This window comes from Poeciliopsis prolifica, unplaced genomic scaffold (assembly GCF_027474105.1).
Source record: "Poeciliopsis prolifica strain line A6 unplaced genomic scaffold, Auburn_PproV2 SCAFFOLD011, whole genome shotgun sequence".
Lineage (NCBI taxonomy): Eukaryota > Metazoa > Chordata > Actinopteri > Cyprinodontiformes > Poeciliidae > Poeciliopsis > Poeciliopsis prolifica.
This window is the reverse complement of record NW_026562386.1, coordinates 10,342,800-10,486,978: the sequence shown is the minus strand read 5'-3', so window position 1 is coordinate 10,486,978 and position 144,179 is coordinate 10,342,800. Positions and strand designations below refer to the sequence as shown.

Here is a 144,179-nt window from a genome sequence, read left to right as displayed (position 1 = left end):
CAGCTTTGCAAAACACTTATGAATTGCAAATTCAGTGTGTGTTTTAGTTATGTTTAATTAGCAAAAGCAGCCCAGGGACACTTTCATTTTTATCATTTGTGATGGCAGGCACATACTCAGAGGGGAGGATTATTTAAGTCTTACACATTGTTATACTCAGTAACTTCAATCATCTCACCTTACAGGTTCACTCTGGAGCAAGCATTCAAGCACTCTTTTGTGTTCAGTTCAAAAAGTTATTTGCCAAAAATCATCGGGATTCTTTTAAAATTGAATGTGAGCAGTAATGTCCAATAATTAATTGGCTTAGACTTTTTTTCAAAGCCTTTTTGTGGTGTGGGCATTATCACAAATATCAAAAGGCCTTTATTAGATAAACATGTTGACAATTGGGCTTTTGTCAACTTTGCTGCTGGTGACATTTATCTGTAACAAAGAAGTTACTTGAGCCGCACTCTCTGGACTTGCTTTCCATTCAGACTAGTGCTCAGTTGTCTACAGACAAGTTGCCCCTGGGCTGCCAGCCCACCCATGACGGGGGGTTCCATGAAGGAACCTATTTGTAATTGCAACTGAGGAAAGGCTTCCTAAAAGCATTTTTTCACTTTAATGAAGTTACTGGCACCAGTAGGTTGGTGGGAAGCCAAAAGGTTTTAGTATTCTTTAGTATAGAGCTAATATGATTTGTCTTGGCAACCAACAAAAAAAAATGTGTAATTGGCACAGAGAATAGCCATGAGGTGGAATCCCAATGCCAAATTTGTCATCTCTGTTTTTTACTTTAAGCTGGGGTTGTAAGAAAAAAATTAATTAAGGCCATTGTTGCCATTCTCTGTAGGAGAGCATATACTTAAGCTAAGCCTTGTAATTATGAATGATATCCTCTTTGGCCTTCTTTACTTTTTGTCCCAGTAGCAAAAATTGGATTTGTTCCACACACCCCTGCAAGACGTGAGATAATCTTTGACCTGAATTGTCATCACCTGCATTTGCTCTGCAGAACTGTGCTTATCCTTTCATTTAGCCTATTCACTTAAAAGCGTGCTGTTCCATAAAAGGACTGTGCTAACATGATGATCATAACAATTTGCCACCCTGCCTACTGAGAAGCTGAGTGATTCCATCAGCATCAGGTTACCTGGGTGCCCCCGCTGCTCACTGTACCTGTTGAGAAAGACATTAGTTCATTGACACAGTAGGGCAAAAGAGGGTGGGATCAGTAGTGAAGCTTTAGTCAAGGGTGCGAGGCTCTTACAGGGCAGACAGCACTCTCTCTGTGGGTGTCTTACCTGACCTGGCAAGTTGGACTAAACAGACGAGGCTTTCATTCCTAGTGACCCATTGGCTTCAGCGACTAATAAAGCTGCCATTTGATCCTCTTGATTTTCTAAATTGCTTTCTATTTGATTCCTTTTAAACTCTGCTTGTTTTTCCACTTGCTTCTGTATGGGAGCAAGTTTCCACTCTTAGGCATTCAGTATTTTGTGATTTAAATTGTCAACAATAGCCTAAGTTCACTTATTTCCCCAGGTTTGTCCTTGGGAAGAAGAGATTGCTAAGTTAATATTCTTATTTGCCTTGTTTTGAATGTTGCTATCAATAGCCTTCATTTGTTTCACAGCGTGGAATGTGAGAGAGAATAGATTATTGTTCAAGACAGAATTTACTAATAATACTTATAATAAAGATCTTGATTTGTAATTTTCATGACTTTTACAAACACTATCAAATATGTAATCCTTCATAGTATCTGCTCAATATTGCAGTGATTATTTTCTCAGTGCAAACTGTGTAACAGTTTAGAAAATAGCTTACACAAAAGTAATGGCACACAACAATGTGCTTGCTTTAATATTGCATTGAGCTTAAAAATTAAAGTGATTAGTGGTCAAGAAAATTATTTGCTGAATTTCAAAACATGCTTTTGTGCAGTCATCTGAAGTGCATGTATGAAATGAGTTTCATATTAATGGTTGAAAAAGGAGATTAAAAAGAATAATTCATGACTAAACAAGGGGCATTTGGTTTTAAGTAGATTACTTTTTTGTTTGATTTTGCATTGAAAATTGACAGATAAAAACAAAGTGTTTTAAGACTTTAACCTACAGTTCAGTTTGGAATGCAAGGCACTGCTTAAAATATTTCCTTTCCCTTTTTGTTCTATGACCAATTTAGTCAGATTGTGAAGATGAAGATAGCTTGCCCTAGCTTGTGCTAGGCTAATGTTATTCTAAAAAGCCCAATTCATACCAACTAGTTGGCTTGACTCTGTAGCAAAACCTGTATGACATAAGTGTGATCATGGTTTTCCTTCTTGGCTACGAGGGTCTCCTGTCTCTGCAGATGCCAGCATGCATCCCAGAGTTTGTGACTTTGTTGGCTCTGACTCTGATGTGTTCCCACTGTGGATAATTTATCTGTCAGGAACAAGAACAACAAAAATAAAAATTACATTCGAGTAAAAAAAATAAATAAATAAATAAATAAATAAATGTATAGATGGAAATTAGACGATTGCACTCCGGAAGTGAAGGGGCGCTATTTCCACAGTCTCCCATTTTTATTTTCTTTTGAAATCTATTATATATTTTCATCTTTAGGGAAGAGTTTCACTCTCAGCATGTATTTGAATTTCTCTCTTTTATTTACTTCAGTGCCGCTCACAGTTTTTCACTAATTCTGTAGCTTAATCTGCTCCTTAGTTGCATCTTTTTGGGCTTGCTACTGCCTGTAGTGGCATGGTGGTGGTAACACAACTAATATAATTACATTACTAAATCAGAATACCACAAAGTCTTTATTATTTACTCTTAATTTCAGCATTACAGGCACTGTAAAAGATAAATTATTTTATGGTTCTGTTTTGTTTTAAAAATAATTTTGTCTGTGTTTTAAAAGTGAAAGCTGGTAATCATATGCTTAACTCATGAGTGTTACATTTCCAGGCTGTGGGAGGATATCTCTTATGCTGGTGCCTTTGTCCACATCAAATGCCATTCACCAGTGTAGTGTTATCTTTTTTTAAGCATACTTTGTCAAGCACTGTAACAATTTAGATTTTGTTTTTCATAGTCCTGGAATGTGCTTTGTAAATCATTCCTATTGTTTTTTAATGTCATTTCAAGCAGGGTTATGGTACCAGAATTATGGTAGGGCAGACGATTTTATTTTTATTTTATAAGAAATTCTGACAACACTTTAAATACATATGGCCCATGGAATAATTAAGTGTAAAACACTTTTTTTTTCTTAACAAAAGTGGTTCTCTTGTTTTGGAGTTCCCGTATGAGCTGTCTTTTCCTTTTTTTTTAATTGTCTGCTGCTTCACTACGCTGTCCAAATGTCAGGGAAGCATTAACTCTCGCTGTGCTCACTCAGATCACAGAGAAAGTATTTCCTGACATGTGTTGATGCCCTGGCCTGAACCGGTGCCTGGCTCTGTGAGTGTGCCCATGGCACTCAGCAGAACAGGAGGGGAATGAAAGAGCTCTTATGCTGGTGCCAGTCACATATGCCCTGCACCGCCTCCCACCCATTTCACCGCCTGCTCTGTCTGCATTCCCCTCTGACACTGTCCGGGCTGGACCCAGCGCAGACCTGCAGGTGGCCCCATTAGCAGGGAAAGTATGTCAGTGGAGCTGTGCAGGAAGTGTGAATGGAGCCGGCTGTTGCTAAATTATGGCTCTTCTATATCACAATTTAAAGGACATAAAGCTGTCCGAATGTTATAACATTTATAACAGACGAACCAGACATTTGGTTCATGGTGTAAAAAAACAAAGTTTTGTTGTATTCACAAAGTGTTTCTTTTAGTTAAAATGTGGCTTTTGTATTTTGAGGGAAAAAAAAAAGTCCAGTAAGTTATTAAGATTTCCAAAACTATCCTGAGGGGGAAAAATCCTAATATAAAAAAATGAGAGTTTGTGGGAAATTCCAAGGTCATAGTGATGAGTAAAGGTGAAGGGGGCCCACAGGAAAGAAACTCCCACTTGTACACTGTACACTACAGAATCCAGGTTCCAACCTGGCCCAGTCCTGCTCCAGCCTCACAGCTATCTGTTCCACAAGCGGAGATCAAAGCTGCAGCGCTGGCAAATACGCCCGGGCTCCGGTACTGCTTTTGCTGCAGCAGCTGCTCAGCAGGAACAGCCCCAGAATGCCATGCTGAAGTTGGTGTAAAGAGCTGAAAGATTCATGGACTGGATGTGTCATTAACTCACTGCATGATTGATGTACCGCTTGACTAATAATGCCATGACTCAAGAGCAGACAAGAAAAATGCAAAAATGTTCAAACATATTTCTTGTTTGTTTAGGTTTTTTTCCTGTGCCAGAGGAAAGAACTCAGCCTGTCTCTCTTTTGAGCTTAATCCAAAGGACTTGTTTGGTTCTTGTGAAGTCAAATAGAAAGAGAGGAAAACATTGATGTGATTTTTTTTTTTTTATCTGGGTGGCTATTTGGATGGCTTTGCATCACCCCATAGCCTTACATCTTTTACTTATCCATTCAATCATTTCCTAGCATACAAAACAGCTCAAAGAGAATCCTCCTGTTAGTCAGCTGTGCTTTTGCATTTTCTTCTGTTTCCAGTTCAGAATGCAATTGAAATGTTGATTTCAGTCATTCAATTAAAAAAAAGCTTCTACCCTTAGGTTCACTTAGGTTCATATATTTAAAACAGCTATATCTGTTTATTTTGATAATTGTTTCTCACACCTCAAAAGAACCTAAAACTGAAAATTACTATGGTAGGAATAGAAGAACAGTGTTATTTTATGTTGCGTTATGTTGAAAGCCACAATCCATAGTTTTTAAAATTAAGAAAAAAAATGTTGCTTTCTCTCTTTGACCAAATATTTAACTTTTCAGCAAAATCACCAAAAATAATAATGTTTTTAACAACATTCTACATCACTAGTGCTTATTTATGATGTGGGACTTCGGCAAATTAATCATTATTATTAAAATATGCACGTATGAAAAGAAAAAAGTCGAGTTTTGTTTTGGATAGTGTCTTAATTTCTCCCAACAATACCTCAGCATGCATGAAAAATTTACAGCTCAGATTTGCTCAGACATTTTTGGGGTTCGTTTCCCATCTGAGAGCATCCATTCACATTCAGTCAAAATCGCTGCATGACATGTCTTGTTGTTGGCTTGTACAGTCTGTCCAGTTGATCTAATTTATTTCCCTTTTCAATAAAGGGCCTCCCGAGGCAAGGCGGTGTACAGAGACAGACATGCGAGCCCTTGACCGTCTGTGAGTGTCTACTCATTAATTAGGCCAGGGAATTCCACCGGCCCTCATTCTGAGGGGGAGCAAAAGGTACCAGATGGACTCTGGGAGGGGTGTTGAGATAAAAAAAAATAAATAAAAAAAAATGGACAGAAAAACAGAAAGAACTAGGAAAACACCAGGAATAGACATTGACAACAATTTGCAAAAAAAGAAAAATAGAAAGAGAAAAAAGTTTCTCCAAAAATAAACCATTAAGATCTTAAATTCCAATTTTTGAAACCAAATTAGCAAGCAAATACCAGAACCTATTCCCAGCCCGAAACAGAATTTGTGTTCTATAGAAACAGGTCCATAATCTGCTATTAAGCCAACTAGGCTGCACTTGACCCATTAATACCCTGTTTGCATTTTTCCACAGTAAATCCTCCACCCTCTTTGAGTAAATGCCAAGTCAAAGAAGCTTAAGAAAAGATAGAGCAATAAATATGTCATTCATGAATACAGCAAATGCTGTTTTTATCATGTTTGACTTAATTTTATTTCCTGTTATTGTTATTTTACTTCCTAATCTATTTGGAGTGGGAATCTGCAGGGGAATGCATATTTCAGTCAGGTTCTTGTGGTTCATATGAAGATGGTTTCTGTTTTGATAAACAACACAAAAACGATCACCAGAAAATGTGAAATTGAAAACAGAACAGGCTCCATTCTGCCACAAAATGAGAATCAAAACAATGAATTCACAACATACGGATTATTTTTGACATAATAAATCTTAAGTCTAAAAACCATGAATATTTTTTTTTTCTATTTTTGATTTACCTTGGGTTTTACATTTACAACAAAAGAGCAGTACAAAAAACATGAGATCTGCTTTGATGATGTTGATTAAAACATATATTTTTATTTTGGCAAAAAAATAAATAAAGTAAAAAAACTGATAAAGGAGGATAGCCCTAACATTTGACCAACATTGATGGGATGAACTCCCAGATTCAGATGAAATCAAAAGAGAGGCTGAGGAAGAAAAGTACGAGTGAAAAGATTTATGAACAGAAACTGAGCATAGATAACATGGAGGAGAAATGTAAAAGATGAATGGGGGAGAGAAACTGAGGAAGAAGGAGACTCTTGATTGTTGGATTCAGGCAGTTTGACTGCCCGGTGACAGCATGCTCCTGCTCCAGCCATACGGCCTGTCTCCGTAGCTAACAGCCCAGCTGCATGGGGAATGTCCCCAGACCTGACATTTTGACACGGGCGCCACGTTGACAAATAGCTGGAGTTTTCACCTCCTGCTACACTGTCTGCTTTACTTGCTGTATGAAGTGTGGGGGCGAGGCTAACAGATTTGCTGTCAGAAAATGGGTGGTGGTTGGGGGGGGTTGCTGATCGAGGTCTCTTTGGGTGGCAAGCTCCTACAGAGAGGGAGGACTGGTCATTGACAGAATGCTTATCCCAGTTTTTGAAGCCCAATGCACACTGGGCTCCATTTCCCTCCCAGTTTTTACCTCTAACTAAGGGGGTGGTCATATTTTTCTTATCATGTCAGTGGTGCACACAGTAGCCATAAATAATATGGATAACATGTACTGTTATGTTGCCCCATGACAAAGAAAGGAATGATTATTTCTATTGCATCTTTCATACAGAACATAATTCAGTGTTTTATAAGAAAAAATTATTACAAATATGTAAAAAAAAACAAACAAAACAAAAAACTAAATAAGATGTATAAAAGCTACATCCTAAGATGGAGGAAATTTTATCCCATCCACTTATGGATTCTCTAAAACAAAATCTGACTCAGTAAGGGATTGTTCTCATGTAGTAACAGAAATTTAAAATTGTATACCATCTGTATACTTATGGTAAGAGATGCTGTGGTACTCCAAAACTACAAAAGAGGCCTGAAAACAAAACCTTGAGTGACCCCACATTCAATTTTTGTTCCCTTAAAATAGCCAGATGACATAAGTAGAGTTACCTGTCTGCCTTTTTTGACACTTGGATTATCATAATAGCATTTTTGCAGAACATTTTATTATTACATTACCCCTTCAAAGAATTGCCAACCCATGTATGGGTGCCCAACACAGCAAAGATAGATTTAGACTCCTGACACAGGTCAAGAGTATAACTCAAGAAAATAACTCCTTTCTTACTTAAAAGTTACCTTCAACAAAAATCCACTATATTTGAGTTCTAAAGGTAACATTATAAGTCTATAGAAATGACTTTCAAGCAGCACATGTTCCTATCAACCCAACCGTTACTTTTCCTTTTTGCTTTCAGCACGAGCTCCTGGTGACAAAAGTTTTACGACGACTATGTTGAATTTATGTTGAATTTGAGTCCCTCAGGCTTCTAAATTTTTATGTACCTGCATTGAGCTCTGACTACAGAATAACTTTCACTGTGTTGAATATAAAAGTACAAGTGTGCAAGCTTCTGCCTGCATGTGTTTTTGAGTTGGTATCGGAGCCAGTTGGCCCAGTGACTGTTGCCATACCTTGGTACCGGTGGGGCTTTAAGTGCTTGTGGTTGGCTGTTATTATGGGTCTGTATTGATTAATCTCTTCGCCTGTATAACCTCCAGCTCACTTTGAGGCGTCCCCAGTGTGGTTGTGTTCTCAGCTGAGCACACGCTGTGATTAATGCCCATCTCTCGAGTCTAGCCACTACTGAGCACCGTGTCAGGCCAGATTTGTCAGCTCACAACTATAGATTAGTCTACGCCTCTTCTTCAACTTTGGAGCCACCAGTGCCCTGTTTAAATCTGTCCCCTCTTTCTCCTCTCACTTTGGTCTAATACCAAGGGTTGGGAGATGGTAGATGCATTAAACAATTCACTAAATAGATAAGCTACAATCTGCCTGAATTTCTTTGCTCACACCTCCCCTCCATTCCCGTGCGTCTTTCCTCCCTCTCATCTCTCGTATCTCCCGCTGCTGAAATAGAATTGGATCAAAGCAGGAAAGAAGGGGGTTGGAGAAGAGGGAGGGGTGCTCATTGGGTTTTGTTGAAATATTTATAGGTCAGGGTTGACTGGTTAAATTGAATATCTATGCTGATCTCACTTTCCTGTTTAACTTGTGCCTAGGCAAATATGTTTCCTTGGTGATAACCTTTTATGTACTAGTCTGACTTCATTGAAATGCATAAAGATAAAAATGTGTCACACTTCACAGTCAAGCCAGGCAGCCTCAGATGCTCGATTATTCAAATGATAATTGACCCCCACCTGTAGCTTGCTTATATTCAGTAGTCAATCACTCCATCCCCTGTTAAGATATGGGGAAAATAGGTTCTGTCATTTACATTACAAACCAGAACTGAATGTCAAGTACCCCAGGCGAGCCACTTGTGTGGAGAAGAATGGGGAAAAATATATGGCCAATTATGATTTCCAATCTTTTTAATAATTTAACCACTGTTGATATGTGAATTACTGGCAGCATAGCTCTCTGTTCTGCAACCCTGTTTATTTCCAGCAGTATTATATTTTCTCGAACAAATGATTAGATGTTAATCTTCATATATAATTTTCGTTTGTCTGATATAATAGCTTCTAGTGCCTTGCTGTCACAGGCTGATAAATTGACAAGAAGTGTCATAGCACACAAGTCAACAAAGCTGAAATGTTGTTGTTTTGTTTTTTTTATTTTTAGTCAAGGCAGAGACTTTTTTTTTTATCTCAGGGCACTCATAGTAATGAATTAATGCATATTTATGTATGGACAAACACACACACATGCATGGGAGCATATTTCACCATCTGATACTGCTGCTGTGCGGTCTTTGATCCTCATTGTGCAGAACATCACACCTGCGTTGGGTAATTCCTTCAAACTAAAAATCCAGTGTTAGCTTCCCCTCAGCATCACCCTCTCTGTCTTTCTGATCTTTGTGAGCACGAGCAATGGGTCCTAATGTTGTCAGTTTCATCTTAGAAAACACACAGTATGGGCGCTATTTGCATAAATTTTCAGAGTGAAAGCGTGCAAGACTGTTCGGCACATGTGCCTGTTTGTTTAAAGTCAGCCAAAGCTCTATAATTAGCAGTGTTTAATTATGGAAATGGCTTCTGAGAAGAATTTCAAACGCGCCCCTTCCCTGGATCATTAGTCACAGGGGCAAAAAAATGAAATGCTTTCAGCAATGAAGGGTTCATATTTCAAGCTTATAGCTGCTAAAAGGGTGTACTCAGAAAATCAATTTTATGAAAGTCCGTTCAGCACTAAAGGGAGTTTCATGCAACTAAGCAATTTTGAAATAATGTCGGTGGGGACCTGATTCATGGATGCTAACAGGACTTTGCTCTCCTTGCCTGGGACATTATCCTCTAAGCTAGGGTCAGAGTTCAACCTCTGGTTTAAATCACCCTCTGTTTAGCATAACTCGATTCTTAAAGGGCTGCTGGCAACTCCACGCTGAATAGATAAGTAGTTGTCCATGGGCAAAGAGCATGCAGTGTGGCAGATCAAAGCGACTGAGTATTGCCTGAGGACGATCAGGGCCAAAGTTCAGGTAAACTGTAGCGTGAAACCTAACCTTGACCCCAAGAAGTGCTAGTTACTTTAAACCACAACAATGATGTCTTAATTTGAGCCACAACCTCACACACTGACAGTAAACATACAATTTGCACATACCTCCCAGCGCACAGGCGCCCTCCAAGCTATAAATCCAGTCCCTGTTGCTTCTTTGATTGCCACACCCCCACTGCTCTCCCCCACATCAAGCTGGGTGTCATTCCCTGGTTGGAAGGATATGGACGACACATGTGCAGGGGATGTTCGGTGATAAATGAAAATGTCAGGTCTCCCAGTCTTTGGTTCGGGAAACCACATTGCCATCATGTAGCACCCACATGCTCTGTGGGAGGCCCCACAGAGCTAATAGCTTTTTGTGGGGATTAGTGTCTTTTGGTGTGTGTCCTGGGTTCTGTAGTGGAGGCAGCAACGGTGGCGCTGGGGACACTTTGGTGTGCCGTTTAAGCTGGGAGGTCACATATAAAAGCTGCTACAGCTGCATTGGGATGGCTGGCCCACGCTCCTCACAGGGGATTCCCATTAGGCAGATTGATTGTTTCCTCTCCTCTCCTCCTTTGATTCATGCCTTCCATCTGAGTTTTAATGAGCCGCCGGCCGTATGGCACCACTCAGGGCATCTGTGCATCGCCCCGCACTGTACTGTACACGGCTAATGGGAAGCACAGCCTGCACTGTAAATGAACACTGGCAGTATTGGTCACAGTGACACCTGGATCGTGTGTACAAGCTAATTTTTCCTTTTGTTTGAGAGCAATTGTCCTCTTTTGTTAGACCTAAAACAGATTATAATATCGAAGCAAAATGTTACTTCACTACTGTGCCCATTAAACAATTATTTATACCACTAGAATATTGTTATGTTACAACTTCAATTTTAAGTAGACCAATACAAAGTGGTGCTTCATAAAAAAATGTAAGAAAAAGGCAGCATAGCTTTCAAAATAAAAATCTGACAAGTGTGGAGTGCATGTATTTAGCCTCTTTAAACCTGGAACCCCTAAATAAAAATGCTACTATTAACTTCAAATGAGAAGGCAACTTTTAGTTTTGCACTTAACAAATCAGGCTTTTACGGAACAATAAAATATTTATCTATATCGAGTTGACAGAAAGCTATAAGAAGTCCCATTTAAAATCACATAACAAACCCTGCAAGCAAGAGGAAGTTGATGTTCCGGATGAATAAGATGAAAACATAGTAGTTTAGAGAGAAAACTATAACACCACATCAAGCCCATGTTTACATGTGGTGTTGGCAGCAACATGCTGTGGGGGACCATTGTTCAGCAGGAACAGAAAAGTTGGTATGAGTTGATGGGAATATATAGATGGACAACCCATATTTACAAAGCAGTAGGGAATGGGGAAGAGATTGACATTCCATCAGGAAATGCAGCTGGAGAGTTACTAGTTTTTTGAATGTTCCTGCAACAGACTGAAAACAAATTGGTAATCTTCTGAAAGACTACACAACTGTTGCTTTCAGAAAACTTCTGTACAGTCTGACTGGGTCTAAACTGGTTTGAAAAAAAGAACAGGTAACTATTATACTTAGAGATGTTCTTCCAGAAAAATTTGTTTATTCACAATATTAGATAGTTCTATTCAAATGTGGCATGAAGTAAAGTGAATCACATCACAAAGTGCTATCTGCTTTCATCAAACAAAAAGAAAAGCTGTGTTGTTGATATACAAAGAGTGCTAATATTTTTAAAAAGTAAATTTATTCAACCTTTAATGCACTTTTGAGTATGAATGTTCTCTATTCTATACTAGAGTCTCTCTGTTCCATAGCAGGATGTGAAATCAAGTAATCTCTCAAATGAAACTTAGCAGGCATCTGATATTGATTCAAGCCTACATTTGAGAACATTCCATTCTGGATAATTTTCTACCTTGGGAATTTAAGAGTGTAAAGGCTCCACAGCAAATCATTAAGCATGTTCGGAGATGCAGTAAAATCATTTTTATTAAGCTGCAGCCCCCCATTTTCATAGTGCAGCTGAAGGTTACAGACTCCCTTTCTTAGTGTGTGGCAGCTTTGCACATCAAAATGTGTTGAAAATTTGCAGATCTCTGTCTGCCTCCTTCTAAAGAAAACACCATTTGCAAAGAGGAAGCATAAAATACTATTTGGCATCTATCCCCGCTGCCGGAGTCATGTCAAGAGATTTTACCTCACCGATTTAGACAGGCATATTTGTTCTGAAAATATGATATTAAATAACATTCCCACCATCAATTTGTGAGGGAAGGATAAATGATAAACTAGTCAGCGACTGAAGCAGGCTACAGGGTAGAGCTCCTTCAATGAACTGTAGATGAACTGAGTGAGTTAAGGCAGAGTCATAAACACATGCTTCTCTGTGTTATTGATTGGGGAGAATAAATGACTGTTTGCTAAACATATTAGATCAGAGAAGATGAGGCTCTCACACTGATCAGGGTGATCTGCAGGGTGGCCCTGGGTCTTGTCTTTTGAGTTTGTTTATGCATGTGCATATGAGCGCCGGTATACACTGCAAATCGTGTGCGTGCGTGTTTGTGTATGCCTGCATTATCTGGTGAGTGCAGTGTTTGGTGTCTCCTTATGCACGTGTTGCTTTTATTGCAACAGTAAGCCAGACTTTTCAAACTGCCGTCTTCTTCAGCCTTTGCAGCCCTACACACATTTGACACACACAAACATGAACACGCACTTTGGCTAATTTGTGCTCACACACCTTGGGTTGCTCCTGCACTGTATGTGGAGAAAACTGTCTCTAGAGGTCACTGCAGTTCCATGGGGAACAGACACAGCTGGGCTCACCACTACATCCTGTTTGACAGAGTCACTCTGAGCACAGCCATAAAGAAGAAGAAAAATAGAAAAAAAAACAACAACAAAAAACTGGGGAATATCACAAACTTTCAGAGTTCTAAACAGCCACATGCAGACCACTGCGGTAAGACAAACCCTGCTTCCAACTGGCAGTAAACATTAAAAAAAAATTTAATCCAAAAGAAGCCGTTTTAAAATTGAATAGTGAGTATTTCATACACACTGCTGTTCAACAAACATACATATCCTACCACAGCTGTTTTATAATTGGTGTAAACTACTCAAGTATGCACACAGTGAATTAAGTTAATGCATTTTGAGATCCAGATCTTAAGTTGTCTCCTGGGCAGTGATGTTAAATTAATGAAATAAGATGCCAAACTTTTCCCTGCCACAGACAGCTTATAAGAATAAATGGGGAAAAATAATAAAACAGGATCCTAAATTTTCCTTTTTCTCCGGATTTGCTTCTAAAAACATCATTTCGATGTGTAGAAGTCAGAATGGGAGGAAAACATGTTGGCAGGAACCTCCCCCTTCACTAATTCTATTACATTGGGTTATTTTTAAAGGTTCCTTTCCTAAACATTTACTGTCAGTAGTACACTAAAAACTGCTGTTCCATATGCTTTGTTTGCACTGTGGTTGTGGTCGAAGTCAGGCTGAACTCGGCTGCTTCTAGTTTCGTAGTCCACCATGCCAAGTTCAAAATTAGTAACAAATTTAATATGTGCTCTGCCGGCGCCGCTGTTTTTATGCTGAGTGCAAAATGCTCTTATAGTTTGTTGCAGGGTCTCTTTCTCTGTGGAAGACCACAGCCAGGCCCAATATGGAAACTCCAGTTGGAGGAGACACAAAAAATAGTAAAAGCAAAATCCAGAGCAGATGCTGACAACTTCTTCAGCTTTTAGGCAAAGAAAAGCTGAAGCACTAAAGCAAGACCACCAAGACAAACTCAGCTTTCACAGTGACTCCCTTCTGCTGACAAATGCGATAGAGCATGGCCGCAACCTCAAACTATTAGCATGACCTAAACGACAAAACCATGCTCCTGTTAATGGTATAATCACAGAGGGAAATGATTTATGGCTTTCATTTTTAGGTAACACTTTCCCCATAACTTTCAATATGGGGGAAACTATCTGTTTTCACCATGTGCAGCCCCTCACACCACCTTACAGACTGTTAAAGCACAGCAAGGAACAGATTGCTGTTGTAAATTTTGGTTTCAAACTAGAAACCATGAAATCTGCTGCAGCATTTCAGAAGGTGACAACAGTTGTAAAGTTAACTCATAAAAAAGTGATTGGAATTTTGACTGGCTTGGATTTGGCGATAGAAACTTTGAAGGAATTTCCAATGATGTACTTTTATCAGTGTATCTCTACTTGGCTTCCTTTGCCATCCATCACGTCCTTGAGATACAGGAGGCTTGCAGTGCATTTAGAAAATGGATGAGACATGTCTGCTGCCAGCTGTTTCATGTTCTGTAGACGTTAAGGACATTTGGGTTCACATTAGGCCTTCATGTAATCATTTCAAGAATTTTAGTTTGTTTCACTGAAGAAAATAACTAATATTTTAAGGGGCTGATTATTAACTAAATTATTCTCGGTGTACTCAATTTTTCTCCTATGGTCATAAAAGTGGAGGAGCTGGTAATTCTCTTTAATGTAGTTTGCCCTCTGACCAGTAGAGGGAAGTCACTGATTTATTTCTGCTGGATTTTGACAGGAATCTGCAATTGCCTCCTTGGGCTACTTGATTAAGAGTGATTCTACAGAAATGTGTCAGTTAATATTTTTAGTCAACCACATCATACAGGCACAGCAGACTCTTTGAAGGCTTATTTATTACAGAGGAGATAAGCATGTTGCAACAGCCAGACTTCTCTGGAGCAGGTCAGGAGTCCCCTATTAAAAGTGACTCTACGTCAGGTCATAAATATTTTGTCAGGCCTACCTTTGAGAGGCAGGCGAGCCAGGGCTTCTCTTCACTGTTCGGTTTTGCCACATGAAAGTGCAAATGGAAACACTTTAGGGCTGGAAGCTGCATCAGTCATAGCTGGAATAAGATGGCCAATAAAAGGGACGTAATTATTACGCTCCATCATTTGACTCAGCTCGAGGGTTTTGGGCTGTTTGCCTGCTTGCTGCAAGAGTGAGAAAGAGAAATCCCACCCATGAATAATGGGACCTGCACTTTTTACAACGCCACAGTGTTTAAGAGAGGGAACTTTGAAGATGTGTGGTCTCTGTGTCACCTCCTTCTCTCTCTCACTTCCTCCCTGTCCCCTCATTCACTGCCTCAGCTGTCTACCTTGCTGCACTGTTGATGTGTAATAACTAAAGACTGTTTTGAGCCTTTTCTTCCAATCCCACCACAATTTATTGCTTCTGCATTCATGTAGATTGATAAGAGCTACTTTGGCTTGTTGGTGACAAACAAAGCCAATTTCTGCATTTCATTTGGTTCAAGCAGCAAACTCAAAACTTTAATTTGGGTTCATAAACTATAGGCTTGCTTTTATTGTCGTAAATCTTTTGCTTTTTGATTTTCATGATTTTAAAGTGCCTTGCTGTAAATTATCTGAACTCGGTATGCATAGGTTTTGAGGTGAACACCATCATAGTAATGATACATTCTGTAATCATGAGGATGCTATTCCGTGAAATGCCTCTGCATTCCTTGGTGTGTCTGTTTGATATACGAGACCCATGAGTAACAGTAAACTGAGCTGATGTAGACATCATGCAGGTGTGTAGACTGTGTTAGCAAGAAACCATTTGACTTGCACAACCACTGTATTATCTGTCAACGAAGCTCCATACAGAGAAGTAGGATCCAACTATAATCCAGTGGAGACATTTTTTGGTTGATGCCATATGGTTACACAGCCATGCTGTTAGTCTGCTTGATGGTAATGTGGAAGGGGAAATACTTTGGTATTCAGGTGAAAAAGGCTGTTCGTTATACTGTAGGAGCTACTAGTCAGTGTGCTGCCTGTCTGTAAGGGAAAATAACTAAGACTGGGGCCGAAAATACAAGAAAGAGGAGCTGCAGGTTTGACGTGTTGGTCTACTTGGGTTAGAGCCTCAGTGTTACTGGCACAGGCTGAATTTGGGATGCTTGACATATAAATTGAAGAAAATTGATAGCTCTGCCACCAACAGAGTTTCTGCGTGCTGTCCAAATGACTGGCTTTGCAGCTTGTCACCTGCACAGCTCCATATAAAATGAATGGTTCATGACAAGGTGTAGAATGTAATTTGTGTCCATGTCATGACATGACCAAAGAATGAGTTTGTGAGTTTCAGGCAAGTTTATAGATTTTTTAACACCTAAACAACTAAACCAAGTTATTGAAATGTTGATTTTCTAAATAATAACCTGAATGTCAACACAAACAAATTTTTCTCTGTGTCAGTGATGAGATTATGTTTTATATGTTGTGAAAATTAACTTGCACCAACTGAAAGACATGACAAATTTGGTTTTAGATTGATGGTGGGAAGAGTTAGCAGAATGTCTTCTTTGAGCTTATTGCATTTTGGGGTGTTCGGGTTTACAGAGTGAAGCTGTTCTTTGTGTACAGCAAACACTTTGAAGATGTGACTCATTTCACCTGTTGTTCATCGTTGCTTAGGCTACAAATCTGTGGAAACATTGATCCTTGTGACTTTTGTAGTTTGACACTGCCATGTCAGCTATTTGTCCAATTGTGGGCTGTTCCTTTCCGATCATTTTTTAAAATAGTTTTATTTTGAATTCAATAACCATAGTAAAACGCTAAATAATCCAAAGAGATGGATACAAATATACCAAATAACACAGAGATAATTACAAATATTACATATTACTGAAGACTTAAGGGAAAACCATTATTTTACATTTGCTGTAACAAGATGCAGTCAGTGTAAAAAGATCATTTTCTGCCTACTGTCAGATCAAATTATCTGGGCTTTTCCACTCTAAAATTATTTTAATTGTTCTTGCAGGGTACAAACTACACACCACCAATTCCACCATGTCATTATTTATTAAACAATGAGTAGAAGAATCAATGAGAAATAAATGACAGAGTCAAACTCAAGATACATAAAGAGAATATGTTAAACTTTACACTCAGTGTGTGGTCAACATATAGCACAACTTACCCTATTTAAGAACCAAGCAGAACATCAGGAGCAAGCACCAAAAGCCAACAGATGCCCAATGTGAAGGCAAAGAAAAACAGAAGGAAAGCCTGAGATTAAAAAATGAGATTCTGGGGATTAGCAAAGGGCATTAAAATGGCACAGAAGATTATTCTGATGTTGGTGACGCTAACTTAAGGTCAGTATGCAAAAAACATCATCGTAACAAACAGAATGCAACACTGAAGCTAAATACTCTCACTGTTTTTGTTTTCTGATTGTATATTCTTTGCATGTTTGCTTCCAAATAAATGAATGGGTATGATTGTATATCATGTTTTGGTTGAATCATTGAATAATAACAGATGTCACCTGGTTAAGGCATGTACATGTGTAGCAGTGTTGTGACAATGGAGAGAACAACAAAAGACCATTTAAGAGCTTTGACACCATATTAACACCCCTTCAACTTTTCATAATGATGGATCAACACAAAATAGTGTATAACTGTCAGTTTGATGGACAATTACACATTTCTTACAAATTACTGTACAAGAAATAGTGTTATATAGATTTGCATTCAGTATTCTCCTACTCTAAGTGATACCACTTAACAAAATCAATACTATTTAATCTATCTTGTGAAAATGAAATAGTATGGCAAAACTGAAAGACTGTAAGCCACCCAAGATATTACCACAGCATCAATCAACAAAGCTAACAAGGAAAACCGTGATAACTCTGAAGGAACTGAAGTGTTTCACAGCTCAATGGGAAAACCTGTCAGCTATTAGACTTGCAATTCACAAATCAGACCTTAGGAAACAGTGGCATTAGGAAACACATTGTTAAAAGAAAGCCCAAATAAGTCTCATTGGCAGTTTTTCAAAAGTCACATCAAACACATGGAAGAAGATGCTCTGGCAAAATGAGACCAGATTTAAATCTTTTGGGCTTTCATCTTATATGTGGCAGAGAGGTAACTGCACACATTCCTATGAATTCACTATTTTTTGGTAAAGGATGATGATGGCAAGATCCTGCTGTGGAGATGGTTCTCTCGAGACATGAAAAATGGTCAGAGTTAATTTGAAGACTGTTGGAGGAAAAGACAAGAGAGATCCCGAAAAGGACGTGGAGCTGAGAAATACTTCAAACTGGGCAAAAGATTCACCTTTTCAGGAGGACGATGCTAAAAATACACCCAAAGGTACAATAAAATGGTCTATATCAAAGCATGTTGATGTTTTAGAAAAGCCTAGTCAAATCCAGTTCTAGCGCTGTTCAAAAATGCTTTCCATCCAATCTGACAAAAAAGGAAGGGTAAAAATTTGAGTTTCTAGATGTGTTAATCTGATTGAGACCTGCAGATGAAACTGTGTGGAGTATTGACTGAATTCTAGGCCACATATTTTTCTTAGTAAAAATAATGAGAACCATCGATCTGTTTTCTTCCACTTTCTCCCTACAATTGAAATGAAATAAGCCAATATGTGAAAAAAGTTTTGAATAGCAACTTTAAGCGTCTTACTGTGATAACACTTGAACAAGTCAAAGTGATCAAATGAAGTTCGATATAAGCTGAAATAGAAACCTTCAGATCTCACTTTGATTTTAGTCAAAAGTCTTTATTCCCACTCTTGACAGATGGGAGCAGAACCAGGCATAAGCTAAAGGGAATAAGGTCCACTGGAGAAGATGTGCCCTGAGCAAACGGCAGCTCTAATGTTACTCTTTGCCAAATATCTGGTGCACTGGAATCATGCTCAGGGCACGTATGCACTGATGAAGGGAACAGGGGTGGCTCTTGCTTGTCAAGCATGTCACTGATGACAGAACTGAGACCTGGATTTTTGGACACAGAGCAGAGGTCAAACCCAGGTTAGAGATAGAAGCAGGGGTCGCAGTGCAACATCTACCCAGAGCACACAAAGCCAGCTTTTCATCCCCTCTCTGTCCATTTCACCAAGTCTGTAATTGTCTTTGACAAAACTCATTAGCAGAGACCTTGTAGCAACATCGACAATCAGAAATTCCATGGAGAGAGACATGCACAGAAACAATGTCCCACACAAATTTCACTGCGCCTTTTGACAAAATGTAATGAACTGTGTATATTGTCCCCCTCATGTGAACTCTGAGCAATTGGTACAAAGACTTTGTTTTATGAGCCTTAGCTGCCCAGCGTGGGACACATCAAATGGCACCTCCATGCTGGCTCTTTTGTCAGACTAGAGGGCAAATTATTGTTTGTAATGCTGTTGTTGTTATTATGGCTCCTATTTATACAAAGAGGCCATTGATATAGTGTCATAATAATTCATATTATTTTACATTGCAGGGACATACTCATTAAGTGGGGGCACAAATGAAAAGTGAAGATGAGGATGGATGTTCCTGGTGCCGCTTTGTCAGACGTTAACCTCTCTTTGACCTTTAGCTTATTATTCTACAACTGACTCAATGTGATATGGGTGTAAGGTCATTCCCGGGCATGCTTCATAGAGGAAAAACGCAAATATGTTTCTGTGCTCTATTCTTTATTGTTGAACCTTTATATTATTGTAAAAACATTTTTTTGTATAGTTAGGATTTGTTTTAAAAGTAAGATTTATTCACTTTCCATCTGTTTGCATTTTGATAAAAAAGCATAAAACTGGAAAGGCCTCCCTTCTGAAGCTGCTACCCCTGCAACCTGAACCCCGGACAAGCGGAAGAAAATGGATGGATGGATGAAAACTGAAATGTGTATTCACTTATGCAGCTCAAAGAAATGCCAAGTGTAAATGTTCAAATATATGTATTGAATTATTTTAGGCCCCATGCTTAATTCATACTTAATTACAAATATCCTTTCATATGTTTTGTAAAGATGTTTTGTTTGTCATGTTAAAACCACATTCTATTGGGGAGGGAAATTTTGTGTTATTCACAGTAATGCTGGTTGTACTGGTGATATATCATCTATTTTGCCTTACTTTCTGGTTTCCAGCTTTACATGTGTCGCATTCTCTGTTTGAAAACGCAGGTGAAGTTTGCCGGGGTGGGAGTGGATGTAAATCTCAGTCTCAGTCATAGATGACAATAATCATCTATGACTAAGATGACTTAATCAAGTCATCTTCTCTCTCTATTCATGGCATGTGTTCAAAACACTGACTTAGCAGACCACCTGTCATTTGTAGCAGTTAGCTGGTCTCTAGACCTAAAAAAGAGCAAGGGGTGCAAAGCTGCAACTTGGCCCAAAAAAGACTAATGATGTGTGACAATATAAGAAGGGCAGTGGGGTGCCTGGGGAGGCCAACAGACGATGTCTGTGTGTGTCGGGGGGAAGCTTATGTGTACAGGTGTGATGGGGATATACTTAACTTAGTATAATTTATGGGATATTTTGATATAAAAATTGTATGTTGGTTTAGAAACGCCCTCTGATTTCATACAAGGGATGGTCACAGATTAAAGTTGTCAAACCAATTTAAGGATTCATGTTTACCACAGCTTGTTTTCCTTCATTCCTTTTTGCATATTTCTGCCTCATTCACAGATTATCTAAAATCTGTTTTGGATTATGCAAACACGCTTTCACAAGCACCCCTTTAAGCCCCCCTCTCCAGAATAAAAAAAATGTAATTTACCAAGAGGAAGGAGTGTATTAGGGAGATTTTCCTCTGCATATACTCTTCCTTAACAACTTATTCTCCTGTAATGCTGTAGTTTGTCACAGATTTCATGTCTCGTGTCAGATTAAAAGATGTCAGAAAAACATAAAATCTTCTGCTTAGCCCCTCCCCCATAATAGCAAAAATGGCAAAATGCCTATTCACTCATTGTCATTAGATGTGATTTTGTTTATGGGTCAGATCTCTCTCTGTTTTTATTGTCTTTACTTTTTCAACATTTTCCTATGTTATGATCTTATTATGCACATTTATCCCATTGTGACAACAATGAGCTATTGATGGTGAAAAAAGTTTTGGATTTTTGAAAATTTGTTGAAAATAGAAAAACCACAAGAAGTAGCATTTATGTAAGTAAGTGCAGCTTTTGATAAATACATTTTAGCTCCACCTTTGGTTGCAATTTCTTTTTTTTTTTTTTTTTAGTATAATGCCTCTATTTGAACACACCTATCTTTTAGCATTCTAAAAGATATTCTTAGCAGTTCTTCTCAAGTTCCATCAGTTTGGATGGGAGATGTCAGTCTCAGTGTCAATTTTATTTATAAAGCACTTTAAAACCAGTTATATGCAGTATTCATAAAAGACAGATAAAACACATAAGAATAAAAGACTAATTAAAACAGACAGGGATAGGAAAAGTGAAACTCTATGTATGGCATGCATCTATATAATGCATGGTATGCATGTGACTAGGCTCCAGTCAGAGCCAACTGATATGCCAAATGGTTCAGTGTTTTCACATCTGGTCTATACTGTCTGTAAAAGGATGCATATTGGACATGCTAATTGCTTCAGGGACATCAGAGCCATCAACTAACCCCTGCTGTACCCAAGGTACATCACCATGGTGGTGATCCCATTGTACATGCACTATTACCTTCAGCATAAGGCAGCTTTTCTTTACTGCCTGGTGTTTAATCAAAATTGGTGTTAAATATTTGATACACCCATCGCAACATATTAATGGATGCATCACAGATGATTATTATAGAGAGGGACAAAGAACACTCTGGCTCTCCATTAGCAGCTTGTCATTATCATTCTGGCAGTAAAAGTTATGATCCATCCAGATGCAGGACATTTCATATCATTTCTGCCTCCAGATACATTTGTTCCCCTTTGCTCAACTTCAGATCTCTTTGCTCGATCTGTTTGATGTCTTGAACATACTTCAATGTTACGGTGTGATGCGGCAAGTTCCCAGCTGTTTGAGTCCTTTTATCTCTCACAGGTGGCTTTATGTACACAGGTATGTGTCAATAAATCAGAATATGATTAATCCCATATGAACATTGAAAGTCATATTATGTGGGTTCCTTTAACAGGCCATCAGCCTGTGGCTCTCCTGAAGTGGCTCTCCTTATTATGCACATTGTTTTATTAACATTTAGCTTGTCTTGTTAGGTCTGCTGTCCCTCTCTTGACAATATATTGGGGTTTAGGTCAATCACGTTTTCTCGCCAGTCCAACACTTTGGCACCACAGTCATTAAACCAGGTATCGGTGATTTTGTGCCAAGTCCTGCTGTATTTTTAAAAGCACATCTCCATTAAGCTTGTCAGCTGAGGCAAATATGAAATGCTCCCACATTTTCTGATCGAAGGGTGCACTGATTCTGAACTTGATTAAGAACAGTGGACCAACACCAGCATGAAGCATCCCTCCATATCCATCACATGTAATGGAAACTTCCCACTGGACCTCAAGCAACTTTGATTCAAATCATCTCAATTCTTCTTCCAGACTCTGAGATTTTTATTTTCTAATTATATGTGAAATGTACTTGCTTGTAAAGGGGACAAAAAGACTAGATCAGCAGCCGTTCAGTCTCTTTTTTCCTCAGCCCAATTGAAATGATTCTTATGTCATCTCTGTGTCGGGAGCAGCTTAACCATGCAGTAGTTGTGCATGCGTGTATGCGTGTGTGTGGGGGTGTGTGTGTGTGTGTGTGAGGGGGTGGGGGGAGGGGGGGTGTGTGTGTGGGGGGGGTGATTCCAGCAGTTCTCCACACCTTGTAAATCGTACCAAAAACTCCTGAATGGACTTTGCTTCACAATCCTTTCCAGGTTGTGGTTAACCCTGTTTCTGAGTTTCTTACGACACTCTTTCCTTCTGCTTGATCGCCCTACAATATTTTTGGATTCAGCACTGTATAAAAAGTGCATTTGTTTTATAATGACTTTTTATGGCTTACCCTTTTCATGGAGGGGATCAATAAGTTTCTGCTGGACAAGAAGGAACACTTAACTATCTTCTCTCTGACTGTTTTGGTCATTATATTTTTAGTTTTTTTCTATTGCCTTATTTAATAATCAATTTTGTTGAAAAACAGAATTTTGAATTTTAATGACCAAATGCCACAATTATCACAAGTAACAGGAAAACACATACAAGCATGTACTGAATCATTTCAAACTAAATAAATAAATTCCTTTTATGTTATTTTAATTTCAGATCTTTTTTTTAGCTGTTGTAACAAGCGGTAAATGCATTTGTCCCCTGACATTTGAATATCTTGTTTGTTTGTTTTTTCAAAGATGTGGAATTAACATTTTTTATTATTTGCCTTTTATCTCTCGAGGGTTTTTCACCGGACAGAAAAAAGTAATCTGAGTAGGCCTAAGTTATTATTCCTGTCCGTCCTCCTCCTCACTGTGTAGCTTTTCACGGATTAATCTGCGAGCCAAGGACGCGCAGAATGACCACATCTCCCCGGAATTGAGTCCGAATCGCCCTAATACGGGGGAAAAAAACTTTTTATTACAAGCATAATCCCTCTCAGACGATCTGAAATGAGGTTTGTGGAGGCTCTCGAATATTTGCAGGTATTGTTTCTGATAGCGGTCCAGATTCAGATTTAATCTTTCCCGGTGTCGTAGTAATTCAGAGGCGGACAGGAATTCAAAATAAAAGAGGGTCAAGACGATTGGAAAAAAAAAGAAAACGGTGGTGAGTGATTTATAACGGCATTGTGACAGTAATCAAGTTTCTTTCTTTCTTTTTTTTTTCAAACTGTAGAAATTATTGAGTGGTGTTATTAACTTCGATTTGTTGATTTATGATCTTTTTTAATTATTATTTTTAATATTTTGAACAGAACTAAACTCTCCAGGTGCCTAACTATCAGCTATTTTATTCAACATCTTTTCGGAACTATTTGATATTAAAAGTTTGGATTTTATTGACGTCTTTGTTTTTCTTTCTCTCCCCCCCTTTTTCTGTCGACCGTCAACATGGATCACACACTACAGTGATCAGCTTATTAGGCTACGTCTGTCTGCAGGAGAGAAAAGAGTTGGTCCATAACGAGATGCTCCACGAGCAAACCAGCACAATCAAAGGGGTTTTATGATCGACCATGTGAACCTCTCTGTCGGGTTTGATCCTACAAATGACCTTTTAAATTAACACAATATTAAGTTAGTGCAGCGGCTCGCTACACAGGGGACAAAGCAGCATTCATCTTCCGCCCCTGCCTCGTTGCTCGGTCTGAACAGCAAAAAAGTGTTTGATGCCACTCCTGATTAGATGCTGACAATACAGAGAGGATGTCCCCTTTCTTCTGCGACTTGTGGATTTTACTCACGTCTCTCCTCTGAATTATGACCTTCCATTAGTGCTGAGGCTTCAGGCGTTGTGTCAAGATTAAAAATAAAATGAAATAAACTTTGATCAAATGCGCAAATGCAAATGTTATGTAATTGGCTGAATGAGTGCTGTAAATAATAACAAAAGACATGGTCTGTTTTTTTTGTGGGGGGGGGAAATGTATTAGAAATGTCCCGAAAGGCAAATAGAGGGAGGGCGCACAGTTCAACACAGTGACCAAAAAAATAAATAAATAAAAAACAAAAAAAACAACAAAATTAAGTGCATAACAGCAGATCCAATCCTAATCACTAATTCCAGGAAGATTTCCTCTGTTACATCAGGCAAAAATCACACATTACACACAATAAACACAATATAAAAAATAAGACACATCTGACCCATAAACATAATAAATAATAATCCAAAAATGTTGACATAACAAAAATGTTAAATACACAGAGAAATAAATAAGTTATGCTACACTACACGATTGCCATACACAAATTCAGCCCGTTTCATTTTGGGCCATTGCTCTTACACTTTGCATCTAGAAATATTTTTTGCATAAAATGTTTTTATCGCCTTAAAAAAACAATGTTGTGCAAAATGATAGTCGAGTCCACAGTTTGATAGTTCTCACTGCAACAGAACCAGGCAGCTCACACTCAGGCCGCCACATGGTCAGTGTGTCTTTTAGTGCATAATAAATGTCCCATTTAACTGATGTTAGACAAGCCCCAGCAATCTGAGAGAGGAAAAGAAACAGAAGAAAAATAAATGAAAAGCTGTAAATATCTCTTCTTATAATCAAGAATAAAAGTATGAATAAACTATACTACAATTAATATTAAAATTTTTATAAGATTTTCATCCTACAGTTTTTATTATGAAAGGTGATTTTTTTTTTTTTTTTTTGCTGTCTCCTAAATGCGAGGAAAGAAACACTTGAAAAATAGCATATTGGTGAGTCGTTCATGCCTCATCCACCTGTGTGTGCATGTTTACTTCACTGGTTTCTTCCAGATCAGTGCAGCTGGCACTCACCTGCTTCACCTCTTCATGACTGGTCTGAATGCAGTGACCTTGTCGTTCTGCACAGTCCCACAGGCTTCGCTGAGGTCAGATGACTGATTCTCTACCTTGCCACTGGAGAATCCTGCGTGTCCAAGTAAAAGCACACCTCAAGAAAGTTGCTTCAGGTTGGGAAAGTGTTGTTTTCTATCGTAAAATCAAATGCATTTTCACATTTGAAAAAAAAATAGGATAGCAAATGCAGTGTTATTTGAATGTGGAAATTAACTTTTGCAGACATACCTTCAATTGCTGTGTACTGACAGGTATCTGGAAGGGCAGCATAAGATGAGCTGTGAAGTTGGAGGCCTTTGTGGTTGTAGCTGCCTGTGCCGTAAACTTTTGAGTGCAAGGATGAGCCCTCTGGGAAAGAGTTTTCTGAATTTGTGACACTGTTAGACTCAAGCAGGCCTCTTGTGGCTCCACATTGTCCAGTCGGAGCCCTGGGAAGTCTGCTGCTCTGTAGTTGACAGTCCCCAGTTAGGCTTCCTGTCCTTAGCTCCGAACCATGTTGCTGAGGATTTAATATAACCCCTGAAGCTGCGGTATGGGCCAACGACCAAATGCGTGGCTTTTCTGATGATTCAAAATGAGACAGTGACACCTCTCCTGCTGATGGGACGCTCGCAGGAGCCGCCTTGGACACAATTGGATCTATGAAATCCGACGGGAGATGCGGAAGTGCGGTGACGCCTTTGATACTGCAGGGGAAAGTGTGGAAGCTGTTTGTTAAGCTCAAGTGAAGGTCGGAGCTGCAGTCTCTTTTCAGGGGAGCTCCAGATGCAACCATGGATCTCTGGAGGTCCTGCTCATCTGCTGCCACTTTTTCACAGTCGCTGTCCAGCTTGTCACAGTCGTCCTCATCCATGTCCTCCAGGTCACTCAGGTGCAACTCTTTCTCTTCTTTGCAATCACTGGAATCTACATGAGAGAAATAAAAGTGTGCTGTATATAACTTCATGAAATATTGGGAAACTGTCCGTAGACTGTCGTAGTATTTACCTTTGGTGACACAGTCCTGGTCACTCTTATTAAAGTCCTCCTTTCTGTCATCGTTAGCCTTATTCTTTGGTGACCAGGTCATCTTGTTCTCCTTCTTTAGCCGTCTCCTGGCATTGGCGAACCACGTGGACACCTGGGTGAGGGTCATCTTGGTGATGATGGCCAGCATGATCTTCTCTCCCTTAGTCGGGTAGGGGTTCTTGCGGTGCTCATACAGCCATGTTTTTAGTGTGCTGGTGGTTTCACGCGTGGCATTCTTTCTGCGAGCTGTGCCATTAAAGTCCACTGTCCCATATCTGCAAAGTGAAACGGGGACAAACACACCTTGTCAATCCTTTTACTGCATCCTTTAATAATTAGATTTTCATCTCCAGGAGCATCAGCATGTGGTGTAACGCTGATTTCTGTAGCAAAGAACAAGGTGGAGGTGGAAAATATAGCTTTTGATGTTTAGGTCTTGCTGTATGAACATGAATGAACATAAATGTACAACTCACCTGTCATATTGATACTGTCCCAGTGAGTGATCATAAGGATAGTAAGCAGCAGTTTGAGTAATGCCAGAGTGTAAAGTGCCTGTGCTGTCCTTGATGTCATACTGTGGATTCTGTTAAAAAAGGAAGAGTTTGTAGTAAGTTTGACTGCTTTTGAGAAATTGTTTTAATGCTTTTAAAAAAGATCATTTGAAAGATTCTTTGTTTTGGTTTTACAAAACCAACTTGTTTTTAGCTCATATAAAAACAAGCCTGTACACCATTTAACTAAAGGGAATTAGAGCTACATGTCATGGGTTTCATAAATAGTTTACTGGTGTGACTGTGATTTTTACAGTAAAGCACTCTTGCAGACATTAATAGTAGTTTGACCAAAACTGAGAATGAAACAAGACATTCTGAGTTAAAGCAAGACTTTTGCTTCCTTTTCTTTTTTCAAGTAAATTTTTCTGTCTAATTATGAACAGTAACTTTTTTTTTTCTATCTTTGAAGCAAAGCAGAAAAAGTGCGTTTGGAGTCTAGAGTGATTTGAATTTCCTAACTTCTTCACCTCATTTTATTGATGCTATTTTCACACTGATAATTCTAAGGAGACGCCAATATTGCAGCTGGATTAAACTGCCTTTCAAAACCTAATTGTTTGCAGTGTGAGATAAATTGATAAACCTCCTGATCGATCAGCCTGAGCTCACTCATTCCCTCCCCCCCTCTCATCCCGGTTTTGCGCGCCTGTGAAGCCCACCAGCGTGGAGTAGATAGCGGATGGGTCGGTGCTGTAGGGGAAGTAGTTGGCGTAGTTCTGGCTGGCTGCTGCCGCAGCGGCGTAAGGAGAGCCGTACATCCCCAGCGCTGCGTTCAGCTCCGTCCGGCTGCTCGCCAGGAGCCGGTTCTCGTAGGAGGGGCAGCAGAAGGAGGCGGCGGCTGCGGCTGCGGCGGTCTGAGAGGTGCCTGTCCCGTCAGACACCGACCTGGAAATCGAATCGCAGCAAGTCGTACTGGGGTTTGCCGACACGAAAAACTGCATGAAGAGAGTCGTGGATAAATAATGGTCATTAATGGATTCGGCTCTGAGGTGGACATCTGTAACAACTCTGAACTGATTGTGGACTTTGCGCTGCAAAAAATATATACTTATATGCAGAGATGACGAAGCGGGAAAAAAAAAGAGAAAGCAAAATGCTTGCTTAAACAAAAAAAAAAAAGGTTTAATTGTCATGTGCAACCTGTATTAGTTCAAGGTAAGTCAACACAAGAAGGTTTCGGAAAACAGAAACTAATATTTTAACTAAAAAATAATGCACTCTTATTTATGAAATAGATCATTTTAAATAACATATTGTGTACTAAGTCAATGTCAATGTCAATTGTTTTTAAATGATGTTGAAACAATAAAATGTTCTGCGCGTAAAAAGTGACCTGTTTTAATTTTTTCCAACAACTTTCAAACCACCAATGTGATCCAGATAAGTATAAAATACAGAATTCAGTTAAGCAGTAATAATCGTGCAATTTAATTCCACGAGTTTATCATTCTTTCTCATAAAAGCTAAAAATACAACAAAATCCACCTAAAAGTTGCTCCATAACTTTTTCTGGAGAGCAGCGACTGTCCCCCGATCAACTAGTTTGTCATTCAGAACAGAATCAGCTTGTGAAAATTTTAAAAATGACTTTTATTAGTGGTAAAAATATATATATATATATATTTATTTCCTAAACAAGCTTAACATCTACACCGCGCATCAATGTGTTCAATCCGCGACATTCATCTGTATTGTCATTTGAAAAGCACGTGAGTTCATTCATAATTCAGTGTAATTGGACATGGGTGTGTGTATATTGATATTTGGTTTAACAACAAAACCACATGGCGAAAATAGCTGTCAGTACTGTCTCAGCAGAGGCAGAATGATAAATGATTCGCATTAAAATTAGATCTCAGTAACGTGTAATCAGAGAAAATATGCAAAACTCCTGAATTCCTATTGATTTAAACTTAAAAGAAATGAAACGAGAGATGACTTACTTGTGAAGTTGCATTGTAAGGATATCCAAACTGCGAGAAAGACATTGCTGCTTCCTTTGTTACCATCAGGAATATTCTTCACCCTTGATCGATTGCAACCAATTCTACTTCAAATCCATCGTCTTGCACACACTTTCCACGCACGGCCTTTCGCTCAATAATAGATGACTTCAGTCAAAAGGAGGGAGAGTTTGGAGTGGCAGCAGCTGCAGATTGTTTTATATGAATGAATAATCCCCTACAGGATCCGATAAGAAATGAAATTAAGCGTCATTAAGTGGAAAAAAAATGTTGTTGTGTTGGCTGAAGGAGGCTTAAAGGATAAGTAAGTCTTCCAAGTTATGGACTCTGCTTGTGCTATTATTTGTGGCTCTATAGTTCTTTAGCATTCACCCATGCAAGGGTATCAGCGTGACGTCACTGTAATCCCGGAACGGCAGGGGTACCAAGGATAGAATAATGTCTATGCCAATCACATCCAGCCCAGGGTTTTCTTAAGGTGCACTGTACACTTTCTTGTCCTGATTTCTTTTCTTTTGCCCATTTTTTCCCCACCCTGGCATACATTTGGAATAAGTCCACCACCTTTATTGAATCACTGAACGCCAAACCTTATCCAAAGTGAAATAAAGAAACATTTAATAAAATTTGTTTGGCACCAAAACATATTTTCACACTCCAAATGTTTAGAACCGTTGTTTTATTTGTAGTCAATTACTTGTAAATTAAGCTAATATATAATGTTAAGCTTTGTTATTGTTATTTTTTAATTCCTCCAGAAGCGAGCCAAAGTGCTCGCTTCTGGCACTTTGGCCAGAGGTCCATCACGGAGTTAATGACAATGATGTTTCTATCTTTCTCTATTAGAGAGAGCGGGCAGTCCCAGCTTGAGCCGTTAGAAGCGTTTTTGGCAGGTCAATAGACCGGTGATTGATGCGCGCCTGGAGACCTACGTGACCATTACGCGTAATGCGTAATTGTATCAATTAACAAATGGATACATGCCCTTGTTTAACCAACGAGTAACAGAGTGAAAATATGCCTTAGAGGTGAAATTCGAAGAGCTGCGCAGGAAAGAAAAAAAAGAAAGAAAACATTGGAAGCCGAGCTCCCCAATGTAATTAAATATCCGTGCATGGGGGTGACGAGAATTGCATTTTAATTGAATGACGCTCACTTGAAATATGGGTAAGGAATGATGCTGCCTCACGGTAAATGAAACTAGAGATAATTTTAAGCCTTATTAGATAAGCAGCTCAACCATCCTGTGCTCTCACTCTCTCCTGTAAACACCAACAAGCTGCATCCTCTCTTGAGCTGAGCAGCAGAAACGAGGAGGATTGATCACTTCCCCTGTAGGATATTTATTTGTACTCAAAATGACAGTTGGTCCGTTTCACTGAGTCACATGACCTGTCTGCTTCAGACCGTCATCAATGGATAAGTTCTCTGTTTTCACTACTGATGCACTGCGCCTGAATTTCCCAGTGTCCCGATTTCTCCTCCTGATAAATTGTTCTCAGCCCCCAGGAGACCTATCTGCGATTGCGCCTTTTCTCTCCAAGGGGCGCTAAAGAGCCGCGTGTGCCAGATGAAGATCTCCCTTCAGAGATTCTGTACGGAGATAAAGTGGACAGTGTGGCCATTTTAAAAAGACACAACTTTAAGCACAGCACACAGTTGTTGCAGTCGAGCTTTTCAGTCAGGCAAGTGAAAGTAAGCAGAAGACTTGTTGAACAGAATTTATTTCATGAGTATTTCTAATGTTTTCAAACAGCAATAAACATCTTATGAACTTATAAAATAAAAATATAAAAGTGTTAACAGCTTTCCTATAATATATTCTGCAAGTCATAAGCTTGAAATCTTCCTCAGTCTTTTTCTAAAATGATGTTTCTCCTTTGACATAGCTACACATATTGACTAACTTAGAACCTCATTTGGATGTGTATAGAATTTTTTTTCTTAAATTTTGTGTTATGGGGAATTATAAAATAATAAAACAAGCTTTATATTGCAAACTCATATGTGCAATCAATACTTTACATACTCCCTCAGCCATTTTCTATTCTGTTGAAATACATCACAATTGCACAAGTGGGCAAATTCACTGGGGCAAAGCAGATATACACTAGCTATGATTCGTGGCATGAAAGATCTTACAAAACCAAGCCCCAGGATAGGACTTAATAAATGAAAGAAAAAATTTTTTTTAAACAGTTTTCACCAAAGTAAGAAATCAAAAAACAGCAAAATTCTTTTTGAAAACCATATTAACTGGTGATGCTTAATTCTTATTGGATGCTCATAAAAATCTGAAATCGAAGATATGTATAACACTCTTTAAAACTCCCCAAAAGCCATTAGAAAAAACTACAGCACTTAACAGGAGAATCCACATATTGAGCTGAAACAATTATTGCAGGCAAATGTGCACATAAAGGAGGTTGAAACAAGTTAAATGTAATTGCACGCTAGCGTTCAGTGCATTTCTACAAGGGCACGCATGATGGCCCAAGTGCATGTGGACACACTCATGCATAATGCATGTGCAGTAGTCAGTGCAGATCTCACTGAATAAGGCAGAAATGAACACTAATTGTAATAGTACACTGACCACATTGTCCTTCCCTCTAACATGTTTGACAAGCCAACATTGAGCCATTTCTTTGCAGAGCTGTTTCAGTTATTACAGTGTTACAGTGTCAAACTTTTTGCATCTGGGTATCTGATACAATGGATAAATGTTATTCTATGTGTTGGTACTTCAGTTGAAGTATTCATTTTCAAGAAACTTGTAAGGAGATCTTGCAGACTGCAATGGTATATTTTGGCCAGAAAAATAACAGAGCGCTTAAACCCAGTGCCTTGCGAGAGTAATCATAAACTAAACATTTTCATATTTTGTCATGTTGCAGACCACAAACATCAATGTATTTAATCTTAATAAAAATAAAAAATAAAAAAATAAAAATAAGTAAATAACTATGAAGAGGAAGGACAGTAACATACATTTTGTCTTACAAATAAAAATATGCATGTGATGCATGCATATTTTTCTCAAGTCATTTGGGGGAACTTTTTGACAGGACAACTGTTAGTTGTGCACTCTACAAATCTGAGCTTTGAAACCCAGTGTTAAACTTGAAAAGTCCTTTTTGCTGTTTGGTATAGATCACCTATTGGAAAAAAAGCATACGAGTAAGAAAATGTCCTGGTCAGATGAGACAATAATCAAACCAAATATGTAAAACATTATGTGTGGTGGAAATCTAACCCTATACATCATCCTCTGCATGCCATCCCCTTAATGACAGATGGTGGCATCATCATGCTGTTGGGATGCTGATCTTCAGCAGGGAAAAGAAAATTGGTTTACAATTAAAGGAGAAAAAGGGCAGAGCTAAATGCAGGGGAAATTTAATCTGTTGGAGGCTGTAGAAGACATGAGACTGTGGTGCAGGCTGACCTTTGGGTACGTCAGTAACCCTAACAACACAGTCAGAGCCACAATAGAATGGTTCACAGCCAAGGATATTTATGGACCAGCAAGGCCCAGTTAACGTCCAGGCCTATATCTATAAACTCAAAATTTGCTGCCAAATTTGAAAACTGAAGTTCATAGATGTTGTATGTGACTTATTCTGAACTAATTTGCAAAGAGAAGTTAGAGAAATTTCAGTTTGTAGCTTGAAAATATATGTCCCAAATAATGTGTAACTACAATTAATGGTAGTAATGCAAGGGAACATTTTTATTTATTATAAAAAATGTTCCAAAGTATGTATTATTACTACTATTAGTAGTATTAGTAATGGTAATAATATTACCACCTATTACAATATTTTACAATATTATTGTTATCACATAACTATGTTACAAAACTGTAACATGAATGCTTCTGTAAGGTGCTACTTAAAATTAAGGTACATGGGAGAATGTTTTAGTACATTCTCCCATGTACTTAAAAAATAGAGAATTTCTAATATGTCTTGTCCTGAATGATCCACCTGATTGGTAATGAGACTCAGTAACACAAGCATTCTCTATTAGATGCCTCGCTGCGTGAAAAAAGAGAATTGAAAGGTTATGTCAACACTCAATAGCTCCCGGCCCTATTCTACTATTTAATACATTTCCTATGCTGACTTAATGAACCTCACAAAGCCTTTCTGGTTTTTCATCAGATGGGGGTAGCTGCAGTGTTGGCTGAGGTAGAGGGGGTGTATGAAATGGTAATAAGGGCAGGCAGATGAAGAGATGGAGGGAGAACCCAGAGTTGAGCAGGGGATGAAGCGGCACCTACCTGAAGGTGTGTGTGATCTCATTAAAGCCAAATTGGTATGTGCCAATAACTCCAATGTGCTTGTGATCTGAAGTTATTGCAAACACATGTGCACGCAAACACACACACAAATCTTGCATCCAAAATAATAATAATAATAAAAAAAACCCAGCTCACAATGAATATTATTAGTCCCGCTAAATTATAAGTAATGACTCAAAAAGTAATAAATAGAAAGAGAATCAATTCAGCCTAAGGTCACAGTAGTAGGCAGTTAGCATGCATACTTTATCCAGAGCTGAGTGATTGCAGCTCAAAAAGGGTCTATGAAGTTTGTTAAACAGACAAGAAAAAGAAGGTTTGGAATAACTTCATGACTACCGTCTCCATGAGTCAGTCTGCTTTGGAGGTTAACTGGATAATGACATGTGGTGGCTATGTAGTTATATGTAGGTAGTCCCACAGTAGTAGGACGGATTTGATTGGGATGTGGGGTTTTGAAGACAGAGTATTTCTGATATAACATAATCACTTTGGTTTCTGTTTTACACAGTTTAAACATAGAAATGTACATGAATGGACAGACACAATTGCTATTTCATTTGTCCCTTTGTCATTTTGACTACTTGTCGTCAGATGTCTAACTCAAACAAACCCTAGGCTATTTTTATTGGGAGCCGCCTCTCCCAAAGGCCCCTGGGGCTCCTGGGAGAAGGTGAAAGTGATTTAGACGAAGAGAAGAAGAAGACAGAAAGCCGTGCATGTGTTGTTTGCGTGTGCTGGCTGGCAGACTCCCCTTGAGGCTCTACTGTAAAGCTATCATCAGTGGTGGTGTCAGGGATTTGTAGCTTGTCACTGACAGAGAGGGAGTGCTGGCAGTAACTCTGGGAAATAACGGCTCTCAGGGAGGAAGCCTGGCTGTGTAAATGAAGGTGTGTGTTAGAGAGAGATGGAGAATGAGGGGGAGGAATTTGTGTTTATTTTTTCCCCGAGGTGTCTTGCAATCTATCAGGGTGTACAGGTAGTCCATGGCTTTGTCGTATTGTGTGAATCCATGTGGTTTCTTTAATGTGAAGGCCTTAGGCTTTTTGTCTGTGTGTTTTCTTGTCAGCAAGTGGTGCACGTACATGTCTGTTCTGGGTGTTTTAGAAAGGCATTGCATAAAACCATGTTTGTGTACAGAAGCTCTCACATTTGGGTGAGTGTTCTCTCTTCCCTTATTTAGGAATCATTACCATCATCTTTATGTTTGTGTGGTCTTCATTGCTGACTTTAATACCTTCTTAAGAGCTAAGGGCCTGAATCAGAAATATATTGCTGTTGAGTTAGTACTTGTTTTTGCAAAGAAATATATATGCTATATAATGACATATATCTAATATATAATAAGATATCAAATTGACAGCAATTTGTTTCTGAAATTGCATACTGGCATTTGACCAGGTCTCAAGAGACCAAGTGGTCATAAAATGCAATCAACTCAATAATGATCATGTTAATGTTCAAAAGAAGGAGAAAAATAGAAAAACTGGGAAAATTGGACTTATATGGTTTCCCTGTAACTGCATCTGCTAAATCTACAACAGCATTGTGGTGCATCTCTAGGGCCCACAGAGGCAGAAAGGCAGTTCCTATTACTGTCAGCCCAATTACCGGCCACAGCGCAGCCACTGCTGTCAGCACCAGGCAAAACATGTAATGCATCGGCATCTTTTCTTGTGAGTATGGCCAAAACTTTTGGAAGTGGATCTTATGTTTTGTGCAGCACAGCTGCAAACTATAAGGAAGTGATTATAAAGATTTATTGCAGTATTGTGTTGTGAATTTTCCATTATGCGAGTTAACAACAGAGTGTATTTGGACTTGAACAAGCAATGGCGATGTATTTGATGCCCACAGCAAAATATACACTCACCAGCTTCTTTATTAAGTACAATTTGTTAGTACCGGTTTCGATACTGACTTGCCTTGAGGACTGCTTTATGTTTTTTGGCATACATTCAAGAAGGTGATGGAAACATTGTTCAGAGGATTAAGCTTCTATCGACGCATTTGCTGCTTGTAGTCTGCATATCCATAAAATCACTTGTTCCACCACAAATGTCCACCTCAAATTTGCTCTCTTAGATTAAGACATGGTGGTTGTTGAAAGTAAGCTTATTGTCATATTCAAGAAACCATTTTAAAATTATTTGAGATTTTAAAGTTTGTATATCATCCTGCTAAATAATACTGAGCTGTCATTTTATTCTGAAATCGCATCCTGCATGCATTAGGTCAAGCAATATACTGTTGATATCTGTTGATATCTGTCGCAGATCGGAGATCCACAAACTTGCTAGATTCTTGAATGTAGTCAGATGATTGAACATTTTTATAATGTAGCACCATAAGCAATATTTTTACTTTAAACTTGTATCTGTTCCTTTCATAATTATATTTATAATCTTACAAGCCAATTAGAAAGGAGAATCTAAAATGGGAAGCCTTGCTAACCATGTGTTGTGTGGAACATTTCTGCCTCTATAGTTAAAACACATGAAGACGGAAAAGACCTTATCCCATCTGGTTTGGTTTCAGTCTGGTTTACTGCACATTGGTGCCAATATAAATATCTTGTCTTGATGTTTGTTTGCATAAATCGTTTTGAAAGGCTTCACCAAGAGTTTTTGGGTGGATTATCTTGAAGAAGTTAGGAACTCAATAATCCTCTCAGAGGTGATTGTTAGATCTGCTTTGTTTTCCAAAATGTTAGAAAAAGATTGTCTTCAATTTTTTTTTCCTTTAATGTTTTTGGCAGGGAGTTTTGATGGTGAACTTTTCAGAGACTTAGTAGGCGTGTTTGTGAAACCCATGCAGACAATACAGAGCTGCTCTTGTTTTTTTTCTTTCTGGCACAGCACTGTTTGTTGTGATAACATCAGTGCCACATTTAACACATGGCAAAAACTCAACTAAAAATTCAGAGACTTAGTGCAATATCTCAATTTCTGAGTTCATAAATTTGAACTCTGTTTTAGGTCCTGCTGTTGAAAAGAAGAGAAATACAAAAAAAATCTGTTTTCCTCTTGAAATAAAAGTACAGAAGGTATGTGGTGTGCTTTGATTAAATTTCAAGTTCCTTGTCAGAACTGGAATGACTGAAGTTTAATTTGTCCCCTCATACAGAAAAGAGAAAAATAATCTCAAATTTTCACACCCTTTTCAGTATAGCAATCATGTTTTGATTTCAGTCAAAAATAACTCATCTGAAGAAATTAAGCCAACTAGAAATCTCAGAAATAAACTTCCCACACTTTCACAGTACATTTCAAAAGAAAATTTAAAAAATAATTTATAATTCATTGGCCATTATTCCTAAAAACATGAACATTTTTAAAGGTCTCTTGGATAGATGATAGAAAGGTGTAACTTTTCTGTCATCACTGTAGACTGAAATCTGTGGGTGCAATGTGACAAGTTTGGAGAACTTATAGAGATATGAACACCTTTGCTTATCACAGCAGCTCTTGGTTTGCTACAGATACATAAATTTTGTCCTGTTTGATGTTATGTGTAGAAAATTCAGATATGAGATTTATCTAATTCTATCCCATTTTTACTGTAATTTTATTTCAGTTTGACTGCAATTTTGATTAGTATCTTACTTCTTTAAAATAGCACAGTGATTATAAAACATGGTTACTGTGAATATCACAATAAAAATCTAGTAGTCCTGTAGTAGAATTAGAAAAAAAAAAAAAAAAAAAAATTACAGTAGTTTATGGAACTGCTTACTTTGCTAGCTTTTAAAAGTTTAAATGTGAACTTGCAACTTAATATACAGGTATATTTTACATATCTTCCATTGTTTCTGTGGTTTTTGTTTTAGCTTAAACATGACAGACAGTCTTGTTGCAGTAAATGCTTGACCTTAAAGGAATGGAGAGGGAAGGTGATACCGGTATGTTGTTCTATAATCTTCCCACTTAACCCCAGCTTTAGAGCTCACTTCACTCAGCTTTATCTAAAGCTCCCATATCACTGTCTACTGGCAGCATTATTTCAGAGTTTAGCCATGGGTGTATTCACAAATTCATTAGAAGTCATTGTTATCCTTAATATAATATAGACATTGATGCCACTTCTAGTTACAACTCCAGCTGGGTTTTCAAAATAAATTTATATAAAATAAAATGTTCAATGTTTCATTTATTTTCTGGTTTTAAGATCCTTCTTATATTATTTTGTCTGAAATCAGTGCACATGCAATAAAAAGGTATTCTATTAAGATTCATCTTGTTTTCCTTCACAGTTAATTTTCTGTACTTAATCTGCTTTTATCAACTGAGTATTCAAATAAAACAAGATATTTAATTTGTAAAAGTTGTATGTTTCATAGAGCTGAGACAAGCATCTTTATTTGACTCACAAATAACAAAGTTATGCTTCTAATTTTAATACCCTCTCTTTGCCAGGAGCATAGTTGGGTATTGTTAAACTACACAGTCATTCACACGTTTACAAATACAGTGCATATCCATGGATATCACCATAGCTCCAAGGGACCTCTCACAGGATGAAGGGGTCCTAAACATGTTGTGTCACATGTCTGTGCTACTATCTGTGCTACTCATCCCTCTCTTGTCTGTTTTCCTCCCGTCCTTCCTTTGCTCTCACCTTTTGCCCCCAGTACCTCATACGGCCATCAGCATGATGGTGGTAAGCATTTCCTTGAGGATGGAGGTTTCCATGCTCTGAACACAACCCGATATAGGGAGTATGATAACCCCTGCAACAAGTACCACACTGCCAGGTGACAAGAAGCAGATGTCCCTTTCAGCACTTTCTTTTCATTTGCAAGAAGCACCAATCTTTAAATCCTTAAAAAACTACATAAAATACAAGACTGTGTTCTCTTATCGTTGTATTAATTTTACAATGAAAGACAGAATCTTAAAATTTAATGTTCAATGTCAGATCTGTTTTGTGAGATAAAAAGGAAAAATAATTTATGCTAAAATAACATCTACTCGTGATTACTGATAAGTAGACTAATATCTGTTATCCAGAGTCCTGGTTAGATAAATCTATCATTCCTGGCATATCACTATTTAGGAAATTGTGTAATACATGTTTCCAAGTTTAGGTTGTCTTCCACATGGGTACGCAAACAGGTTGGTCAAGCTTTACGGGGGCAAGTTGAAAATGAGCCTAGGCACAGACCTTACAGTTCTGTGACCTAATTTTCATTCAGAACCACTGGTGAGAAGGAAAGGAGTGCCAAATTCCCAGTACTGCATGTCCTATGTGCTTGTAAATGATGCACACATACAGTGTGTGTGTCAGATGAGGAGCAGCTTCCCCAAAACTAAACCCCTCCTCCCCCCTTCGCTGCTACATATGCACACATACTCATTTCCTCTTGGGAGATAGACGGTGTCTGCTTTCTGTCAGGGTGTCCTCAGCTGAACACCCTTGGGGCCTATCATTTGGTGGGAATCCCGTTCTCCACTTACTCCACAACCTCACATCCAGCGAAAAGAAAAACAAGACCCGAGGAAGTTACAGCAGCCCCTCCTCTAAAATTTGCCTTATTTCTTTTACTGTCTCAATCTTCTGTCTTCATCTCACCTGTCTTTTCTTTTTTCTATCTGGATGGTCAATGGTGTTAATTGGCTCACTGAGTCACCACCACCATGATTGTAGTCTCTAATAAGAGTTATTGATTTGGACTTTGTTAAACACTAAACCGTGTATGTAAAGCTGACCTGACACACTGTTCTTACAATGACCTTTTGTTGTTTGCCAATCTCCTAATGTTGTACATATTGTCAGTCCAGTGCAGTCATTATTCTAATTTCATGTTTTTTGCCCTATCGCTTTATAAACATTTTCGTTAAGTCATTCCTGAAGATTCCAGAAAACAGCAGTTGATTCTTATCTATTTATCAAGTGCAAAATCAGTTCAAATCTTATTTACAGTGCAGTGACAACGTATTTTTCTTTCACATTTTTATTCATATATAAATTTCTCTCTGAGAGATAATCAAAGAAATAAATAAAAAGCAGACAAAAAGTAAATGTAAAAAGCTTCTAAAAAATTTTCAGTTTATGGAGAGAACAATATTCAGTAAGCCTGGATCAAAATTGAGAACAAAATTGTAACATTAACCAGCTATAAAAACCAAGGAGTTGAGAAAACTGAAAATAAACATTTCAGTGGCATAACACACCTGCTGCTGAAAGATCATGTAATTGTCGTAAATGTGCATTTGTCCTAGACTAAATCTATGACATCGACATGAATATGAATGTATGTATGCTGATGAGTGATGGTAGCTTACAGAGTCAATACTCTGAAAGCATTATTTTAACAAAATTTGGAGATTTTCCTAATTTGCACAAACTGTTCTTTGTTGGCAATATTATATATTACGGGAAAATGTGTTCAGTGCAAATTGACAGAAGTTGGCTTCCTCAACAGTTTCAAAATGAGCTCTGCATGTAGTTTTATTACAGGTGACTGCAAGCCATTCTTCACAAAGCTGTCATAGAGCTTGAATGAGTCAAAGGCTGGTCTCTTGAGTAAGACCATGAAAACTGGAAATGGTGTGTAAGTACCTCTATGTGAGATTTAATTATCGCAATTAAATATTCAATGATCACTAGAATTTATTTTAGCCAATCAATAGGTGGCCAGGCCAGAGAAGGACAATGTGCATAAGATACTTCTTTGCATTTCAAAGCAGCTTGTGTCACGTGGCCTCCATTGGAAATCTATACCATTTTGTTAGGCTGTATTTCATTTTTAACTGCCCTATCTCCTTATCACTGACTATTGATTCACATTTCTTTATTTACTGCCTGCAAACTGCTTTAGGTTTAAAGTGTCAAAATGTTTTTGAGGGGAACTGATATACTAGCATCTGTCTTCCTATCTGGGTCTTCATTTCTCTCAAAGTCTCTCTCACTCATTTTAATTCCCTTGTCTCTGTTCCTCCTTTTTTTCCCCCTTCACTCAATGCTCTTAACTCGAGTTAGAAATTAAACCCTGTCATCTTCCCACCCCCTGTACACATCTCTGCTCACTCGGGTGTGAATCTGCACATTATTCAAATAAATATCTCTGTGTTGTCTGGGGAATACGCTGAACCACTTCAAAGATGCCCACCCCCCCTCAATGCCTCAATATTACTTGTTCCCACTGGAGTCCTATTTTGTTTACCTGAACCGGCTCTAATGGCTTTCTTTTCCACAGCACCTATCAGATGTTCAGCAGCACAATTTAGCCAAGTTCAAATTCACACATGAATAGGTCTCACTTAAGCTTTGATTGTTTGCAACACTGTGTGCGGTGTCATTCACTATGGTCTAAAATCATTCTTTCTCAGTTCCTGTTCAGTCTCTCTTCCATCTCATGTTTCATTTCTTGTTTGGCTTTTGGGCATCCTTTCTTACTTCCTGTCTTCCCACAAGTTTTCCTTTATTAATTCCCTTAGCCAGTTTTCCAAACTGGGATATTGGGTGAATCTACTTATCAGGTATGTGAGTGTACAGATGTAAGCCATAATTTGGCATATTTATTCCTGAATGAGACAAAAAAAAGTCATTCTGGATTGCGAATCCACTTGAATTGTGGACATGTCTTTGTTGCAGTCATGCCACATATGAATAGATCACCAAAGCCTGTTTTTTTTTTTTTACTTATCATTCAAGGTTTGGTTTTACAATAATCCAAACCTGTGAAACTTTCCCATGATTGGTGAAATATATTTCAAAATATATGTCTTAGAAGTTATTGATTTGGGCACTGTACACTGCTATGTAACTGATAATATGAAGTCAATCAAAACACACATAACCATTGGTTCACTCCATGTAATCTGTTTTTACCGCTGCTATTATTGGTTTATTTTGTTTGTGTTATCCAAAGCAGTTTTGTTAAGATCTTCAAGGTGTATTTTATTGTTGTAGTGAGTAGCACAGTCCAAACAGGTACTGAGCAAATTAGCCAGTGGACAAAGACAAGAAAAAGAAGTATGTTGCAATATCCATACTATTCCAGATTTAAAAAGAATGATATGTGAGTGATTTTTTTTATAAAGAGCTAGGTCTATCAGAATTATTTATAGTACTTTTACCTAACCTATACTATACTGTTGTACTGTTATTATTTACCTATAAAATTTATTAAGCATGGAGATATAAAAAAAAATATATTGGGCGTGATAGTTAATCCAATATATCATCTGCAATCTATAATTCTACAGTAAATGTTACCCTGGAATTGCTGGCACTTAACTTGAGTTATTAGCTGTATATAATGTGGACTCTTAAGCATCAACACAGAGAAAGATTGCCTTATTCTTTGGCTAAGCTTGCAGGATGTATACATTTTGTGATCCTCTTATTTTTAATTTATACCTGGACAAAATATAGTGTGGCCTCAGCTAGCAGCCTCTCTTTTTACTGGAGAGCTGCACTGCACTCCCATCTATCACAAGCCTTTGCACTGACTCCACCGAGGTGAGGAAGTTAACCTTCACAGACCAGAGGTCTACATGAAGCACCATCAATGCCATCAGGATACATAGCCTTAGCACTGCTTCACAGCTGGAGGAAGGAAAGTCTGGTTGATCTGAATGACTGTGCATGTGTGAAGGGATCGGGTTACACATCTGTATAGGCTTGTGCAAATCTGTCTTCATGCTGTAAATATAAGGGTCATGTGATACTTTCATACCATGACTGATGGTTCAGAGGTTGTTTGCAATAACCTAAATACAGAAAAAGACTGTAATAGAGTGAAAGCAAGCAATTTGCATAGCTTTTACCCTTTTTTTGGACCAATGTGCTACAAAGAAGCTAAATTTTATTTCTTTAATCAACAAAAACGTTTTCAACATTTGGTCATCGGTTTGACCTTGCACACTGTGTACAAATTATTCTGGGTGCACAGGGCCGCCTGAGCTATAAGCACACTTTGTAAATTATTTGGACTGAAAAGAGTTGCTGCTCTTCATAGCAAAGAACCAATACAGGTGTTTTGGTGAATTTATCAGAATGCCTCCTTGTTCCGAAAATTAGGAGATTCTTTGACACATCCCAGGGAGATTGCTGGGTTTCCTCCTTGAACAGGTTACCTCCACAACCCAGTATGGTTCAAATGGAAGATGATGACTGGATAGAGTGTTTGAGAGGAGTTGTCTTTCAGTTAGTTGGAAAATTAACTTAAGTTTTAGAAAATATAATTTTTGTAAATTATGTTTAACCATTAATGGCTCTGCAATGAAAATGATATTTACATTATTTCCGTAATTGAGAAAAAGCTTTGACTGAGTTATGCTCTATCCAGTGGAGAGTCGGTTGACCAGGCTCGAAAACTACTAATTAAAAAATAGTAACAAAGTCAGTAACTTGTAACACATTTACACATGTTAAACCAGATAATTCTTCAGGCACTTAAACAATGCAGTTTATTAAAACATATACCTTTGACAGCTACATTCTGTACCTTGTACCTTGATACCCTTTATTATAACCAAAGTATTATCTCAATAAGATGAAGACATGTAAAGGAAGAGTTTTTGCTGTGCTAGTGGCTTGTATTTTTCACAATAGACAGACAGGGAAGAGGGTGAGGAGAAGGGGGAAAACATGCGGCAAAGGTTGCCAGGACTGGGAGTCGAACCCGCGACGTCCATGTCGAGGACTGAGGCCTCCAAGCGTGGGGTGTGCTACCCCTGCGCCACCACAGGACGCCCCGTTCTGTACCTTCTTGATTCTCTTCTAAAAATGGGGATTGCTGTGCGTACCTTCTGTTACTCACCTCTCTTTTCCTTCTGTCCTTCTTATATGTTTCTCTCTTCAGATTTTTACATTTTCTTTGACAGCCCATAGGCTCTAGAGTCACATTTCATTCTTCAATAGTACTTAAAGGCCTATGATCTGCCAGACGCACAGCTGCAATGTAATGAACTGAATGGAAGAAAATTATTGGTTTTAAGGACTCCTGGTGCTCTGGGACCTAGGGTTAGTGGCTTGTGCCTTTAGCTCTGAGACATGCCCATGCACAGGGAGTGTGCAGGCAATCATTATTTATTTAGCCAGTTAAGTGTTTAAAGTGGAAAGAGCCTTTTGGGATAGACTGTGGTTGACAAAAATTACTCCACATGTACTTTTGGTAAACCCTTATAAGACATACAAAGCACAGCAAAATGAAGCATTTTAAATGCAAAATTTGATTTTATTTCAACCACCCAAGGACTTCTTTGTTTACATGATACCGTAGACATCTCCACATCAGAAAACTCAGTATAATATCCTATATGTAAAAGTTGGGTTTTTCTGGTGGACACCTTGCATCTATTCTTTATTTTAATTTTTTTTTCTTTTGTTAACAACTAGCAAGATTGCATATCGCCTGTGAAATTAACGTTATTAGTCTTGTAAACTGAAACTTTTCCAATGTCAATGACAGATTTATGAGATAAAGTGTGTCTATGATTGTGTAGCACTATGTTCCTATGTCCATCTTTGGTTTTAGAAACCAGTTTAGGTTTTTTGTGATATACACGGTATTAGAAAACAAAGGAAACCATGCAAGTTATCCTGGACTTCAGTAAAAAGTTGTTTCCAAAAATATCATCAGAGTTTAGTTTTGGATTTTTTTTCTGTTTTGCACCACTTGTTATCATAATGGCACAAGGTTGGATTGTCACATGTGTATTTCAGAACCTTGTGAGCCTTGCAGACATGAATGTTTTTTATTGTCAAAGTAGTAATATTGTGCTGATCATGTAAAAAAATCAACCACATTTAAATAAGCCACTTTGTGGTGATGAACAGTCTCATTCTCCCTATTATAAATATATAATGTATCATAATAAAAACATAAGAAATGAAATGTTGTTTATCCAATTTTGTACACTAAAAAGAAAGGAAAGAAAAAGTAGTGCAAAGGATGAAGCTGAGCAGCTGAACAGATTGAATGGCTAATGAAATGGGTTCCTTCAGGCCTGAATAAATTCTTTGGTCTGGTGATCCTCCAGGATGCTGGCCTCCCAGGGAGATTAATGACCACTGGGCTGTAGGATAATAAAGTAGTTTGCCTTGGCAATGTGCTTATGAATTCATCACAGTGTCCACAAGTGGGCTGCCTGAGTACAACATCTTTATAAATCCTCTTCACTCTTCTCTCCCGCTGCTGCTGATTTATGATTCTGCTACCCCCCAAAAGGTTTGGCCTCTCTCACCAGATTTCACATTGGCTGACCAGCACCATTTCAACAAAATCCAGGTCACCGCACTGATGGGAAAGAAATAGGAGGCTAATTAGATAATGGGAAGGGGAAATGCACAAGTGATTTCCTTTGACTAGCTTAGAGTTAAAGACTTTCCATACACTGAGAGACCTGACACAGTTTTCTTACATTGTTTATTGCCATAAGAATTATAATACTTGAAATGCACTTAACTAAAGAATTCCCACAAGGAAATATAAAACTGTCCAAGTTTAAGTAGAATCAACTGAAAATATTGGTTGCTCATATCCTGTCAGCAGCTTTCCTTTCCACTGTCACCACATGCTTGCCTTGGATAATGGCTTTCAGCAAAGTCAATGACTTGATCCAAAGAGCTGGGCTTCCTCAAAATATTTGTTGTCAGTGTGGGCAAAAAACATTGACTAGATTGTGTTATAATAACTGATCACACTGGGAAATGTGTAGTGTGAATCTGTTGATGTGACTGGTCTCAGTAATAATTTGATTCTATATTTCTGTATGCGAATTGGATTTGCTTGTCTTTGAGATAACATTTTTTTGTGAATCAATTCTTAAATTAATTAACTAAATTGATCTGAACTGAGTTGACATTAAAATTTGTTCCAAACAAAGAATAGCAAGAACCCCCAGAATGTCTCTGGTTTTAATTAACCTATAATAGATCCACTACAAAACAGTAGTCCAGTAAAACATCCAACAAAACATCATACATTAATAAGTCATTGCAGCTAATTATTGTTACACATGCGTATTACATATTTTAAGTTTCTTCAGTTGCTATCAGGCTTGTTCATGTCGCATTTGTTATGCTTTTGAGAACTGTCTCTGTCAAACTGATAAACCTGAGTATTTGATTACAGAAATTCCTTATGGAATATTTGCAAGGAAATTGACAGAGAGCCATACGGTAAATTAAGAAGTATTTAGAGTGAAATGTATTTAAACACTTTTAATCTTTGCATAGCACTTTTATGAGGTGTTCTTATATAGTCAATTGTTGTGAGGCTGGCCTTTATTGAAGCTAAATGATGCTTGCTGTCACACAGTTTGAAGCACAACCTACAGAAGGTTATTAATGAGTGCAATAATCCAAAGTGGATAACAAGAACTTATGAAAAAGAGAATGTTAGAGTTAAGTCCTCAGAGTATTTAGTCTTGTTACTTGCAATATTCATACTGCTTCATCTGCACTTGGTGACACTCTACATGTAGAACTTTTACTTGCTTTTATTGCTTATGGTGATCTCAACTGTTTTTTTTTATTATTATTTATTGTAAATGCTAATGTTTGAAACTTTGAAAAAAATAGACAGTGTAATATGAGACAGATAATCTGTGAAAAGACTGATCTCTGAAGCTTAACATGCAATTTCTCTCTTTTTCTTTTGGAGACTATGACCTTCCTGAGAAAAAAGATAAGTGTTGACTTTCTTAATATGTATTCATATGTACGTTTATAGTTGAAAACAAAAAAGGCGGCATTTTCCTTGAAACTGTTTAACAATGAAAATGAAAAAATAAACGGGCAAGACATGTCATTGCAAGTGTTTGTGTGCCGAAACTTTGAAATGTCATTTATTTTGGGAGGGGTTACGACCCGACACACTCATTCTCCATCCAGCCCATCTGCCCAGCATCAGACAGCTCTGTGAAGCCCCTTGGGGACTCTGATGTAGCAGAGTGGCCTTTTTGTCTGTGTGTGTTTGACTTAGTGTTTTGCTTGTGTGTTTATATGAGTGTGTTAACGTGAGCATGTGTGCATTTACGGTAGTATTGATCCCCCCCACCTCTATTCTTATAATGAAGTGGAACTACAGCTCCATTACGAACTGCCTTGCTATTGGTTGGAGGTAATATGAAATTAGCTAGCGTGCCGTGAGCCTGTCAGTATTGATTTCACCACCCGGATTACTTGTTACAAAAGAATAGAGCTGTCTGTGGCGTAATTGAACATGTTAACTCCTTGTCTCATAAAATGTAGGTCTGTATTGATTGTTACAGAGGTGGACTTTGTGATATGCAATAAGAAAGTGAGTTGTATGGGTGTTAACTGTGAAGAGATGCTGATGCTTTTGTTTTTGTTCTGGTTGTGTCAGCAAATGAGCTGCGTTCCATCAGGTCAACACATTTTTCCTCATATTTCCCCCCTCTGTCATTTTTCAATTTCTTTGCCCTACATTCACTTTCAATTCATTGAAAAGTGAAAAAGTGGTAGGCTTTGATACAGTCACAGAAGAATTACTGTGGTGCACAATAAATAATATGTTTGCAACCAAAGCAACTGTTTAAATTGAATTCAATTAAATTTAGTTTATTTATATGCAGTCAACCCACAGCACATTGTTTCAAGGAATTTGAAACAATGTGTTGCTGAATAATACAAACACATTCCAAGTAAGTATACACATTACAAATTGTTAAAAAATTGTTCTCTCTGAGGAAACCCAGCAGATTGCATCAACTCACTGACTAGAAGTGGTATGGTTTGAAGATGTCCTTTAAGTATTTTGCTCATGCAATGAACAGCAACATGCAAGTCTCAAAAATGGTATTTGGAAGATTGGTGTCAGAGAGAGTAAGGTGCCCACGCCTCTATTCATTCAGTTTTTTCTTTTAAAAAATATATTATTTTCAATTATTTAGATGATCTGATGACAGCTAGAACATTCTGTTGACAAAAAGAAATTAATAGAAAAAAGAATGTGTGTTCATTAGCAAAGTACATGGGTTGTAGAAAGCACAGACATGTCTAAAGATCCATGAATATCCTGATACTCCTCACTCCTCTCAGGATGCAGGTTTTGTTCTGTTAACCCTAGGTGCTAATTCAGACTGTGCGCTTTATGAAGCTGCTACTGAGGGCAAGGACTAACACTTATCTTGGGTAATTAGAAAATAAGGCCTAGTCAACAGTAAAAAATGATAGTTTATGGAGACATATTTCCTGTAATTGTTTATTCAAGAGCTGATCTCAGTGTGAAGTCTTTTATCTGGCATTGACCAAAGCAGGGTGTGATAAATTGTTTGATGAGCAAATTATGCTGTTGTTCCTAAAACAGACATGTTAGGTATAGTGTTACCCACTCCATCAGGGCGAGAGGTTAATGAAATGCTCTTCCACATGCTGATTTCTTGCACTCCACTCCTGAGTGATAAGTAGCTAACCAGCGAAGCCTGTAATTACAATCCTAAAGAAACCAGTCTGATCTGTATATAAATCTCACCATCCAATTACAAGATGTAATAATTCTGCACTCAGGCTGGTAATGAGGTCTAATACCAGTGCATGTGATAATCCCCTCTGGATGTAGGCTTGATCAGATGTTGGCTTTGTAATTAGACTGGCAGAAAATCATTATTTCGTGTTCAGAAAAAAAAATGAGGTTGCTGGGAAGTTAATTTTCTCCCGATTCTCTGAAGCATAGACAAGAATTTAATTATTTAATCACAATTGTCAGCTATTTTGCAATCAATTTGTAATGATTGTGTCACAACAGAGACTTTCAGGAAGAAAAGTCTGTAAAGGCTGAAGGTGTGATTGATATGGAATTATAATGTATAGATCAATTGATCTATACATTATAATTCTCATTCTCTTGAAGAGATTGTCCTGAAGTCCAAACAGTTTATTTATGAATTTGAATATTATTTCTTTTTCATCTTTTGTATGTATTATATTTTATAGATTAAACTCAGCAATAAATGGACAGCTAAACATGATTGTTCAACAAGCCTGACGTTTATATTGAGATGCAATTCTTTTGTCTTTAGACAGAAAAAACATTTTCTTTCAAAAATAATCTAAAAATCAATATGTATAAAGAGCTGTACCAAACAGAGGGTTTGATGCATTAGCTGAATCAACAAGCTCTCCTTTCAAAAATTAATCAGACTTATTCTTGAAATAGTGCATCTGTTAGGAAATGACAGCAATCTTGCACTGGAGAAAATCCAGTTACTAAATTTACGCAATTTTCTAAATAAAAAATACAAAATATTTCCCTCCATCCTTCCATTAGAACATGGACTTGTCCTTCCATGACTGTGGGGAGTGTGGGTGCCTATTTACAGCAGCAATCTGGCAAGAGGTAAGGTACAACCAGGACAGGTTTCCAGTCCATCACAGGGCAACATAGAGAAAGACAAGACAAACTGCAATGCATGCACACACCAAAGGCAAAGTTTAGTGAGTCCTCTAAATCTAACAGTCACACAGATTGATTTAGATTGTGGGACAAAACCGGAGTACCTAACCTCCACATGGATAGCATGGACACTCCATGTAGGAAGACCTCAGGATGTGATTTGGACCTTCTTCCTTCAAGGTAACAGTGATATCAGCTGAGCTACTGTTCAGCCTAAAAAAAAAATAAAACACTCGAAATAGATAAAGCATGGGACACAATGTGAAATTTGCATATTTTTACCTAGTCCAGTTTCTTCTCCTAAACATGCAAGTTGGGTTAATTTGTAGTTCTGCATATTTGTCTGCTATTTGTGTCATTATGTAGACCCTGTGCTAGACTCATAACCAGGCCACTTGCCCATTACTTGGGCACTAACTTCCATGCAACTTGAATAGATGGATTGGAATTGAATAAATTAATGCTGAAATAGATCATTGTGGGACAACTGTGGGTCATTGTGATGTGCATATGGATCTTAAGGTCAGAGAAATTCTTAGATCAAGTCATAACACAAATATATCAAAAGGCAAATGGAATTTGTGACAGCTATAGATTGCATATTATGTCATAACTTTTTTATATTTAATGTAGAATAAAGGTGGTTAAGAAACTTTTAAAAAATTTAATATACAGTAAAGGTGGTTACTTATTAATTAATTTGGTTTTTGTATTAATTGTTAAAACAGCGTTATTATCTCATTTAAATATCAACGTTGGTGTGACGTAGCCTACACTTATTGTATTAGTCATTCAATCCATATTAACATAAATTCGGTTTTGCCACCCTTACATTCCAGATATCGCAAATAGTTTTATGACTGGACGTTTTAGTGATTTAAGATAGCTCTAATTATATTTTGACTAGACAAAGTACCTATTTGAGATAGGCCTATCTCTATTTACATTCTGACTAGTCAAAGTGACTACATTATTATACTTACTAGTCAGAATGTAAATGTACATATCATAAATTACCATTCCAGATAGTCAAAATGTAGCTTTGTCAAGTCAAAATTAATTTTTAGATAATATTATTATTTATAGTCAGACAAAACCAAATTTATGTTACAATGGCTTGCCATAGACATACGATTGGTTACCAATTCGACCTGATAGGGCGCTGGTGGGGATTGATTGTGAGATGCGTGACGTAATTAGCGAAACAACAAAACGTGCGTCACCATTGGATACAGGGAGAAGGAAGAAGTTTTTGCGTAGATTGCTCGCGAAAAAAGGCGACTGGGGAGTATGACGCTCGGAAAACGTTGGAGCAGCTTGGGGGCGGCCGGGACAGAAGAGAGAGGAGATCTATGATACATGAAGCTGAGCTAAGCTAAACTAGCTGGCAACTTCAACGCACTCAATGTTTTCCGAGCGCTCTCGGTGTTTTCCGTTGGTGACTTTCAGCGCACTCATTGTGTATGGGAAATTTCAACGCTCTCAATGTTTTCTCCAAAAAGGCCTGCAGCAGTGTTTTTCCCCTTTGGAGGTGTTGTGAGTACAAAATCGTGTTTATTATAAGTGGTATGGGATAGAGGGCTATTATAATTATAATTAGGGCCTACCACAGTAGAGCATAGGAGAGCATTGACATGCCTCACAAAGCAAGGCATTTCAATGACTTCTTGCAATGCATGCAAGGTACCTATTAATCTTAAGCCTAAAAATGTACTGCCGCTTCCTTTCACTGTCCATACTCCCACTATCAAAAAGTGGCTGGAACTATTACTTCTGTTAGCATTTCGAGTAACCATGGTGACGTAATTAGCGAAAAAAACAAAATGACAAAACAAGCCAAATTCAAATTAAAACAGATTCTGACACTGAGATAGAATTTAGTCTCCCCCTCTGTGTCTCACTCCCACATGACAGTTTTCAGAGAGGATTAATTACCATAGCAACAGAGCTGAGGAAGGCAGTTAGAACTACAGAAATGGCGGAACACTCAGTTCCAACAGAGGAAGGCAGTTAGAACTACAGAAATGGCGGAAATCTCAGTTCCAACAGAGATGCCACCTTGGCGAAACACTTACTACAGAAAAGTATATTTGTTGAATGTCTGTTTTATAATATATTTACCACCAATGACAAAAGAAAAATATATATACATATTTTCACTTTTCTGCTAAATTTACCAATTGCAAAATTCCTGCTAAGTAGAATAAGTTGCATTTCAAAACAGCAGAAAATATCATGGGGGTTTTCTCAGCAACAACATTTGTTGTTAATCTGTTGCTAAGTGATGAGCGCATTTTTCTGGCAAACGATGTTCCATGAAGTAAAGATCTGATTTTTACTTTTGATAAATTTACCAACCGTATGTTTCATATGTTTAAGCAGATAAGTAGTCTGTCAAAAGAGCTTATGTTTTATAAACAATAATATTACTTATTCACTTGGTGTAAAGAGAACAACAAATAAAAACAAATAAGCGTTGTTTCTTTTTTAGTAACGAACTGCAGCGAAGTATAAATCAGATTTTTACATTTGTGGTGAATCTGGGGTTTATAATCAACACCAATGACATAAAAAAAAAAATAAAAAAAAACATCAAACAAAAAAAACCTTTTCTGCTAAATTCACCAACTGCACAATTCTTCTTTAGTAGTTTAAGACAAGAACTATTTTAAAAAAAGCAGAAGAAATTTTATGTTTTTTTAAAAAATAACAATATTTGTTGTTAATCTGTTTCTAAGAGATGATAGCATTTTCTGGTAACCAAGTGCCACGAAGTAAATATCTGATTTTTACTTTTGCAAAATTTACTCACTGTAAATTTCTTGTGTCAGATAAACAGTATTTCAAAAGAGCTTATATTTTACAACCAGTAATTAATTTGGTGCTAAGAGATTATGGTTTTTTTTGCTGGTAACAAACTGCCACAATGTATAAATCAGATTTTTACTTTTGTGTTGAATGTCAATTTTATAATATATTCACCTCCAATGACAAAAATAAATAAATTATGCAAAATTCACCAACTGCACAATTCTTGTTAAGTAGTAAGTAGTGTAAGATAAGTAGCATTTCAAAAGAGCAGAAGAAATCTTATTTTTTTCTTTTTTTTTTAACAATAATAGAGTAGAATATAATTCAACTTTATTGTCATTGCACTGTCACATGTACAAAGCAACGAAATAAGCCATATTTTCTACTTTGATTACTTTTTTGTTATTGGAGGCTTTGGCATCTATAGCTCCTCTATAGCTATAGATGTGAAACATCTATAGCTCCTCAGTAACTGTGCTGAGCAAGAAGCAAATGCTGCCATGAGTCCCCGTCACTTCCTATGCATTTTTGTCAGTCTCTCAGTCATTCTACAGTCAAAGCAGAGGAGACACATGACAGTCGGTGTTCATGATGCAATGAATCACCCATGTGCAAAGCTGAAATCTAGTGATCCATGTATGCAATTCCAACTTCTGATGCACCATAGGGACTTGACTGAATGAAATGGTTTTATACAACTTATCTGCAAAAAAAGAGAAGTTTATTTTGGGTTTAGAAGCTCTTAAAGTCTAAATGTTCTACAGTTTGCTACTGCATTTTGGAGTTTAAACTTTAGAAAAGTCAAGCGGTTTATCTGTTGTAAACAGTTCCCAGTCATATTAAAATGCAATATTAGTCCTGTGTCATACAGTTTGTCAAGAAGGTTAGCAAGAGAATTAACAGCCTCTGGTTGAGCATTATAAAGTTTGAGCTTTTAAAAAAATCTTAGACTTGTTCAATATTAAAATATTTTCATTTGTTGAAGGACTGAAGACAAAAGGAGTTTACATTCAGGTAAAACATTACCTAATTATTCTTGGTTTATTTCATTATTTTCCTCAATTATTATTGAATTAGTGACCAACTGATCAAGTTAGGTCTCTTTTTTTCTGAATTTTCTCTGTTGCAATATTATTTTGGCCAAGCTTTGTTGTACTCTGGCTACCTGGGGTAAATAAAACCTGCACAAATGTCTGTTGTCTAAACAAATGAGCTTCAGCAACATAAACTAAAAAATTAGATTTTTGTTTGCTTATTGTCTTGTGGTTAGTTTGGAAGACAATTTTTAACAAACTTGTCATCCGTATGAATGAAGCAGGCTACTTTGTGAGGAATATTTCACACACCATTTATAAGTGACAAAGTGAACATGTTGAAGCAGTACAAATACATATGGGTTTACCTAGACCTGCACAGCACACTGAAGCCGAATGAGCTGACTTTAATTTCCCTAGTTGGCATGATGCCAAAAAAAAAAAAAATCAGTTAAATTTATATTATATGGGGGAACAGGACACAGGATACAATACCAGTTGGTATCCTGATTCAAATTACTAACACTATTCTTTGTCTCTCCATGTGTCTCTAATATTACCTACTTTTGTGTTTTACTGCATATTTTGATTCAGTAAAATATTGTGTATTTCCAGGGCTGTAGACGGTTGAAGATAAAACACCTAAAGGTTCTCATACTGTGACATTTCTGTTCACTGTTTTCAATGAAGGCTTGAAAAACACCTCTAAATGTTTTCCACTGAGAATGTGCCGCCTTCTGCAGTTTCATGCTGTGTTTGATTGGAATACCATCCCTTCGATCATTTGAAGTTATTTAATTTATTGGAGCATTCACTATGTATTAGATTTAGGAATTCTTCTGGGGATCTCCTTGGCTCATCTCTCCCTTATTCTCCAAGCTATTGGGGCTGAATACTTTATTGATAGGGAATAGACTGCATTCAGCTGAGCCAATTTCTTACAATTGATACTGTTTGAAGTTTCCCCAAAAGGCCAAGCTTTCAAAGACTACCTACTGTTTCCATCAATTATGTTAAAAAAATCTTGGTTGCAGCAGAAGTTTGCTGCAGCAACCTACTTGGATTAAATTGTTTCAAACTGTTCTTTGTGCTAGAAAAAGCATCATACAAGACTAAAGTTAAAGTATCAGAATCTATGTCTGGTCTTTCTTTTTTAAAATAAAAAAAGTGAAGCATTTAGGTGTTGGACATTATTATAAATAATGATTTATTACAATATGACGTTTAAGTTGTGCATGAAAACTCAATTAAAAAAGAAAAATTTCCAATGGATTTACAGAAAAATATATTGGTAGATACTTTACAGTTTTGGTAAAAAACAAAAAAAGGTCATGGTTATATCTCTTCAAAGATGTTACTGTTCAACATTTTCCAAGTAGGGGTAGAGCTTAGCCTGGTTTTAAGGCTTGCTTTTATTGTAGTTACCTAGCCATATGCCTTCAGTTTTCCCTTCTTCCCTGCTGAAGGCTCCTCAGAGATACTTGGCTGCAGCTTTGGGCCACTGGGCCTTTGGACCTCTGGGTCTTCCACTTCTGTTCACTGGATAGAGAAAGTGGGAGCTGCTTTACCCAGGCCTGCCCATTCTCAGCCTTAGCCCTTCTCTACACATACCCCCACCTGCTCAATACCACAGAAAGTCTTTCAAGTGGTCTTTGAAAGGGAAAAAGCAGAAAGAGGAGAAATCAGAGACTGTGTTCTTCCAGATGCTCAGTTGCATGGCAGAAGCCTCTCGTTGTTCCCATGACACAGATCTCCTGGACTCTACACTGTTCTTAAGTTATTTTTACTCAATTTCACTTTCTTCCTCCAGTTTCTTCTCATGGCTTCCTCTTTCTCTTTTTGGATGTGTGATTAGGACTGTTGCCTCATTTACCTGTTTCACCCCCCCCCCTTCTTTTAGAAAATCTTGAATTTCTAAAAGAAATTCCCCATTTAAAAAAATGAGGAATAAGGGTACATTCACGCAGGTCTTCATACTCATTTTCAAGTTTTCATTGAAATTAAATTTTTAAATGTGTGTTAATGGCTTATGACCTCACAGCAACACATGTGTGCAGAATAATGGAAGTAATATTTCATATCTCCATTTATGGATTGATTTTAAAGTTGTCAAGCATAAACACCATTGGAATTACTTTGCAGTCATACAATTTGGGGACGGTCAAATTTTGTGTCCCAGAGATTAAGCTGACTGACTTTCTCAGAGATGCACAAATTACATATTCATTTCTGGGGCTAACTGTTGCTTGGCACCAATCAACCAGGGGTTGGAAGAAAAGATCTCTTCCTGGGGGGAGTATTTTGGTAGCAGCTGGTCAATACAGACTTGTGGTAACTGTGAGAACTACTTCACAGTCAGGCACATGCTATCTTTACAGAAGAAAGTTATCTTTTTATTGGGAAGATCCACAAATATAAAAAAAAAAAACATTAAGAAATTGCATGAGCCTCAGTAGTTTCTGATGCTAATTGCTCATTCGGTTTATCACATTAAAATAGTTCTGTAGGTTACATTTGCTTCAGTCCATATGTAGTTGAAAAAGGGTTTATAACTTTTCATCAGTTTAAACATTGCATGCTTTTTTTCAGTCATTATTTTCAATAACTTTTTTGCAGTGCTCAGTATCATGTTACATTACATTTGACATACTTGAATACAGATGACAATGTATAAGACCATGTGAGAATGTTCACTGTCAGATCTTATTTCTGTCCTTTCATAGCAGAGACCCACACAGTGTATTTGGGAACTCTATGATTTGAAAACATAAGCCCAAGGCTTTTTCATTCCATGCAGCCTCTGAACTCCCCTCATACTCTGTGATACAGACACACAATAAAGTTTCTCCCTGTAGCTTTCCTCTTATCTGACTGCTTTAAAACTGTCTTAGAGAAAGAAACCAGGGATGGGGTTTGAAGTAATCTCATTCTATTCATTCCGCCATGAAATGTATGCCTTCGTTGTGACAAGAGTGATACTAATTAAAGACTTGTACATGGAAGATAATACAGTTATAGTGATTGCTTTGTACCTGGCACTTGGGGTTGTTTTTCTATAGTGTAAATGTACACTAAGGATTGTTTTACCCATTTGCAGTACTCCTTTACAGCCCTGCAACATCCTGTAATTATAGCTTATGAAAGGGACACTACGGCATAAGCTACTGTGGAAAAAAGTACAGAAATACTGAGTTTAAAGTTTAAAGAGCAAGGATGAATCGAGACTTCAGCGCCTAATTATGTACATTTTAGCTTAAGTCTGCATTACTGCTGTTTAGATGAATTCCGCAAAGGATTTTGAGCAAGTATGTCTTTAGGATCGCCATTTACCTAAAAATATTCTGAAGTATATATATTTTTTACTTTGTATTGATGTTTTAATATCAGTACAAATGTTTAAAACATTTTTAATGACTTTAAAACAGTACTTGCATGCTTTTGCTACCTTTCAGTATTACTGAGTGCAAAGCTAAAATAACAGGTGTGTAAAACATAGTTCACTAAGTTACAAATAAAGATATATAATCAAGTTTACCAGTATACTTTTAATTAGGTGTTGCATAAAATAGATATGTATTTCACTTTAAAACTAAATAGTTTTTAGTAAGTTTCCTTCAATTTTTAGAAGCTAATCCTACACAATTTTGTTTATTCTTAGAGTTCTACAGTTCTTTTTTTATTCAAACATCAGTTTATTGTATCGTTTTATCACACATGTTAATGGTGTTCAATTAAAAAGCATAGAAGTTAATATTTTGGCACCCAATTGTCCTTTAGCTTTTAAAAAATATATATTTATTCAGTAAAAATCATCACTGCAGCCCGATGAGCTCCAAGGTCTCAAAGTAAAGCTGTTTCTCTGAATCCTAAGGATTGACAAGAGACATGAAATCTTCCTGTTTGTTTTCTTTTCAGATTATTTTGAGTTTACATACCTATGAAGGCTATAGACAAACATCTGTGAAACAATGTGGCGGAAAATGCAGAAGTGATTCAACTGAAGGTGATCCTGTATGCACAGTCATAAAGACATGCTTACAGTACATACAGTCATTTTCTCCATTAGTGGTCCCCACTTTACCATGGGGGATATGCCAGAGATTGGGTGGCATATGCTGCAGCCGCTGGCATCTTCATGACAGAGCACTTACCATAGAGACAGCCGGCCAAGGCTGGGTTAGAGGCCAGCCAGAGGCTGTGTCCTGAGGCAATGCTGGTGGGTTAAGATGGACAGCAGGATGGTGATTGCCTCTCCAACTTACCTAATGTTCCTTTATCGACCTAAAAGCATTTTAGACAGCACAGGGAATACATCATAAAGGACGTATGTCTTTCTGTGTTCATCCTGGAGAACCTTAAGTTGATACTTATTTCTGTATTTTAACTTTATAAAAATGCATATGCTGTAAAGGTGCATTGGAAATAAAAGAGAAACATGAATTTACAAACTTGTTTAAACCTTAGTTTTATTTTTGACTCCAGTGGCAGACTGAACATGTATTAATGACATATATATTTTTGGTTTTTCCAAACCTGTATCAAGCTTCTAATTATATCCATGTGCACAATGTTTAACTAAAAAACATTAAATTAGTGCAGGATGGGGCATGGTGGTTCTGTGGTTACTGTTCCATAGTTGCAAAGCTGTGCAGCAGTATCCTGCTATGTACTGTGTTCACTCCAAAGAGATTGAACTAAATCTGGTGTTAGCTACCTTGGACTTGGAGATGGATCTTACTTTGTTCTTGTTAGTGACACTGAGTGGGCAACATTCCACAGCTTGGGAGGTATATAAGTGTGTCTGATTTTTAGTTGGGCAGTTTCAAGACAAGTTGGTGTGGGGCTGTCTTCATTAGGACCTAGTTAGACCTTGTTTTACCTTTCTGACTGACAGGGACTGACTGTGAGGGGCTCTATTAGACTGCAGCAGAGTCTCTGTGGATGGCCTATTTACTGAAGGGCCCTCTTTCTGTTTCTGCATCTCTGTCTCTCTTTCTCTCACTTATCATGTCTGACCAGGTAAGCCCCAGGAGCCCCCTTAACCCTCAGTGCTTGAGAACCCAGCAAATGACGAGATGATGCTAAACTTCTCTCCAATGAATACCCTTCTTTAACCATCATATTTGTCTGGTTGCTTGTTGTGATTCAATATTAAGCAAGGCATTCTGTGAAGATTTTTTAAAATTATTTTCTCCAGATTATTATAGCCACTGATTGACTGTAGCATATTCAGTTATTTGAATGAATAATATTTTTTATTTACTTTTTAAAACCTAATGATTAGAAAAATCATTAGGTTTTACATCACTTATTTCCCCCTATTTAAGAGGAAAAGAAGTTTGGTATTGATTTTAAAAGCAAATCTTTTGTAAATATAAAGAAAATCAGATATACATTTAGGAAGGTTTTTTTTTTTTTACCACAACATGATTGTGTATAAATTGGAATATTGTAAATGTAATTTTGGACTAAGTGAAACATTGACGTTTATTATGCATATTTACTCAACTTCTGCTCATAGCAACTAAAATCCAATTAGATTTATTATTATAAAGATTAAACTTTGTGCTAAAGATATGTTATTGTTTTTTATATGTACTTTATAAAAATCAGCCTATCGTTAGTGTGCCATAAATCTTAATGACTTATGAGCTAATGTTTTAACTTGGCACAATCTAAAGGAAAACAAGAGTAGATTCAATCATTTCTAATATATTGCTTTATAACTTCGGTTCAGTTGAACATTGTTTCAATTCTGGTTCATGGTAAATGCAATAAGAAAATGATTTTCCTAAATAAATAGTACTACCCTCACTAAGCTCTGTTTTCAATATTTCCTATAACTAAAAATAAGATGTTGAAGACAGTAAAATAATCAGTCTTTGATATTTACTGTCACAATTTAATAAATGCAAAGTGACACATTTGCTTCACATTTAATAACTCCCATCTATTTTTGGTAAAGTCTCAGTGATGTTAATTTTTTCAAAGACATCTTGGCAACGCATGTCGAACACTCCTAATTAGCTGTAGCTAATATTTTATAATTCACTGCAACTGATTGATGGATTTGCTGTTCAGATTGACGAGACATTACACACATTTTATGGGAAACTAAAATTAATACTCTTTTTACTATTATTAAAACTGGAGTTTATTGTTGCCAACTACAGTTAGGTTTACAATGACTTAAAATACCGAATTGTCTCTTTAGTCTCTAATATGTATATATGTATATATGTATGTGCGCGTGAGATATTTCAGTACTTAAAATTGGAAAGAAGGAAAAAAATCATCTCTGACCTCTGCTCTGTGTTAACATTTTACAGTTTCATCTCTGAAATTCCTGATTGGAAAAAAAAAAAAAGCAAACATTGACAGTTATTCTTAACATTTAGTTTCATGGATGAGGTTCAGGTTAAATTTGAAAACCTACAATATTCAATTTTCAGCACCAACATGTGTCCAAGATCAGTGACTCAAATTGTTTGATGACAAGATCACTTATGTTGTGTAGAAATATACTTTTTATTCTTTCAGAGTCTCCATTGCCTCACAGAAACTTTTTATGGTGTAATTCATGTTGTTTATGGTCCAGATGCAGGATCACACAGCAGCACAGAGCAGAGGTGACCTCTAAGGCAGACACCATCTTGTGGTGAAAGACTCAATTACATTTACATTTCTCTTCTGTATTACTCCTATTTTTCTCAATCTGCAGCACTGCCCTTATTTTTATGAAGTGATTGTACATACGGCTACTGGGTTCAGTGTCCACCCAAAAATTGTGATAAAGGGCTCCCCTGAATTTCAGTATAGCAGACAATACAAAACATCAAATCTGCTACATATATAAAGAGAATAACAAAGAGTTTCAAAACATTTGTCAAATTTAGTGATAACATTTTTTAGAAACGTTTTAGTAAGATGTCAAAATTAGCAGAAACTCTTGCTTTAAAGGATTATCAAACTACTAAAATGCATAATTCCATTCCCAGCTATGATGGAGCATTGTTGAGTCTAACTGCACTTCTAGCTTTTGACTTAGTATAACTGAATAAACTATTCACGGTAATACTTGGAATGTTGTCCTGAATTGAGGCTGGAAAACCAGACCAGTAACTTTTCCCAAGTTTCACTGTCTTCACACAGTATATGATGGCTTGTCTTCCTCTCTTCATATAAACTGTACCCTTTGTTCTTGATGCCATTATTCTGCTTCAGATCTGTCCTGGAATTCATCATTGTTCACTCAATGCAGCCAACACATTTCTTCATGTATATTCTCTATTTACTGCTTTAGATAATTTGCTAATTAGCCACCTCTTTCTAACGTCATCCCAGTCATCATTCCTAATCTTGGCACCTTTGCAACTTTCCCAATTTCTCTCAATTATACATGACTTTGAACTAGATTAGACTAATTTTCAATTTTCCTTCTCACCTCTCCTTTCTTTTACCTTTCCAGGCTCACTTCCTCCTGCTCCTCCACTCCCTGTGGATCACAATGTCATCTGTGAGCATCACAGTCTACAGGGGCTCCTGCCTGACCACATATGTCAACCTGTCCATCACAAGTGTAAACAATACAGGGCTCAGAGCCAATTCCTGATATAACCCCACCCCCACCACAAATCCATCTGTAACTGCAACCACATAACCCCTGTCTCAATGTCCTCATATATATCTAACAATGTTCCCATTTTTCTTGAGATTATTTCTTCCTAATAACTTTTTTCCCCATTAAAATCAAAACATTTTAATGGAATGGTGGATCTACTTTATGTAACTTAATAAAAATCTATCATGCATTGCACATTCTCTGGTTAATGTGCACTAGTCATTTCACAAACTTCAACAATTATGGTATGTTGGCCACTTGTCTTTGCATTCCTTTTGTACAGTGCAGTGCTGCTGACAGAGGTGGAGCGCTTAGCATTGTTGGCTTGCATCCTAAAGGTTTGAATCCAGGCACATCTGTGTCAACCTCTCTCCCTTTAGTAATTGGAACTTATATGATTTATACATAAAAAAAATCCCCAAAAAAGGTTTTTGATTCTCTGTTATTGATTTATTGATGAAGACAAATTGTTTGTGACCCCAAAAACTGATCACATGGCATTCTTAATTTTTTTATCCTTTGCTGTTTGTACTTTTTTCAGTTTTGAGATCATCAATAAGAGGAAATAAATAATTTTTTTGTCTGCTGTTAATTGGTGCAGTTGTGCTGCACAATGTTGCTGGGAGTTCATAGTAGCAAATGAAGACAATATTTGAGTTAATCCATTCTGAGAGCTTTAATTTTTTTTTTAAAATTTATTTATTTTTTTTGCTTATTTGTAGGCTACATATTTTTGTATGGCCTAATTCGACAAATAAAATTGTCAAAGTTTTTGCAGAAAACTGTATTCCTAAACTAAACACTTAAAACAGGAGAAGTAGTGGAGTTTCAAGAGTGTAGATCACGTGTCAAACTTGAGGCCCGTGGGTCAAATCCGGACCGCCTTAGCTTTTTAAGTGGCCCTCTAGATTCAAGACTAAACAGCAAGAGTGCTTAAATATTATGTTAATCAAACCAATTCAGTTTCTATATGTTTACTGGCAAATGATATCAATCAGTCCCTCCAGTTTGAGAATTATTGTGGAAATTCACACAAAATCAACAAATCTCCCCCCTTTTTTTGTGCTATTACATAATTGGGAGTTTATTGCAGCTCTTTCTCAAATTGTAAAACAAATTCTTTCTTGTACTAAACAGCTGCCTCAGCCTTAATTGATTTCAGATTATAGTCCATGATCTGTTCAGCTAGTAATAAAAAGTCACATTTACCATCATAAGTCAGTGCAAAACTTTCCAAATTAGTACCACAAACACCTTGATCTTTATTGAAAAAAATTACTAAAAGAATCACAAAATCCTGGAGGGACAGAAAAGATTAAAGATTCTTAAGAAAGAATTAATGGAACAGTATGAAGTTTGAGTAATTAAATGGTTAAATTTAAACATGGTAAATTTTGATGTAGCATCTTAAAGATATTAGAATGTTAGGCTGCGTTCACACTGCATCCTTAAGTGACCCAGTCTCGATTTTTATTTTGACGTAATGCGACCTGTATCCAATCTTTTCATGACAGATTCTATTCAAATGCGACCCATATCCGTTACTTCCGCAAAAATTGAGCACTTCTTTTTATGTAGTTAGCAGAACACTGAGAACGTTGACGCTATTGTGCCCTCTACTGTACCTGTGGGACAGTTTAAGGTTGCTTGCCTGTTCACACTGCAAAACACATACAAGTCACATATGTTTTGAAGTTTGATCAGCCCCGGCAAAAAAAAAAAAAAAAAAAAAAAAGCGATTTGACAACAAATTGGAATTGGCTCACTTCAGGCTGCAGTGTGAACGTGGCCTTAGACTGATTTTATACATGGTTTGCATTTTTTTATTTTTTTTTTAGAATTCCCTGATGGATTTAAATAATGTGTCAGAGGTTAAATGATGCAATCAGCTCTTTGCAGCAGGAGATCCAAGGAAGCATCATGGTGGCCTTGTAGTATCTCATCTTCATCTCTTTCTGCATTAGTATGTAGGTCCACTATTTCTACCCCGTCTCGTTCCCTTCACCCATGGATTTATTTTCATACTATGAAGGTATGATAGTCACTTAATTATTCATATTTTGAGAGTATACTCATGCACTGAAAAATTCTGATTCATCCTCGAGTAGCCCGCCCTCTTGCATTTTTTAAACCTCCAAGTTGCATGCGTATTAACTCAGCACTTGTGGTGTTTTTTGGGATACAACTATCAGAAATCTTTACAGTGTTATAGAAGTTTTGGAATTGTATGAGTGTAAATTTGTATGTTCCATTTTTCCTTACTAAATTAGGCTCAATGACGTGACGGCCAATTTTTTATTTTTTTTTGTTCAGCTCTACTTTTTACAGTTACAAAAAGGTTTAAGCTCATAAAAAGAAACCAGAAATATGCAATATATCTTCCACATATACACCTTCTTAAATCTTTCAAAGCTGTTTTTCTTGGCCAGTTTTTTATTTATTTTTTATCTTTAAAGGGTCAAAATGTCATGCAGTGGGATTGTCCAAACTCAATTACTGCTTTAAATTACATAAAATTTGTTCAAATGTGGTTTTCCTGTTTGCCACGATTTTCAAAGTCTTTTCTTCATTCTGTGCAGACTTTCAAATATTTTTAGTTATAATTGCATTATAACATTTAAACAAACTTTGTCCGAAACATCCATTTAACAAAATATCATGTGGTGTGTCCATCAAGAAATTCCCATTTTTGACTTATATTTTGAAATCCAGTCGAAAACAAGATGTTGCATCATCCAATAGTCTGTTAGGAGTCCCTGAACACATAAGAGGTTTGTTAATTTTTCTCAAATGTCATAAAAAGTGCCATTTTAACAGTAGGTATGTAGTTTCCATATTTGGATCTCGTGGTATTATATATAAAAAAAATCCCTAATATTTAAAGAATCCTCCAATTTTCTGTTTTGATTATAAATTTCATTTTTGCCTTCAGTGGGATGTTGGCTTGTTTTTTTTTTGTTTGTTTTTTGAAGGAGGGAAATTATTTACCTGTTACTTATTACTGAACATGAAAATATCATTTGGTGCGGCCAGTGTAATGATACTTTTATGTTCTTGAAGGGTAGTTTCTGTGCTTTTATTTTTGAATTCAAGACTCGAATGCAAAAGCAGTACTTCGTATTATTCCCAGAATAGATTTTTGTACCATTTTAGTATTTTTTTGAACAATATCATGACAAATACAGTTGAACATGTAGCATAAGGGGAGTAGTTACAGAACCAAAAGTGCCATTCTGGAGGGATGAGTATCTCCTGTTCTTACAAGGGACATCTGGATGAGGACTAGGCAACTTGTGAGTGCATTTTGACAGTTGGGACACAATGCTGCCCCTTATGCACATTGAAGAGTCAAAACTAACAGCATTTCAACAATGTTTTAGTCAGACTGACATTGCCAGGTGTGTTGTCCAGAAATCAAATATCACAATTCTTTCAGTTTTAAAACAACAAAACAAAAAAATAGGCATTTCACCTAAATTCTTCACTGAATCCCCAGTCAAGCGTGTACTGCTTTCTACTGTGTACGGACAGCTACTTGACATGCTGGCATCCGACACGCTTTTCTGTAACTTTTTGGATCAGAAAACTGGCTAGGTAGAACGTTGACAGATGTCCACACATAGAAACACAGAAAAAAACAGCAGTTGATTTTGAGAAATCTTGGAGTATAAGTACTAAGGTACCTTATAAGTACTAAGGTTTGGCTAATACAATTTCACTTTTCAATAGTGGTTTTAACTCCTCGACACCACAGAGTACTTATTTGTCATAATGATTCCTTTCAACATTTTGATTTTAGATCTCTGAACTGCAGGAAAAGCACAATTGAAAATCTTGGATATTCTCTACTGTTTGAGTAGCTGTCTTCTTACAGCAATGATTCCACGTGCATGCTGCAGGCTCTTGCCAAGACTAAACTTCCCAGGCTTTTCCTTAACATTAATTTATTTTTAAGGTTTACTTGTCAGAATGGAGTGGATAAATATAGCTCTAGACAAACCAAAATAACTGGGTGGGTTTAGAAATGCAGTGAACTACAAGCCACAGCAGACGATATGGCTTACTGTGGTTACATTCCCACAACTTGTTTTTGCCTTGAAAAAAACAAAGCTTATATGGGGAAAGGAAATTGAAAAACCATTGCAAACAGTGGTGCTGTTTAGTCTATAAATTCTTTCATGTACAAAGCTAAGTATGACTATGTAGTCTAAACTGACAGTGTCATTTTATTTTGGTAGGCTATCAGGTGCTAGTTTCATACGTTAATGTGCTAGGGATGATGGATAACATTAAAGGAAGAACTAATTAATTACACAAGCTACACTTTTTTTCTAAGTTTTATTTTGGATGTAAAGAAAAAGAGTGGAAAAATCACTCAAGTTCATTAACTTGTGTGCGAGTTTCAACTTGGAAGCACAAATTGACAGGATATCTTTTTTTCCCCTCTCAACTCATTGCTCAATGTCATATCAATCATCATTTTACCAATCCAACCATAGCACAGACTGTTGTAGTGGCACTGAGGTATGCTGAAAGACTTTAGTCTTTCGAGTTACAATGGCTTTCTCACTATCACTGTTCCATAAAGGTTGGATTTGTAGAAGGCATACATATTAGTTGTCCTGTCGACAAATTCCCCTGCTTCATCAGTGAATCACTGCAACTAATTCATTTTCTGATTACTACTCTCCTTGCCCACTTTGGGAAATGTTTTTTTTTCAACCTAGGGAGCTTAAATGGACTAAACAAAATAGCTTCATAAAAGTGTTGCAGTTAACTGAAAATGCAATAGTTAAAATCTGATTTACAGAAAGAATTTGTCGTTTTCTGTATATTTGTAATTTAAATTTCAGTGTCTAATATATCTACAAACTTGCAGGCTAACCAGCAAAATACATGGAGTTGATTTCAGTATCCTCATCAAAGCCTCTTTCTACTTTGTACTATATATTTATTTGGAAAGTGTTACTTGCTAAAGTGTGTTCAGGTAACATAATATATAAACTAAATTTTACTTCAAATTTTTCTGTTTTTTATACATACCCTGTTAACAGTATTATGACAGGTTTTAAAATAACTAATATATGCAAGCATATGTGTATAGCATATGCATACATCCGGTGTTTGTAACAAGGCTTCATCTCTGCAAGCGTCTTCCACAATTGTGACTTCTCCTTATAACAGCAGACAGCCTGTAGAAACAGGGGGAGTATGAAGAGGAGAGGTTGAGAGGTATCCCAGGAGAGTACTGCCCGGAGGAAGCGCGATTAGGAGGTGAAGCAGTCAAACGCTCGCACCAAATGTGCTGGCACGTCTTGATAACCCCAGGCTGTTTCAGAGTAAGGGGACTGACAGGCAGAGACTCCTTATGGCTGACTTCAGCTGGATTATTTATCATCTCCTATAGCCAAGCTTGTGATAGACCCTCTTCCAGCTCATTTGAAGCTTGCTCGCCTGCACAAGCTTGTGTTCTAAAACAAATCATGCCATAAAACTGTCATTTGTAACCATAGAAATGTAAAACAATAAATCGCGTAAAGTGAAGTAAATGAACTTAATAGCTTTACCAAGTTTGCTTTTAGTTCCTAGATTAAACTGTCATACAAAGATATTTTTCGAGTATGTTTTTCTTGTATTCATTTTATCCAGATGGAATATGTTATGAAAAGAAATAAATTGATATCAAGATTTTCTCGAAGAACAGAGCTGACTTCTCTCAGGCTTGTATTGTCCATTTTATTTGAAAGTGTAAATGGAGGTGTACAAACAACTATTTCACCTTACTATATTCTTAATACTGATTTGAACAGTAAAATACTATTCTTTAGACAGCACCAGACACATTAACAGTTCTAGATAACTCAATGTCTGTGTAGAAAGAGCTAGATGAATATGTTTAATGTATACGACTACATTGAATTATTTTGTGCTTTAAGTGACAGAATTCTACATATAAGCCCAAGCATGCACATATCAACAAATTGTCTTCCCCAGAAATTCAGTTGAAAGTTTTTAAAAGGCCAAGCTGGAAATTAAACCACCAGATAAACTCTAGAAGCACCTGAACTGCTTTAATTTTTTATTTTTTATTTTTTTTTCGGGCAAAATGGAAAGACTTCAGTCAAACCAGACCAATTTTTGAGATTGAATCAAAAGGTAGTTCAAAGTATTTGTGCATGGCTGTACACATTAATGCATTTCTTATCATTTCACCTTTATGAAACATTTTCACCAAAATGTCAGGAGTTTTTTAGGTTGATTATAAAAAGCTATAAATCATAATAAAGGTGAGAATGTTAAAAAAAAAAATCTTCACATAATTGGCAGGTAAAAGAATGAATAAATTAATAATAATCATGGGCAATAGGCTTTTTTTTGTAGTCATTGATGGTGAGTATTTGATGGGTCCTAATTGAAAACACATTTATCTGGAGTCAAATACACTACTTCATATTCAGCTTCATTGTGAGGGCACTGGTAAGGCCTCACTTAAAACCATCAACAAAATGATTTAGCTTGCCTTTGTGAAAAGTGTTAAAATGTTCCTTTTCTTCCGTAACATCCTATTTTCAAAGCACAATAGCTCAGAAGCTATCTCAGAAAATTGTCTCTTGCTATGACAAATAGATGACAGCAGTTTGATTTGACAGTTGTCATGGAAAAGCAAAACAAATTTTTTAGGTACTGAGAGAAAAAATCCAGGTTGTGTGAAACTGCCAGGAGGGAAAGCAAGCCATCCTTTGAGGTCTCTGTTGAGGAACCAGTGACTTAACACAGAGTTATCTTCACTCCTGTCTTCAGGGCAAACTGAGCAGTCAAAGGGGCATGCTGAAGTACCAGAGGCAGTGGTGAACTTATAGCTTGTTTAAGGCTTATAGGAGGGTTGTGACCGAAGAGGCCTGTGTAGCAGCTGATAGGTTTGAGTGTGTCTAACCCTGTGATCTGTGTGCTAACATTGGCCTACTGGGGTAAGATCAGTTCTTCCACTCTTTGCCTTTGTCCCTTGTATAGGGAGGCTTATCCGAGGACCCCCTGTTTACTCTTGCCTACACAATAGCTAACTCTAAACTCCCTTTGTAGGGTGGATTTAGGCAAGATTTACTTCAATTTGATCTAGGAACACCCCTTTTCACCAGCCTGGAGGTCTAATGCCCTTAACTGGCTTAACCTGCATGGCTTCTCCAAGAGCCAAGCACCCTCATGCCCACAATCTCTCATCTCTTTGACATTTCTACTTATTCAGTCCCCCATCTTACCCATCTGCTTCACTTTCAATACCCCTGAGCATATTTAGTTTTACTAGGTTTTTGCTGTTATTACAGACACAGGCATTATTTGGGAATCCTGAAACCATGTTTAATGTATCATAAGCATGCCACCAATCAACCTGAAACATAAAATATAACTTACAATGTCTTGCAAAGCATTCATACAATTTTGTCCCTTTTTTCAGCTTACAAATGCAGACTTAAATTTACTTTATTGAAGTTTTATGGAGTAATCCAACACAAAGCAGGGCATAATCACAAAAGGGAAATTTTTAATTTGTTTAAACATAGTATTTTGAAGAAAATCTTAAGTTTTTGGTCCATTTCTGTTTAACCCTCTTGAGTTAATGCTTGCAAAACACCAATTGTCAACTGGATCCAAGTTTGTATGTCGACAGTGAAGCTCTGCCCCAGTTTTAGGTCTTTTCTAGCCTTTAGCCATCCATTTTCACATTAACTCTGCTGAAGAATAGCATCACTCTCCATGCTGCAACCACTGCCATGTTTCAAAGTGGACATAATTGAGTAAGTTTTCCACCCCTCATTGCATTTGCCAAAACATTCAGGCTTGGTTTGATGTAATCCAAGCAAAGTTTGTCCACATGTTTGCTGTGCTCGCTAGATTGAGGCAACCTGTAAAGATTTGTATTATGGCTCTGCCTCTCTTTCTCAGATTTTCAGTTGGTAGATGTTTTGGTACATTGTTTTGATTTTTCAAATGGTGAAAAATTTTATGCAGTTATTGCTCTAGCACAATCTATGAATTTAATTTTGTGCCATTGTTTAATTGAACATGGGCTTTCTCGTTAACACAGTATGTGTACTGAATCTGTCAAAAACTACAGGATCATTTTATTGGCACATCTCAGACATGCTGATGGTCTCGTGTTCTTATCTTTTGTCTCAACCAGAACCAGACGAAACACAAAATGGTCTCCTGTTGTTGCTATGTGCAGTTTAAACCCTGCCTCCCAAATTTTGTATTCATGAGAGGCGAAAATATTCTTTTCAAAAAGTTGTTTTGAATTGCAAATGATCTCAAATCAGCACCTAGCAGAGCACAGTAGTGGAGAGCAAATGCAGGAACTCTGTGGTGCTTATCCCTACCCCAGTAAGCTTCGCAGCACTGATATGTTGGCTGCCAGGCTGTACTCTGACATATGTGCCCAAATTGTCATGGATAAATTATGTAACTCAGACCATCCAGATTATTCAAATACAGTCTGAACATGTCATCTTTAGTGCCAGTGAAGCTCTTGAGACCTGTCACCTACTGAATTTGAAATGGTTAAATTTTAGGATGGGTCTCCCGCTTGTTCCACATGCTCTTCTCTGTATTTCCCCCCCGAGCTTGGCCTAATCCAGCAGCACACCGTCACTGCAGCATCAGTGTTACCTTTGATGGACCCGGATTAAAGCAAATCTCCATTCCTTTGGTGGATTTCAAACGCTGTCTTAACAATGATACCAGCCAGGGGTGAGATAATGAGGGCTGAAGTGGACTGGCAACGAGTGACTTTAAAATCAGCCTGATTAGAGACTGTGATTTTTATCACCTCCCTCCTCCATGTGGTTTTTTCACACTCCAATTTTTGTTACAACTTTCCTTTCAGTTTCCAAGTATCTTAAATTTTTTAACCCTTTTCCCCAAACTGTTCGGCTTTCTCTACCCTCCTTTTCCGTCTTCTCTCCAGACCAACACCCCAGTGAGTGAGGCCTGACTTAATTAGTGGGCTGGAGTTTGAATGTGCCTTTCACAGGGTGTTAATGAAAAGCTTTGCGCTTTCCCTTTCTGTGCATTAGTGGTTGTCTTTGCCCCCTGCCCTTTTTGCATGCCTCCTACCCTCTTTCTTTCCTCCCCGCACATCTCCTCAGCCCTTCTGACCGGAGGGAGGTGTTATTACAGGGGCTGTTGACTCTGCGGCTTTAGGTTTTGGTCTCTGTTGTACTGAGCTGATAGCTTAATTAAACATGCAAATCGGATCTATCGAACATGACTTAACACCCATTCTCTGTATAGCAGCAATGTCGTCACATGGTTTTTCGTTTTGTTTGACTTTCTTTTTTTTTTTAATCTCATTATTTATAAAGGGCATTTGTGACCATAGTAGTAGTTTTCAAGGTGAATTAATTTCTCTACATTCTTGAGTGACTTTTTTAAAGCTGAGTTGACAATAGTGTCGGTTAAAAATAAGATCACACAAATTTAAATGATTTATTAATATTTTAAATGTCTTATTATTCTCCACAGCAGTACTCTGCACTGCTATTGACTAATACACCTTAATACTTAATCCTTAATGTTTTCAATTGAACAAGATGTTGGACACATTCTTGATAAATTTTGGTTCACATTGAAAGGATTGCAAAATGTAGTTGATGCAGTTTTGGGGCTGTATACATTCATAATGGGAATCTCCCATTCCACTACATCCGGTGCTCTATTTTTGTCTGCACTATCAGCTGTCAGTCAGTCATTGATGTTTGATGAAGCTGTCTCTTCCACTGACTAATGGCAGCTCCTGACCAGGGAGCAACTTAATCCTGTGTTGCAAGGATGTTTAATGATATCCCAAAGCGCTATAGGATGTTCCTCTCAGTATGGTGCCAACTTCCTGTACCTCTGGCACTGCTCTTTATGGGGTCTGGCTCAAGCCCAGCAACCAAATGCCAGTCACAGCCTGAAGGCGAAGGGCAGGTTTTTGTAAGGCTTTGTCTTGTCACTTCTCACCAAGGAAAACACAAAGCAATGACACAAACCACAATTTCTTGGCCATTCCTTGTCATTGAGCTAATTGACAGCTGAGGGTGTGTTTGAAGTCTGAGGGTGGCAAACGCATACATGTGGCAGAGGGCATATTCTTGATTGGCAGTGGGCATGAGGGAGAAAGTGCACTTCTGTGTGGTTGAGTGAGAGAGTATTTCCATGTGTGTGTCTGGGTCTGTGTGCGGGATAATCCTGGAGAATCTCTCTCTTTGAAGGGGAACAGATGTAGATTTACATATGTGGAGGGTCCCAAGCCTGTGATGAGATTAGCTGGTTTGGATCCTTCTTTACAACAACTGAAAGGTGCATATTTAATAAATGCCTGAAGCTAGGCTGGAGTGTTCAGGGCTTGGCCCTCTGAGAGCCACAGGACAAAGGCAAACGAGGCCCATGGCAGGCTGGCCCATATGGGAGCAGGGTTGCTTACAGATTGCAATGGCCTTTCATTGGGTGTGGGACAAGGCTTTAAGGGTTTATGTACAGAGAAGGGAGTACTTGGTGGCCCACTCCAACCTCCTCTCCACAAGAGCTAATAAAAGGATTTTGCGCTTGTAAGGTTTTGTGTCTTTCCATCTTTACTGGCTTGCTACTTGTGTGTGTGAGAAAGATGTCTTTTTTTTTGTGCTAGCATGTGTCTACAGAACGTAATTAAAAGCTTTCATGTAAGTCTGTTTGTATAAGATATAATGCAGTCATGTAGATGCACAGCCTAAATATTTGCAAAACTAGAATTTGAAATGTAAATTTTGTAAAGTAGAGATATAATGCACAATATAAAAACACTTGCCCTGGATATAGAGTGTATACAGCTGCAATCCACTCCAGTGCACACTATGTGCCACGATGGACATTTTGAACCCCAGAGGTTCTCTGAGAGGCGTGTGCAGGAAATGCAACATTTTGTGATAAAACCAGTTATAAAAAGTTTTGGTGGTGTCATATAAAATACTGTTCTTAATTTCCTAAATTAATCTCTGTCCAGTGTCAACCTTAGCCAATTTTCCTACTGTGACTTGAGCGAGATAATGTGACTTCCTAGGTTTCAGAATAAAATACACATTTTGTTTGTTTTTGTGTGTATGCATAGCCATACATAATATATAGTGGCTGCATATATGTATAGGTTTGTCCATATAGTCATTAACATAGCAAGGATTTCAAGAAAATAGTCTCTATGGTGAATTATTTGAAAATGTAGATGTTTTGTTTTTTTCAATTTGCTGTTTTTGCAGTGCTGTCGTTATTGAATCCAAACTTTCTCCACCATCTGGCAAACTAGTATTGGTTCAAACTATGCAGTGCAGAGGTGTGGCGCTCCGCACTACCTCTTACACTGCCTCCACCTTGCAGGAGCAGTGTAAGTGCTTGTTTGCACTATAATGGATATGTACTTACTGCAGACTTTGTACCATAGCGGAGCAGATGAGAGACGCACGAAGTGTAAATAGGGGGAGACACTAATATTACTACAACATCATCATGTTGTCAAAAGTTATGTCAGTTATTTTTGATTTGTGGTTGTGTAATTGCTCTGTTAAAAGAGCAATTGCACAATTGCTCTTTGTGTAATTGCTCCAACTGCAATAAGGGGGAACGCATCTGGAGATAGGCACTAGCAACTCCCGATCCTGTTAGAGAGAATGGTGATCAGAAAATGGATGGATGGACATTTATAGGACACATTTTTGTGAACAAATGTGAACAAAAATGTGTTCTATAAATGTCTTTCCAAGAAAACCGTCTTTATGTACAGCAGTAGCCCATCAAATACATTCAAAGATTTTTTTATTTTATTTTTTCAGTCAAAAAGGACTTTAGAACAGTTTAAACTGCCATAAAAAGAAATTGTTAGGGTCAGTTATGTTATATGTTGCATCCTTCAGGTTGGTGTGTCTTAAATATTAAAATTTACAATTCAGCTATCACTAGATTGAGTGATGTTCACATTTGACTACAACTGTAGAAGCTAATTGAAGAACATAAAGAGCACCCAGCCACAAATGCTTTCATAGATTATGCATATTAACGTTTAAGTGGAGAAGCTGTCCTTCAGTGATTTCAGTGTAACAATTTTGTTGACTATGTAAGTTATAATTGTTCCAAAGTTTTCACAGAGAAATGCAAGTTAACAAGTTTTAATCCTGAGGTGTAGAACTCTTGTTCTACAAAAGTGTAGAACTCTTACTAACAAATAATAAGACATCTGTGAAACTTTACCTAGCCTCATTGTTATCTGTGTCTTTTTATCCTCATGTAGCTCTATTGATTTTTTTTTCTTTCAATAAGAGCATAACAAAGATAAAACATATCCCAGAAATCCTATACCATGTTTTCAGACTATCCCAGTGAGCTATTCCTTTTTCATTGGGGAAGTGGTGCTTCATTGTTTGAGATTGTGGAAGAAAGGTGTTTTTTTTTATTTTTGAGAAGTCTATTATTTCTGCCTTTCTCTGCTACTCTCTCTAGGTTTATGCCTTCCAGTTTGTGAAGGGACTGTGTCCAGTCAGTGCAGTTTGATTGTTTCTCTCTGAGGAATAAGGGGAAGCAAGCCTTAGTAAAGAGATGAGAGAATATAAAAGACATAAAGAAACTGGACTCTCCCTGTGGCACAGGCTTTCTTAAGCACCCCAGCATAATTCAGATATTTCTATAAATACAATGTGTTCTTACCCCTAAAAGCAGCCACCAAGGATAGATAATATGTAACATCACATCCCAGATCTTGCATCTCTGGCTTGTTTATCCTAAAATCTAATATATCAAGAAATTAGAAGACTTGTTGTTTTGTAAGCAGTTGCCCCTGTTCTTATTTTGTGGAGAAGACAGCCAACATGCATATAAAGAAGGGTTGGGTTAGGGGTAGACAGATGGAGCCTTTGAATGTGGAGTAAACAAATGCAAGAATAAAGAACAATTCTTAACGTAGGTAAAACTGAGATTTTGAGAGAATTTGGGTGAATCACAGAGAGAATAAAAAGATGGATGATAATGATGGAAAGTATGAAGAAAGAGGAGGAGAAATACAGAGTACATGGGAGGCCTTGATTTGAAAGGGGCATGGTTGGGGGGTGGCCTACCCACCAATCTCAGTGGATATGGCAGGCCTCTGTGGACCTTCTTACACAGACACCTCAGCTAATGAATCAGACCTGGTTTCTATCAGTCAGAAGAACTCCATCTCAACGTCTCCGTGCTCTCCAGAACAAAGCACACCACCATTAATATTTTAAAGTTCTTTTTTATCTCAGTGCTAACACCGCTGAACACAATATTTGTTAGGGAGAGGGTGAAAGCGAAATATTAGGAAAGATGGTAAGGAAGAACGTGAACAGACAGGCTAAAAAAGCGAATAAAAAGGGAAAATCCTTTTTCAGATTACTGCTTGTCCGGTGCAATTGCCCCCATTGGTAGAAGAACAACCGTTTTCTGTGCCAGAGTTTAAAAAAGTACAATAAAAATATTTGTTTCAAACTTTTTTGCTGCTACTTAAACTAAAATTCTAACTTTTTCAGGATTTTTCTTGTTGTAATTCTCAACTGTGGGCATGACAAACACTTTTGCTTTTTTGTTGTTGTTGTAGGGCATGCTGATGGCAGAAAAACATTGAACATGCCCTTAATTTTTTTTTAGAATTTTTAAGCTGCTTGTGCAGGATATCATCATCATTACCTTCATCTGTCCATTAAAAGAAAGCATTTTAATGGACATTTTGAACTGCAGAATTGTATGTAGCACAGGCTAAGAGAAGTGCTGAAACATCTGTTAAAAACACAATGGTTGACACTCTTTTTATTACTATTTTTTGGCATTGAATTAAACTCTTACCCAGTCACAATAGTCTCAGAGCTTTTAAATAATTTGTAAGGTGTCTGTCATTCTGTCACCATTTTCTGTTTCTTTTACTTATTTAAGTGATGAGTGGTCCTTCACTGCTTATGTAACCAAGTGTTTTTAGTCAGTCTTATGAGTAGTGTTAATTAGCAGTCTATCAACCAAAGAGGGCAGCTTAAGAATTACTTCCTGTTCAACTTCAAAATAAGAGTCCCAAACATTAAGGCACTGACCATCTGTTCCAAACTTAGAATATTAGCTTACTTTTATCTATTGTGATGTTTTCTAAATCTCTAGTTCTCATCTAATTCCATGCCTACAAATAATACTGTAAATAATAACTTTGGTAGCTCTTTCTGAGCTAGTGTGTAGAGGCAGGAATGTGTCAAGATATCCACCTGATGTCTTTTTTTTTCTTTTTTTTTACTGTTATCACAAAAACATGGATTCCTCCCAAGTGACTATCACATTGTTACCATTTCTAGTTTCATTTAGTCCTGAAATATTGAAAAGGTAGATATGCAAATTATTGGAATGCGGAAGCTACTTCTCCGACGATTTTTTTTCTACCACATGAGTATCGCAAACACGTGCACAAAGACAGACAAAGTCAGCTATTACAATTCCCAACATGAATTCCACACATGATTGTAATTACTGGGCAACAATGGAGACTGCCTTTCTGAGTTAGCTTGACAGGGAACGATCCACAAATACAATGAGAAGGCCTTCCTGAACACCCTGTCTCAGACACATAGATTAATTGCTTCTTTGTACACAGAAATGGAAGTAGTGCCTTCACCTGCCGATTCTGCCAGGGGCGCACGACCCAGGGGAAGTGTGCAAGAGAGGCAGAGCCCTGGTGTTTGTATGTTGTTTTTGTCCCCCCTTTTTTGTAGAAGGGGGTGAACATCAATAGGATTTGGTGGCCTGGTTCTATGTATTGCATGGAGCCTGAGGTAGAATAGGTATACTAGGGATGATAGGAAGGGAGGGGTAAAAGGTGCCGCCAGAAGATCCCAGAGCAAGCAGCTGTGGGCATTCGGCTGTGAAAAGTCATTCAGAGAGAAAACGTCAGGCATCCTTTATTTATTTGTGTCTGAAATATTTATCTGTCACGTGGGCCATTTTATAATGGGCCTGTCAGTCTCCCCTGCCCACTCAAGGGTGCGGACATGTTGCCCAGAGCATCCACTGTGGATCTCCCGTGAATAATTGCTGGAATTTCACTTTTGGGAATGTTGCACTCTGACCCAGGAGCTTGTTGTTTTTCTGCATCAAGAGGAAGGTAGAATGGTTTTAAGTATTTACTTTGGCTTGGCTTTTTCAACCATCACAGGAGCACATATGCAAAAACACACACATGCACGCACCTTTTTGCGTCCTCTCTCACACACACTTAGTCAAGTTGGAAAATAAATAATTCATCCTTTTACTCCAAGATGAAAACCTAATCAAGCTGAAAATCCCCGTCTTGCAGCACCTCTGAGCCTCCTCTGCTCCCAGTTAATGCCATGCTTACTGTTCTAATGTGCCTCTGCCTCAATACTCAAAGCGGAGGCCTCTACTAAAGCAATGTGTGCTCGATTACATTTATGTGATCTTTAATCTGGTGTAATCACCTAAACAAAACTTTGCTTGCGTGTTTCACACCGATCCATATTGCTAAGTGAACACTAAGCACCACAGTCTTTCAAATTGTTTCATCACTGCTGTCTCTTCAGGGAGAGAGTTTGCAAATTTTAAACTGTCAAGTGGATAAAGAGACAAAACAAACAACAATAATACAATCTCTTTTGTGGAGAGCTTGCAGCAGAGGCGGACTCTGAAGAACTGGTTAGGTACGGCTGCCTTAGCAAAACGCATCTGTTCACACAAAATCAGATTAGTTAGTGCAGACTATCTGCTGGTTCTTTAGACATGCATTGATCTGGTGGGTTGGGATGACTTGTTGGAACTTTTCTGTCTTTTGGGGTTCATCTGAATTTTTGGACTAGAAAATTTATGTTGGTGTCTTCAGCATGAACAGGTGGTACACAGTGAAATTATGTCTGTCTTTATACAGACCTATTTTTCAGCATCTCAAAGCTAGACAGAACTTCCTCTGTTCATGAACACATATGTTTTACATACATACAATTTGGAAAATACGCACAAAGCATTTTTACAGATACATATGCACACAGGAACACACTGAATTGCATTGCCTGTAGTCTCAGCATGCATAATTAAGGTGTACCTTGTTTGGAGAAAGTGCATGTCGCCTCTCAGTGTGCACACCACATCCCAAGAAAGATGCTTTGAATAATGAAAAGTGTCACCTATGCAAAATGCAGGAGATGAGCATGCCTGCCCGTGAATGTGCTTTGTGTATGATTTCAGGTTCCATAGTTGTGTGTATGGGTGTGTATGTGCATTTGTATTATTGTATGATGCATATCTGAAAGTGCACGCTAGTTTGTGTGTGCACACTTCTACCAACTGAAACTTTGAGAAGATGTGTATTTCTTTGCAGTAAATGACAGAGCCGTCCTTCTCTGTAAACGACAGAGAAGGACGGCTCTGTCATTTACCGCAGCACTGCTGGACACTGAACCATATGTGAATATACAGAGCTGACAGCCGAGGCCCAGAGTTCCCTAACCTAACCTCCCATAAACTTTTCCCTAATCCCCTCATCATCCATTCTATACACCCCACCTCTTCTTCTGACTGATAGATCTTATTGGCCTGTGAAGCAAAGATGGGGATCAGGATGTTCTTCGGGGGCATGTTTTCATCAGTGCTTCTGCTGATGACAAGCTCTGGGTGGCATAGGGTCGAGTTGGCAGAAAGCAATTCCTCAGGTGATGACTTTGCCTTTATGTTCAAATTTACTTAAAGTTGAGTTGCAGTCAAAGTTCAGCAATGTGGCAAGCTTCATTTGAAAGTCAGAAAGCATCTTAATTCTGGATATTTGTAGTAGTGAATGCTATCAATTGAATAGAGAATGGCATTTTTTTTTCTTCCTGTAAAGTGCATTAACTGTGCTCTAAAAGCATGTTAATGGGACTGCCTGAGTTAATTCTGTGCAACACATCCCATGTTCAACCATATAATGTAGTTATTCTAATGTTCTCTTGTTAAAACTAGATTCATTATTTAATAGTATTGGGGTATTTTTTTTTCTCCTGATTTATGTCAAAGTTGGATATAAAATATTGACTTGACTGGAACAAACTGGAAATTATAATAAATTGAATTTCTACCACAACTCAAAGTTTCTAAGTCAACACATTAGTTTGAATCTCACAGACAATGTGATTGAAATTTTGGGTTTTAACATCTTATGAGATTTTAATGTATGAACACAACTGCTTACTTTTATATTAATTTTGGTACGCTGTTAATTTTCCAAACAATGATTTTAGATACTAGACAGGTTGATGTTAAGAGTCTTTTCTTTTAATTTGGTTGCCATGAAAGCCATTCCTTAATAAAATACACATAGTAGTCCATCGGGAGTTGCACATTGAACTACCATGTAGTTATCGCCAGGCCAATGCCATTCCAACAGTGAAGCATGGTGATGGTAACGTCATGCTATGGGGATGTTTTGCAAAGTTATCAAGAAAGAGAGAAAGTTGACCGCAGCAATACACAGACATGTCCGTGATAAAAACCTCCTACAGAGGATTCTTGGCCTCAAACTGGGGCGATTGTTCATTTTTCAGTAGAACAGCGACCCAAAGCAATGGTCACGTTCTTGAAGGAGTGACTTCAGATCCTTTCATCCTGGAATGGCCACACCAAAGTCCAGACTTCCATTCAACCTGATGGAGTTTGAGAAGGACTGCAAAGAATAATGGGTGAAACTGTCTGAAGACAGGTGTGTTCAGCTTGTGTCATGGTATTGTCAAAGACTCAAGGTTGTCATTGCTGCTCAGATAGTATACCTAGTCATACTTAGTAAATGTTTTTTTTTTTTTGTTTCCTATTAAGTCTGCAAAAATCTCAAAATGTGCTGTATTTATAAATTGAAATTATCAAAATGAAAATTGTTTTAATTTTAGTAATAAGTGTACAATAATTATAATAAATGTACAGTTTCATCCTTTAAATAATTACATGGCAGTCCAATTATGTTTTCTTATGGTCAAATTAGACAGATAAACAAGATGTTGACAGGAAAGATTTTGTACATTTTTTCACTGTAATGTCTTCCGAGAACAATAGCAGTTTCCACATTATGTTGTGCTCCTCCTTTCTCAAAAACTACCGTAAAACCCCACCTCAGAGCCATGGACAAGACATAATGTCTAATTAAGTTTCCAAGGTGCATTTTCATTAGTTAATCACTTAAGTGCTTCGAGGATAACCTGATATCCAAAGGTCTGGTCCCAGTAGCCCAAAATGTCAAAATGCAATTATATGCATGATTAGCCTGACCTGTTTCTATAGCACCCTCTCTTCTTGCCTCTCGCTGCTGGAGAAGCTGACAACTGCTGGCATGTTTATTTTGATGAGATTAGGTGTGGAGGAGGCTCCGACTGTGTGCAGCAGGCATGGCACCCCCATCTGGTCACTGGCAGAACTAACAACAATCAGCGGTAGCAAGAGAAGGAGGGGTGAAGTGCTTTGAGGGAGAAAGAGAATGAGCGAGTGGAGGGATGAGGTGGTTAAAATGGGTAAAATAATCTTTCAGTCTCCGCTTAGCCTTAGGAGGAGCAGTGGAAAAACGTAACAAATGGAAAATAAATAAATAGAAATAAAACAATTTCTGCCTCTTAACAGATAATATGATGGCAAATTATTAATCAAATCATCTTGATCCGAGAGGTGGAGTGCTCTACTTTGTGTTGCTTCACAGAACAGCAATCCTCCCTAATCTGATTGTGTAGAGATGAGGCAGCTTTAGTCTTGCCATTGTGCTACACTGATTAAAAGGGGCAGGAGACACAGTACTTTGGTCATGGAGAAAAGCACAGACACTGAGAATGTACACATTGATACAGTTACAATAAGAATGCATCTGATGATAAATATACATAAAACATGGATGCAGTTAGATAAAAATTCATACTGTAATTATTGTGAAAATGTAAGCAGCTGCTTCCTGAAAGTAAATTCCAAAATCATTCTAGATGTTGAATCAAAATGTGTAGATTTCATATGTAATTATTAAAAATGTTCATCCATTGTCAATACACACTTATTCTTGCAGAGTTGTAGCAAGGCTGATTTGTGTCTCCAGTGGTCATTATGCGAGAGGCGGAGTACACCATGGACAGGCCCCCCATCTGTTAAATACACAGTTGTATTAATTATTGGGAAAATTCACAGCTTACTAATATAATAACATAACAAAATGAAATATTTACTAATATTTTAATAAGTTCAAATGTGGGTCATTTTAGGTTGGAGTCTATAAGTAGTAATATGTATTTTTCAGCCAATTTATAATACAATAATATAGCTAAGTTACTTTCAGTTGTTATAAAAATGCTTTATTAATCAAACATAATTTAAAAGGAATTTGACTTTGTAATTTGATGCCTTGAAATTGACCTCTGTCTCCTTATGAAGTTCATGATCTTTTCAAGACTCTGCCTTCAGCACATCATCACTGCAATGACTTTCCATTATACCATTTACAGCCATTCTGAGGAGCTTTGGACTCTTCCCAATTTCACTGCATAGAAATGTAAATAGTACAGTTGATTTTTTACACTTAAGCTAACTGTGGACCACATTTGCTATTAGATCTGAGTAGTCAAGAAAATGGGGTTACTCAGTGGCTCTTTCAGTTATGGTAGATTTGTACTGAATGTGGTGGATATGTTGCATCCTTAGATATGAAAGGGTAAGCATTGATATGCAGACACATTATTTTTACTTTTTAATTTTGATATTTCAACACAGTTGCCTACGATATAGGTCACAATAAGGGTAAAGACAAACAAGATTGGAAATGATCTCTGTATTAAATTTGAACATCTGTATTTCATATAGCTCCTATGAAGCTGGCCTGCTCAGCCTAATTAGGTGTGGATCTGAGTTTGGAGTTAATAGATTTGAAAAGGAATATCTGAGGAAGCCTCTATTTTGACAAAGGCTGTAGGGTTGGGTTGTATGGTGCCCATATGTCTCTGGAGAGAGGCGTCAGGTCCCAGGGTAGCCCATTAGAGTGCACACCCACCCCGACCCCCACCTCCAACTACACAGCTCCCCATATCGAGGGAGACCACAGAAGCCAGACCCAAAGCAGAATATTCATGTTACACAACTGCGTGCATGCAATACTTTGGTCGGCTTAAGCAGACAGTGAAAAGTGCACGAGCCTGTACACACACACCCACGCACACATATACAACCCATCCCCTTCGTTGGCCAATGATACATGTGCACACACAAATTGAAAAAGGTAGTGGATACCTTATAAATGTTTGAAATTAGAAAAATAAGAGAACAAGCTTAATCATTTTAATTGTTAAAAAATATCCAGTGAACTTCTGAATTTTATTGCATCACATATTTGAATAAAAAGTTCTGGCAATGTTGAAATACGGAGGAAATCATTTGGATTTGCCTTCAGAATAAGTTTAGGTAAAAGAAAAACGGCTGGCAGGGTTGATTATTGGAGTACAAAATGGGAATGTGAAGTCTTCATAAAAATGATGGTCTTTTTCATTGGAAATACTTTCTGAAGTAGCTTAACAATATTTACAGCTCTATACTCAGACAAGAAAAAAAAAAAAATCACATATGACCTTAGACATTATCACCTTGGAATACCACCTGGAATAGCAATTTAGTTAATGCTGAGAACCATTTATTCAACTCCCCCACTTGTTAGCTTAAGATCAATTCTGCTGCCACTCAACTCTCAAAAAGGAACCAGTGTTCATACTTACTGAACAGTAACCTGCAAGAAAGTGGATTGTAATAATTGTATGAATGGATCATCAAAAAAATACTTTGAATCACAGTTATGGGTTGTTACGTCTACTAAAAATCACACCCTCATTTAATTTAGCTTTAAAACATCTCAAACAAAACAAGTTAGTAGGAAATATCTGTCAGATTACATCTGATCTACATGACCAACTTCATTGATTACAAAAACACCCTCTTTCCATTCTAGGTATTGTCTTCTCTACATCAGACATACTGTATTTCCCTCTGTCCTCCCTCCCTCCCAAACACAAACAGACGCACACACACCACCACCAGAGCATGTGTTGACTGATGTTTGCTCAGAGACTGCTGCGAATGCCAGAAGTTGGAGGTGCTCTGGGCTGTGATGCTTTGAGTGTGACCTCATGTTCCATTCTGTTTCTGTGCTGCTGTGCCTTGGCTCTTCGTCCTCCTGGGCTGACTCTTCTCTGTAGCTCCAACAACTGCGGTGGGACACTGAACATCTGTAAGCCACAGCTCCACTGACTCTGGTGCCTCTTTGCATTGGGCACATTCCCTCTGTGCAACTGCCACTTCTGTCTATGTGCTTTTCTTCCTGGGCATCAGAGATTGCCTGCGGCATACTTTGATGCTGGTTATGCCCGGTACAACTTGTCCACAGCATGTGCATATGTGTTATATGTCACCACAACAGGGACTTCTTGTGTATCCCATCACTGAAAGAGTAAACAAATGAACAATCTAATATGCCAACTACGCAGAAAGAAGGGAATTTGAGCCTATTGGGATGGTGGTGTACATTTGAAGTACACAAGCACAAATTCTTATAAATGCCAGGCAAAAAAAAAGTGTCAATAAAACATTGTCTACTATTAGCAAGACATATGTTGTACTATTTAGGAGAAAGACAAATCTTTTGAGACAAACAAAATAGAAAATAAGACCGTTATCTGGTTGAATGAATATACGTTTAAAGTCATACTTTAAAGTAGTCAGTGCTGTTTAGCAGGGTTCATTCATCAAGTATCTCCTTATCTCAGCATATTAATACCTGCATACATATTTCAGCTTGCAACAGTTGCCTAAATGCAACAGATGTGCAGTATGTACACTCTTTATGTACACTGTGAGAGGGTCAGTTGTCCAGTAAACTTGCGGACCTACATTTCTGACCATGTGATTTTAATGTCCTGACATTGGTTCATTGTCATAAGGGCAGACTTTCTCAAACGGACTGGATTATACCTTTGCTTCTCAATCATGTGACTCAACAGATCTTTTTGTTTTGTCGTGAAAAATCTTTGTAGAGAATACAACAGAATAAAAAAAATGTTTTATTAAACACCTCATGTTTATTGACTTCTCTTTCATGTTAGTTCTTTTGTTCTACCTTTGTAGTGGCAAAAGATCTCTGTGCATCATCATTTGTGAGCGATCTGAGATGTCAGAGGTGTCCTTTTGATGTGGAGTGCAGACCTCATGTGAGGCACCACCTGTGCAGCTCCTACTGTGTGCCTGTGGATGTTTTCTTACATATGTGTAACTAAGTGGGCACAGTTTAGAAAACACATGTGTAAATAGTTAGATATATGTGTGTAACCAACTGCTTTCTAAACAAAATTTGGAAAAAATTGCTGTTGAAACAATTTTTTGATTATTTTTCGTTGAGTGGCAGTGGTACAACAGCTCGGTATTCCTTTTCAGCAGTTTTTGTCATTGCCTTTGATCTTTGTTATACCACTTACAACTATAAGTTACATTCTGTTCCTGACACATTCACACAAGAACAAACAATAAAACTGTTTTTTTTCCCTCTCTTTAGTTTTTTTTTTCCTGAAACTTAATGTTGTTGCCTTCCATGATATCATTTGTCAATAAAGGAGAGAAAATTTAATCGATGTACACACAGATTTGAATGATCATGTCAGCCGAGCTCACAAATTACCTACAAGTCAAAGAGCTGATCTTTAAAAGGTTTGGGTGTATTAAAAACTGGTGCAAACTCTGGAGCAGACACTCTTGATAAAAAAAACGAGACTCTCAGAAGATTTGGTAAGCAAAATGAAGCAAATGGCTTTATTTTGTTTTCATATGACAATTAATATTGGCTTTAAATACAATGGTACAGAAAAAAAAAATTGCATTTGGTTTTTCTCCGGCACATCTAGTGTATGATACTTTGTGCACTCAGAGGATAGCTCAAAAGTAAAATGTAGTCTAATTAAACAAAATAAAACATTAGCTGCAAGCACAGTTTTGTGCTTCAAAACTATTCAGTTGTAATTACTGTGATTGATGTTGCCAAATATTTCTATTTTAATAACTATGACCATTCAATTAATTGATTCATTTAGTTATTTTTAGTGCATTCTTAAGAATTTCTTAGAGTTTTTAGTGTTTACACATATTCAGGTCAAGCTTTTATCTTCATAGAAAGTCATTAAAAGAAAAACTTAAGATTTTTTTTATGTTTGTCATCTAATTTCTTTTAATTAGCTTAGTAAATTTCCAATTCATAAGATTACTCATAGATTTATGACATGTTTATGGCTCTATGTTTTGTCTTGTGCAAACAAGACCCACAAATATGGTCTGCAATAACATTTGAAATGAGGCTGGTTTGTTTGTTTTCAACATCTACAAATGATCTTTTAAACATGGCACAAGTAAAACTTCTCTTAAGTCAATCCAGGAAACAACCCAAATGGGAAGATTTGGGAACTTTCTTTAGTGCTGCTAATGAACAGAGTATGGGGGGAAACCAACATGCTTTATTCCTTCAAATCTCTCTAGCATAAACTGTTTGATATAAGATGTATGCTAAGACCCGTTGTGAATTGGTTCAGTACAGAGGGGGAAACTAGGAAAGAAGTGGCTGATGAAACTTGTCTCAAACTCCCATATTCTATGCAGAGTGCATTTTTTGGGCTCAATAGGGTTGTGGAGCCCAAAGTTGGTCCTCCAGGGCCGACATCCTGCATGGTTCAGTTCCCTCTCTGGTTTAACGTACCTGGATCCAATGATGGCTCATTAGAAGGTCTAAGAACGCTAACGTGCTGAAAAAGTTGTTACTACCACCAGGGAGAGAACTAAAACATGCAGGATGCTTGCCCTTGAGGCCCGACTTTGGACGACCCTGCAATAGTGGAATGAACGGCCAGCAAACAATAATCCATCTCCTGGACTTCCACTGGAACGTTATCAACATGCATACTATGCAATACAAGATTTTAAATTTGCCTTTACATTATATTTTTAGGAATTTTCATTTCGACTGTTGTTGCAGAAAAATGTCCAATCTTAGTTTTTGCTGATTTACAGTTTCAGGTAATGTTCTTGTGTAGTTTGGCAAACTTTATGTATTATGTTTGTGATGATGGGATACAAAAGGCCTTTCCTGACGGACCTCCAAAACAACTGGTAGGATTTTGATTTTACCATCTGCTAAGATGACTTCTATTGTTCTCCTCTGAACTGTAAGTGGTTATTCCTGCATTCATTTATTCATGTCTGACTTTCGGAAATGCACTTTTCACCTGTCTTAGCGAAACTTTTGTGAATCGCTTACAGGTGGTTCCAAATACTTCTGAGTAAGTCCTTTAAATACACTCAAGAGCCCTCAACTTTTCCAGCCTCAGTGGCAGCCCATTCAATCTGGAGTTCACTTTAAGATTTACACAGGAAAACACCAGCATGTGTCATTGATCCTATAAATCCTCAGACTCCCAGAAGGTCTCTGAGGGCCAGTGAGCAAAGTCTCCAGGTTATGCTGCATAACAAAGACTGAGGAGACGGAGTATTTGCTGGAACTCTCTGTCACTGAGCCTTAGAACTGTGGATGGTAATATCTTTCAAAAAGCAGCTTAGTATTAATCTTTTTAAACTGACCTTTTATGTAATGGTCTTGTGTATCTGGAGTTTCTTTTTTTTTTGCTTTAGGTGTTGTACTTCTGGCCTTACCAATAGTACACCAACTTCTCTTACCTTTTCAATTATTCATTTTTTGAATTTTGAGGATTTATTTTTATTGTTTTTATTTTTTCATAATGTTTTTAACATTTCATGTACACGTCTGCTTTATGTATTTTATAGTATACTGGGAAGCACTTTGGGATTTTTCCATCTGTGAAAAGGGATATAATTAATAAAACATACTTGCTTGCTTACTTTTTCACTTACTTACTTACCATATTGACAGCCCAGGGAAACAGACATTCAAGGAATTACTAAAATAGAAATGTATACCAACTTTAGAAACTAAAGTAAAACAAAAGATTCGTTAACATATATTTATTTATTATTTTAAAGATTATCTTTACAACTCATGCTAAACTGTATGTCACTTATCTACTATTTTTCCTCTAAGTTTGATTGGAGCAGCTTGCACTTGAAAGAATGTTCTGCAATAATTTAAAAATTCTTAAAGCCACACAACAGAACAGAGTTTTCTACTGTTAACCAGCCTGAGCCATCCTCTCTGATTCCACCTCTTCTACCCCAGAGAAAAGGTCCTGCTGATTAGAACAGGCCTCTCACTGAGTGCCATCCATCATCATCTAACCTCCTGCTCCTCCCTTCTGATTACTCTGTATCACACACACTCCCACATTAGCACATCCACAAGTAGCATAAACAGGCGTATGCACGCACACAATATCTGAGCAGTCCTTATTGATTGAATCAGAATTAATTGACTATGAGGTAATCATTGGCTGAAAACAAGGCTGTATATCAGAGGAGTTGACATTTAGTCGACACGGTAGAGAAAGATGGAAGTGTGTGTGTGTGTGTGTGTATCTGAGGGTATGTGTGCGTGCACGTGTGTGTGTGTGAGGCCAGTGCTGATGGTGTGCGAAGCATTACACAGTCACTGTCGACTCCACTGTCAGGGAGAGGGTCTGAGTGAGGCCCGTTTGGTTGTAAAATCAAGCTGACAGCTTTGTTAACAAGTCCGAGCAGATGAGGGGGATTATTTTATTCCATGGCACGAGGATGGTGCTCAGCAGACACCCCTCACATAGCGACGGATTTGTCGGCTTCCAGTGATTTTTCATAAATTTGCCTGTTACAGAGGACGAGGCAGTCCTAACTGTCATCATTAGAATTGAAAGCTCTCTTTAAATAGCGGCTGAATCCGAAAGGATTACACCAGTCTTCTTATAATGAAGCAACATATAGCTAAATTAAAATATAATTAACTGTAATTTAGCTTAATAAGTTAGTTGTCATCATGAGTGATAAATAAAATCCTTGAAGACACCTTGTTTTTTTGTTTTTTTTGGCAAATCCTATCCTGTCAAATTATTTGACAAACTGAATCTGGCGAGCTGAACGTACAGATGAATTTTATTTATGAAAAAAATGCAAAAGAAAAAGGAACCAGACCACAATTGAAAAATGCAAAGCAATGCTCAAATGTATTTTTGCTATTGAAAAGTTACTAGCACACACAGCCTTGTAATAAATAGCCTGGTGTGTTATGTTACATCTAGTATTAATATTTTTAACACATCTAGAGAAAGATAAAAAATGATCTTCTAACGTCTAAGTTAATGATTTTGAAATAAAAAAAGAAAAGTTTTGCAACCATATGACTTCAGTTTAAATGTTACTACAGTGGCTTACATGTCAGAATAATTATTAATTTGATTTCTGCTTACAGTGGTGAATATTTAAGCCATTACACTACTTCAAGATTTTTTCATTATTTTATTTTTTTGTTCCTTTCTGAGCTTCAAATAGGACATACAAGGGTACTGTTTCTTTACTGTGCTGAATGTTAAACAGTCTGAGACCCTTGAGTGCTTAACATTAGACTAAAACTTTTTTATTATTCAACTTCTTTGCCCTTTCACATTTGTATTTCTTTATTTTTACTTATTTGCTTGTTGGTAATGTCAATAACACAGAAAAGCTAAGTTGATTTATTTCAGTAACTCAATTTAAGAAGTGGATTTGCTCTTTGTTCAGTGTCAAAAGTAAAACAAGAAACTTAGAAATGGTACGAAAAAAAAACAGGTTCACAATTTCTAGTCCTGTTTATTGTTCCTATAATTAAAATACCAACAGCATTAATAACCTTTGTTATAATTTTGTCGTAATACTAAATAACTGAATCATGGAATCTCCAGTCAAGAAGGACATTTAAAAAAAAAAAAAGTATTTTCAATTATGCATCGGCAGAGATCTCTTTGCATCTGTGTTTGACATTTCTCTTCATAGCAGAACATGCTTGTATTATGTGTGGAGAATATGCTAACACAATGCAGTACCAAGCTAATCATGTTACTGTCAATTATTCAGTGGTGTCTTAGGTTTGCAAGCTCACAGATACAGGAAAATTAGCCTTTTTACTTGGTGTGTCTTTAAGGCTTGCTTACAGGAACAACAGAAGATGTTATAGACATCAATATTTCATAGGTAATTATATAGGAAATGCATGTGTATTTAATATAAATGTAAGGGGACTGTTTAACCAGCTAGTGTAGTGGTGAGAATTCAGGAGCTTTATGCTTTATTTTATTCTTGACACATTGTGATGAAATTAGGATGAAAGACTTAATGGATAAAGTGGAAATCTGGATAGTTAAGCTACATATTTTGTCTTCCCAAAATGTGAATGTTTACTTACATATAGAGAAGATAATTCAGGCAATCCTTGTACTTGCAAATTTCTGTCAATTTCGATCAAATCGTTTTGAGTCAGGATTCTGTAAGTTGAGCTACTAAGGTTTCAGGAGCTTATACTTTAAGAATCTTGTTCCTTTCTTCGAAACAGAGAAGTGAAAACTGTTTTAGAGTCATACTGAATCAACATATGTCAACTTGTCATGTCAAAGTACTTATTTTATTCTGCCAGGTTAGAACAGGTATTTAGAAAATACATTCTTGGGTTTTTCTCTACTAAAGATTATGTCTAGACCATGAATTAGACTGAAGAACTGCATTTTCCAAAAAAAAAAAAAAAAAAACAATAGTAATGTATTTTTCCAGCCTTTTTTGTTATTTGTCATGATTTGTACATAGCCCCCTTGATCAGCACCTGATGACATTACAATGGGGTGAATTCTCTGAGCTATCCAATAAAGTTCGGAATCTGCTCATTATACTGAGGACAAGAAAGAACTGAGAAAAGGTCCATTTAAATTCTTACTGTGTGACCAGCCTGGTTAATATTGAGTCTTAATGCTTACATGTTATTTTTGTTTTTTTGATAATCTAACCTTGAAGTCCCATTAAGTGTAATTATTATTTTTATTTGCCATCATGCACCTGTGGTGCACCCCCCCCCCCCCCCCGAAAAACAAACAAACAAACAAACAAAACAAAAACAAAACTCATCCAATAAGATTCCTTTTTACTTTTTCTGTGACTATAATTTCAAATGTAGAACAGACTTGGATATTTTGATATTCTGAAGACATTTCCATTTGCTGAACAGTGTTCTTCCTACCTGTTCAGCAGACCTTTGTCCAGCTATTTCCCATTGGCATTGTCTGAGTAGGGGGGACTGCGACTGCTGAGGTCCAGATTCTCCAAGAAAGTTGAGACAACAATCTGAATTTGGACCAAAGCAAGAAATGATCTTATTAGTGTTATTATAATATTTTGATAAATTAGATATCAGCTGATATTCAGCTAATGATTCGTTTTTAGGCACTATATACATGTACTATGACCTTACCATTAGACTGATTAATAGAGTTTGATGACTGATGGATTTTCTTTCATGTGACTTAAGTATTGTAAAGACATAAACCCAGTGTAGACTAGAGTTAAGTGTACATTGTGCCTGCAGCCACATTTAGATCTGAAATTTGTCAAAGTCTGTCATTTTCTTGAGTTTTAATACAGTAACCTCCTCAAACCCCAAATCCCACATAACCCCCAGGAGTAAATGTGAATGTTTCGAGGAGGGTAATGCTAGTTTATTTTCGCTTTTGGCACTAATCACCTAATGAGGGCATTAGGGTACTGTTAGCGTCATGCTGACTTGTATTTGAGTGTGTCTTGCAAGTATATGGTGCAGGTGGTGTCCCTTGACAAAGAGGGACCCTGGGGAGGAGCAGAGGAGGAGACTCAAAGCCCTTTGGCTTGTCTAGCTTGGACGGTGATGGATACCTTGCCCCAGGGAGAATGGCGACGAGAGCACTTAACCGTAAACAGACAAAGACAAACACAAATGCTCCTCAGACAGAGAAAAGATCCAAGCCCCAGACACAGAACAGATATAGCACACAGCGAGGTGGAAATGAGATGTTTAGCTTGATGATGCATGACATCTGTAATGCATTCTAATTCTCCCCACCGGAGCACTCGTCTTTAAGAATGATTGATGATGTTGTTTCATTGTCTCAGTAAACACAAGTTAATAAATGAAGGCTGTGTCTGATCACCCACAAAATTCAGTTTTGTTCAAAAAAATTGAAATCATCATGTGGAACCTAACTTGTTTCTTATTTTGGCATTTTTTTCAGGTTGTGTAAAGTGTATGGAGGTGTGCTTGTTTTATAGTCTCCCTTAATAAATAGGACTTTTGTGCCTTTACCAGGTAGTTGACCAGTAAATGTCGGACTTTTCATTAAATGAAGCAGAGTAGTGATTTCAATTTCATCACACCATGCTTTGCATATCCCATTATTATACATGAGAGGAGCAAAGCTCTGCCATAATAATTTAACTTTAATACAATTGTGTTGCTTTTAACTTAGCAAGTTAATCACCCATGGAACCAGCTTGGCAGCTTATTTGGGCTGATGGTGGTAATGTAGTGCAACATATTTTCTACATAATGAACATCCATTGTTCAACTATGTGAATGCATCTCAAATCGGGCAATTTGCAGTGCTGCACACATTTAGATAAAATACTCCATAGAAAGAACTATATGTATTTGTTTGTTTACAGAGCTCCATTAGTATCTACCATAATAGAGACTGCTCTTCCTTGGATCCATACCAAAGATTACAATTTAATAATACCTTTTACATACATCAAATGATATTTTTATTTTTGTTTTGTAAACTTTTCCAAGGAAAGGTAAAGATAATGAAAAGAAGTGAGGCGTAGGTTATCTGTCTTGCACATATTTCTCTTTTAACACTTGTCATTTTTCCTTTTTTCTGTGAACTCAACAGGTGAAACTGAATGAAGAAAAGGATATTGAATAATCTGACATAAAATCACAGCAAAGAACATAGAAAAATTTGCATTTCATTACATTAAATTAATAAAACTGTTAATGTGTTTGTAAACAAAAAAAATGGCTAATAAAGAATATAAAGATATTTTGAAACAAATTTGCTTATATTTTAGAGGAATAATATTACACATATATATTCTATAAAAATAGCTCATCATTTTAAACTTCAGCTAGTTAAACTGATTTGGTGTTAGTGGTACAGATGCCTCCCTCTTTTTGTCACCCAACTGTATCCCTAGAAATACAAAGATCCTACTTTGCCCAGTATTTTTTCATAAAGGTGACTGGAGGTCACTGTCCTTTCCATGATTACACCTTGTGGTCCATTGTGGTGACAATTGAGATCCTGTCCATTGTCACCACAAACAGGATCAGTGATGAGGGGCAACACTCGCGGGGTCTTGCATGCAATGGGAACAGGCTTGACTTGGTACTGAGGATGTGCTATAATGAATTTTATGTTCTCAAAAAGACAGAAAAAACTGACTGTGAGCAAAATAGCTGAAAAAGACATTAGGTTTGGGACTGTGTTTATGGTATTTTTATTTTTTTTTTATCATTCATCCAGAGAACCTTTTTGAGCCTAGTTTTGTACCCTTCGCTGTAAGTTTTCCCAAAGGTGTTCCATTGAAGGCTTCAGTATTTTATGCTTTCTCCTACATATGTTGATTTTTAGTTACTTTAGTGTCCAAATGGGTTGAAGTCAGAAATCTGTGCCTTGCAGAAAAGTTTTTCCACATCAAACTTGCTCATTCATCTCTTTATGGACTTTGATTTATGCAATGGTGTACCTTGATGTTTGAACAATGGTCACTTCAAAATCATTACCTTCATCATCCTTAAGCCAACTTGTAACTAGTTTGACATTACGTTTTTGAGGTCATTGTCAATTTGAAACACCCATTTCCACAAGATTGTTTTGAGATATTTCCTCATTATTTTCACATAATTTTCTTTCCACATGATTACATTTATTTTGGTGACACCCTCATATTTTACAGTTGTCATAGTGTTCTAATGGATACCAGGTTCCCTTTTTCTCCAAATGTAATGTTAGTCATTATAGCCAAACCCTCAGTTTTTGTTTCACCAGAACACATTTTCCCAAAATGTAAGGTCCTTATCCAGAGGGAATTTGCAGCAGTACACAATTCTCATTCTGATATGTTCCAGGCTTTCTTTCAGTTTTTTTTTTTTTTTTTTTTTTTTTGGATTATGTCTCAGAAGTAAGTAGTTTGTTTAAGGTGATCCTTAATACATAATTCTACAAGATTTCTGAATCAATTTTTATCTTGGTTTACAAAACTTTCTTCTCTCCTTAGTCTGCCAATTTGCAAATGTAAATAATTATGATAAACCTTTCTCTTTTGTCTGACTTTATGTGAGCCAGTCAGGATTTTTTTTTCTTTTATCATTTTATACACTCAATGCAAATATCTACAACAGAAACATACTGGTGTTTTTCCGTATGCATTGTATTAAATACTACCTAACCTCTTAGGATTTGAAATAAATTGCATCTATAAACTTGAATCAATTGCCAGTTGCGAAAATATTAAAACATACTTATTGAACATTAACTTTAAAAAGTTTGAACTTTCTCAGTTAAACAAAACTAAAGATTAAACTGCTCATTACCGTTTGTCCTGGGTAATAAGCCCTCTCAGAGCTGTGCCATGAGTACTTTTATGCAGTAAATCCTAACCTTTTCCGAAAAGGAAAGAAAACAGCTATTCCAAGTGATCACAGAAAAAAAGAACAGCTACTTGACGTAATGTAGAAAACTGGCATAGTTGGGGGAAAAAGGGGGAAAAGAATATCTTGCCAGTCACTGGGACATTCTGTGCTACAAGGTTTACAAACTAACAAATTAAAGGAATCGAGAATGACAATGTGACTACATATGCTTGCCTTTAGTGTCAGTTTCTTGGCCCAAAGCCCAAAATGAAGAAACCGAGGCAAATGTATGACATGAAAGTTCAGGTTTCATAGAACAGTAGGTAGCTTATTAAACTCCCTTTGATCCTGCTGTCTTTGATATCTGCACTCTCATAAAGAATTCACTTTCAGTAGTAAATATATGTAGTTCAGAGAGACATCATGACACACACGCACACACCCCTTATACCTTTACAGTCTCTTTAAATTATACAAAACAACCTAGCAAACTATGCAGGTCAAAAGATTTGGAGGAAAGAAGTGATCTGATTTAGTTCTTGACTTAGTTACATTTGAGATTTGGGAGATTTTCACCTGGGAAGGCAACTTAAGTTTTAAGAAAAGTTCATATTTCACTTTGAGGATTTTGTTCTGTACTTACTGACTTGCAAATATTAAACAGTTGTACAATTTGCTGGTCTTAAAATACCTAAAATTCCTCTGTCTTTTTTTGTAGCAATATGTTGCACTGTTTTACAAATGCACAAGTTTATGATTCATCACACAAAAAATCGAATAGTAATGTGATAGAAACTTGGCATGCGTACTTCAGCATGTGTACATCAGTACTTCAATTGTGGGTCTGTGAAAATGAGCTAACAAATGTGGTTGTGTTTAGCTGGCCTGAAAACCTTGTGCCTGTGACCCTATACCCGAGTTGCCATGGCATCTCTCTGTTTGTAATTATCCCAGTTTGTGGGGGGAAATAATGAGCAGCATCTATCAGAGTCGTGCCATCCCATTGTGTCCTGTCCCGGGCTTTAGCATGACCTGGCAATGCCATCCCTGCTGAGCCCCCTTTGCCCAGGGTGCAGACATGTTTGTTTGCTTTGCCCAAAGGATGACACAGTGCAGAGGAGACGAAAAGGTCATAGCCACCCCTGGCCTGACCTCTCACCCCTCCTTCTGCTTAATGCCAGGGCATTGGGACTGTGATGACTAAAAAACACACATTTGTTCCCGGGTAGATGAGCACAAACACACGCACACACATGCACACAGTTTTAGACGTGCAAACGGAAGAAAAGAAACCTATTTACCCAATGCTGCAATCCTGTCTGTTTCTTGCTTCGCTGCTTTTTTCAGCTCTTTGATGGATATAGGTGTTCTAGTTGACATTTGTTTTTTCATGTCTTGAGAAGCAACAACAAAGAGATAAACCTATTTGATGTCTAAGTGAAAGTTTACTTAATTGGAGCTGTTATGTGTTGTGTTAGTGGAGCTGGAAAGACTCAGCCTCTGCGTCCTCATTAAAAAAGTACAAGCCCACTTTTGAACAGTAAGTGAAGAATTGATTAGAAAGTCCTCGCCTGTTGTGATATCCACTTCTCTCATTGTTCTCTGCTGGCTCAATACAGCTGGGGTTTTTCACTGCGCCTTCCAATTACCTTGTGCAGATCAAGAAAGGTGCCAGATTAACTAGAGAAACATTGCTAACACAAAGAGAATTCCTAACTTAACAAGATGTCATTTCTCATTGATAAACCCTGTCAGATTTCCAGTGACTTCCCTTTCTGAATAATTAGGAGGTTCAGATTTGAACGCATACACAGAAACTTCATATATCATTAGAAACAGCGTGCAATGCCCTGTTTAATATTTTAAAAATGTCTTCTTTTCAGTTCAGCCCATGAATATTTCTAATGGCTTCCTTCAACAGCTTTTTTTTTTTACGTCTTATGGAAGAGGTAGTAAGTAGAGAAAATTATTGAATGAGCAAATTTGAAATAATGTATAAAACAAAGTGTGCGATAACTTGTAGAACTACTTTTAAAAACATACAAATATATAAAATTGGTTTCTGTGTAACTGCTTATAATCTTGGCACTTCAATTGTTTTTAAGAAAATTTATTTCTATTACAAAGCATGCAGCTTTTTGGTATTCTTTAAACATATTTTTCTTGCATGGAGCTTGTTTAGTTTTTTTTGTCATATTAGTGTCACTTCATCTCTTGGTGTTCACTGAGAATCTGTTTTTATTAGCCCTCAAATTGGCTCTCATTGATCAAAATTGTGCACGGACATCCAGTTGTTTTATACACAAAATTCAGATCTATTTAAGTTGTGTGTGAAATGTGTTCCAATCCTATGGCAGCTTTCAGGTCATGTATACAAGTTTGTTGAATTGTGGTTTGTCAGAAGAAATCAATACTGCAAGAAGCAGCAGCTTTCTGGATTGAAAACATTTATTTAAGCAGGCGACGAGTGACTTTTCAGTTGGTTTTTTTTCCCAAGGCATGTCACTGTGGAATGGTGCCAAAATTGGGAACCACAAAGATGAAAACCTGGCCCTCCAAAGCCATAACGAATGGAAGTTGGTCTGTCTTGGATCAGCTGAGGGACCTTTTCCGTGAATGTGATATCATTTTGGACTGTGGAGTTCTGCAGAATATTGCACTGGACAGTTGGTTTTAATTTGGAGCCCAAAAGTGTGGTGACTTCGTAAGGGTCTGGAGACTAAAACAGAGGCAGCACCTCAGTTGGTGCTTTAAAAGTGAAATAGGTCACTTTTTTGTTTTGTCGGACCAACATTTCTGGCTTTGTTTGTGCCTTTTATTGAGTAATTAATCATCTTTCATTAGTCTTTGTTGCAAATTTAGTGGGCAAGAATAGCAACATTTCAAATAAGTTGTGGCATGGGGTGTAAACTGGGATTGTTTCAAGTTCCCCTATTGTATGGATGAAAGTTGAAATCTATCTTTTAAGATTAATTCTTATTGTATTGAACAGAGAAATCTTCTGGTAATTAATATCTAACCCTTTCATAGAATGTATGTTTTATTTGCATAATATCACAGTTTTGTCAAAGTTTGTCTTTTATGTTGTCTGTAACCTTCTGGTTGGAGCTATTTTGAAGTTTCTTAAATGATTGCTGTAAATAGTTGAAGAAGACCGCATTATTTGACTCAGGTGTGTTGAATCACAGACACATCTAAGATGTAATGTTTATTGCTGTTTCATAATGAGATACTGGATTATATTTTTACAGAGTAAAGCAATTTGAACAGACTTGTTGCTGAAATGTGCTATACAAGCTGAGTAGACTCGACAATCAAAACTAAAACTTGCATTGTCCTGACCAATTACTAACAGTAAAGCAGCTTTAAAAAACTAACAAGCATTGAATGTGTTTGGTTTTGTAATCAAATCAAATGCAATACAGAAGATGGTGTTCATCACATTGGAAAATGTTCGGGGTGGTTAGGCCATCTGGCATTGCCAGGCTTTGCCCATTGGGCTGACACACAGCTATGAACCAGTCCAAGGTTGTCATAATTCATAAATAATTTTTGTTGACCATGATGTCCTTTTTTTTTTTTTTTTTTGTTTTTGAAGAAAAGTGAGCACATCCGACAAAGTCTCTCAGCTCTCCTCAGTCCTATGACCAAAGTTATATTTTGTCATTAGAGATGAACAGAGAAAGGGTTATGTTTTTTGACATACCACAAAAGTGTAATGGCGTGCAGAGAAACTGAGAGGAAAAAAGGCTAAAAACCCTGCAAGTAGGTACAAGTTGAAGATTCCACATATTACAGTGACCAATTATTAATTTCTTGCATATTAATTGACTAACATGTCTGAATGTTGTGATGAGTCTTGTTGATTTTTATTTTAACTGTAAAGCTGCACTTTGGCACATTGATATTTAAATATTTTTTTGTTAAAAACACATTGGAACCTCATTAAGGTCATAGCTACTCAAAGTTTGGTTGAAACCAATTGTTTGCACTTCTGAAGGACAATTTCTATAAATGCGCAAAAATATTTTCATTCCTTTCTCCACAACAAATAGGCTTTGGTTCAGGATATTTTTCTTTAAGTTCAAAAGTTTGCAGGACTGACTTGGGTTTGAATGCCTTTTTGCTATTGCTTATTAAAAACACAAATGCAAGAATTTTGTTTTTAGTTTTAGTTACTGAAAGTCTTTGAATTTCTTTCCCGCAAGACTTTGAAGATTATTTCACACGATTTCATAAATAACTGAGTTATTTTTTTCTACCTTTATGCCCATTTTCATTAAATGAAGCCCTATTAGAAACATCCTTGATTTTCTCGCAAAGATAAAATTCCGGTAAAGTTTCTTAATTAGTTGAATTCTTGTGAATTTTAGGTATCTTGAGCATTACCATTTAATCCCTAAGAATTTTAGTCACATTAGGAGGATCAGCAGTAATCATCTCCTTCACTGAATTGTGAATGTCAGATTTCTTACCTTCTGTAAAACAGTTACCTTTTTTCCAATAATATATATTGGCAAAGAAAACAATTAAGAGACATCCCACACATTGATTGTGTTATTATGACACTCCAGGGAAAGTCAATTTAAGCCTCCTTTTTTTCCCCTTTTTCCTCATTTGGAAGCACCTCATGAACAATTTACCCAGTGCTTGCTAATGGTATTTCACAAGGCGCTGTGGGATATCTTTTATACATCAATAAGGGCAATTATCAGCTTAACTGGGAAAGCAGTGTCGCCAGCTCAACCATGCCTTTCTCCCCTGTGCTCTACGCCAGTGTACTCTCCTGGCATGCCTTGGTGAAATGTAACGATCCTGTATGAATTAAATGCTGCATTTGCTTCCAGAACAAGTCATTAAAAATTGTCATGAAACCTTTAGATGAATGTTGTAAATAATAGAAAATTGAACCTATTTTACTTTTTTCAAACTCAATATATTAGTCTTATAAAAACAGATATTTAATTTAAAAGAAGTGACTTGTTCACTTTATATCAGTCTGTTAATCTGAAAGCCAGTTTGTAGTTATATAAATTGAATAAAAGAGAGCACAAGAGGGCACAACCATTGTAGTTGTAGTGCCCATTGTCTTTACATAAGCTGCATCTACAAGAAGTTGACCTCCAATTTGTAGAATAATAGCTTTTCTTCTAGAAACCTTCTCTTTTGAGTTATAAGTATTCTCCAAATGATGAAAATATAGATATGAAAAAAAAAATGTTCATTTTCTCCAACAAAGCACAATCTTAATTTGAAGGAGCTCCCGTTGGCCTCTTATGCCCATGCGTTCATATCCCTGACACCATCTATCTCAGTGCCAACCGAGCCTCTTCTCTGTTTTTGTTCTTTAGTCTCTTTATTCATTGCCCAGCTGTCCTGAGCTGGTGAAGCACCAGCTGGCTGAACAAACCATGGATGGTATAGTAGTTGTAGACCTCAGTTGCCCACAGAAGCACACATGCTTTTGTGTATGGCTCCTAATGCAGCTTCAAACCCGTAGTTATGAACAAGAGGGTCAGACCAGAGCTTATATTTATAACCACACCACCATGACCGCCGCCACACTCAGTCTCAATGCACCACAGTCCATTGAGATTGAGTGGAGCAGACACTTGGCTTACTTTGGATGGGCACCGGCCAGCTTGGCCCCACAGCCCAACGGCTCTGAAATGAAATCATAGATGAGCTTTGCCCTGTCAGCTCAGAACTGGCAAACCCTTTACTCAGATGAGACAAGGAAAAGGAACAGGATAATGTTTCAGCTTAATAATTTGAAAAGGTCGGTTTTCATTTGTTTTCTTTTGCGGTTTGAATGGTGACTTCTGAGAGTGTGGTTTCAAATTGCTCAAATTGTTCTCACCAAAAATTGTCATACATTTATTTCGATTGTATAATTTGTTTTTTGACAGATAAATTGTACTTATAGTTTAAATCAGAATGATTAAACAATGTAACGCTAATTAATAGGTTTTGTTTTGTTTATAGACTGATTCAATAAGTCTTAATATTTTTGAAAAGCCTTTTTCAGGAGGCTCAATTCACTTAAGTGAAATACATTAGACTAATTAAAAAAAACTTTCCAACTTTTTATTTTTCTTAAGCATGAAGATTTTCTGCTTACAGCAGAAAATCTGTAAAACACATTTAAAAATTAGATCATGAAAATGTATGAGTAATACTTGCCTAAATGTTGCTACTTTCAAAACTTTATTTTAATCAAACAAACAATAGTCTTCAGAACACATATTCTAATTTGTTAAACATGAAGCGAGCAATCATTTATCACTTCCTTTGTTAAATGCATTCAAGCATTTTTTAAACCATACTTAGTGGATAGAAATGGATACTCTAAGTCCTTACATGACCACTTTAGATTTTTTTTTCCTATCTGTACTTATTTTCCTGTAGTGACTCATAGAAAGATGTGACTGTGGTGGTGTCTTATTAGGGAGGTGCCACCACAGTTTGACAATGCCACATTTCCCCTATGATTATCGATCAAGAAGACACATCTTACTACAGTACACCAGAAAGCACATCCTTTAAACTGTCTCTCTGCATGTTGAGGTCAGCTTCAGTGGTCTTGAGGTAAAGGAAAGTATACGCCACTGTGCCAGCCAAGACGCAGTCTGCATTGACATGGCCATTTGAGGTTTTAGGTTACATTTTTAATGGCTTTCTGTGGATGTCTTTCAAAAAAGGGCAATTCTGACAGTATAAGAAAAACCACAGAAAGGCAAACTGAGCTCTTGGGTTGGTCATGTCAGTCATATGGCTGGAGCTCACTAGCCATAAGCTCATTAGCACACCCCAGAGTTTGGAGAACACTGGATACTGGGTTTGGCTTGTGTGCATAAATAGTGAGAAGATGACGGTTGTTTTCAGCTCAAACTATTCAAATGAGAAATATTCAGACAGTGAAAAATTGCTCTTTTTTTTCCAAGGTATTTAAGTAGGGAGAATAATAACAATGCCATTTCACAGTTTTGTAGTTCAGCAATTATTGTCAAAATGAGAATTATAACACTGAGTATGTCATTTATATGTCTTCCACAGTTGACTTAATGTTTCATGTTAGCTGCAGTTAAATGGGGTTATGATGGCCATGACTAATTACAAACGTCAGAACAAACCTGTTTGTAATATAAGAATCATGAAATTATTATTTCAAATTTCAGATATTTATAACATAATTATCCCATGTTAATATTTAAACAGGATTATCCTTGGGGATCCTGTGCAAGCTGTGAATAAGCAATATGGCAGAACAATGGAAAACCAAACAAATATGGATCAACTCAAATAAAACAAACCAATAACTTCAAGCAAAGCAGAAGCCTTTGAAATGCTAACCCAATGTTACCCAATAAAATAAATTTGATGAGGATGCCTAGGACACCCTAGAAAGATATGTGTGACTGTTTTGATAAAATCAAAATGAACAAACCACAAAAATTCTGCACAACTACTACCATGGCCATGCCATCATCAACATGTACACACGTTCAGTATGCTCAGCCAGCACTTCTACCAGCTCTAAAGTGTAACATGAGTTACACTCATGTCCTAGAATCTATTGAGAAGAAGTTAACCAGCCCAGATGCATGGCCTGGTGGAAGTTCTCCTTGTGGAATTACAAGCATGGAGTGAAACTCTGGAGTTCAGCCATAAAAAACTAACTTCACTTACTGCAAGAACCAAATGTAATATAAAGAAGAAATTCAAAATAGGTATACTGATATTTAAAGAGTCTTTATTATGTTACCTTAAGGATACAGCCATGCAGATGTGTCTTTGGTGTTTACCCGTGACGTATGTTATGCGCCAATTCGATGCTATGCTGTAAACAACTGTCCCTCACTGCTAAAAGCTAAACAAGGCAGCTGTTAATGTTAAGTCAATATTTGGAAGCGTGACCAACTCGGACTAAACAGCTTCAACTTCCTCCACTGCCATTCCTAAAACTACAAGCAGATTGCAATTCTAAAGCATCCTAGGAAATTGACGACATTGTTCACAAATTCTCCTTCTGTTCGCTGTTTGGCCCGATTGTAATTCTACTGGAGCAAATCAAAGTCATCTGGAGAAAGCCCAGACTGTGCTGCAAGTGAAAATTGAATCGAGTGAAGTAGCACAGGAAGCCAATGGTCAGGCTAACACTGAGAGGCTAGAATGTGAATTGTACTGCTCTTGCATACTCCCCTACACACCCACTTCTCCCATCAGACAGGTGCGTGTGTGCATGCCCTGACCTTGGGTGCAATGCAGAGCTTGTCTTTATGAGGCCTTGAGACATGGCATTTGTGGCATTTAACCCCCTCATCACTTTGTGACCCCCCTCCTTTTCCCTCTCCCTCTTCTTTATACTGTCATTCTCTTTTCACCCTCCTTCCTTACTGCCCCTCTTTTCTATTCCATTCTTGCTGCATATTCATCTTCTTCCACCTACCTAGCTTCCTTGTTAAATCTCTTTCTGTCACTGACTTCAGCCCTTTAACCTGGCAAGTAAACAACAGTGGTCCAGGTGTATGTGTGTGTGCATACATCTGTGTGGCTGTCTTTGTGGGGACTTTCCATTGACTTCCGTTCATTTCTACAGCCTAAACCTTACCCTTATACTAACTCTAACCAAAACTCAATGCACACCTTAGTTCTAAATCTAACCTCTGACCCAGAAACAGCGTTTCCCCTTGTGGGGACCAGGCTAGAGTCCCCACAATGTAGTATGTGTCAGGAAAATGGTCCCCATAAGGTATTGCAAACAAACACACACACACTAGAGGTAGCCAGAAAGCAGAGTGTACACCTTCCTCTTATGTAGTTAGGAACCTGAAGAAGGGTAGAGAGATCTTGACAAGGTCAGTAAGCGTTGTAGCTCATAATTACCAAGGCAGGGTATACAGTATATGTCAAATCTAGTCAACCATGCAGGGTTCAATACACAAAACGAGCCTGTATGCTGAAAGCGGATAAAATGTGTATATATAGTGGGATTTATGGTTTTAGTAGTGCACTGTAATAAACACATTTTGTGACATATTATTATTAATAAATATTTGTGTTTATTAGGTTCAGTTCATATGTTGCTTTAATCATTTTACAAATCGCCAGATGATTTAGCAGCCATGTTCATTGATCATACAATATAAAACAAAACATGAGTTCATTAATCGGACAAGAGATTAGCAAACAATTTCATCACCAACTCAAGCATTCATTTGACAGAATTTTGATTCTAATTTATGCAGAAAAATATGAAGCATTTTGCCTTACATCACATTGACACAGTTATAGTGTAAAAAAGTTGTGGCTGGAAAATATTGATGTTTTTATTAGCAATGCAAACATCTTCAATAATATTTATTCAGTTCTACTCTCATCATATAAAGAGGCTATCTATATATATTACACACTTGAGGTAGATTATATTCATTTTACTTAAATGCTCGAATCATTCAGAACTTTTGGGACTTAAAATCAAAATTTCATCGCTTTTTTAAAGAGTTTAAAAGCACCATAGTAAGCTGACTTGAACTGATTAAAGCAGTGGCATTTTTTCTTTAAATAAAACTGTTGATCTGATGAAAAATACATTTCAGGAAACCACATGATCATTGTCTTGTTAAAGACAACATATTTCAACAAGAATGTTCTTTGTCTTTGCTTCAGTAAGAGATTTTGCACATGTAAATTTTACTTTCTTCTCTGAATTGTTTATTGTATATTTTTTAGTATTCTCCCAGGCTTTTTGATCACATTAGCAGTACACAACCAAAGCGACGTATGAGATGATTGACTAAAGCTCAAGGCTGTACACTCTTATTTTGCAAAGCCATTCTCAGTTTAACATTCTTTTGACTGTACATTAGGAGTTGAATTACCTCAAATGTGTACTAATAAAAAAGTAAAATTATGTTAAATGCGTGTTTAATGAAGAAGTGTCTTTATTGAAAACGGTTAATATCTTCATAGTACAGTTGCCTCTGGCAGGGAGTACTCCATCTGATCGTTGCTTGTACCATCAATGGTTGCTGTCCTTTGTGGATTCAAAGAGCTCACCTGATTATTAGGTGGATTTAAGATGCACAAAGTCACTGGGGGCCTCATTACCTTCATAAATTTGTATTCCATTGTTCTGCTTTTTTCAGTTATTTTTTTTTCTCTAATGCAACGAGACGAAGAATGGGTGAGAGAAGCTTTCAAGACAATCCTGGAGGAGGGCAATTCACAGTGCTTTGGGAATGCTGCCCCATGCTTCTCCTCCTCTCTCTGCAAAGGTTGCAACTGAAATTATGGTCCTTCTCTTCTCTGTGGGTACCTCTGGGGGGCCATGGAATGCTCCATTGGCCCCTTATCTCCCAACTCTTGTGGTTGCTCTCAGATTTTTACAGCAAACACAATTAAACATCTTCCAAAAATGTAACCATTATTGAGAAAGTATTCTCAGAGCAGAGGAAGCTCAAACTGCGAGGAATAGTTTAGGAGAAGTGTTATGGAGAGAGAGACCCTGAGCTAATCATAAAACCTCTTTGAATCTCAGTGAAGTGCATTTCAGTATATTACGTTTCATTTTATTTAAACTTTGCAAAGAACAGAAGCAAAAAAAGTAATTTTTTTCTTAACATCAAAACTTTTTAAAACTGTCAAAATGTTATTGCAATAAACCAGTAATCTGGCCTGACCAGTTGGCTTTGTAGATTTCTGATTATATTTCACAGCCATGTAACACTTTAAGAGGGAATAGCTTAAAAATTTCCACCAACTGATGGCTGAAACAATGTAAGTTTAATGACGTATGATATATGGTCTCCTGCCTTACTCTGTGATTTCACAAGATGTTGCTTCTATTTTTCAAAAGGAATACTCAAACATGTTATCAGGATGAATCAAGACAAAGTTGCGACATGACTGCTGCTTCCACTCAGCCTTTGTTACAGACATGCCACGCGTTTTGATCTACACTTGTGTCAAAGTCTGAAAAAAAATGGGAGAGGATTCTTTCTATTGTTACAGACAGATTTAACAGACGACTCAATAAGCCTTTGGCTTGCAGGTCAGATTTAAGTTATACAATGTCTAAATTCAAAGCTTTGTTTTTGGGGAGATTGTTTACACTTTGTTGCAGTTATTCAATTTGTGGATAAAATCTTATTCTTCTCAAAATGTTCTTACTGCATAAAGAAAAGTAGTGTGTGAGAATTTGACACACCAGCACATTTGTAATTCATTACATTTACAAAGGGAAGCACACCTTAGGTTTAGGAAATACTACACTAAAAATTATTTTTTGCAGTGCCACGTCAATTCATACTCCCATTTTCTACCAAGCATGTTTTTCTGATATCATCATTGTTTCATGACATTTTGAGAGATATGTTCTCTTTTTTGAGAAAGACATTTATGGTGTAAAGAAATAACCTTACATTTTTAAATTACTGACATATAAATAGTCAAGAGGTTACTACCCTGTGATGATACATGACATGGAAATTTCATACTACAGTGTAATTAACTAAATGATTACACATCCTGAGATGACAAAGCATTTGAAAATCATTACACTGCCAGGAATTAACTGATGCATGGTCATTATGAAGCATCTCAAATCCAACTGCTCTTTTCCATACCCATAAATATCTGGTACAAAATGACACAATCTACAAATACAGAAAAATAGTGATGGGTTAAAATGACCAACATATTCCTGTCACATTTTAATGTGTCAAACTTCCTTTCATACACAAATGTCAAATCATCGTCATCTCCACCCAAGTGTACTGAAAGAAACTTAAAATGCTTATGGCGGTACAATGCAAACACTGCATATCTTTGGGGGAAGGGAAGCCTAAGGCTGCATCTTGTTTTGGCAGCTGCAAAGAAAGAAGTGCCTCCTCTCTTCTGTGCTCTTCTGGCACTTTGCCTTCTGGGTAAGAAACTAGGGGACAGGTGGGGACAGAATGGCCCATGCCAGCTGACCTGTCATCTTTCAAATTGTATGTTGGAGAAAAAAAAACCCAATGAAGTTGGGGGATGAGGATTTTGGTGGGGGCTGTAGAGGCCTGGTATGGTACGCATGCAGCATCAGTGTTGTTGGTGTGGGTGTGTGTGTGTAAGAGAAGGGAAAGGAAAAGAAATGGAGGAACAGAGGATGACAAGAGAGAGACAGAACAGTATGGTACTGCTGATGGAGATGGGTTGTGACAGTTCTCCCTGGGATTGTGTGATTAATTGGGTTCAGGTCACCTCTTCAATGTCTGGACAGTAATGCTATGCAGTCTCATATGGCTATTTACATACAGTGGGCTTCTTGGGCTCCCAACACACACATATTCACACATGCATGTGCTAGGGAAACAAAACACACGCTGTCTATGTGGAATACTGTCATTATTTTTAGCACAAATACAAGTCCAAGTTGTTGTAGTAGCAGCAGTGAAGCTTGTTGGTTTCCATGTTGTATTCAGATACAACTTTTTTCTTGTTTTTCTTTTCATATTTTTTCTTGTGCTGGAACAAATATATGTACTTGACAAGATCTCCTGCTAAGAAAGTGGTTGTCGATGCTGAAGTTCCTGTGTTACCTTTTGCAAACTCTGTCTCAAAGCACCAGCCCCTCTTTCAGAAGAACGGATAAGATAGCAACCCAATGGAAAGCACAGATACTAAGAAGACACATGCCACTGAATAATTTATGGCCCAGCAAAATAGAGACAGCCACTTGAAGTCCTGAGTAAGTAGGAGACATAGACACTGGTGACATATCAAGCCACAATAAAGAGACAAGGAACAGTGAGGAAGGCAGAAGGAAAACGTTCTGAGAATTTCCTAAGTTAAGAGTTTGTTTTGGTTTCCCCTGCACTATCTACCTTTCTGTTTGAAAGTTGCATTGCACTGCCTTGTTTACCAAGTCCTCTTGCTGCTTGCTCTGTCACACCAGGGATAGTACCCAGGTGAGCACCACTACACACAAGGAAGAGAGAAGCCAGTGGCCCTTTGATTCTGGGCTGCTGGTTCCTTTAGATTAGCTATTCTCTCTATACCCTGATGAATGCACTGGCAGAACAGCCAGTGTAACGGAGGGAGACAGCTCCATCCCAAATGGGTTGCATAGGAATGACGGCTTGCTGGCTGGTTGGCTGGCGACTAGCAATGTTACTGGCTGCCTGACGGGCTGCCACGTTGGGTGCTGGCGTCTTGCAGAGTAGGTGGGTATGACATGAAAGGCCAGCTCCTTTTTGGCCGCAAAGGCAGACACCCAAGATGGCCATCGAAGTCTCCAGACCCCATGCAGTCTTCCCCCATTACACCTCAGCTGCACTGATGATGACAGGTCGTGGCGGTGAAGCTATCCTCATGCTGCCCGTCACATCACCGCCACTTTCATCCCCTTGCTCACTTCAAAAGTGACATCTGTCATCACTAAGGAGCTTGGAAGCCCTGTGTTCCTGCAATGCACTGCTTTGATGGTGATTTGGCCCCAGGCATTTGTCATACATAACTTAGGTGGAGAACAATGTGAAATAAGACTTGGATTTTAAACTTAAAAAAAAGAGGTAAGTATAATACAGCTGGGTAAAATCAAAATCGCTCTTACCACTGGAGGGAGCGTATCAAAGTGTAGTGTGAGCTAGAAGAAGTATCATTTGTTGCTTATATCACAGTCTTGTCAGGTTTCTTCTTGTTCGCCTGGTTACTGTCCCCATCCACAGAGAGAAGCAGTTGGGTGATGGCAGCCTATGAGTCTGGTGGTACAGCAATACCATTCAGAGAACCTCCTGATTATTGGCTTTCGGTCTGAACCCACAACTTTGAGTGTAACACACGACCTCAGTCAACAACAATAATAACAACAAGCTTGGCAACAGGCTATGAGGTATGGGCTGCACTCACACATACTACAAGCATCGGCTCCAATTAGTTTTCTCTGGATAAATTAGTTGAGAATTGCATGTCTATGGAGTAACTTCTATAACGGGTATATTGTGTCCTAAAGAAGGCACTTTGCGTAGGTTGGTGTGTTTGTCAAAAGTTAAAAACATTTTGGGATGATGATCTGTTCAGAATATTGTGAATGTGTAGGTGTTTGATGTAATACAGTTTTTCTCAGAAAATGGTGCAAGTAGTACTGGTGGTACTTAGGAATTCTTTAGCAGTATACAAATAAATATTTAGTAGATGCCAAACATTTGCAATGTAAACACAAATTATTAGCAATGTTTTACAAAAAAATTTTGACCTGCATAACTTTCTTTTTAATTTTGTTTTTTAATAGACCAACAGACTTGGCAAGATACGAAACTGTGCAACAGCTTATAGAGGAATTATGAGTCTAAATTAACTTTAGAGCTTTTTGTGATTATTTATAAGACTTTCAAATCCTTCTGCTCTTACTGTAATTTTTACACTCTTTCACAGTCTGTGTTGACATCTCTTCATTTTGGGCTCCGTCTTCCACTACTTTCTTCCTCTCTTTAGGGTTAACTAGTGGTTCAGCCATCCTTCGTTCTTACATCTCTGTAACTGACAGGCATGTCTTCCAGATGGCCGCCAGATTGTCAAGTATCTTGTCAGCTGACATTAAGTTTTTTTGATTGATACACAATTTAAAGTGCCTTCATGTTCTCCTTCTCAAAAATATATGTATCCAATTAGTCCTATTGGTCATGTGAATTCACAGACCTACTTTTTATTTTTACTTTTTATTTCCTGACTTTTTTTTTTTTTTTGCTTATTAAACACACTGTTGATCGAGATCTCAGATTTGTACAACACATAAAACCTGGGGAACAGTCTACGCTTCTTTTTCTGTTGTTTGACATTCATATGTCTAAATTTTGCTTAGTATTGCATGAGAGCATGCACCAAGCCACAAAAAGTTTGATAAAGCCAAGGTCACACCTCAGGCTTATTCTCAAGCACTTGTTTAACTTTGTAAATCTGGTTGAGCTCTTTGGCTACATCTTTTTAAACAAGTTAAACCACCACAAGTATGTCATTTCTCCCTCAGCCTAAACACAGCTACTTGTAAGTTTATTCTAGATGAAAACTTTAAGCCACCCATGTGCAAAATCAACCTTAATATAAGAGAAACCAGAGTGTTTTTTTCTTTCTCTACATGAACAAAATGTTTAAAATATAAACATTTCTGTTTGACTTCAGACAGTGGAAATAAACAAAGCAGACAGTGTGCCCCAGCAAAGCCATCTTTAAATTTAATATAACAACTTAATGAAGTGGATTGTTTGAACATAATTGCAATAGGAGTTTATCTAACTTTGCTAACTCCCTGGATAAGTCAGTTACACATTCAACATTTTTAAATGTGTTACCACTACAGCAAACTTATACCATATGACTTTCAAAAGCATGCATTCATCTTGAATTTTGTGACATTGTCACAAATATTTCAGTATGTTATTGTAATAGGACGACACAAAGAACTGCATAATATTGTTAATTTCTCAAAGTTTGGTACACGTATGTACTCAACCCTCTTTACTTCAAGAACCCTAAGTAAAATCCAGCTCAAAAGATTTTCTAATAGTTACTGGCTTGATTAAGAGAGCCCATCTGTGTTAGTTTAATCGCACCACTTTTTTGCAAAAGAAGTAGTGGCAAGAAACACACCAGGCACATTAACGCTGGGTTTGTGAAATAATTTAAGGCAGGTTTAAGTTATAAAAAAAATATCTTTAGCTTTGAACACTCTTAAATCTACATAAAAAGTGTAGAAACCTTCAAAGTAACTCCACTAAAATTGTATTTCTGGCAGACAGCACAATAATCAGAGAAGTAGCCACAGTATTATTAAAGAAGTTTCAAACATATCAGGTACCAATAAGAACTACTTATGTAAATTACAAACCTATCATTTATAAAAGACTGATGAAAAGAAATTCATAAAAAACATGTAAGGACTTCTCTGGTCTGATGTCAAAATCAACCTTTTTATGTTTTATTGTGTTACTGTCTTATTTGGATTACTTGTTGTGGAAAATTGTGGAGCATGGTGGTAACATGTTTTTTGGGGGGGAATTTACGTAAAGGTAAACCAACACTTGCATACACTGGCTTTTATGTTAAAGAAAGTGCAGTATAAATTGTTTACAATGTCATAAATGTTTTACTGATTGTGATGTTGTAGATAAAAGTAAGCCAGGAACAATTACTGATGTCTACTAATGCTGTGTTTCTGCGATGCCCGATGTCAAACCTTGGATCTGAGAATGGCGTCCAAACCAACTTAGAAATATTCATTTTCTAGGTAAGAAAACCAATTGTATCTCCAAATTGATCAGCTGAGAAATGCTATTTGGTTATTCCTGCAACACAAGGTAAAATATTGTACTTCCCTGAATATTGTGCAAATATTGCAAACTTGTTTGGTATCTGCGTTAGTATGGCACTTTGTGTGAAAGATATCATGAGATACAAACCATCAGAAGTGTGCATCCAGAAATTCACAATTCTTCACATTTTCCACATCTTATGCTACTGCCTTATTTTAAACCGTTTTAATTTAGTGAATACTAACATGCTACTTATGATACTATTTACAACCTTTGTCTTGAAGGACTAAACTGAGCTGTTTTCACTGATTATCTTTGAGATGCTTTACAGGGAAAATGATGTTCACCTGTGGTAATGCACACATCTGACTATAAGATCCTGTAGTTGACAGTGCATACCAGAGTCCAAACACCACAAAATCAAAGAAAATATATGAAGACCTTTTTGTCTTGTCTTCAAAAGCATTGTCTTGTCTTGAGATAGTAGGAGCAAATACAGAAAAAATAGGTCTAAATGGCACAAAATACAGGACAACCTTAACCCATGACCTCCAAAAAGTAATGGGTTGAGGCCAAAAAGATTTACCTTTCAGGAGATAAACCCAAAAAATAGAAGGCTTGGATCAAACCATAGTGATAAGTGTGAATGACCTACTCAAAGTCCACAACTGAATCCTTTTGAGAATAAATGCAATCGATAGTCTATGACAAGACTCAATTCCACTCTTCATAGATCACCACTTGTCATTTTTCCCTCCACTTCATAATATGTTTTGTATTGGTCAACCACATACATAAAATAAAATATCTCTGAGCATGAGGTTGTATCATGGGAGAAAGCATAAATAGTTTTGCAATGTGTGGTTTTCAGAAGAAAGAAATGGTGAGTCTTGTCTCTGTATCTGTACTATCATAGCAATAAGTGAATATGGCTTTGTGTGCTTGTCATTCTCCAGGGTACATCGCAATTGTCACATTAGATTCATTTGTGCATGTTCATAGAATCCAACCCTCCTTCTTCCTGCACAGACGTGTTATCAACAGAGTACTGTGCTGTGGTTCAAGTCGACCACAGCATGCATAAATAATCACTTATCTTAGGAGCAACATGTTAATCAATGATAGAAACACCAAAAAACATTCTTTTCCACTAATCATGATCATGGTTTGATCTACCCAGAGCTTTAATCATGTCTTATGTGGACAGTGTTCTTCCTACAGTTGAGCAGGTGAATACTAGCATTGTTGTAGGTGAATACCAGCCCTCTTATCTGCAGACAAGTTTACACTGATTGTTTCATGTATCTAGGCCTGGGCTCCTGATGCTTGCAATGCTTTTGAACCTGGCCTTTTGTGTCCTCCAACACAGCTTTTGTTCTAGATGAAACAGACTATGTATGGTCAGCACTGGGCTTCTGTACAACGAAGTGTCAGCTTCACTTCACACACACACACGCGGATGCATTTGTGAAGATGAAGGCAGAAAGCAATACACAAACATCTCAGACATATTGTGGGCACTTTGGACTGGAGATTCAAACTTGTGTTCAACAACGTATAAACCCATGTGCACACTTATTTATAGTGTTCATGTGTTTGTGCATGCAGGAGTGGAAAAGGGCATCTGTTTTTTCTCAACAGTACAACATCCTACAATCTCAATTACAAGAGGGACTTGAGGATTAAAGTTTCATCTTACTGTAACACTGTGGCCTCTCGTGGGCACATCAGAGCACAGCTGATATCTTTTTAACTACACCACCATGTTTGCACTGTTGGAGGAAATGAGTTTACTTTTATTTAAAAAAGAAGTTGAAATTAGAGAGCAACTGCTGGATATAAATTTAGCTGTCCACACAAACAACAAGGCTCATATGTAATGCTGTTACCAAACCCTCTGCTTGCAGCCATAGACAAAGGAGACTACATTCTGTTTTACATTTTGTCTATTTCACTTTCTCATCCATGACTCAAGAGCGGAGCAATAGCAGACTGGGTTTTTGCCATGTGTATATATTGGAAGCCAAGACATCTTCACAACAAAAAGGTTTATAGGATAACAAGGGCAGTACAAAATTGACGAAAGGGCAACACATTAATTGGACTGGTAGGCTGAAAAGAGACACACAGCAACGGCTAAGGAGCTGCGGGAATATTTAATTGTTGTTTGTTCTGTCTTTGACAAAAATCTTCACCAATATTTTTTATGCCTGAACTAAGATGTCTGGTTGAATGGAACCTCGAACAGACCAATAAAAAGAACAGTGCCAAATATCAGAATTCTGCTTGGGAGCTTCAGATAAAGATGAAATGCAGTTTTCAGATAAATTATACCTCCACATCAACAAATAAATTTTCCCAGCAAAAAAAACAAAACAAAACAAAAAAATATTTACCAGGTAAAATTGAAAGAAAATCTGTGGCATCACCATAAAGGAGCTGTAGATAAGAGATATTGTTTTGATTAGGTTGATTAAGGTAAGGTAGTCTGCAAATGTTACCAAGAGCAAGATGTAAGATGTTGACAGACTTCTCCCATGGAACATGCTGTTTTCTATTAAAAAAGGTTTTCAAGAAAGCTTTAGAGTAAGAGTATTTCAGTACTTAAACTATTTTCCCCATAGTATAAAAATGTTCCGTCAGCTAAATTGGAGGGCTATATGTCCCATTTATGTCCATAGAAAATGGATGTTTTATCACAGGTGTATAAACATTTGAGGTTCATTGTATACTTAAGTTATTACATTTAAGTTTACATTTACATTTATTTACATTTAAGTTTATATTTAAGTGCTTGTAAACAGATCCAGTGACTCCATCAATCTCAGACATTTAGTTTCAGGTATTTTAGAAATATGCTACTCAGTAAACTTCTTTAACTTTGCTTGGCTTTTTGTTTTGTTTAACACAAATTATCGAATAATGTCAAAATAGAAGAAATAACGAAAGCTCAAATGTGAAACAGCTGCAATGTGGGCCGTTGGCTGTTTTCTTTTGAGTGCTGACAGAATCTTGGTGCTCTTGTTCTGATTTGGATCTGACAAAAGCCAACACCAGAAGTTTTTGTGTTTGGATGTGTGAGACAAAAAGGAAAAGAAGGAACTTGCAAGAGTCTCTCTCAAACTCTAGTGGTGGTGCATAAAAAAATAAATGAGCATCATAATATCGAGGTCTCTCAATTTTTAAGCTGGTGTGATGAAGCGATTCTCGACTGATGTTTCCTGAAAGTGGCAACACATGTCCCTCTTACACGGCTGGTGCAGCCTTTGCGTCTACAGATGTGTCGCTTGATGTACCCGTCGAATGGCACACTGCCGCTTAATAAAATATCACTCTTGCTTTGACAGAGAGGCCTTAATTGAGTCCCTTGTCAGTTTTATCAAACTGTGTGTTATCATTCATTTGAAACTTTTTCCATCCTTTCTCCTTCAGTCTGTCTTGCTCTTACAGAATATGTAAGCAGTAAGAAGCCTCTGCAACTAAAAATTGAAGGAGGACGGAGTTCAGAAAATGCAATATAGTGAAAAACTCTATGGTTAAAAGGAAAATAAAAAAACATAAGTAAAAGTGAGAGGGAGGCCAAAGAAATACTGAAAGAGAGAAATCCAAGAGAGAGGGTGTTGAGAAAGAGTCTTCTGAGACTTTCTTTTCATTGGATTCATAATTCAGGTTCATGATTTTAATTTCCCTCTGTTCTTATCAAAGGGTGGTGGAGCAGCAGAGGCAAGGCTGGTAGTTTGCTGGATCAGTACATATAAGATGAGATGGAGCGCTCCGTCACAATGCCTGAACAACAGAAGCAAGATGGAAATGTGCAGACTATCCAGTCACTCACCCTGATTCCCACTTTGAAGATGCAAACCAAAGGCATGCACTGTTTACAAAACCTTATCTTTGACATTACCTCACTTATTCTTCAGAAACTTTGTGGAGTTTTTGCTTTCAAAGAGTTTTTAATCTCTAAGGAAGCTTGCTTGAACGTACATGCAAATATTACAAACGATAAATTGAACATTTTGTGTTGAATCTGAATTGATATCCATTGTCATAGCTCCACCCAAGTGCACAACGCACTGTGTGTAGGGCACCAAGTCTAATGTTGAGCATGACATTTGACATTCTGCTGACAGTATTTAAAATACAATTAGGATCTGAGAATGTATCGACTGGTTTTCAAACTACTTCATTACATTTCTGTCTCATCTACTGCATCTAAGAATGGCTTTAACTCTACTGATGACCAAAGCCTATGCTGATTGGACTCTAGATGTCAATGACTTTAAATACAATCATAAGTGTAGAAATCAATATTTTGGAGAAAATTAATTTCTGCCACCTGTTTCAGGAGTGTTTTTTTTGGTCCATATTGTATGAGCACAGCTGAGGATAGGAGGATTGATTGACCCATCTTAATCCAGATCAGTAGCTGCTGCAATGCATACATTTATATAGTCTATCCATCTTCTGCTTCATCCTACCATCACTTGGGGACAAACATCAAGAAACTTACATTCTTTCACTTGCGGTAGAGACTGACCTAACCTAAATGAATAATCTATCTTATTCTCTTAAAGAACCAAGACTTTAGACTTTGAGGGCCTCCCTACCGGCAGCTTTTACATTTGGCTGTTTTCCACTCCAGTGCATTGTGAAGGTTATGGTTTAAAAATGGTAACAGAGCCACTTCTTCTGCAAAAAGCAGATAAGATCTTGAGGTCCGCAAACCAGGAATCCTCTTCTCTGCAACACAACCACTAGCATTTTCCATATTCTTAACATACTTATGAACTAGACAACTTAACTCTTCCATGACCCGGGCATTAGTCATTTTGCTATTTCAGAATCAGAGGTTTGGCAGCCAATCTGAGTTTCTTTTGCATTAGTGTTGAACAATACACAAACATTAAATATTTCACTTTTTTCCTCTGTTAATGCTGTGGTTCCCTTGTGATTTTCCATTTTCCAGCCCTTTTATTTTTCCCTCCTCAATCTTTCCCTGATATGAGTGTCTGCAGGGGCATTTTTTTATGACGGAGGCTTCCTGGACTATTTTGGTATCAAAGCTTTGAGGCAGCAAGAGGCATGCTGTCTGAAGTTGACATGTAAGGAGAGGAGGGTCTACCTCTCATACTGGTTTATGTGGACAAGGTGGTGGGGGGCACACTCAGTTGCTCTTCCAAGAGTAATCTCTAATGGGGAGCCTCAAGTGCTCCTCTTGAAGCACTGACTACCCCTAGCCATTTGGTTGAGTCTTCTAGGGGAGTTGTGTTTTGGGGCCTGTTTGACAGTATATATAGTGCGTGAATCTGCATTTTTTGTAAATTCTTTATTTTTAAACAAGTAGAAATGAGATGTTTCTTTGACATGCTGGAAGAAAACATGATTTTCACACAAATGTGACAAATGTGTAATACCACACAAGAGAAACTTTTTATCTTTGCTTCTGCAAATGGCATAAATAAGTTACAGATTAGTTTTGTTTCAGAATCCCAAATCTCTTTGCACTTTCTGCTGACACATTTAACATAGTTTTTTGCTAATATTTTTCATCATCTGCTCTGTTTTACAACCTTATTGACAAAGAAAATAACACAAGATTAAATAATCTAAAAGTATTTTTTTAACTATTGGGTTAAGTGGTTCAAGATTCAATCCCAAGACCTTTTTGCTGCAAAGCAACAGCAGAAACTACTGTGTTATTATGCACTTATGAAACATTAAAATGCTAAGTATTATACTCAAAATTGCAAACTTTTAATGTAATGTATTAAATGTGTTAAGGTAGAAAAACTGTTATAGTTGTGAAATTTCAGCTACACCTGGTCTCCACATTTCTGCTTGTGAACTTATTTGCAGAACTATAACATGCTGAGTTTAAGTCTAAAGTCTTTGTCACCTTATAGTCATCAGTCTAAAATAAGCTTGAATTATTTTGGGAACAAAGGGTAAAACCTAAATCTGTCAAGTCTTTGAATTTGTGTTGTTATTCATTTTTTTAAACTGGCTGAATGTTGTATTTTGACATACAAATCTTGCTTGGAGCTTTGAAGTAATTTTAACCAGCTTTGGTCCTTTAGGTTTCCGTGGGCTGTTGTCCAGATGACCCTACTCTTTTTTATTTATTTTTTTCTCTCACTCTCTCTCTTTCTGCTGAGCAAGTCTATCTTACAGAGGATCCAACTGTGAATCTGTCTGACCTGGCTAGTCTGGCTTCCAACACTGTGTTTCCTGATTCATCTTCTGCCAAGCCCTTCAAGTTATTCATCTGGAAAGAATATGCATTCATCATTGTATTTTTAATCACACCAAATAGATAGACAAAGAAAATGCCTTAGGGAGACGGGGAGCAATCTACAATTCCCAGAGCTCAGATGGTATTCCTGCCTTGCATCACCAAACATTTCCCAAATTGACTTTGAATGAATTTATTTTTAATGTGAAGAGGAGGCTCTACCACAGAGAATAGAGTTGATGTATAAAAAATGGCTGAATGTGTTCATGAGCACACTGATGGCCACAAACCTTTATACGCTTTTGTGTATATAAAGGTTTGTTTATATATGTAGATATACTGTATCTACATATTTTTTTTTCTTTTTTTTTTCTTGGTACTCAGATATGAATTTCTATTTTTTCTTTCTCATAACTCCACTGAATAACAGCTAAAGGCTTGATTGCATAATCCTAGTTTGACACATCTCCGACCTCATGAAAGCCTGGTCGAATTGTTTGGCCTTGCCAACCCCTTCACAAATGAGCAGGTTCATCCCTTCATTCTTCTGTGTTCATTAATTAATTTATCAGCTTGTCTTGGTTCCAGCCTAATTGAGTCCCATTGCAGCTTTCTAAGTAGGACACAAACAGATTCGACAAATGAAATGGTATCCGGCCCCCTGTTCTTTGAGCAAAGCCCGGTCCTGGTACTACATGTGCAAGTTTAATAACTCATTTATTATGACGTCGGTTACTTCAGTGTAGCATGCTCATATTTTGTATGAGCTGAAAGATGGAGTCAATGTGGGAAGAAGGGGAGAAAAAAAGAGAAGCACTGGGAGGAAGGGGCTCCTCCTGTCATCTCATCACTGAATATACACAAGTTTGTGCATCTACATACACACTGCAAACAGATGTGGGCTCAGAGAAGGGATGGCTTTCTGTATCTTAATGCCATTACATTAAATTTTAAATAACGTTATGCAAATCAGAAATGACAGGAGATTATCTCCTTGGGACCTTGAAAGGGATTCGTCAGTTCTTATTCCAATAGCCCTGGAAAATAGCCCAGACGTCCTGAGTGGAGAAATATGGCAGGGCGTGACGAAGCCTGCCGCTGCTGAAAGATGGGACCGTGAGAAAAGGCCCCAAGTGCTGGCTATTAAAATCAATTTACCCAAAAAGTCAATGAAGAGAAATCCCTGAGTGGAGGCACCTCCTATAGGACAGCGTAGGGGTCCTGGAAGAGGAGCACAGGCGATGATAAAGGATGTGGTCAATGCATACCAAGGTGAGAGTTAAACAGAAGGACAAAGAAAACAAGTTGAATGGAGATCATTTTCCATTTTATTGCTATTTATGTGTTGTTTTTTGCAAAAAGTTAGCATCCCAATTTGTGACAACCACTGACTTTTGTATTTTAAATGTACTTTGTAAGAAATCAACATGAAGTGGTAGATATTGTAGTGGAAACAGATGTGTGTTATTTATTTTCCCCACCAAGCATAGGGAGTACATGGAAGATTTATTACATTTTTGCTGCATGGAGCTTTGGGTCTTTTGGAGTATGTTTTACCAGCTTTGAACAGTTGGAGGCTGATATTTTTGCCCATATGGGTTTAGGGTGCAATATGTTTCAATCTATTCTAAAGCAATAGTGTCTTGTCATATGAGCCAGCATAGTCAGCTCAACAATACCCATGGATGAAAAATATAAAATACTTTTTTTAAAATTAAGAATGAATGCTAGGTATGTAAGCCTAAGTGGTAATCTACATCTTGTCATATCTGTAATTGTGCCCTAGTTTTCAGTTTTCTGGTGATGGATTGATACGCCATCAAATTATAATCAAACTCTGCTTTAAATCTCTCGACAACATTATCACTGACCTGTCTGTTGTGTTTCTTGTTCTTTCTCATGCTGATTCTTCATAAAAAACTCATAGCTTTGTCAAATAGCAGTGACAGTAAAGTGCTCTGTTGCCCTTTTACCATGTAAAAATATGTGCTGACATATTGTAGGTGTATCATACTGAGAGATGTAATGGGCTTTTAGTGTTTATCACATGACACTCCTAGTTTCCTCCCACCCTTTCCCACTCTTACTACAGGCCAAGAGTGTGGTAACTTATGCGCAAAAAGCCAGTCTCAATATTGTGCTGGGGACATAGCCATCCATTACAGAGCAAACAATGTTTTGTCTGTCTCCAGTGCTTTGGGCCAACAATTAAAGACATCACGCCAGCGCAGAGGCACTTGAGGGGGGAGCGAGCAGACCTTATCAGAGCCATTCCATCAAATATTGATGAACCTAATTGAGGTTTTTAGGCTCTACAAAGCTTCCTGAGGAGGGTATCTGTTTTTATGGGAAAGCACAGCCCCGGTCTGCTGGAGCAGACGCCAAGAAGTGTGCAGTCTTGTGTGTAAATTGCATGTTATGTAGAGTAACTGCAGGCAATTGCATGTTATTGAGATGGAGGATGAAAGAAAAAAAAAAAAAATCTTGTAGCAATCAAATTCTTCTTCCACAGATGGAAAGTGTGTCAGAACCAAGGTCTGTAGACGCTGCATAATGCTACATCGCACATTGAAGTATATAGGAAACACTTTAAATTACGATTATGTTTGTTTCTTCTTTTTTATTATTATTTGATTTTTTTTTTCTGGTGGAGTCAATAAACAGAAACACCAGCTGCCATTTATGTTGGTGTCTGTGTGTGTTTTCTCTTTCTTTCAGTCATTTTGAGATGATTCAGGATTACATTTCAATCTTCTTTTGCCTGAAATATAAAACTTTACGGCTGCAGTTCTCATCCCTCTCTGTCTCCCACTGCTTCTCCCCCGTGACATCAGCCTGAGAATGACAGCTTTAATTTGCAGCAAAACAAGTGGAGAATATTGATTTCAAAAAGTGGTCTGTTTTTCCCATGGAAAAAAGAGAAAAAAAGCTGTCTGCAATGTGAAAACCTGTAGCCTTCAATTAAGTGGGGCTTGTAGGTGTGTGTGTTTTCATTTGGGCACTGTGTTCACTTGAAATGATACATTAAAGGCTGTGTTTTACTTCAATCAGACTATGAAAATATACACACAGACCTAAATATCTCTTACAAGGTTGGCGCACACACACTCCGTCACCTTACAGCACCAGACGGATGGTATTTAACTTAGAGCAAGAATCTTGTTCGGCACCAAAATGGGATAACACTTTTTTTTTTTTTTTTTCACTTCTGAAGATGACACACATCCTGGAATTCATGTCAGTTTATGTTTGGAGGTCTCCAGTCTCTCCTCTCCTCCCTTTCTTTCGAAAGCAGCCTTGCACAGACTGTTTTTTGTTTTTTTCCCTTAGCACAAAATATAATAATTCAAAGCTTTTCACATTGGCTCCATCCACATGGACTGTGGGACTGTTGTGTTGGTGTTTATTTCGACCCACAATAAACCTGCTCCAATTAATTTGATCATATGTGGCAAATAAGTCAGTCCCTGTGGTAAGGCTTATCCCCCTTAATGCAAGGCCTATTTGGGTTCTGATCTGGTGCTCAGGGCTGTGCAGAGTTTGGGTATGAATGTTGGGACTGACTCGAGCTGGTAGTTGTAACACCCCATCCCAGAGGCTTTGGAAGTCATCCTGCTAATACAGACATGAGTAAAGCTCTCTATCATCCCCCACAGAATGACACGGCACGGCTCCAAGACTTAACTCTTACAAAGAGCTTAAATATCTTAGATGTGTAATGCATAATGGAGGTGTGTTCTGTACTTTGGGGCACAGGGTATTCCCAGCACTATACCAGGCTTTAGTACAATAGCATGCTGGTTTCTTCATTAAACCAAACAGCACTCTAAGAGATGCTTGTGAATGAGTAGAAGCTAAAGGAGTGTTTTAATGAGAAAGTAGAGCAGATTAAGTCCACTTACATGACAAAAATATATATTTTTAGCAAAGCATAAAGATTAAATTATTTCTCTCGTCATCCTTATTTCTGCCTTTGTTTGATCAGCGTTTGCACATGTGTGTATACATTTTCCTCTGTCTTTGAATACAAGTTTGCTAAAAAGGAGGTTGAGGCTCCCCTAGTGGCTTCTCTGGAGAATTACCTCAGAGAGTTACAGCTTTGCTCGGCAGTAGACTAATGACAAGAAAAATAGCAAACACGTTACTTTTTTTCCCATTTTTTTTCCATATATCAGCAGATCCAACTGTGCATCTTCTATTTTTGTTTGCTCTCATATGTATGTGATAAGAAAAGCTTGTTTATGAAACATTGTGTAAAGTGCAAAAAGTCTGTTGGTATTTAGTGTTTGCAATTCTAAAACAATGTTTTCATCAGCTACTACTAAATAAAATAAAGGTTTTGAGGGAGGGCATTATTTATTGTCATATGCATGTTTTCTTTGCTTTGAGGATGTTTTTCCCTTTCACTATGTCTGTGATTCAAGCTAGTGTGCTTTGTAGAAGAAAAAGGAGGCAGAATATTATGTCAAATTTACTAAATACATTTAAGTATTAATCTATTTCTTTTACTTCTATTTTAGTTTAGAATTTTACAAAAATAAAAATGGAGAGAAATCCAACAACCTTCTTTTAAGGAAGCATTCAGTGATAAATGGGAGAGAGAAAAAAAATCTAAGAAAAAAAATCTGGCAAAAACAAAGTGAGATGAGCAGTTTTCTTCCTGAGGAGGAGACAGGTTGATTCTTTTTTCTACCTTCTGAAGGGCTCATAGAGGGTAAATCTAAAAAAATCATTTTTTTGTAAAAAAAACTTTGGAAACCATGTTCTGATTGCTCCCATGTTAAATTTATGAACTTCCTCATCCTAGTCTGTCTCATAAATCCTAACAAAGAACATTTAAATTTATGTTTGTTAGTTGAGAAAAGGGGTATTGATACTACACTTAGCCATTTCAGTGGAAGCAGATTCATTATACACAGTCATGAGAGATGCACTAACAAGAGATGTTAATTTGAAACTGATGATCAACTGGCTTTGTCTATGCGGTCTTGTTCTTCCTTGTTGCATTCTCATATTGCTGGGTGACTAATTGTTTCAGAAAGTGGTCAGGAGCCCAGGATATTTCAATTTCACTGGATTTAGGGAAGACTCGCAGGAGGTGTGTACATTTATGGCTTAATACAATCGCATTTGTCAGTATGATCCTTTTTAGGTGCAATCCAATTAAGCTGTGATTCTTTGATTTTATTATGCCCCAGCATTGCTGACAAAATGTTCACCGTTGCTTCAGTGCGGCTTTATTTAATGTACACAATTTAATTTTCCTAATGAGTTTCATGTCCTGATTTTTTTTAAACAGTCTTTGATTCCACTATCTGCTGTGGCAGGATTTAAATGAAAAAGAGCAACATAAGAATATCTGCTAGGTTCACAATTAAATAATCTATGCTAGATATGAATTAATGGGTGTGTTAGGGTGCTATTGCACTCTTTATATGTTTTTGGTAATTATCATATTTGATTGGGCAAATGCAAGATATTAATTGTTCTGACACTTGTCATCTGGTTTTGCTTCTGCTTCCAGCTCTGGCTTTTGATATAGTGCACCAGAAGTCTCTTTTGCACAAAAGAAGTGAGAAATGCTTTGTTCTCTGTTTGAGCTCTGAACATAACAATCTTTGTAGACTCATTTTCTGAAAGGAGGGAAACATGTTGGAAAACGAAAAGACATGTTTTCTCTTTGGCAAGTGGTTAGGTAATTGATTAAGCTGTTAAATACACATGCACAGGCACACACACTTGCTGGCACACCATGTTCTTATGCATTTCTGCACCAACACATGGATGTGTCAACCTGTTTCCATACCTGCTGGCTTCACACAGTGTCGCTGGAGCACCAGCAGAGTTCCTCCTTGTCTACTGCAGATTGTACTTGAGGAGCTCCTTTTTCTCTTGCTACTTCATCACTTCACATCCAACCCACTTTTTCAAGAGACAGATAAAACAAGGTATCAAATGAAAATCATGACGCTGTCTGTTTATTCTCTCATTGGGTCCCCTCATTCTGTTTCTTTACTTTTTCCTTCTCCTGAATTGTTTTTACTAATATGGTCATCTGTCCATTAACAGGGAGTGAGTCAGTCACCTGCCATTTGGCCCTCCTCCTCATATGACACACGGCAGAGCAGCACGGCTGTCAGCACCTCCCCCAAGCCTGGATCTGGTGACCAGATTATCTTCCTGCCGGCTTTAATTTCCCACATTCTCGTGTGCCACACTGACAACAGATCACCCACAAACAGGCATGAGACTAACCCAATGACCAACCCGCCCACTGTCTTCACATCATGCGTCAGAGATATGGTCATGTTGGACCTTAGTGACTCAACGATGTTGGTATTGTCATTTAAGTTTAAAGATTAATCTGTGGTCTTTCTTGAGTTACAGCATGCCCTGATACTGAGAGAGACTGTTGGTTATCCGGGAGAACACAGGTTCTGCTGAGGCTACAGCAAATACTGTCACTACCTTGGCAAACTGTCAGTTACAACAGAACCACCCACCACAACTTGCTCAGTTGACTTTTCTTGCTTTGTAATTCTGAGACTTTAAAACTTTAAAAATATTTAACAAATGTGGATGATGGCATAAGATCACAGATATTACAGTATACCAATGAGCTGTATGCCATCACCTTTAGGAACGATATCTCAGCTGATAATTTTTATAAAAAACTTAACTGTTAAAAGATGCTTTTGATTGAAACTTTACATAGGCTTTGATTAGAAAAGCAAGATACACAGAAAGCTATTTTCCTAATAAATGTGAAATGCACCAGTTGTTATTATTATAATTTCAAAGGAACACATTTGGATTGTCGAGGATATATGCTTTGTTTATCTTTAATAACAATCTTAAAATGAAGCACACAACTACTCATTTCCTTCAGTGTAAAACTATTATCACTATTGTCTTTGTCTTCAGATAAAAATGTAAAAGGAACAGCAGCTTTTTTGTTGGAATTTAAAGACAAGGTAAGATAGATAAGGTAATTTTAGCACTTTTTAAACAACAAGGAAGTTAAAATTGCTTTACATGAATTAGAAGTAAATACAAACAAAACCAAAATAAAGTCCATGAGTATTTGCATATTTCTACTGGTATGTTGATGTTTATTTCTGACAATGACATCACAGTCATTGTCAGACTGTCTTAGAGTTTGGAAGGCTTGGTACCTTACCGTATGACCTTTTGATCCCTCTACAGATTCTCTGTTACATGCTGTCAAAATCATTGTTGGATCAAAGCATTAGTTACTTTAAGTCAGGAGAAACATAGTGGTCAAATTAAGATTACTTATATCTAAATCTGCTACGGTATTGAATAATTTTGATCTTAACAAATCAAATGTGATCTATGAAAAATGTGCCTTGAGGGTTATTTCTTTGCTTTTCACTCAATAATCCCTGATTTCAAATTTTAAAAATAATTGTGCATATTTCTGTGGGTTAGAATGGTTTAGAATCAAGCCAAAAATAACTAGTCTTCAATTGAAATTCCAGTATCTGAAAGGAACTGGAAGTAAAAGAATTAAATGAATCAAACTATTGTCTACACTCTGGGTTCTGATAGAAACTTAAAGAAACAAAAATTGGGTGGCTAACTCATGGAGCTTGAACTAGATCACTCCTGGTGTGCAGTTTCCACAGACCTGTCTCAGCTGGTGGGGACATTTTACACACACACACCTTTTGTTCTAGCTTGTAGATCACCTTTTGGAATATCTTGGTAATACCCATCATGAATTTGGCACCAAGTAGGACACGAAGCATAAGACAACTGACCACATGTCCAAATAACTGAAAAACCATAAAAGAAAAAAATTCTTGGGAATTTTTATGATCAAACAAATACAGATATTGTAACTAAATTGTGAGAGAGTGATGATTACTGGCTTTTTCCCAACTGGGCTTTTTTTCAGGTTAGAACTAGAGTTTCAAAAGATTTGAAACTAGTTGATCAGCTTTTAGTCATTTATTTGTTTTTCCTGTCACAGTAATACTCAGTCATCTATGTTTGCCTGATCTTGAACTCATAAGAGTTCAATGGAAGTACTCAGGAATAAGGCTATTTACTTAATGTTCCATCAGCTGGCAGCTGTGCTAACCAGTGGAGAACTCTGGATACATGGCTGTGTGTCTGGCTGTGCCCTTCTTGTGGTTGGTAGCTTCTATTTGTGGAACATGTTTTTTTTTTTACTTCTTTGTGTTTTTCTGGCTGTCTCTATTTGTACCTTGTCTGAAGCCGGTTTGGCTCTCCAGTAGCAATTGTAGTGTCCCAAGTGTTGGTCCAGATGGTCCCTAACTGGGGAAGAAAACTATTTTCTTTCTCCTTAAATCACTAAAGACCTTCCTGTCTCAAACTCATTTTACCATTTGACACTGACTTTTATTTAAGGCATAGAGCAAAGTTGCAGAGGTGTCATAGCATTGAGCTTAGTTTCTAGTAGTGAGGAAAAGGATTTAGCTGAACATGATATGGTTTACAATATTTCACCTAAACGGTTCGGCAGACACAGTCAAAGAGGAATCGTCTGCTCTGATCAGCTGTGTTTTAGTACACATTCTCCCTGGTCGAAGACTGTTAGAACTTCTGCTTTAGGTACTCCTCACTTTAACGTGTAAAATGTTTCTGGTGAGGACCCCAGAGAAAGTCAAGTCCTATCAGCTCATCCTTCATTGCTTGGCTTCCCAATTGACAATTCTAAGAGACAGTTTGTACAGACAGATCAAATCCTTGACCTGCCCCTTTACTGTGACCTCTCCCGGTGGAGCGGAGTGCCGTAATCTGACCAGTGCACTCTTATACAGACACGGTCGGATTCCCTCTGTTGTGCCATTACCAGCTGAGTGTTATTACCCCTCGCTGCACAGGAAAATATGCCTTGATTCCCATCGACCCATCACAGAATCAATGCTTTTAAAAATCTTAGACACCTTTTACTTAAGAGCAAAAGCATGCATTTTATGTTTTGACATGGTGATATTGATTTGGGTGGCGCAGGGAGACAGTAGGAGTGTGGCGTAAAGGCGGTGTGTTAGTGGTGGGTGATGTGTGTTGACCTCTCGCTAACATTGGTTTCTCCCTCTCCTCCAATCTTTGCTTTGCACTCTTTGTCACTGCCAGTGTCTGGTAACACTGCCGTCCTTAATGGCTTTCCTTTGCTCCTTCTAGACCCCCTTCCCCTCTCTCAGCAACTGCTATACCCATCTTTTTTTTTTTTTTTTTTACATCCACTCTACCTTCCTGGCTTCTCTTCTATCTGGAGACTCCCCCACCCTGTACCACTCCATACACCCGTCTAGTAATCAATACTCAGTGCTTCCCTCTGTCCACACCCCACGTCCCTCACATTTGGCTTGTTGATGAATTATGAATAGGGGCCCTCTCACATCACATCTAAAATTTCTATTGTGTTTGTCAATGGATGATCAATACTTCACCTCGCCGAATCCTCAAAGCTCCTCGTGCTTCTGCTCCCTTACACTTTCATTCCCCGACTCTCATGCCTCTTTTTGTTTGTTTATCATTTTGAGTTGCAGGAAGTGCAGCGGGTGCTGAGGTCTCCAGGGCATCTGAGATTAGAAAAAGGTAATCATCAAATAAATTCATCCGCCTCTGCTCTTTCCTCACCTTCTCACTCTGCCACTTTCATCCCATAGCATGCCCTTTATGCTGCCTTTCTCTCTGCAGTGTGTCGTTAACATGTGTCAAAGCTGGGTTCAACTCAAAGAATCAGAGTTTGAAATCCACGACTTGATGCCAGTTTTAGGATGAACGCCTTTATTTTAAGAAAACCACACAGGCCTCTGTTGACTGTTTTCATTGACATTATTTTACCACCCCCATACCTTGAGGTTTTGTACAGACAAATCAACAACCACAGCTGATGTTTGAAGAAAAATGACATGAAAGGATGAAGAGGTCTGCACACACACAGCTGTAAATCCTTTCTGAACTTGTACACTGTAAAGATGCAACTCTGTAAATCTAAATTATTAAAAATAATTAATTTATTGCAGTAATTGGAGTAATTCTTCTAAAATGTAACACAAAGATGAATGTAATTACTCAAAGATGAATGTATTTGAAGCATTTCTGAAAATGTTTTTCTATTGCTTAAAACTACGGATAACTCATACTTTATTTTATCACAGAATTCCGAGGTTTTTTTTTTCAACATTAATGTAAAAAAAAAGGATTTTCAATACAGAAATATCAATCTCCTGAAAAGTACTATTATGTATATCCGTCAATACCTAATATGGATTGTTTTGAGTGAATCACTGCATCATTGTGGCTGGGCATGTCCAAAATCAGCCTTTGACTTTGTTGTGGGATTTACAGTTTGCTTTAGTAGCCTGGTTCAACTTGTTTGGATTGTTGGGTCTGGCGTTTCCCAGGTTCCCCTCAACAATACCCCATAGATTCTCTATGGGGGTCAAGTCAAACGAGTTTGCTGACCAATCAAGGACAGTGATTCCATGGTCAATAAACAAGGTTGTTAAACTTCAGTCAGCAAAGGGAAGAACAAAGTACTCCAAAATTTCCAGGCAGATGGTTGTGATGATTTTTAATTTAAGAAAATATATTGCAACACCACCACCATTTGACATGGCACATCATCTCTATCACATTCTCTGTTTTGGAAGAGGATTGCAATATTGAAGGTAACTAACTTCTTCAAGGACCTTGTGCTTCATCTTACTTTGTTCTTCATAATTATCTAGGCCATGACATCTGTAAATATTTTTTTTTATTATTTTATTTTATTGATATGTGGGTTAATGTGATTTCCTGAGAAACAGAATTTGGAGCTTTAATTAGCAATGATCCTCAATCATTATTGTTATAAATAATAATTTATAACAATATCATTGATTCATACTTATCGATGAATCAATCTCTTTCCAATGAATCTTAATAAATTACTAAAATAAATCCAATTTTCAGGTATAATGTACACTTTATTGACCTATTTTGTGTGTAGGCCATACAGTTGCACTTATGTGTGTATCCACTTCTCTAAGTTTTTTTTTTTTTTTTTTTTTTTTCTCACACTTTGACTCCCAACGTTCTCACTTTCTCTTCATAACACTGTCCAAAGCATGCAGGGTCAAAGTGGTGGTGGTGGTGTAATTTAAGTGGTGTACAGGGCTTATCACAGCCTAGCGTTCAGCTGTGATCTCTGGCCCTGAGCAGCACCTGCTCGTCACAGCAAATCTCACCTCCCACCTGCTGACGAGAGAAACTATGCTGTCTAATAACTTTAGCGGCGGCTCTCTGCCTCCTTTTCCATGACCACTTAACCCCTGACATGGCCTTTTAAGTAAAGGTCTGGTATGTGTCTTCCAGCCTTAGCTTGCCAGGTGCCTTTGTACCTTTAAAAGACATGCAGTCTTCTTTCTGCACTGTGTCAAAATCTTCTTTAAACTTCATTCAGAAAGACTTGGTAAACATAATAATATTTTTTAACAATTGCGATTCAGTAATTTTTGTCAAATAATTGTTGGTTTTAAGTTGTAATCAGATGTCTACATATTGGTTAAAAATTAAAAAATGAAAAATCTTGTTTTGCAGCATAAATGTAAGATAAACTCCATATTACCATAGATTAACTAAAAGTTTATCTATGAAGTTTTTAAAAATTCAGGGCCATGTTTGTAGTGTGCAGGCAGATGTAATCCAAAATGGCTGCGATTGTTTGGGCTTAACCTCTCAAACTCTGATCTGCTTCTTGTCTTTCTGCACTTCAGCAACCTCACTGCTACACCCCCACCCAGTTGTGTGCCAGCCCACTCCATAGTGAAAAACTTCATCTCTCCAGGCGGCCTAAGATGGATGTTACTGGGTTACATGAAGAGCACAATGACCCTGGCTTCTGAGACATCATTTATCCTACACAGACCCATGCAGATGCATGCATGTAATCCCTCTGAATGACTGAATCCAGAGGAGTATAGAGGAAGTCCTTCTGATTGGGGTCAGTTACTTTTATCTTTAGTTAGTCTGACCTTTAACATTTGTCAGGTTATTCTATAAAAACAACACAGTAGTACAAAAGTTCTCTAGCTTCATTCTCTTACTAGTATAGTTGAATTTTGTGATGGCATGGAGAAAAGGCCAGAAGACAAGTTTTCCTTTTTTTACCCTACTGAAAATTAGTACATGACTACTCTTAAATTTGCTTCTCAGTCATAAGAAAATGAAATAATTATCAAGTGTGTAATAACTTTTAGATTAAGGTTTCTAAAGTCAGTTGGTCCAAAGACACCCACTGGTTTTGCCATCTGCCCAAGACCTGGATGTGATGATACACCAGTTCTCATCATAAATTGAACTTTGTGAATCACCAAGAGGATACCTGCACTGACAAAACTATACTCCACCTAAAGGACTGCTACAGAGGTCAGGAATACAGTCAAATATGGAAGCACAGGGCAGGTTCTGATGTGCAGTTAATATTAGAACAGACCTTTTATGTAGCTGTTCAACATTGTCTCAAAGTATACTTGGTTACTTTGAGACAATGTTGACAGAAAATCCCGTGCAAAGTTACTCATAGTTTACACCAACATTTTCATTGCCCTGTCAGAGTTAGATTTGAAATTATAATAATGTTTGTTTCTGATTGAAAATAAGACCAATGTCTCTCAAAACACATTAAAACAATGCAATATATATATATATGTTTTTCAACAAAATCTTTTATTATACATTTTAATTTTAAAGAATGTCAAAAAGTGATCATACTTTCTTCCTTCTTACATATACTGAAACCCTATTGCAGCTGAGCACAGGCTTGTCTCCCTTTTAATAGTGAAAAACGAGAGCTGTCATGTCGTAATCATATAATAACCGTGCACGGTGTCACTTTCAGCAATTAATGGAGACTCTGTGACTGGGTTACGTAAATCCTGGCTAACTTGGCTCCAGCTGGGTGAGGCAGCGAAAGAGTGTTGCAGAAGCATACATTATGATGTGTTCGTTTTATTACGTCTGGTTTTAATAGTGTTAGTGGTAGGGTTATTTGTTGCATGACCAGTGAAAGACTGGCCAGCTCAGTGTTTCACAATTCTGTGGAAGAGCCTTGGTTCACTCTTCATTAGAGTATTACTTCATTTAAGTAAGACATTTCTAAACTTATAAATGCATACCCATTTTATCCTCCAGCCACCAAGTTTCACCCAAGCAGAGTTCAGAAATGGAGCATTGTGGAGTCCTAATTCCTTCTTTATACCCCTACTGTTGTAAATTTGCTTTTTGAATGCAAACATTATCTTTTTAAGGAGCCTGGTTTCAGCTCTGACAAATGCCTTAGGTTTTGACTTTAGAATGTTTTTCTATAGAGTGAAGTCATAGTTTGTTTGAAAGACACAAAAGTCCTCAGATTCTTTCGCAATAAAAAAAGCCTTTGCTAAAAGTTGCCACCGTGTTTTTGCACTGATGATTTATTTATTTTTCTCCATTTTTGGTCTTCACAAAGATGTTTTAAGAAACGTAGTTTTTCATTCCCAATTTTTTTAATTTTTTTATTTTTATTTTAAAATGAGATTTTTGTGCTTTTTTTTCTTAATTAATTGACAGGATTTTGTGTCACAAGTGGTCTTTGTCAACAGCAATCAGACAAGAAATATACAGAGAGAAGTGGAAAAAACATGCATCTAAGTTTTGAGAATCGGCAACCAAACCACAGACAGCTGTGCTGAGGACAACTTTCCTTCGTATATGGAATACTCATTCTTCCGCTACACCGCAGGCCCTTAAATGAATTATCATGGCACATTGCACATATGATATTTGGTTGAACTTGCCATGTTAAATATGCTTCTGACTTGAATATGGCTTGTTTTTATTTTTTTCCCACATTGTAGAGACTATAGTTGACTTAGACTTGAATTGGGTTCTCGTGTGGATTCCGTAAAATGTTTCTTCATAGTACGTGCCCTAAAGGAATTGCCAGAAGCTTCTAAGTTTGTTTCTATTAAATGCCATCACTGAGAAAGCATTTACAGTAAGTCAGCAAGAGACTGCTGCTTTGACAGAAATGTGTACATTCTCCTCTTATAGGCTGATTAATTTATTTACCTAGGGCATTCATGGACCGATGGTTATTATTGACTTATGACAACTGGTTCATGTTTGCTGTAGCTTCACAATAATAACCTCCGTTTATCTCTCGAACTGAACTGATTGTTCTGATTGTTTCAGAACAAAATAAACCTACAATACACAATAGAAGACGGTACTTTAAAGACAACATATTTACAAAATATTTTTTAAATGGTAAATATGCCATATTAATTTTACATATCCATTGCCATTATTAGCAGTATTTTTTTGTGCATGTTGAGCCTTGCAATTGTTGAGTATAATGGATACGGTTTTAAATGTTAATGTGCTGAAATAGATCTAAAGATAACTATTTGGATCTGTAGCTGTGCAGTGCTGTAGGTAGTATAAATGCCTTGCATTTCATGTGAAAAAGCTGATTTGGATTTTGGAACAGCTCTGGGTCCCAACTTTTTGAAAAAACTTTTGTAACTCTACCCAGATTAATGTGCAGTGAGAGTTGTTTGTTTAGAATCATTGCCCTTGTCTCTCATCCTCGCCATTTCATTCCCAAACAGCTGAGCACTCCAGAGATGCATCTCCACAAAAGTTCAGCTTTCACAGAAGTGATCATGTTCTCCTTTGACCTGTTTATCAACTGTATTTCGCCAACAGCCCCAGGCTGCCTCTTGCTTTATTTCCAAAGCACTAAGAGACCCTTCATCTCTTAGTGCATTTTCAGTTTTTATTAAATAAATAATGACACTGTAAAATTTGTCTGACTTGAATAGTCAGACATCTGAGGTGGTGTTTGTCCAATTTTATGGCCTGACACAATTTTAGGGCCGTATAGTTTTTAAATAGGCTCTCACATTTCAAACCAAATATTTAGTCTACATTGCGTTGCATGCATTCATGGGTGAAAAGGTGAGTGGCATTGCTGGCGTTATAATAAATATTGCAATTATTAAACTAAACTTGGATGAGAAGGTGTAACATTTCTCATACAAATAGACTCCCAACATCATGAGCTCCATTTCTTAATGTAGCATCCAATTTCCTGAGAAGCACACTTTAAGTAAGGTGAAACAGCATTCTGCTTTGTCACAATCTTTCTTAAATGATTTACTTAAGAAATGTAGGCATATTTTTGTTTTGAATATTGTAAATGAACGTTAACCATTTTGTATAAATCATTCTGAGAAGGTCCAAGAGCCACAGGTCTGGAGATCAGGAGGTGGGGCTCTGAGCGTGCCCACAAGGCTGTTCTTTATAGACAGCAGACAGATGAGGTGAGTAGGGCAAGCTGTCAGCAAAACCAGAGAAATGCATACAGCAGTCTGCTCCTGCCAACCCCTCAGATTGCTCTAAATTCATTGGGTGTGGGCAGTGTCTGACTTTACGAGGTGTTGGGATAGTATGAAGTTGGTTTGTGTGAAAGCAGGCAAATATTGATGTATTTTTTTCACCACCTGTCTACTGAAGCACTTCAAGGTTTAGTTTGGAACCTGTGAATAATCTTAGACCAGTTTTTTTTGTGTTTAAAGAGCCAGCTCTTGACTGTCTCATTGTAAATGTCTGCGAAAGAAGGAATGTAGCAATGAAGTGGTAAGAAAAGTAGTTACTGAATAAAAAAAAAGTTGTTTTATTAACACAAAGTCAAACATTGTATCAAAATCACTGGTACTATTTTCATTAGTAAATGTTTGATTGCGTTTATTACTGGTAACAGTAGAACATTTTATATTCGATTACTTATTCAGTCCAGCACAAACACACGCACCTTATCTTTTGGTTTTAAGAACTCATAGGAAATTTCTTGATTTACAACAATTAGTTTAAGAGAAATTACTCTCTAGAAACAATTATAGTTACTGCATTGAGACAAAACTGAAGTTACCATGTGTGTTTTTTTTTTTTTTTTTATTTTGACCAAATTGAATGAACAAATATAATATACGGATTAAACCCTGCATTCAGATTATATCCACACTTGCGTTGTTATTACATGGTATTAAGATAAGTAATGTGTTCAGAATGCTTTCATTCAGCACTTATATACTTTCAAGCCTTGTCATTTTCAATCATGGATTTGTAGCTCACAATGTGTATATTAATTTTGATCATTCTTAACCAACTGTGCTACAGACTCTGTTTTGTTTTTGAAAAAATAATTAAATCAATCGAAGATAGAAAGGAGTACTTTTGTTTTAGCTGAAGGTCTTGTGGTTAGTTTCTGCAGAAAAATTTTATTAAAAGAAGGTTGTCCCTTTTTGTCCATAAAACACACATGCATTAAATGTCTCAGTGGCCTAGGTTGTACCCCTCTGAAGACTCATCATACTTTCTCTTTCTTCTGTTGGATCGTCAGTTCAGTAACAAAATGTGTTTTGTCAGAGGTATTGATGTATAATGCATTGGCATCAGTGAGCTTATTTCCACTTTAATATTACTGAAAACTTTTTTAATATTTAGTGATTTTGCATAGATCTTTGTGACAGAATGAAAGTGTTACGGCAATGATCAAACAGCGTCTTGTTTCAGGTCACATCTCTTCTGTCTTTCTGTCAAAGCCATTCCACTGAGGGCTGGGGAATGACAGAGTACTATTACTGGGGGGAGTGGGGGTTTCTCAAAAATAATGCCAAATCACATGGTTTTTCCTGCGCCTCCCAGTCACTGTTGAGACGTGTCAGAAATATACGTCTGTCACAGTATCCCAAGGCGGACTCTTGATCCAACAATGTGCTGGTGCCTCTTGTCTTGTCACCTGTTATCTCTACTATGTTACTGAGTGGTGTGTTAGAAAACACACACAGCATTCTTAAAAAATTCATGGAATGAGTTTAACAACGTGGAATGTTCCCAGGAACATATTATGCTTTATTTAAGTAAAGAGCTGGGAACAAATTTAGATGGGATAGGCAGGAATTAGCATCTATTTTCTTAAAATCCAGATGTTATTCACCTATATACATTGGATATGACTGAGCTGCATTTCTGCATTTGAAATTGTGCAATTTTTTGGTCAAATTTCTATTACAAGATTTAACAATGAAGGTAGTGACAAAGTCGTTTTATTTATTTTTTTTTTTATAGAACTTTAGTTGAAAATTTATGTTGTGAATATTTTCTGATTTATAATTCTGGAGTAGCTGATTGCTATTCCATTGAAATGATTGAAATTTCTTGAAAGTTGAAAGTTTCTTGATAACTGTCCAAAAACATTTAAAGTTAAATTAATCCAATGAGTGAACTGTAAAAATTAAGAAACTTTTTTTGGGAAAACACACCTATTTGTATGTATCATTCTGCCAAAATTATGCAACTTTTGTCTGTAATAAATCACTTTCTAGGAATTATCTAATCTGAAAGCAAATTAGTTTATTAGTTTATAGTTTATGTCTATTTGGTTGTGACACAACCACATAGACACAACCAAGGCTGAGTTCATTCATTGAATGAACTCTGAGATGAAGAATAACCAACATGGCATCACAGTGGCATCACAACAGTAAGAAACATACCCTGTCCTGACACAGTAGTACACTGAATTCATCATCCTTCAGTCTAAAACGCATGTACTGATCAAACCAAGAGCTCCTATTTTAACATTAAACTCATGCAACATGTCGTTGTATAGCAACATACATGCTATACAACAACACACAAACAACATATGTTGTCATACTTAACGACATACATTGTCATCTATACAGCAACATACAAATATGTAGAGGAAGGTTTAACCTACCCTAAGGGGAAGAGGTAACCCTACCCTAACCCTTTGCCAAATATTTAATATTTGGCAAAATTATACTTTAACTTTTCAAAAACAATTACCTACATTTATTTTAATTTCTTATTTATTTATTTATTTTTGTTTTGAGGAAAGCTATACAGAATTGTATAAAAACTTTCAGAAACTTTAAAACTTTGCCCCAAAAATCTCAGGAAGCTGTCAGTTTCCTGCGGGGACAGAGGCATCTTTGCCTAAGGAGTTTGTCCATGACTTCACCACAGGTTTCCTCTTTTGACATCCTCTTTGACAGGCAGATTACTTTCAGTCCTAAAAAAAAAATCTTTGTAGGTACAAGCATACAGTATGTACTTTGGATTAATGGGGAGTGATAAATGTGTAAAGAGCAGTGTACTCCATAAACCCTGAGAGGGCCTGCGGTGAAACGCTCCAGGAATGGATTAGCAGAGAGCTTGTGGCAACATAACATCGCCTACAGGTGTTCCAATGTCGACTTGTGTGTGTGGCTTTCTGACATTAAAATATCCCAACGCATTCAAAGTAGCAATAATTATGAAATAAAATTGTTTAAATTATGACATTTTTAAACTATGTTTGCAATGTTTGTCTTTCAGCATTTATGTACATGCTCTGCCTACATCTGCCATTTTCAGTAAGATTATCAGCATTTGCTTTCAGAGTTTCATTGAAAGTCACTTTCCTGAATCTGTCATATTCGGTCCACTGAGGTAAACAGTAACGCCCCACAGGCATACCAGTCAGCTTAGACACACCACAAATATCCACCCTGAGATATGACACAACCCTGAAGTCAGGAAATAAAATGCCTTCTGACTGATATGATTGTTTCTTTGTTTTCCTCTTTGTCTCCTTTGTTTTTCTTTCTTTCTTGCTCACTCACCTCTCCCCCACTACCTCCCTCTGTCAGCGTTCCCGCAGATTCCCCTGCTGTCGGCTCTCGTCACATTCCCCAATCTGTTAGCCTTCTGATACCGGGGCCAGACTTGAAAGGAAGTCTTAGGGACGAGAGCTTATACACTGTGCCAGATTTTGTTAAGTAACTACGAGATGTTGGTGCCAATTCATTGGTAATTGTCCCTCCTGGCGCAGTCTGTTGAAAGTCCTGGAGAAGCCTAAGCTCAAGATCACTGCAAGTGTTAATCTTCTTATACTTAAGGTATCAGGTTTTCTTTTGATGTCGCTAAACATGTTGACTCCTATCTCAGCACAGAAGGCAATCCAGACATAGCTATGAGCGAGATGGGGGTTTGTCTGCCTTCGTCTTCCAAGAATCTTACAGTTTGTGTGTTCTTTTCCCATAACGTTCATTATTCTGCTAAAATAATTCAGCAATGAAATGAGAGGGAGAAGATAAAAGGAAGAACAAAATTGATTCAACGCTAATTGTCTTTTCCTCAGTGCAATTGGACTTGCTCTTGTTTGGTGTAAAATGGCTGGATTCATATTTAATGAGGTGAAATCCTGTTGCTCAGACAAGTCAGCTTGATAGCCCAAGGTTGTTCTTTAAACATGTTTTGTCAGGGAGCTCCTTCCAAGATCAACTGAAACGTCACTTGTCTCAAAGTACAAATGATTAAATATCTAATTCTTTCCTGACCTACAGGCAAGTTGTATTAGTTTTAGGTTCACACAAACCACTTGTGAGGCAGAATGTGTGTTTATACACATAGTTGCTGTGTTGACCACACAGATTCATGAGCAAGGGAATCTGCCCAAGGGAGTCAGGTGGACGAGTACAGGAAAGGTGCGCTCTCTTGAGGCTCACAATCTTTGGCATGCCGAGCCTCCCTGAGGTGCTCAGGTGAGACTCGGTGATCAATCACTGATGCTCTTTGTCAGATGAGATTCTCCCATTAGTCAGTCAGTCACTCATTCGGGCAGGGCCTCAGGTAGTGGGTGATAGTGCAGAGGCTGTGGGATCAGGGCGAGCTCCCACATGTACAGCGACACTGATCTCACACACAGGTGGAGATTTGTCATGGACTGCAAGGAGCTCCTCTGTGATTGCATAGTGATGTGAACCACGCAGGAAGTCAAAATCACACTTCAACTACATCTAGGGTTTATCATATGTAGTACAAAAAAACCCAACATGTTTATGTATACTAAACTGACACACAAATATAAAAACATTTATTCCTCATGCTGCAATCAAAATCAAAGTGTCTTCTGCCTGGAGGGATTCTTTAAACTCCATACATGCTGCAAGATTTATGGCAGAGTTTAGGGCCTAATTGTGCAAGTTTGTTATTGAAATAAAAAGACTGGTGGGAACTGAGCTGAGACATGTCTTATCAATTCACTTCTGTGTCTATTACTTTCATAATCCAACCTGTGCTTTGCTGTAATTTAACTTTTGATTTAGAGCTGTTTGTCTCTGGCAGCCTGTAATGACTGGCTGTGAACAAAGTGGTTGGTGGCGACTGGGTGTTATAACGTCTGCTGCGCGTCAGAGAAATGTGACCTAGCATGGTCATTACGTTTGACAGATAAACAGAAAGGCACATCTTTGGAAGCTTTAGACTTGCGGCAGACCTGATTGAAGGTCATTCAGCATACTTTCCATGTGCTTTGCAAATGTACTTGTATGCCTTGAACATTTTTCACAATTTGTCATATTACAAACACAGATTTTAGAATTTTTACTCTCATAAAAATAAAAAATAAAACTTTTAGCTCTGGTTTTATGATGGAAGATAACCCTCTGTCCCATTTTCAAGTTTTGAAACCACTGACAGGTTTTCTTCCAGGAATGTCCTGTTTTAGCTCCATCCACATCTTTCCATTCACTCTGCTCCCCTGTCCCTGCTAATCCCTCAAGTATAATGCTGCCACAATCACCAATACTTGAGACAGAGCACCTTCTTAAGAGTTTGTTGTCTTCCCTACATTGCTTATGGCAAACTATAAGCATAACCTTTCTGTTAATATACCTTCTACTTACCACTCTTCATAAGTGTAGTATCTATTCAATGCACATCTAGCATTTAGGACAGTGTGTAACAGCCTGAATTTGGCTGTTACACACTTGGCATATTGTTGGACAATGTAAACACGTCTGTTGTGTTCTTTCCTTTATGATGCTGAGTCTTTTCTAATGGTCTTTAACAAGCCTGAGACATTCAGAGAATAAATGTAGGAATACTGAGACTGAACTCCATAGAACTCCATATTTAGTGAAAAGAACTCTTTTCACTAAATATGTCTGAAGACATCTGGTCACAATGGATTTCATTTAGAGAGAACGGGCTTTTAGAACAAAAGCACAGTATACTTTTTGAGATTTTATTTGCAAAAATATGTGGACCATGCATTAAGTTCCTATTACCTCAGTTATAAGTTATTTGTGCATCAATAAAATATATTAAAATCTGTGGCTGCGATGTGATAAAATGTGAAAAAAGTCACTGGGATATAAATAAGTTTGCGAGGCACTTTACATGTGTCGGTACCAATAGCCAAATCCATTCTTGGTCAGTGTGTGATGAACAAAACCCACTCTATAAAGTTCAAGTGGTGCTTGGTGGGCAGCTTTGCATCAGTCAAACCCACAGGCTGCCCGGGGGTCAAAGCAAAGCTGGCACTTAAAGTTTTAACACACAGTCAGCACACATATTATCCTGCTAATGATGGAATTACAGCTCTGACTCACCATGTAGCAACATGTAAGAGATGGGAGGACGGCAATAGATTATCGTCTGAGAAAAAAGGCACTCTCGACGCAAAAGCAGCTGCTGCTAGTAAGGAAGAGAGCAAGAGTGAGAAGAAAAGGTGGAGATGGACATAAACTCCCAAGAATGGAGGTTTAGATGATTGTAATTATGATTCTCTATAAAACACTCAGTACTGTCATTATCATTGAGTCATATGTCCATGCGAGTGAAAGGGGTGTTTAAATGGATGTGTCATCACTGTCTGAGGTTGAGAAGGAAAAGAGAGGTTTATAGTGGAAAGGAATAAGATACACAGACTGTCTTTTAAAATTGGCACTGTCGATATACAAGTATAACAGATCCAAACGGATGTAATGGATTATGGTGACTCATTGTGTAGAAGTGTGAAGGTTTGTGTGGGGGTTTATGACTCTAGTGTCCAGTATATCCATTGTTTTCTTTGGTTTCTAAATGCTTATGTTTCTCACATAGTTACATGTGGATTTGTTTAAATGTTTATAGGACTGTATGGAGCTGTGGGTGGATATGTTTGCATGTGTGTGTGTTGAAAGCCTGAAATGTCTGCGGTTCAATATAAGAAAGCTGGATGTGCACATGCAGGGGCGATTGATTTCAGTGTTGTGGTCCCTCTGTCTAAATGTTGTGGCCATCTTGTTTTCTTACTTTGGTTTCAGAGAGAAATTTGGAAAGGAAAAAAAATCCATATTTTCAATGGCAACTCTGACAGAGCCAACAAAATTCACAGGGTGCTGTATTTTTATCCTCTTCGGGTAATGGAAGTTCCAGGAGACAAAACAGTTACAGAAAGTGGTGCAGAGACTGGAGGGCGGGGGTAGATTGTGGTTAAGAAAGCCATATTGGACATCTAGCCATTTGGGAAAAGTAACTATGAGAAGTGCTCCTCCGCCTGTGCACTCTCCACAAAACATAAGCCTTACAGCAGTGTGCAGGATGCATGTCGACTTTCTTACGGTGAAATCCAATCATGCTAGGTCTGAATATTCTCAAGCAAAATGGCTCCAAGTTTAATTACACTTTACATGCTGTATGACAGTTTCCATTGTGCAAATCTCAGCCAAACAAGACTGCGCTAAATCGTCTAGGCATCCTTGTTCACACTGGAGTCAGTGTGCCGAGACAGGAGGGAAGGGCCCTCAACAAGAGGCCCTCTTAACTCCTCTATTATGGAAACACATACCTGTAGTGAAGGAGTCACCTGAGACTCAAAAAGCAAGTAGCTAAAGGCAACTAAGTTCCTCTGTGTTTTTTCCTGGCAGCACCGTCTTGTACTTGACTGTTGTCGAACTGTTGTGGTTCCAGTTCTATTGTGTTGATAGTGGGACTCATGAGTCATGAGGAGATTATATGATGACCCTGTAGCCATGGGCTTAGTTGCTGTAATGTATCTCAAAGTGTCCCTTCTTCAATCTGGGTTTGGAGAGACAAACCCAAAGTGAACATAAAATACCATGTCAAGATTGATAAAAAAACAAAACACTTTAACTATGTGTGACATTCAACATATCCTAAGTATTTAACTTGCTTTGCCTTAGCAGTACCCAGGTTTAGTTCAGAGCTCATCCATGTAACCTCCTTTCCCTTTAGTGGGAAAACAAAGGAAACAGGAGCCCCTCTTCTGAGTTTGATCACTATTGTGGTGGGAGAGCTGGAACCAGGCCTTCGAGAAATTCCTTCTTCAAACCACCATGACTGAGTAGATTAGACCCCCATTTGTTGGCAAACAGTCTTATTTCCAGAAGATATTTGGGGCGTTTAATTCAGAAACAATGCACAGCTGAGGTTTGAGCCTTTTTTTTTTCCTACGTAATTTTATTATTACCATTCTAAACATTTTTTGTTAAAGGGGAAGCAGATGAGTGGCACAGAGAAGCATGTTCAGATATTACCAAATACACTGGTGTCAGGCATAATTACTCTCCCAGTTGACTCTTTTTCTTCTATACACATTGAAGTCAGGGGAATCAAATCTGACTAACACTCTTTTGTGCATACCGGTGCAGCCTTTGTTGAAGCCATGTCATCAATGACACATGGCTATATGCATATTTTATTGAGACATGCATATTTTACTGTGCAATCCCTGGCACAACATTACTTTGTTCAAAGTTTGTGGAGAGGCTTGATAATACTGTGTTCTTTGACAATATTATGTTATGTTGGTTATAGTAAAGTCAGGTAAATAAAAAGTAGCAAACAACCTTTTGTACTAGCCATTTTAATGCTGTAAAACTGTAGTAATGTGTGTTTGTGCTTCAGATGATGGACAACAGTGAAATAAATTCTCAAGCTGGTGCCAGACTGTTTCCTATGGATGATAGTGTTTTTCTAAAAATGTGTCACAGCGATCTACAAATGATGGGTATTTTGTGGAACTGAGTGCTTTTATGTCTTTGAATTATGTGTGTCGCTTCTGTTGCTATTTAGTGTTATAGTTGAATTATCCTTCTGAAATTTGAGTTACAGTTTGTCTTTTCTGGATTTGGTGGCTCTTGTGTGACATAAGCATTTGCCCCATGAAAAATGTATTTATTTTTTCTTCTTTGTCACAATTAGACAAATTTCAGATCATCAAACTAATTATATTATTAGAGTAAATTCTAAATAATTATTTCTGTTATCAAGGGAAATACCCATGGACCAACCTGACAAAATCTTAACAACTGCCATGAAGAATTTGCCATAACAGGTATTGAGTAATTAGTTAGCTATGGAAATGCTTTTGGATCACCTTAACTTGTAAAATTGTTTTAATATGTTTTGAACCTGTTTGAGGCCATCACTCAGAATTTCAGTTGTATTGAAGTCCAGACATTGACTCAGCCATTCTGAAACCTGTCATTTTGTTTTGTTGGGTTTTTCAGAGGTGGACTTGCTCGTGTGCTTCATTGTCCTGCCGCAAAAGACTAGCACACTTTACATATAGAGCACAAACTGATGCCCAGTTAGGTAAGGATTTTCTATCTAGAGACAAGAAGTCATGGCTTCATCAGCTATGCCTGTCAGCTATGTTGTGAAATCGCACTGCTGCCTCAGACTATCACACTGACATCAAGCTGTTTAACTAAAAAACATGTTCTTTGTTTTTTAGTTTCATACCAGATGTAATGAGAAGCTCAATTTCACAGCCTTCTTCAAAATATTAAAGATGTAAGTCTTGATAATGCACTTTTGATGAATATGTGATGTTCTATATGGCAAACGATATTTTTTGCTCTGGAACTCTTCAATACATGCTCTTGTCAAATTAAATTGATTCTGTTTAATCATATACAGTATCAGTCATGACCTTACCTGAATGTGTATGTGCAATTTTTTTTTTCTGTGTTTTTGTTCATAGCCTGGCAGCCTGCGCAGTGTGTTCCCCATCTTTTTTGCCCAGTGACCGCCAGGGAAAAGCACCAACCCCCCTGTCATCCTGTGACAAAGTTATAGAAAACATATAATTATAGTTAAGATGTAATTAATGACAATTAGTGCTTTGGATATTATTTTTTGTGACCACCTGGTCCTGATGTTATTGTGTTTGGTTATCTGAAACTTTTCAGTGTGCATTCTACAGTGTCAACGAAATGCATCTTACACTATAGAAATTACATAATAATATGCAATAGTTTTATGGAGTATTAAATACATTAAATACATGATAGAGCAGGTCTTAAAATTACTATAAATCCTGTAAAATGACATTTAAAGGCTGTTACAGTGGAGAACTTCAGCTTTAGTGAAATGGCGTCCCAGATTGCACTTATTTACAAAACCCAACAACTTTGAGACTGTGGCAGACTATACAGGAGCTGAGTGAAGCCAAATGTGCTTGTGAAGCAAACATGATTGCATGTGGTAATTTCCTGCACTCACTTTGCATGGTGTTGTGGTTGAAAAAGTGATTATACCATGCCAGAGAAATGCTAATGTATGTGTTCACAAGAGACATAACATCCAGACACAATTAAAAGCACAAACAAGTGTCAGCCAGTGTTTGTGTTAATAAGCGGGTTTGCTCGAGAAGGGAATGAGGATGGAGAGGAGACAGAGTGAAGAGAAAGGGAGCGCGGTCACTCGCACGTGTTGCCTGCACTCGGTGACGGAAAGAATGGCAGCACTTATAAGTGGAGTCCAAATGGAAACAAGGAGGGGAGTTGTGTGTGAACACTGGGGTAAATATCAACTGTTAGACTGCACACCCTCCCCCACGCTCCCAAACGCCACCGCCCCCAACAGTGCCAAGCATCAAGTCTCAGCAAAGTTCATGGGAGCAACTTCAAGCATATCACTCACAACTAATAGCCCTCCGTATTCTAGTTACTCATGCACCCGGCACTTAATCATTGTGTTGTATTGTGGTACTCCGGGGTGCTGCTCACTTTTTAGCCTCGCAAATAGACAGATAAGGACTGAGTAAAAGTTAGCGACAGCAACTGGTGGACAAACGATTATGTGTCTGGAGGGAGATTAGACATAATGATATAATTGTATCATGCCCACCCCTTCTTTATAATTCAAAGGCTATGCATTGCTGTTGGGTAATTTGCCTTGGAAAAATTATTCATTCCTCCAAAACCTTTTCATATATAAGTTCATTGGCTTTAAATTGGATTTTGTGCAAAAAAAAAAAATAAAGCAACATAGTTCATTATTGTGAAGGAAGAGAAAACATGCTTTTAAAGGTTTTAAAAGCAAATCGAGAAGGTTTATCAAGTACAAGATATATCTTTAACTTATTACTCAGTATGTTGTAGAACTACAGTTCTAGGAAGTTAAAACTGCAGATCTTTATGGTTCTACCAAATTCCCACAGATATTAGATATTTTAATTTCCCCGCTGCCCATTTTTCTGTCCTTTTAGAACATCGTTCAAGGTCACTCCAATTGAATTATGGAATACCAATACAATCCACACATTTCAGATTTATTTTTATGTTGAAAAAATGTTAAAACCATGTTTCATGTTCTTCCATTTTACTGTAATGCTCTACTTTGAGTGAAGTGAAATGACAATACAATAAATACATTGACATTTGTGGGAGTAAAATTGAAAATAAGAAATATCGACAGTTTTGCAAGGCATTGTACATATTTATATGTAAGAAGGAACATAGAGATATTTGCTCGTGTGTGGAAAAGAGTTTTTGTTTATGGATTATACATAGCAGGCCTAGAAATTGAATAAACATCTTTTTCTCAGCATTTTCACACTGGTCTGGTTTTCATTGGTAATTACTGGAAACTTTGATGATGGACCAACAGCCACACAACAGAGATGAGGTAATGATAAGGGATCTAAAATATGTACGAGTTACCCAGCTCTTTACCTGTGGGCATTCAATTTTTAGGAATTTACTGGTATTATTTTACTGTGACATTTTTACTTAGAACTCTGGATGATCATGCCAGTTTGTACTGTCTTATCGCCTACGGTTAGAACAAGGCTCACCGCAAATCAAAAACAGATCCTACACTTTAAACACTATTGCTCATGCATTGTGGGGGTGGGAGGAAGGATCACATGTCCTGTTCATGTGTTGCCAAAACACAAAGTGTCTAAAACTATTCCAAGATTACAGTCTGAATGGCTCTGGCTGTTCTGTCACTCTTCAAAAGTTTGAACTTTTATTGGTGAATTCACTCAGGCTCAGTTTGCCTCATGAAAGTGGGTCTACTTAACATTCTTTCAGAATTTGTCACATTACAACCACAAACTTCACGGGGTTATGTTTTATTAGGACTAGGACAAACCAGTAAAATAGAAGAAAAATTACGTTTTTGGACATGTTTTTCAGAACTAAATATCTGAAAAGTGTGGCATGCTTTTGAATTCAGCTCATGCTCAATCAGATTTGGGAAGCATCTTTGAATATGAGCTCTGAAATCTTGCATGTTCTTTGATTTTAGGTTTGGCCAAACCTTTTCTCCTTTTCTGCTCAAGAAAGCCATCCCCACAGCAACATACTTCCACAATCATGTTTCACTGTAGGGGTCATGAACAATGTTACTTTTCTTCTTGACATTGTTTGGAATGTATGTCTATATATTTGATTATGGTCTCATTCAACCAGAGCACCATTTCCCACATGTTCAATGCCTCTTCTACAAGACTTTTGGCAATTGGCAAAAACCTTGTAGAAGTTTTTTCTTAAGCTTATTTATAAAAATAGTCTCTCTTTCAAAAAGTCTAGGCTTGTATGACTGTCCTGGCTACTAATTCACCCATGTGAGCTGTGGATCTCTAGTATCCGTTGGTTGCTGCTTCTCTTATTAAAGTTGTCAGTCAGTTTACATGCACACTCATAAATATTGGAAATTCTAAGTTTGGGATATTATTTTATAACATATTGTTATGTACCAGTATCAGAAAATTAATGCAGACAAACACATTCCGTGGTATATGCTTTTCTGTGTTGGCACAGCTCTAACCTCTTCCATGCCACACACATGCATGGACCCTCTGCTTCGTATTTGAGCTCACAGAATATCAATTATTCCACTGTTAGTCAGTTTTTATGGTGCCATAATAGATTTTAGTTTTTGAAGATTTAAAAGCCTGAAAAAAAGTTTCTTTGTATTGGGTGTGTCCCTTCCCTCAGTCAACGAGAGAGGAAGAAGCTCTTCATCACAAGGTCAAATCCTTAACTCATCCTGTACTATCGATTGCTGCCGACTTACAAATCATATGTATTGATCAAAGCAGGGATGTTACTGAATGTAGGGCAGACAGTAAAATCCTATCCATTTAGTCTTAATAGCCCACATTAAAGCAATTATGCACACAAATTAGGACTTTGCGACTGTACTCTTATTATAATCAATATCTTTTTCCCTTTTCACTTTGCATTTAAATCCATTCAATTCTGATAATGAATCATGGTAGTCCTTGCTATTGACTGCCACAGCTGGTACATTTGTAATTGGTTGGACAACCTTTTATCAGCTACTTTAGCTCTGAGATAACTCTGCTGCAATCGATGGTATAATGTGCTTGAGATTTTTATATGCATGTGTCAATACTCATGTATTTACTAATGACAGTGCAATCATAGATGACCCACTAATGTACTCACTTTCTGAGTCAATCAACAGGTCAAGGACTGAAGAACTGTCTATTTAAGTGCACTGCACAGAGAGCATGAGCAAATCATTTTATTTTCCTCTGTTTATTTTTAGGAAAGCCCAGGACTTTCCTAAAAGTCTATATTGCTCAGAGACATATCAGTTGCTCCTTCTGACAATTCTGAAATATTATTCGAGCAAAATGTATCAAAATGTAGACCATCACAACAATTATGTATTCTGAACATGTTTGTTCTCATGCTCTGTTTACTGTTTATTTTTATCAGTTGTCTCAAGAAACATAAAAGCCATGAAGAACTTAAAGTGTCTAAAAAAAAGTGAATCCTTAAACTTTTATAAAAGTTGTCATTTTACAGCCAATGCATAATTATTAATTATAAGAAAAAGGGTGCATGGTTTCCAACATATTTTCTCTAAAAATCTGAACACAGATTTTTAGAGGATTGTATGTAGTTATACAATCCACAAATGTTTCTTTTGTATTAGAGTAAATGTGAAATAAAACATTTTGGAAGAATGAAGTCAGATGAGACAAATGTAACTTTTTTGGTCCATACTTAATAAACTATGTTTAGGTCAGTTTTCATGAGGGGCAGAGAAAGTGCAAACCTAGATCCAATTGAGACTACTGTTGTTATTTATTCAATCTTTGAGTCTTTCCTATTGTACAAAAAAGGATGAGTAAACTTCAGGCTGTAGCTGTGAATTCAGGAGGAGATGGTGGGTGGAGGCTTAGACTTTTCATATTTGTTTATAAATTCACTTTTTTTGAAATTTCAAAAAGCATATATCATTTTCTTTACAAATGACAATAAATTACATTGAATTTGTGGTAGTAAGAGGAATGAATACTTTTACAGGGCAGTGTATATATATTTTTAGAGCAAAATCTGTTGATGCTATTGTGATGGCCAAATCGATGGCCACACTCCTATGTCGGTCACTCTTTTATGCACAATAACACTTTAGTTTCAATAAAAACGTTCATTAGTTGATTTGGATACATTTGTTCTATTTGTTAGCACGCACATTTAGTTAGCATATGTATTTATATCAACTTGAAGTTAATTTTGCTTGCTTAAGATGAACTCTGTTTGTTTTTCCTGCTGGAACTTACCTGCCTTGATGGCAGCCAGGGCTCTGCATGCTTAAATACTGATTGGACTGCACCACTAGTTTCTGCTGGCAGGGGGAATTTGTAGTTTCTTTGTATAGATAAGTTTCATATTTAAATATTAGTATTTAAAGTTTAATATTTTGGATTTTCATTTCTGGGTCTTTAGCTTAGCCAAACTTAGCTGTACTGTTATTTGTTTTTGTATTATTTTAATTGTATTCTGTTTAGTTACACTATGGTGCCTTAATTGGTCTGATCAGCGAGTATATAAACCCCTGTGTGCCATTTCTTTGTTAGGTCAGTAGTGTTTGTCTGTGCAGCCAGTTTGTTTACATTTTTTGCCTTAGTTCAGTTTGGTTTCTTTGACCTCTATTATGAGCTCAGTTTGTCTATTGTCATTTATAATCATTGGGTTAAAATAAAAAAAATAAACTATTTTTCTAATATATCCTGTGACTCCTCCTGTTAACTCGGTCCATCACATTTATTAAAAGGAAAATCTAACATGAAAAAGACATCTAGT

General features: G+C 37.4%; 1 protein-coding gene and 1 long non-coding RNA gene across 5 annotated transcripts; one reads left to right on the top strand and one right to left on the bottom strand.

The window, feature by feature from the left end:
• Positions 1 to 24,199: 24,199 nt before the first annotated feature.
• On the bottom strand, positions 24,200 to 28,941 carry irx6a (iroquois homeobox 6a). Of its 3 annotated transcripts, XM_055036599.1 has the most exons (7): positions 28,618 to 28,941; positions 27,334 to 27,609; positions 26,594 to 26,703; positions 26,097 to 26,392; positions 25,338 to 26,015; positions 25,068 to 25,179; positions 24,200 to 24,768 (listed from the first exon to the last, which is right to left on the bottom strand). In XM_055036599.1, the coding sequence occupies exons 1-6, from the start codon at positions 28,681 to 28,683 to the stop codon at positions 25,073 to 25,075; spliced, it is 1,533 nt and encodes a 510-aa protein (XP_054892574.1). In that variant the 5' UTR covers positions 28,684 to 28,941; the 3' UTR covers positions 24,200 to 24,768; positions 25,068 to 25,072. The 3 variants fall into 3 exon arrangements, with proteins under 3 accessions (XP_054892574.1, XP_054892572.1, XP_054892573.1); XM_055036597.1 differs by lacking the exon at positions 28,618 to 28,941 and having other exon boundaries at positions 27,334 to 27,880; XM_055036598.1 differs by lacking the exons at positions 24,200 to 24,768; positions 28,618 to 28,941 and having other exon boundaries at positions 25,129 to 25,241; positions 27,334 to 27,882.
• A 20,579-nt stretch (positions 28,942 to 49,520) lies between these two features.
• Positions 49,521 to 139,081, top strand: LOC129363982 (uncharacterized). 2 transcript variants are annotated; one of them, XR_008606374.1, is made up of 7 exons: positions 49,521 to 49,850; positions 123,486 to 123,534; positions 125,700 to 125,926; positions 138,094 to 138,157; positions 138,333 to 138,417; positions 138,560 to 138,618; positions 138,809 to 139,081. It is a non-coding gene; the product is annotated as an uncharacterized LOC129363982 (long non-coding RNA). The 2 variants fall into 2 exon arrangements; XR_008606375.1 differs by lacking the exons at positions 123,486 to 123,534; positions 125,700 to 125,926.
• The last annotated feature ends 5,098 nt before the right edge of the window (positions 139,082 to 144,179 follow it).

What these genes read in the sequence shown, in the direction of transcription:
- irx6a (XM_055036597.1), bottom strand. Translation starts at nt 27,807, where the DNA reads ATGACAATTAAACCTTTTTTTTTTTTGTTTAAGCAAGCATTTTGCTTT. An exon ending in GGACAGTATCAATATGACAG is followed by an intron (nt 26,393 to 26,593) that starts GTGAGTTGTACA and finishes TTCACTTTGCAG; the next exon opens with ATATGGGACAGTGGACTTTA. An exon ending in CCAGGACTGTGTCACCAAAG is followed by an intron (nt 26,016 to 26,096) that starts GTAAATACTACG and finishes TCTCTCATGTAG; the next exon opens with ATTCCAGTGATTGCAAAGAA.